The following is a 143,258-nucleotide window of genomic DNA, read 5'->3' as shown; positions in this document are numbered from 1 at the left end:
AGAATAGCTGGGTCACAGAGAACGCATTATTTTCTTTTTTCTTTTTCTTTTTTTTTTTTTTTTGAGACGTCGTCTCGCTCTGTCACTAGGCTAGAGTGCAGTGGCGCGATCTCGGCTCACTACAACCTCTGCCTACCAGGTTCAAGCAATTCTCCTGCCTCAGCCTCCTGAGTAGCTGAGACTACAGGTGCCTGCCACCACGCCCGGCTAATTTTTGTATTTTTAGTAGAGATAGGGTTTCACCATGTTGGTCAGGCTGGTCTCAAACCCCTGACCTCGTGATCCACCCACCTCGGCCTCCCAAAGTGCTGGGATTACAGGCGTGAGCCACCACACCCAGCCCGAACGCATTATTTTCAACTTCGGATGATAATGTCAACTGTTTTCCAAAGTGGGCATAACGATTTGCACTCCTAGCAGTGCTAGAGGTCCAGTTGCTTCACATCAGCACCAGTACTTAGAAATGTCATTCTTAGTTTTAGATATTTGGTATCTCATTGTGCTTTTAGTTTAGGTTTCCCTGATAACAAATAAAGTTGAGCACTCTTTCATATGCTTTTTGGCATTTCTGTATTTTCTGTGAATTTCCTGTTCAAGTCATTGCTCATTTTTTTGACTGAGTTGCCTGCCTTTCTTTACTGCTTATTTGGGATTTGAGCCTTTTGTTGCTTATATGCATTCCAACCATCATCTCTGTGGCTTGACTTTTCATTATGTTCATAGTGCCCTTTTATAGCCAGGATTTCTTAATTTTAATGTAGAAACATTTATCAATCTTTTATTTGGCTTGGTCCTTTTTGGATCTTACTTAAAAACTCTTCCTGTACCCCAAGGTCACAAAGATATTCATGTATATTGTTTTCTTTTTTCTTTTCTTTTCCTTTCTCTTTCCTTCCTTCCTTTCTTTCTTTTCTTTCTTTTTCTTTTTTTTTTTTTTTTTGAGACAAAGTCTCATTCTGTCGCCCAGGCTGGAGTGCAGTGGCGCATTCTTGGCTCACTGCAACCTCCGCCTCCTGGGTTCAAGTGATTCTCCTGCCTCAGCCTCCCCAAGTAGCTGGGACTACAGGTGTGCACTACCACGCCTGGCTAATTTCTGTATTTTTACTAGAGATGAGGTTTTGCCATGTTGGCCAGGGTGGTCTCAAACTCCTGACCTCAGGTGATCCTCCTGCCTCAGCCTCCCAAAGTGCTGGGATTACAGGCATGAGCTACCATGCCCTTCCTCCCTCCCTCCCTTCCTTCTTCCCTTCCCTCTTTCCTTCCTTCTCTCTCTTTCTTTTTTTTTTTCTTTTTTTTTTTTTTGAGACAGAGTCTCGCTCTGTCGCCCAAGCTGGAGTGCAGTGGCCAGATCTCAGCTCACTGCAAGCTCCGCCTCCCGGGTTCACTCCATTCTCCTGCCTCAGCCCCCCGAGTAGCTGGGACTACAGGCGCCCGCCACCTCACCTGGCTAGTTTTTTGTATTTTTTAGTAGAGATGGGGTTTCACTGTGTTAGCCAGGATGGTCTCGATCTCCTGACCTTGTGATCCGCCTGTCTCGGGCTCCCAAAGTGCTGTGATTACAGGCTTGAGCCACCGCGCCCGGCCCTCTTTCTTTCCTTCTTTCCTTTCTGTCTCTCTCTCTTTCTGTCTTTTTCTGAGACAGGGTCTTATTCTGTCACACAGGCTGGAGTGCAGTAGTGTAATCACTGCAGTCTCACTGCAGTCTCAACCTCCTGGGCTCAAGTAATCCTCTCACCTCAGCCTTCTGAGTAGCTGGGACTACAGGTGGGCGCCACCATGCCTGGCTAATTTTTGTATTTTTTGTAGAGATGGGTTTTTGCTATGTTGCTTAGGTTCGTCTCAAGTAATCCTCCCACCTTGGCCTCCCAAAATGCTGAGATTACAGGCATGAGTCTCTGCTTTGTTGTTTTGAATGGCTACTTAACTTTATACTTTATTTCATATTATAATTTATTTCATATCATTCTCTCTATTGTTGCACATTTAGGCTGTCTCTGATTTTTTTTTTAACGATTATATATGTTGTGATGCATAATTCACATCATTCTTTTCTGTCTCACTCAACGCCTCTGTGACTCAGGAAAAGGAAATGGAGGGTGAGATGGGATAGGTATTGCCAATCTAGCCCACTTACATTCTAGCTTTGCTCTTCCTTTTTTTTCCCCCCCGGGACAGGGTCTCACTCCGTCACCCAGGCTGGAGTGCAATGGTGTGATCTCGGCTCACTGCAAGCTCCGCCTCCGAGGTTCAAGCGATTCTCCTGGTTTAGCCTCCGGACTAGCTGGGATTACGGGCGCCTGCCACCATACCTAGCTAATTTTTGTATTTTTAGTAGGATGGGGTTTCACCATGTTGACCAGGCTGGTCTCAAGCTCCTAACCTCAAGTGATCTGCCCACTTTGGCCTCCCAAAGTGCTGGGATTACAGGCATGAGTCACTGCGCCCAGCCAAACTTTGCTTTCTTAAATCTCAGATTGGGACTGCCAGTGCCTGCCTGGCATTCCCTCTTGAAATCATCACCTATTTCAGAGGAGGCTGCTACAGTGGGAAGTCAGGACAACCAGGCTGGGGCCAAACTCTGGTCTCCCAGGCATTTCACCTTGATAGGAAAAGTACCTGAATCTGTCTGCCTCATTTGGTTCATGTGCAGAACAAGGCACAGAGCCCTGCGTCTCCAGGCTGCCTGTCTGGTGCCCTTTTCCCTGACTCACTATCAATCAGCAGTCAGACCAAGGTCCAGGCTCTTGCCTCGTGGAATGTTGCAAGGGCAGTTTCCCGGTGTGATTCACAAACAGCAAGAATGTTTCAGGCTGACTTGGAGACCACTTGGGGGTGGTATCCTCAGCCAGGAAGCTTCCTCAGGGCCTCTGAATCCCAAGATCTATTTCTTTCTCTTTTTTCTTTTTTCTTTTCTTTCTCTTTTCTTTTCTCTTCTCTTCTCTTCTCTTCTCTTCTCTTCTCTTCTCTTCTCTTCTCTTCTCTTCTCTTCTCTCTCTTCTCTTCTCTTCTCCTTCCTTCCTTCCTTCTTTCCTTCTTTCTTTTTCTTTCTTTCTTTTTCTTTCTTTCTCTTTCTTTCTTTTCTTTCTTCTTTCTCTCTCTCTTTTCTTTCTTTCTTTCTCTCTTTCTCTCTGTCTCTTTCTTTTCTTTCTTTGCCTTGCTTTTCTCTTTGTTTGCCTTGCTTTTCCTTTTCTTTGCCTTGCTTTTCTTTCGTCTCTCTTTCTTTCTTTCTATCTCACTTTCTTTCTTTCTCTCTCACTTTCTTTCTTTCTCTCTCACTTTCTTTCTTTCTTCTTTCTCTCTCTTTTCTTTCTTTCTCTGTCTCTTTCTTTCTTTTCTTTCTGTCTTTCTTTGCCTTGCTTTTCTCTTTGTTTGCCTTGCTTTTCTTTTTCTTCGCCTTGCTTTTCTTTCTTTTGTCTCTCTTTCTTTCTTTCTCTCTTTCTTTCTTTCTTCTTTCTCTCTGTCTCTTTTCTTTCTTTCTCTTTCTGTCTCTTTCTTTCTTTTCTTTCTTCCTCTCTTTCTTTTCTTTCTTCCTCTCTTTCTTTGCCATGCTTTTCTTTCTTTCTTTCTTCCTTCCTTCCTTTCTTCCTTTCCTCTTTCCCTCCCTCCCTTATTTTTTTCTTCCTTTTTTGTTCTCTCTCTTTTTTTTTTTTTAAAGACAAAGTTTTGCTCTGTCGCCCAGGCTGGAGTGCAGTGGCATGATCTCAGCTCACTGCAAGCTTTGCCTCCAGGATTCACACCATTCTCCTGCCTCAGTCTCCCAAGTAGCTGGGACTACAGACACATGCCACCGTGCCTGGCTAATTTTTGTATTTTTAGTAGAGACAGAGTTTTGCCATGTTGGCCAGGCTGGTCTCGAACTCCTGACCTCAGGAGATCTACCTGCCTCGGCCTCCGAAAGTGCTAGGATTACAGGCGTGAGCCACCGCGCCCAGCCTCTTTCTTTTTCTTTCTCTCTCTTTTTCTTTTTTTTTTTTTGAGACGGAGTCTTGCTCTGTCGCCCAGGCTGGAGTGCAGTGGCCGGATCTCAGCTCACTGCAAGCTCCGCCTCCCGGGTTCACGCCATTCTCCTGCCTCAGCCTCCCGAGTAGCTGGGACTACAGGCGTCCGCCACATCGCCCGGCTAGTTTTTTGTATTTTTTAGTAGAGACGGGGTTTCACCGTGTTAGCCAGGATGGTCTCGATCTCCTGACCTCGTGATCCACCCGTCTCGGCCTCCCAAAGTGCTGGGATTACAGGCTTGAGCCACCGCGCCCGGCCTCTCTCTCTTTTTCTCTCTCTTTCTCTCTTTTCTTTTTCTTTTTTTCTGTCTTTTCTTTCTCTCTTCCTTCCTTTCCTCTTTCCTCCCCTCTTTCTCTCTTCTCTCTCTCTCTCTCTCTCTCTCTCTATCTCCCTCCCTTCCTTCCTTCCTTCCTTCCTTCCTTCTGTCCTTTCTTTTTTTTCTGAGAGGAGTTTTCCTCTCATTGCCCAGGTTGGAGTACAATGGCGCGATCTTGGCTCACGGCAACCTCCACCTCCCGTGATTCTCCTGCCTCAGCCTCCCGAGTTAGGATTACAGGCATGTGCCACAACACCTGGCTGACTTTGTATTTTTAATAGAAATAGGGTTTCTCCATGTTGGTCAGGCTGGTCTCGAACTCCCGACTTCAGGTGGTCCTCCTGCTTTGGCCTCCCAAAGTGCTGGGATTACAGGCGTCAGCCACCATGCCTGGGCCTCTCTCTTTCTTTTTCTTTCTTTCTTTTTTGACTTTGGACGATCTTGTCACCCAGGCTAGAATGCGGTGATGCAATCATAGCTCACTGCAATCTCAAGCTCCCGGGCTCAAGTGATCCTCCTGCCTCCAGCTCCCAAAGTGCTGGGATTACAGGCATGAGCCCCATGCCCAACCCCAATCTCCTCATTTCTGAGAGCTCCTAGTATCTTTCATCCAGGGCCCTTGTACCACCTTCTTTGCTGTTATCTTCATGTGTGGTATTGTTTCTCCAACTGTGAGCAACTCCAGGTCAGGGAACACCCATGGATTTCCTTGCCTCGTCCTAACCCTGGATACCAGCAACGCTCAGTAGCTGTGAGATTGAGCGATCAATTTTGTGGAGTACTTAGGCATTCTGCAGCCTATATGGTTAGAATCACACTTGGAGGAAGGCTTCCAAGATGGTCCAAAATGAACACCTGTGACCTGGCTGTTTGCTGACCACTATCGCAAGGAGTGATAAAGGAGCCTGGCAAACTCACAGGAGCCTGGGTTGAGTCAATTTTTAAAACCCAAACCTGGACCAGACGTGGTGGCTCACGCCTGTAATCCCAGCACTTTGGGAGACCAAGGCAGGTGGATCACTTGAGGTCAAGAGTTCCAGACCAGCCTGGTCAACATAGCAAAACCCCATCTCTACTAAAAATACAAAAATTAGCTGGGCGTGGTGGTGCACATTTGTAATCCCAGCTACTCGGGTGACTGAGACATGAGAATAGCTTGAACCTGGGAGGTGGAGGTTATAGTGAACTAGGATTGTGCCACTGCACTCCAACCTGGACAACAGAATGAGACTCTGTTTCAAGAAACAAACCACCCAAGCCTGTCTCACTGGCAAAGGCTCAAGTGTCCTCTGAATTAGCTGCACCCAAAGACCTTGCTCACTGCTATGGAGAAGTGAATCCCCCTAAAGGAGATCCTGTCTGTGGGCTCTGAAGGTTTAGAATCTAAACAGAACAACAGCTGGTCAACGCTGGGAGCAGAGTAGCCCCAAGAGCTGTAAGCAGGTCTTGAGTTGGAGTCAGGAAACCCGAGCTCCGGCCTGGCTCAGCCACAATATGCCGCGTGATGCTGGACCTCTAACGCCGGGACTCATGATGACTTCACCCCTCTGAGCCTGTGCACTTAATATGCCCAGCAAGGGGCAGCCCTGCCCAGCCACCCACACAGCGATGGTGTCAGGAGCAAATGACACAATACGAATAGAAGTACTTTGAAAAGCTTAAGGTGCAATAATGACATGAAGGATTATTAGAAAGAGAAGCTCTGTGAGATGAAAGGGGCAGGTCTCTAACACTTGTCAAGGTAATTTACTCAGTAGTGGGAACAATGCCTTGTTTGTTCGGTATTTGATAATTTACAAAGGGTTTCTAGATTCTTTATCTCCCCTGAGCCTCACAATAACCCAGTAAGGTAGGCAGGGCTGGATTGTTCTCCTTGACCACTGAACAGGGGAGGAAAAGGAGGCTTAGAGAGGAGAGATGATTCTCCCGTGGTCACAGAGCTGGGACTAAATGCCCCTCCTTTTTTTTTTTTTTTTTTTTGAGTCTCACTCTTGTCACCCAGGCTGGAGTGTAGAGGTACAATCTCGGCTCACTGCAACCTCTCCCTCCCAGGTTCAAATGATCCTCACACCTCAGCCTTCCGAGTAACTGGGATTACAGGCACGCACCACCACGTCTGAGCAATTTTTGTATTTTTAGTAGAGACTGGATTTCACCATGTTGGCTAGGCTGGTCTCCGACTCATAAGCTCAAGTGATCTGCCCGCCTCAGCCTCCCCAGATGCTGGGATTACAGGCGTGAGCCACCATGCCCAGCCCCCAACCACTTTCTGTAGTTCCCCCATGCTCCTTATGATGGGCCATTATGGTGCTACCTCTGTTTCAGCTGTTGCAACACCATGAGGCAATTTCCCACAAGACCTGTGTGAACATATCCTAGTAGGCCCTGGAACCCCAGGAAGGCCGGACAGGTAGGGAGGGAGGGGAGAGGGGCTGATCTAAGGAACAAAAGGAAATTATCAAAAGGTTTTAAGCAGAAAAATAATATGATCAGGGCTATGTTTTAAAAAAAACTACTCTCCTCCACCTCCTTCTTCCTTTCCCACTCCTTCTCTTCTCCTTTTCCCCTATTCTTTCTCTTTTTCCTCTTATTGTTCACTTATGTTATGTAATTCTCTAGGAAAGAAAGAAAGCAAGACTCTGGGACCTTCTATTGCCAGAACCCGTGGGCGTTCAGCCAGCTGGAGCCCTGACTGGTTGGCTCCTTACACTGTAGGAGGCCAGTGTTTTGCCCAGAATCCGGGGCCCTGCTCAGAGACTCCCCTCTCCAGGGGTAGTCCTGGGAGTAGCGTGCTCTAGGATCAAAGCCAAGGAGTCAGAAAAGGAGGATGAGGTGACAGGCATGTTCCTGGGGCTGCTTGCCTCTGGAAAGGCTGGCACGAGGCCCCTGGAGGCCTCTCTCACCCTTTGGGAAGGGTCTTGCCTCAAGAACTGCCTGAAGTGGCCCAGAACCTGAGACCCTGGCAGGGTGCCCTTCTCCACTGGGTGCTTGCCATTCAGAGTTATGCGCTCCCTGGGCCACTAGCAAATAAGCACGTCCTGGGGTGCCCCTTCTGGGCTGTCTGCCCCCTTTCCTCCCCAGTTTCCTTTGGCTCCCAGCCCAACTTCCTTCCCATTTGTCTGTGTCCCACACAGATTGCATGCCTGGCAGCTGGGCCCCAAGTCAGAGACTTTGGGGAGGATGTTAACAGAAAAACTGAACATATATGCTTTCATGCATGTGCATGTGTGTGGCGCCTTGGGTGGGAGAAGTAGATGCTGCCTTTACAGAGAACCTTTAACTCATCAAACTTGTTCAATATTGTATCCCCAGTATTGGGGATACAACAAGTAGTCGGGACCTAACAAATATTTGCTGATGTAAATGAATGAATGAAACAAGATTAGAACTGAAGAGTATCTGTTGCCTGGCTATAGCAACAAGAAAATCTTTGGAGACACTGCTAACCCATTCCTGAGGCATATCAGCAGGGTGGGCCTGGTGTTGAGGGGTGTGTAGGAGGTGAGCTAGGGGGCACAGGCGGCTTTTAAGGAGTTTGGAATGAGGAAAAGGAGTCTGGAGGGGCCAGGGCAGCAGAGAGGATGGCACAGCCTGTTTCAGCCTGAAAGGAGGAACCCCAGAGAGAATGACATTGGCCAGAAAGGCCTTCTAGCATCCTCATCCGGCATTGCTCATTCTCTGAACCTGACCTTGTTGTTTCCCCTTCCCAAATGAAAATTAGTCTCTTCTTTTGCTATCCTTGAACACAGATCCTACGCCTTGCTGACCCCCGGGCCTGTGGTGACCAGGGTCCTCCTGCACCCAGTTCATGGCCTGGAGACTCTTTGGATGCCCTGTCGAGCTGACATGCCCTGCTCAGCAGCTTCCCTCCCCACAGGATTCTCAGGGCACTCCAGCTTCCACCAGGTCTGCCCTTCCTACGAGGAAGCAGAAGAAACAGATGCAGAGAACAGAGGGAAGACCATGTGCCCTGACGTTACAGAGAGAGGAGCTTCCAGTTTGGGCTTTCCAGTTCCCCGTCTTGAGCTAGCATGAGTAGACTTCTGCTGCTTCCAACCAGATGATGCCAGACCCACAGCTTGGACTTGATTTGATTTGAACAAATTCAAAATGTAACCAACACCCACCTTAATACCCCTAGCCCACCCTCTCACTCCCAATTACCCTGTCCCTGTCACCATCACCAGTATTTGGAGTTACATTTTCCTCACATCCTTGTTCCCGTTCTCTGTGAGGCGCCTCTTACCTTCCCATCGCCCTCCCCGACAGTTCCCACTGTCCCGCTCCATACCCTCCTCAGCCCAAGCTCTCATCTCAGCACCAGCTTCCTTTCCATGTCTGACTCCAGGGTCTCTCTTCTCCATCTCATTCAGCAGGTCACCACCACTACATTGTGTATTTTCTTTCTCATTTTTAAAAATTATGAACGACAACCAACCAACCCTGCCTATGTATAACAGTAAAAAAAATAATAATAATAATAGGCCGGGCGCGGTGGCTCACGCCTGTAATCCCAGTGCTTTGGAAGGCCGAGGTGGGCAGATTGCCTGAGGTCAGGGAGTTTGAGACCAGCCTGGCTAACACAGTGAAACCCCATGTCTACTAAAATTGCAGAAATTAGTCAGGCGTGGTGGTGTGTGCCTGTAATCCCAGCTACTTGGGAGGCTGAAGCAGGATAATCACTTGAACCTGGGAGGCAGAGGTTGCAGTGAGCTGAGATCGTGCCATTGCACTCCAGCCGGGGCAACAAGAGCCCACTCCATCTCAAAAAAATAATAAATGGCTGGGTGCGGTGGCTCGCGCCTGTAATCCCAGCACTTTGGGAGGCCGAGGTAGGTGGATCATGAGGTCAAGATATTGAGACCATCCTGGTCAACATGGTGAAACCCCATCTCTACTACAAATACAAAAATTAGCTGGGCATGGTGGTGGGCACCTGTAGTCCCAGCTACTCAGGAGGCTAAGGCAGGAGTATCACTTGAACCCGGGAGGTGGAGGTTGCAGTGAGCCGAGATTGTGCCACTGCACTCCAGCCTGGTGACAGAGTGAGACTCCATCTCAAAAAATTAATTACTTAATTAATTAAAATAAATAAATAATAATAATAATATGAATGGCTGGGTGCAGTGGCTCATGCCTGTAATCCCAGGACTTTGTGAGGCTGAGGCGGACCAGCCTGGGCAACACGGCAAAACCTTATCTCTACCAAAAAATATATACATATACAAAAGTTAACTGGGTGTGATTACACCTGTAGTCTCATCTACTCAGGAGACTGAGGTGGGAGGATTTCTTAAGTCAGGGATATGGAGGTTCCAGCGAGCCAGGATCACACCATTGCGCTCCAGCCTGCGTGACAGACTGAAACTCTGTCTCAAAAAAAAAAAAAAAAAATTATGAATTACATCATGTATGTATTCAGAGGTACATACAAAACACATCAGCATAATTTAGAATGAATGTATGTGGGGAGCTAAAACCATCCCTCATATTAAGAAACAGAACACAATGCTGGACACAGTGGCTCACTCCTATAATCCCAGCACTTTGGGAGGCCAAGGCAGGTGGATCACAAGGTCAGGAGTTCAGACCAGCCTGACCAACATGGTAAAGCTCCGTCTCTACTAAAAAATACGAAAAATTAGCTGGGCATGGTGGCACGTGCCTATAGTCCCAGCTCTTCAGGAGGCTGAGGCAGAAAAATCGCTTGAACCTGGGAGGCAGAGGTTACAGTGAGCCGAGATCGTGCCACTGTACTCCAGCCTGGCAACAGAGCAAAACTCAGTCTCAAAAAAAAAAAGGGCCAGGCATGGTGGCTTACGCCTGTAATCCCAGAACTTTGGGAGGCCAAAGCGGGTGGATCAGGAGGCCAGGAATTCGAGACCAGCCTGGCCAATATGGTGAAACCGTGTATCTACTAAAAATACAAAAATCAGCCCAGCGTAGTGGCGCGCGCCTGTAGTCCCAGCTACTCAGGAGGCTGAGGCAGAAGAATAGATTGAACTCGGGAGGTGGAGGTTGCAGTGAGCCGAGATCGTGCCACTGCACTCCAGGCTGGGTGACAGAGCAAGACTCCATCTCAAAGAAAAAAAAGAAAGAAAAGAAAAGAGAAACAGAACACTAGTACTCATTATCTTCTTTAAATGCCTCGTTTAAATTGTTCAAGCACGGCCAGGCGTGGTGGCTCACACCTGTAATCCTTTGGGAGGCCAAGGCAGGTGGGTCCCTTGAGCTTAGGAGTCTGAGACTTGCCTGGGCAACATGGTGAAACCCCATCTCTTAAAAAAAAAAAAAAAAAACCACAAACTGTTCAAGCACCTTTGGTGACTCCCTGTTTCCTATTCTAGCTTCCCCAGCCTATTTTTCAGTCCATCTCCCATCACACTGGCCTTGGCGTTCTCCTCACTGCCTCTTCCACTCCACCTTCACTCTGGCCATTACACTTCATCTAAGAACACAGGATCAGAAACATAAAATCTGTGTTCCAGGTCCCTCTTTGTCATTTATTAGCTGTCTGAATTCAAATAAATTGTTTAAGCTTTCTGAATTAGTCAGTACTCTTTTGGTAGCAAGTAACAGAAACCGAATTCAAACTGACTGACGTAAAGGAGGAGATGTAATGGCTTACCTCAGACAAATTTTAGGATAACTCAAGCTTCAGGCGCAGCTGGATCTAAGGACCTGAACCATGTCACCAGGAAATGGTCTCTTGGCTGTTTTCCTCTGGGTTGGTTTTATTATCATCCCCCATTGTTTCAGCAAAGGTTCTTTTTCTTTTCTTTTCTTTTCTTTTTTTATTTTTTATTTTTTGAGATGGAGTCTTGCTCTGTCGCTCTGTCGCCCATGCTGGAGTGCAGTGGCGCGATCTGGGCTCACTGCAAGCTCCGCCTCCCGGGTTCACGCCATTCTCCTGACTCAGCCTCCCAAGTAGCTGGGACTACAGGCGCCCGCCACCACGCCTGGCTAATTTTTTGTATTTTTAGTAGAGATGGGGTTTCGCTGTATTAGCCAGGATGGTCTCAATCTCCTGATCCCCTGATCTGCCTGCCTCAGCCTCCCAAAGTGCTGGAATTACAGCATGAGGCATCGCACCCGGCCAGGTTCTTTTTTTGTTTGTTTTTTTGTTTTTTTTTATTGAGATGGAGTTTCGTTCTTGTCTCCCAGGCTGGAGTGCAATGGCACGATATCAGCTCACTGCAACCTCTACCTCCCAGGTTTAAGTAATTCTCCTGCCTCAGCCTCCCAAGTAGCTGAGACTACAGGCGCACACCACCATGCACAGCTAATTTTTGTATTGTTAGTAAAGACGGGGTTTCACCATGTTAGCCAGGCTGGGCTTGAACTCCTGACCTCAGGTGATCTGCCCACCTCAGCCTCCCAAAGTGCTGGGATTACAGCTGTGAGCCACCGTGCCCAGCCTCAGCAAAGGTTCTGACTGTGAGTCTCATTGGCCTACTTGAGTCACATACCCATTTCTGGAGCCCTGGCCAGTGGCAGGCCAGGCCTGGTTATGCCTACCCTGGAGTTTGGAAGGAGTCAGACCCTGGTTGGTGTGAGAGTGAAGAGAGAGACTTTTCCAAGGAAAACCAGGGTTCTAATTGCAGAAGAAGGGAAAAGGGATGTTGAACAAACATCAACAGATACTCTCAGTTCTCACTTTCCTTGTGAGTGGGAATCTCTGTTCTGCCAAATGTTGAAGCCTGCTGAGAAGATAAAAAAAAGAATAGATATATGAAGTTTCATTGAAAAGATTAAAGTTCAACCAAAATGGAAGTTATTTTGAAGAAGATAATGTCTTTGACTTGCCCCCAACTGTTTACCTGTCAGATGCCCTTTGTCTATCCAAGCCTACCCTTCCTTCAGCCCCCAGCCCAGTAGGAATTGGACTTTTTCCAGCACCTAGAGCCTCTTGGGTACCTGGAGACCTTCTCAGCATTTACATGGGCAACATAGTTTAGCATTTAATTAGATATGGGCTGGGTGCTGTGGCTCACGCCTATAATTCCAGCACTTTGGGAAGGCGAGGCAGGTGGACCACTTGAGGTCAGGAGCTCGAGACCAGCCTGGCCAACATGGTAAAACCCCATCTCTACTAAAAATACAAAAATTAGCTGGGTGTGGTGGTGCATGCCTGTAATCCCAGCTATTCAAGAGGCTGAGGCAGGAGAGCAGCTTGAACCTGGGGGGTGAAGGTTGCAGTGAGCCAAGACTGCACCACTGCACACCAGCCTGGGTGGCAGCGTGAGACCCTATCTCAATAATAATAATAATAATAATAATAATAATGATAATAATAACAACAACAACTAGATATGGTCTAATGACATGTTTAGGTTTTTTTTTTTTTTTAGGAATATTACAGTTGGGCCGGGCATGGTGGCTCACACCTGTAATCCCAGTACTTTGGGAGGCCAAGGCAGGAAGAGCATGTGAGCTCAGGAGTTGAGGAGCAGCCTGGACAGCACAGTGAGACCTCATCTCTATTTTTTTTTTGTTTTGTTTTTGAGACAGAGTCTCGCTCTGTCACCCAGGCTGGAGTGCAGTGGTGCGATCTCAGCTTACTGCAACCTCCACTTCCCTGGTTCAAGCAATTCTCCTGCCTCAGCCTCCCAAGTAGCTGGGATTACAGGCGCACACTACCATGCCCAGCAAAGTTTTTTTTGTATTTTTAGTAGAAACGGGGTTTCACCATGTTGGCCAGACTGGTCTTGAACTCCTGACCTCAGGCAATTCGCCCGCATAGGCCTCCCAAAGTGCTGGGATTACAGGCGTAAGCCGCTGCCCCCAGCCCTCTATTTTTTTTTTTTTTTTTTAAGAATATTACAGTTTATTTGAAAATTCTCTCATGGATCATCGACACTTACAGATGAACTGGAAACAATGTTGAGTCTCAAGATAGCTCCTCCTCTCCTCCTGCCATGTTTAACACTCTCACTGTTCCCAGCTGGTGTCTGCTCAGGGAGTTCATGCTAATTTTAATTTTCTCTAGTTATTAGCTTCTTTGAGAGAAGAACTTGTGCCTATTGTTTTCTACTCCTTATAAGGGCCTAACCCACTGTTGAACACATTTTAAGTCTGCAATACATCTTTGTTGGTTGTTTTAAAAATGATCTTCTGAGCTGGGTGCAGTGTGCACACCTACAGTCCCAGCTACTCTGGAGGCCTAGGTGAGAGGATTGCTTGAGCCCAGGGGTTTTAGACCAGCAGGGCAACATAGCAAAACCCCATCTCTAAAACAAAGTAACCAAAAGTAATCTTCTGGCTGGGCATGGTGGCTCATGTTTATAATCCCAGCACTTTGAGAGGCTGAGGTGTGTGGATCACCTAAGGTCAGGAGTTCGAGACCAGCCTGGCCAACATGGCAAAACTTCATCTCCAATAAAAATACAAAACTTAGCTAGGAACGGTGGTGCATGCCTATAATTCCAGCTACTCAGGAGGCTGAGACAAGAGAATCACTTGAACCCGGGAGGCGGAGGTTTGCAGTGAGCCAAGATGGCGCCACTGCACTCCGGCCTGGGTGACAAAGCGAGACTTAATCTCAAAAGAAAAAACCAAAAAAAAAGAAAAAAAAAGACACCACACATAGGTATAAAATGTAACGAGGACTTGGAGACAAAAGAGTGTCAACCCAAAGATCTCTTTCAGAGGGGTTCCCTTAACTCTGGCCGGCCATGAAGATGATGCCTGGGAGCCCCGGTTCTCCTGTTACTTTCTTGTGCCCTCAGAAACCACCCCTGGTGACTCAGTAACACAAACCTAGGGGGTTGAGTGGGTGGGGCACCGCTTCCCATCCCAGTTTATCTGGTTTTCCCAGGCAGAAGAGTGCACTGAAGCTGTAGGCAAAGAGGAAGCCCAAGATAGGGGAAGGCCAGGGAGTTGGTTCCTTAATTTGTTGAAATCAGAGTCGTGAAGCAAGACAAGCCAGGGCCTGCTCAGCATTTCTCCTTCCTGGCACGGGTTCACCTCAGCCCCAATTCAGTGGCAGCTCTGTTGGTTCAGAGGGGTGAGGTATCCAAGAGGAGGAAGCTTGTACAATCCTGCTAGCAGGGGAGGGCTGACGGTGGGGTGGAGTTTCCAAGCAAGCCTCTGACATCTGACAAAGGCTGAGTCAGTTATATTGCCCCATCTCTGAATCTGGCTTCTCCTGCTTCTCTACCCTACCCACCCTGCCTTCCAGACACACCAAAGTTCTTTTTATCCCTGACCATGACAGGCATGGCTGCTGTGTGCAGCTTCATAGGTTGTGCACTGCACAATTCCAGGAGTTGCCACTCCCATAGACAAAGGAATGAATAACAACTCCAAGAATCATGCACAATTGTACCAGGCAGCCCCGAGCCAAGCCCTTTTATGACTTCCTTCCTTTCCACATATTGCTTCCTCTGCCACATAGGCACTTGTTTGCCTTTCCTCCCCCCATTTCTTTTTTTTTTTTTTTTTTTTTTTTGAGACGGAGTCTCGCTCTGTCGCCCAGGCTGGAGTGCAGTGGCCGGATCTCAGCTCACTGCAAGCTCCGCCTCCTGGGTTCACACCATTCTCCTGCCTCAGCCTCCTGAGTAGCTGGGACTACAGGTGCCCGCCACCTTGCCCGGCTAGTTTTTTTTGTATTTTTTAGTAGAGACGGGATTTCACCGTGTTAGCCAGGATGGTCTCTATCTCCTGACCTCATGATCCGCCCGTCTCGGCCTCCCAAAGTGCTGGGATTACAGGCTTGCGCCACCACGCCCGGCCTCCCCCATTTCTTTATATGGTACATCTAACACTTAGTTCTCAAATTCTGCTCAAATATAATTCTGGTGAACACAAACAAACAGAATGCATATGAAAATGTGTAAAGCTATTGGGAGGAAACACCTTACATACAGGTGTCTCAAACTGGCACAATGCCAGCTCATTAAGCTTGGTAGTTTTTTTTATGCCTGTGGGGTGTTCTAAAAGGTAATGTAAGTAAAGTCCATTAGAATGACTAAAATGAAAAAGACACAATACTAAGTGTTGGTGAGGAAGTAGAGCAACTGGAACTCTCATACATTGCTAGTGGCAATGTAAATTGGAATAGCTACTTTGGGAAACTAGTGGTATCTACTAAAGTAGAAGAGATACCTAGTCATGTATGAGCTAGTAGTTCCTAGAAATACATACACATGTACTCCTAGAAATATGCATACATACATAGGCTCCAAAAAAAATGCAAAAATGTTCATAACAGCACTATTTGTAATAGATCCAAACTAGAAACAACTCAAATACCCATCAACCTTGGAATAGATGAATAATATGGTATATTAATAAAATGGGGCTGGGTGCAGTGGCTCACGCTTGTAATCCCAGCACTTTGGAAGGCCAAGGTGGGCAGATCACCTGAGGTCAGGAGTTCAAGACCAGCCTGACCAACATGGTGAAACCCCATCTCTACTAAAAATACAAAATTAGCTGGGTGTGGTGGCACATGCCTGTAATCCCAGCTACTTGGGAGGCTGAGGCAGGAGAATTGCTTATACCCAGGAGGCGGAGGTTGCAGTGAGCCAAGATCTTGTTGCACTCCAGCCTGGGCAACAAGAGCAAAACTCCATCTCAAAAAATAAATAAAATAAAATAAAATGGGATGTTACATAGCAGTGAAAAAGAATTATTTCTTCACACAACAAACAGAAAAGATCAGACACAAAAGAATACACACTGCAAGTTCAAAAACAGGCACTATGGTGTTAAAAATTAGAAAAGTGGCTCCCCTGGGAGGATGGGTAGTGATTGGAAAGGAGCACGGCGTCTCTGACGTGCTGGTAATATTCTGTTTATTAATGTGAGAGGTGGTTGCACAGGTGTGTTCATTTTGTGAAAGTTTATTGAACTGTATACACTTAGGATTTGTGCGTTTTTGTGTATGTGTGTGATGCTTCAATAAAAACAATTACTTAACAGAAGAAGACAATGTCTACTTTTTGCCATGATGAAGGAATGGGGTCTAGATTTATCTTCTCCTTAATCGAGCAAAAAGTTGAATGAAATATTTGTTTTTTTTTTTTTTTTTTTTTTTTGAGACGGAGTCTTGCTCTGTCACCCAGGCTAGAGTGCAGTGGCCGGATCTCAGCTCACTGCAAGCTCCGCCTCCCGGGTTTACGCCATTCTCCTGCCTCAGCCTCCCGAGTAGCTGGGACTACAGGCGCCCGCCACCTCGCCCGGCTATTTTTTTTGTATTTTTTAGTAGAGACGGGGTTTCACCGTGTTAGCCGGGATCGTCTCTCGATCTCCTGACCTCGTGATCCACCCGTCTCGGCCTCCCAAAGTGCTGGGATTACAGGCTTGAGCCACCGCGCCCGGCCTGAATGAAATATTTGAAACAGTAGTTTTAGGACATTGGCTGGCCGGGCGCAGTGGCTCACGCCTGTAATCCTGGCACTTTGGGAGGCCGAGGCAGGCAGATCACCTGAGGTCGTGAGTTCGAGTCAGCCTGACCAACATGGAGAAATCCTGTCTCTACTAAAAATACAAAATTAGTCAGGCATGGTGGTGCATGCCTATAATCCCAGCTACTCGGAAAGCTGAGGCAGGAGAATTGCTTGAACCCAGGAAGCGGAGGTTGAGGTGAGCTGAGATTGCGCCATTGCACTCCACCCTGGGCAACAAGAGCGAAACTCCATTTCAAAAAAACCAAAACAAAACAGCAAAAAAAGACATTGGTCATTGGTCAACAGGGAACTCAGGACAGTGACTCTTAAGAGAAGGGAAACCAATGAGGTGCAGATGTCCCAGCTCACTGCCTGGAGAGAGTGTCCAGGCTACAGCACAGAGAATGTGGGCTCCTGGAGACCTGCAGAGGCATCCCCCAACTTTTTTTTTTTTTTTTGAGACAGGGTCTCACTTTGTCACCGAGGTGGGAGTGCAGTGGTGCGAACATGGCTCGCTGCAGCCTCAACCTCCTAAGTAGCTGGGACTATAGGTACAAGCCACTGCACCTCGCTAATTTTCATATTTTTTGTAGAGACAGGATTTCATCATGTTGCCCAGCCTGGTCTCAAACTCCTGAGCTCAGGTTATCTGCCTGCCTCAGCCACCCAGAGTGCTGGGATTACAGGCGTGAGTTATTGCGCCTGGCCTCCCCTGATTCTTTGGGTTCCAATCAGTCATGTGTGTGAAGAAACTACTGTCACACTGGGGAAAGGAACCATGGAGAGGAGGAGGAGAAGAATCTGTCAGCAGAGCTTACACAGGGCTGGGAAGAGCTGGTGTCCCCATTAGCTAGAGTAGAAGGACCTTCCAACCCACTGGGCATAGAGTGTGCACACACTGAGGCCCTGGGGCTAGACCTGCAGCGGTGAGAGAAGTAGTGGGTCTTAAGTCTAAACATGGCCTCTCAGGGGCCACGTCATACTAGAGGGAAATTTGATCTGCTAAATCCTCTGAGATTGAGCTAAAGCTTCTTAAGTCTTCCTGGTGTGCATGAGACAGAGAGGGTCTTAGAACCTCGGGTACGGCTGAGCCTGTGTGCAGGAATTCAGTAACCCCAGGTGTGGACTATCAGTTTGAAGTTATCTATTGATATGTTTGTTTTTCTGTTATGCGTCACCCCCTCATCATCGCGTGGACTCTGTAAGGATAGAGATCTTATCTGACTGTGTCACAAGGGCTCCGACCAATGCCTGGCACGTAAATAGCACTCAATCAATATTTGTTGAACTGATGTTGAATGAATAAACTCGCTCTAAACCAAACTCAAGAGGGAGAAACCAGATGCAGCATTATTCATTCATTCTGTGAAATATAATTGACAATAGGCCTGAAGAAACCCCTGTCAGCACATTCCTTGCTTTGTGGGAAGGCACACTTCAGAAGCTCAAAGTAGATCCAAGAGTCGCTTTGTAAATACAGAGTCAGGCTAAGGGGACTTGAAAGATCTTAAGAGCCTGTGTCACTGAGCTGTGGCACCCCGATGAGTCATGCTTTCCCACACAGGGACAGACATCCCTTGCCAAACAGGATCCTGCCTTGCCCAGCGCTGGCCTCTCTTCCCTGTCACCGTGGTAGAAACACTGACGGTCTGTCCTCTCCCACTAGTCTTCTCGGTACTCCTTATCAGTCATAATGCTTTGGTCCTTTCTACTTGACCTAACATAACAGTGTCTTAGATTACACAGTGTCCTTTATTCGTTACATTTTCCATGTGAATTCGGTCACAATTTCATACATCCTGCAAAAGACAAAATATCCTAGACATAGATCAAGACTTTTCACTACCTAAGTTGCAAAGTCCCTCAGTCACTGTCCCTCGATTTCCCTCTTCAGAAAATGAAACAATGGACCTTTTCCATCTAGCCTACAGGGCTGTTAAGCAAAAACAAACAAACAAACAAACAAACAAACAAACTGAAGAACATGAATCTGAGTGGCTCAGAAGTGATTTAGGCCGGGCGTGGTGGCTCACGCCTGTAATCCCAGCACTTTGGGAGGCTGAGGTGGGTGAATCACGAAGTCAGGAGTTTGAGACGAGCCTGGCCAACATGGTGCAACCCCATCTCTACTAAAAATACACAAAATTAGCTGGGCATGGTGGCAGGTGCCTGTAGTCCCAGCTACTCGGGAGGCTGAGGCAGGAGAATCGCTTGAACCCAGGAGGCGGAGGTTGCAGTGAGCTGAGATTGCACTACTGCACTCCAGCCCGGGCGACAGTGCGAGCGAGACTCTGTCTCAAAAAAAAAAAAAAAAAAAAGTAGTTGTGATTTAACCTTTCTAATTAAAGTTCTATAGTAGATCTGCCACTAATGAACTACATGACATGAAATCATTTTGTCAGATGCTTACCCAGCATCTTATTCTTAACAAGCCTCCAGAAAATATTTATTATTGACATGGGCTCTATTGCCGTGGAATGAACTGAGCTACCTCCCACTTTCCCAAGGAGCATCCTTGAGGAAAAATAGTCAATTGCTTTTTAGGTAACTACTGTGCTTTTGTTTTGCTGAGTGCAAATGATATGAGGGGATAAAGTTGGGACCATAGCTGAATGGTTTGGAAGAAAAGAGGGAATTCAGAAGTTGTATATGGAAAGAGATGAAGGAAGGAAAGTTGGCAATATGGTAGCAAGGGAGAAAACATTTGGAGGGAGAACAGGTTTAGCTAGTAGAGTGGAGGGATCTAATTGAGATTTGCTTTATGGTGTGTGATGTAATCCTCTTCTGTCTTCCCATGAAGCCTTCAAATGGGGCTGGGTGCAGTGGCTCACGCTTGTAATCCCAGCACTTTGGGAGGCCAAGGTGGGCAGATCATTTGAGGTCAAGAGTTCAAGACCAGCCTGGCCATCATGGTGAAACCCCGTCTCTACTAAAAATACAAAAATTAGCCGGGTATGGTGGCAGGTGCCTGTAATCCCAACTGCTCAGGAGCCTGAGGCAGGAGAATTACTTGAACCTGGGAGGTGGAGGTTGCAGTGAGCTGAGATTGCGCCATTGCACTCTAGCCTGGGCATTGCAGTGAGACTCTGTCTCAAAAAATATATATATATATGTGTGTGTGTGTGTGTGTGTATATATATATACATATATATAGAGAAAGAGAGACAAGGTTTCCACCCAGGCTGGAGTGCAGTGGCACAGTCTTGGCACACTGTAACCTTTGCCTTCTGGTCTCAGGTAATCCTCCCACCTCAGCCTCCCAAATAGCTGGGACCACAGGCATGTACCACCACACCCAGCTGATTTTTTTGTATTATTATTATTTTTTTGTAGAGATAAGCCTTCACCACATTGCCCAAGCTGGTCTCAAATTCCTGGCCTCACGTGATCTGAAAGGGCTGGGATTACAGGTGTGTGCCACTGCGCCTGGCCCACACATTGCAATTGATTGAAAGTCTCTTTTATCTACAAATCACCCCCTGACACTTTTTTTCCCTTGCAATTTATTTGTTAAAGAACCAAAATGATATATAATAGTGATAAATTGATGAATTATTAAAGTTAGGCTGGGTGTGGTGGTACATACCTGGAATCCCAGTACTTTGGGAGGCTGAAGTAGGAGGATCGTTTGAGCTCAGGAGTTCAAAAACAGGCTGGGCAATATGGCAAAACCCTGTCTCTACAAAAAATACACAAATTAGCAGGGCGTGGTGATGTGCTTCTTTAGTTCCAACTACTCGAAGGGCTGAGGTGGGAGGATCGCTTGAGCCCAGGAGGTTGAGGCCACAGTGAGCCGAGACTGCACCACTGCACTCCAGCCTGGGCAACACAGTGAGACCCTGCCTCAAAAAAAAAAAATGTTAAAGAAATTATTAAGGCCGGGCGCGGTGGCTCAAGCCTGTAATCCCAGCACTTTGGGAGGCCGAGACGGGCGGATCACGAGGTCAGGAGTTCGAGACCATCCTGGCTAACACGGTGAAACCCCGTCTCTACTAAAAAATACAAAAAACTAGCCGGGCGAGGTGGTGGGCGCCTGTAGTCCCAGCTACTCGGGAGGCTGAGGCAGGAGAATGGCGTAAAAACCCGGGAGGCGGAGCTTGCAGTGAGCTGAGATCCGGCCACTGCACTCCAGCCTGGGCGATATAGCGAGACTCTGTCTCAAAAAAAAAAAAAAAAAAAGAAATTATTAAAGTTAGATCTTATTAAGTCAGCTATATCAGTACAAAATGTGGAGACTTATCTGCAGTTTGTGAAAAAAGGCCTAGGATTTTTAGCTGGCCACAAACCTATTAGAGCAAACATCATGACCCAGTTGCCAAAGTCCTAATATACACTTAGGTTACATTAACCCAGTATATGTGTACAGTGAAATATGTGGTTGTCTTTTCTACTATACCACGTCAAACAATTACCGGCATATCATGCCTGATTGTGGCTCCCACACTTTAAGAGAGATTGAAAAACTGGAGTGATTAGACAAAGTCCTGATGCTGGTAAGAGAGCTATAACACCACTCCCCTGGCAGGGGAGCCTGGAGGAAAGAAGGGGAAGGGGTAGAGCTGGCTGTTTGCCTGCGGGAGACTCAAGACAGTGGGTCCTTAGCAATGAGAATACACAAAAGACAGTGATGGGAGAAGGGGCCCTGGAAAACCCACCTTCCGGAGTTTTAAGGCTAAAGAAAAAGAGGAAGAAGGGAATGAGTTAGTGAGAGAGTACACAGAAATAATCAGATCCAACTGTGTGGTAGTAGCCACTGGGACAAACACAAATTAAGAATGCATGGAATTATGAAGGGCTGGACATGGTGGCTCATGCCTGCAATCCCAGCATTTTAGGAGGCCAAAACGGGCAGATCACTTGAGGTCAGGAGCTTGAGACCAGCCTGGCCAACCCCCACCGCGTCTCTAATAATAATACAAAAGTCAGCTGGGTGTGGTGGTGGGTACCTGTAATCCCAGCTACTCGGGAGACTGAGGCAGGTGAATTGCTTGAACCCATGAAGCAGAGGTTGCTGTGAGCCGAAACTGTGCCATTACGCTACAGCCTGGGATACAGGATGAGACTCCATCTCAAAAAAAAAGAGTGCATGGAATTATGGAGTCAGGACTCTGGTGCGGTGTGGTCTGGGCTAGCAGACAATCAGAAAACAACTGGCCCATGTACGTATAAATACAATTTATTGGAGACCATTGGTTTGGACTGAGCTCCTGCGCTAGGTCCAACAGACCAAACCAAAATGAAGTCACTCATGCTGAAGTTTCATGTCACCAAGCTGAAACTAAGTTTATCTGACCTTCTAAGAAATTAGGAGTATGACAGATAATAGCCAAATTTCCAAAAAGGCCAGTTTCAGCCAGCGTGATAAGGAAGTCGCCTCTGCTTTAACCTTTATAAGAAAAGTAACTTTGAAACGACTAACCCACTTTTCGTTTTCTGTTTCTGCTTTCTGTCTCTAAAACCAACCTACTCTGCTCGGCTCGTCGGAACATTCATTCTGCCTTGTAGAATGAGATGTTGCCCAATTCTGGAATTTCAAATGAAAGCCAGTTAAAATGTTGAAACAAAATTTGTTGGAATTTTGTCTTTTGATGTGGGAATCAGTGGGAAGGTATTGGGACTCTGGCGTGAATGCCCAGAATCAAGAGTGGAGAGCTGGGCAGAACGTGGTCTCAGGCCTAAAAGCTTTGGTATCAGTGCACGTTGAATAAGAGTTGGTCCCAAGGAATAAGGCAAAGTGAAAGACACTGATTTTTTTTTTTTTTTTGAGATGGAGTCTTGCTCTGTCGCCAGGCTGGAGGGCAGTGGCGCAATCTCAGCTCACTGAAACCTCTGACTCCCGGGTTCAAGAGATTCTCCTGCCTCAGTCTCCTGAGTAGCTGGGACTACAGGCTCATGCCACCATGCCCAGTTAATTTTTTTTATTTTTAATAGAGATGGGGTTTCACCATGTTGGCCAGGATGGTCTCGATCTCTTGACCTTGTGATCTGCCCGCCTCGGCCTCCCAAAGTGCTGGGATTACAGGCGTGAGCCATTGCACCCAGCCTTTTTTTAAGACAAGGTCTTACTCTGTCGCCCGGGCTGGAATGCAGTGGTATGATCTCAGCTCACTGCAACCTCTGACTCCTAGGTTTAAGTAATCCTCCCACCTCAGCCTCCTGAGTAGCTGGGACTACATGCATGCACCACTGCATCTGCCAGTTTCTTTTTTTGATTTGTAGAGAGGGGTTTTGCCATGTTACCCAGGCTGATCTCAAACTCCTGGGCTCAAGCCATCCTCCGGCCTCAGCATCCCAAAGTACTGGGATTATAGGTGTGCACCACTGCACCCAGCAAGGACGCAGATTTTTATTGTGCACCCACAAAGTGCTTCACATGCACTACTTTGTCTGACCCTCATGACAACCCGCAAGGTAGGTGTTGTATTCCTACTGTACAGATGAGAAAAACCGAGACTCAGAAAGGTTAGTTACTAGCTCAAGGTCACGTGGGCCTCAGTAGCAGGGCCAGGATTCAGAGCAGGGTGGCCTGGAGGTCTGAGGTTGGAAGCAGGTGTCGCCTTAGTGACTTAGCAATGAGGTCAATGTCTGTATCCTCCAATTACGGTGCCAGGCTCGGTCCCCACCAACGCCTGTAGAATATGTCAGCACTTACTGTAGCTTCATGTTTAGATCAAGAAAAGGCTGAGATGAGACGATCCATGAGAGTCTTTCACAGAAACACAGACCAAACACAGAAGCAAAATCTTGGTCTCCATATTGCCGCAGCCTTGTTCTCTTCTGGGACTGAACCTAGTGTTAGAATCCTGCTCTGCAGAAATAGGGGGGTGTCTTTACCTTTCATTCTGGTTTTTTGCCTAAAGCAATTCCCAGAGATACCCAGAGAGGGAAGACTTTCCTCTGCAGATGGTGGAAGATGCTGGTGCCCAGGCCATCCTATGTCGTCTATATCTAGAGACAGATTTCAGATACTTGTTCATGCCTCTGAGGACATGGAGTGGGCCTTTTAGTTCTCTTCAGAGCTAGAGTTTCAGGCATATGGTTGCTGCCCTGGATGACAAGGGTAGCACATGGGTGGGAACTTCAGATGCATATAAGGGAGCAAGAAGCTGCCCACTGAGGAGGATGCCGGGATAGTGCAGGGCTGGGCTGGCCCAACCAGTTCAGCCCAGCCAGGAAAGGGCAGGTCAGATCTGGCTCAGCAGGGGAGGCTGTATAAGGGAGTGGTGCTGACTCAGGGCCTGGTGAGTCAGGTGACAACCAAGGACAGCTGTTGCCTGGGTGTTTTTAGAAAACTTTGGCTGCCAACCACTCTCTCATGTGTGCTTCTGCACCTACTCAGAAGCAGGCAGAAAAAAGGAGGGCATCTTCTGTATAAGAAGCTCTGGGTGAGAGGTATCAATATCTGGCTCCACTTGTGTTGATCCTTCCCATGAAGTACCTAGAAAACGGAGCAGAAATTAATTGAGAGGCTTCCAAACCCCTTCTGAATTCTCTGAAAATCACTTATCTTTTCTGCTTAGCTCTTTTTAGGCACCTTGCCAGGTATCCAGCATAGAGGTTAGAGAGCAAGCTCTGAAGTTAGGAGGGCCTGGGATCAAAACCTAATTTTATCATTTATAGTTGTATGACTTAGATCAGACTAAAAACAATTTTTAATTATGGAAAGCTTCAAATATATACGAATTATACACATTAGCATGATGAACTTCCATATACTCATTATCCAGCTTGAATAATCATTAACCCACTGTAACCTTATTTCATCTATACTCTACTTATTCCCCTTGATCCCAATTATTTTGATGGAAATACCAGGCATCGTCACATTCCATCTCTTTTTTTTTTTTTCTTTTTTATTTGAGGTAGAGGCTTGCTCTGTTGCCCAGGTTGGAGTACAGTGGTGTGATCTCAGCTCACTGCAGCCTCTGCCTCCTGGGTTCAATGATTCTTCTGCCTCAGCCTTCGGAGTAGCTGAGATTACAGGCACCCGCCACTATGCCTGGCTAACTTTTGTATTTTTAGTAGAGATGGGGTTTCACCATGTTGGCCAGGCTGGTCTCGAACTCCTGATGTCAGGTGATCCACCTGCCTCAGCCTCCCAAAGTGCTGGGAGCCACCGCACCCCACATTCCATGTCTTTTAACATCTTTTTTTTTTTTTTGAGATAGAGTCTTACTCTGTTGCCCAGGCTGGAGTGTGGTGGTGCAATCTCAGTTTACTGCAACTTCCGCCTCCCAGGCTCAAGCAATCCTACCATCTCAGCCTCCCTGCTAGCTGGGACTGTAGGCGCACACCACCATGCCCAGCTAATTTTTGTATTTTTTGTAGAGACGGGGTTTCACTATGTTGCCCAGTCTGGTCTTGAACCCTGGGCCTCAATCGATGTGCCAGACTTGGCCTCCCAAAGTGCTGGGATTACAGGCATGAGACCCCGTGCCCGGCCTCTTTTAACCTCTTTAAACACTTATTTATTCATCTGAAAACGGGGGCGATCATAGTTACTACATCAGTGTATTATTGTGAAGTCACACCACTAAAGGGCCAGAACAATGCAGGAACTTGGTGAATGAAAACTCATGTTGTTAGACAAAATATAAAAATACCCCAGTCGTGGGGGCTCATGCTTGTAATTCCAGAACTTTAGGAGGTTGAGGCAGGAGGGATGCTTGAGGCCAGGAGTTCAAGACCAGCCTGGAAACATAGTGAGACCCTATCTCCACTAAAAAAATAAAATTAGCTGGGTGTAGTGGCTGACACCTGTAATCTCAGCTACTTGGGAGGCTGAGGCAGGATGATTACTTGAGCCCAGGAGTTTGAGGCCACAGTTAGCTATGACTGAGCCATTATATTCCAGCCTGGGTGACAGAGTGAGACCCGCCTGAAAAAAAAAAAATTAGCTGGGTGTGATGGCACACACCTGTAATCCCAGCTACATGGGAGGCTGAGGCAGGAGAATCAACCTGAACCCGGGAGGTGGAGGTTGCAGTGAGCCGAGATGGTGCCACTGCACTCCAGCCTGGACAGAGCAAGACTGCGTCTCAAAACAAACAAACAAACAAACAAACAAACAAACAAACAAATAAGCAAACTGACAAAAAAGGGAGTCTCTGCAACTTTCCTATCTCTTTGCTGGTGTCCCTCTTTCCTCTTGGTGACCCTCCCTTCTAGCATCTGAGGACTCTGCCCTGCCAGCACGAGGCCCAGTGCTGACATCATGACAGGGTCAGGATGACTGCCCACCTGTCTAGGTCTCAGGACAGGCTGGGAGCACAGGGAACCTGAACCTGGAGTAGAGGGGGCTAGAAAGAGGCAGTGGAGAACCAGCAAAGAGGAACTGAGGCTGCAGCAGCCTTGGAGGGGATGCTGGCAGGCAGGAGCCAAGTTTCAGCAAAGGTGCAGCACATTCAAGTGGCAAGGTCAGCAGAAGGTGGGAAAGAGGAAGTGGACGTGCACAAATGTCAGGTAGAGCTGGAGTCATCTTGTGAATTTTACCAGAAACAAGTGTGTCAGTCACGGGTTTTGGTTGCAACAGAAACTGATATTTGGCATTCAGAAGCAGAACATAAATTTACTGAAAGGCTATTGGGAAGCTCTCAGAATTACTGGGAAGGCTAGAGAAACAGGCTCAGGGATCTGGGGAAAGGCCACAAATTCAGTCTGTTAGGCCAAGCAATGAGTCCATCACTGCCCCTGCCGGACCTCAAAGAGATTCTGCAGCCTGTAGCACCATGGTGGCCAGCACTGGACTGGGGATCCCATCCAGCTCTGGGGCCCAGAGGTGCCCCAGAAACCAAGTGCTGCTCCTCTCAGTCGCCCTCACTGTGCCTGCTTCTTTGCGTAGCTGTACACCTGTAATCCCAGCTACTCAGGAAGCTGAGGCAGGAGATTGACTTGAACCCAGAAGGCAGAGGTTGCAGTGAGCCGAGATTGTGCCACTGCACTCCAGCCTGGGCGACAGGGTGGAGACTCTGTCTCAAAAAAAGAAAAAACAAACAACAACAACAACAACAAAAAGAGAAAGAAATAGGCCCGGCGCGGTGGCTCAAGCCTGTAATCCCAGCACTTTGGGAGGCCGAGACGGGCGGATCACTAGGTCAGGAGATCGAGACCATCCTGGCGAACACGGTGAAACCCCGTCTCTACTAAAAAATACAAAAAACTAGCCGGGCGAGGCGGCGGGCGCCTGTAGTCCCAGCTACTCGGGAGGCTGAGGCAGGAGAATGGCGTAAACCCGGGGGGCGGAGCTTGCAGTGAGCTGAGATCCGGCCACTGCACTCCAGCCCGGGCGACAGAGCCAGACTCCGTCTCAAAAAAAAAAAAAAAAAAAAAAAGAGAAAGAAATAGCACCCCTATTTGGCCTTCAAGGACACAGGGCAGGTTTCCCCTGTGGACACCAGTGACCTGAGGTAGGGCAAAAGGTAGTGGAACCCTGAATGCGTAAGCTACATGGGCAAAAGTCTGGCTTCCTCTTGGGGGTATTTTTTCTTTTCTTTTTCTTTTTAATATTTGTGGGTAGATAGTAGGTGTATATATTTATTGGGTACATGAGCTGTTTTGATACAGACATGCAATGAGAAAGAAGCACATTGTGAATGGGGCATCCATCCCCCCAAGCATTTATCCTTTGAGTTACAAACAGTAAAATTACGGCCGGGCGCGGTGGCTCAAGCGTGTAATCCTAGCACTTTGGGAGGCCGAGACGGGCGGATCACAAGGTCAGCAGATCGAGACCATCCTGGTTAACACGGTGAAACCCTGTCTCTACTAAAAAATACAAAAAACTAGCCGGGCGAGGTGGCAGGCGCCTGTAGTCCCAGCTACTCGGGAGGCTGAGCCAGGAGAATGCCGTAAACCCGGGAGGTGGAGCTTGCAGTGAGCTGAGATCTGGCCACTGCACTCCAGCCTGGGCGACAGAGCTAGACTCCGTCTCAAAAAAAAAAAAAAAAAAGTAAAATTACACTCTTTTAAGTTATTATTATTATTTTTTGAGACAGGGTCTTGCTCTGTCACCTAGGCTGGAGTGCAGTGGCGCGATCTCGGCTCACTGCAACCTCCGCCTCCCACATTCAAGTGATTCTCCTGCCTCAGCCTCCCGAGTAGCTGGGACTACAGGCATGCACCACCATGCCCAGCTAATTTTTTGTATTTTTAGTAGAGACGGGGTTTCACCATGTTGGCTAGGATGGTCTCGATCTCCTGACCTCGTGATCCGCCCACCTTGGCCTCCCAAAGTGCTGGGATTACAGGCGTGAGCCACTGCGCCCGGCCCCTAAGTTATTTTTCTTGGAGGTATTTTGGACAACAGAGAACGGCTGCTTTTAAATATTGTCTTGGCAGTGACTGACTCAATTAACAGGTTGTGTAAGGGTTTTTGATAACCTATACTTCTACTCTTTCTCTGGCTCCAGGAAAAAGGTGAGATAGCCTGCAAGTAACTGGATTATTCCAAAGAGCTAGAACCAGACAGGGAGGGGAAAGAGCTGACAGTTGACAGTTGAGCCCCAAGCTTCTGGAAGTGACAATTCCATAAAGTCTGGGCATCCATGGCCAAGTTCATAAGTTGAAATAAGTCTGTCACATTTTAAAATTTGCATAACTATTGTTATGGTATATGGCAGTTAGGCATAAAAGCAAACAGCCATAATCTATATTCTTTGTATTAATCCAAACGAAATATTTAGGGTTTTTCTTCTCATTTTGATATTTTTCTGGAAATAATAACCATAAAGAGTATCAATATCAATGTTGTCTACCTCCATGTGCAATCTGATCTTCTCAATTTGTGTAAAAATTTAGATCTGGGATGCAGAGCACTAAGTTAATCATATTCCTCACTTTCTAGCACAGTGACCACTGACTATGTGGTCTGTGCAAGGTCCTACTCATTTTATATTTTTTCCCCTTCTTTTTTTTTTTTTTTTTTTTTGAGACGGAGTCTTGCTCTGCCACCCAGGCTGGAGTGCAGTGGCACGATCTCGGCTTGCGGCAAGCTCTGCCTCCTGGGTTCACACCATTCTCCTGCCTCAGCCTCTCTGAGTAGCTGGGACTACAGGTGCCTGCCACCATGTCCAGCTAATTTTTTGTATTTTTAGTAGAGACAGGATTTCACCATGGTCTCGATCTCCTGACCTCGTGATCTGCCCGCCTCAGCCTCCCAAAGTGCTGGGATTACAAGCGTGAGCCACCGCACCCAGTTCATGCCTGGCTAATTCTTGTATTTTTTTTAGTAGAGACGGGGTTTCACCGTGTTGGCCAGGCTGGTCTCGAACTGCTGACCTCGTGATCTGCCTGCCTCGGCCTCCCAAAGTGCTGGGATTACAGGCGTGAGCTACCGCACCCGGACTTGGTTTTTTTTTTTTTTTTTGAAACGGGGTCTTGCTCTGTTGCCCAATATGAAGTACAGTGGCAGGATCTTGGCTCACTGCAACCTTAACTCTCCAGGCTCAAGCAATCCTCCTGCCTCAGCCCCCTAAGTAGCTGGGACTACAGGCATGTGCCACCATGCTTGGTGGGACAATCATTTTCTAACAAGAGGAGGCCTAAGTCAAGATATGCAGGCAGAGCAGAATACTGATGGGCTGCCAGCCACTAGGCAATCAGTATGTAGCGTCGGTAAAGTCTAACCAAGATCTATCCTCATGAAGTCCCTGCAGGAAGACTGTGGGTGTGAACACAGGAAATAAGCAGTAGTAAATACACAAAGTCCTGGAGACTGGAGGGGAAGGTCTTACAGCAAAGTGATGACGTAGCAGTGGGCCAGCCCTTCAAGCAAAGACTCGATTCTTTCTTTCTTTTTTTTTTTTTTGAGACAGTTTCCCTCTTTTTGCCCAGGCTGGAGTGCAATGGTGCAATCTCTGCTCACCGCAACCTCTGCCTCCCGGGTTCAAGCAATTCTCCTGCCTCAGCCTCCCGAGTAGCTGGGATTACAGGCATGTGCCCCCATGCCTGGCTAATTTTGTATTTTTTAGTAGAGACAGGGTTTCTTCACGTTGGCTAGGCTAGCCTCGAACTCCCGACCTCAGGTGATCTGCCCGCCTCAGCCTGCCAAAGTGCTGGGATTACAGGCGTGAGCCACCGCACCCGGCCTAGAAGACTCGATTCTTATGAAGAACACAGAGAGCAAGTTGGGTAGAGATAAAAGAGTAAGAAATCTGGTATAGAGACTGAATATGCATGGGAACAGTGGTAAAGATGATCCTGCATCAACATCTTTTGAGGCAGGAATTTTTTATAAGGTAGATGCAGGTCCTAAAAGCCTAAGTTGAAGACTAGAACCATGAACTGGTCAGCTATACTTTTTCTAGAAAAATATAGAGATACCTTAATTGATAGTATAAACATATAAATATGCCTCTTTTTTCTTGGCTTTGCAAATATTTGGACTACTACTTTCTCTTTCCCTCCCTCCCTCCCTCTCTGCTTGCCTGCCTGCTTTCTTTCTCTTTCATCTCTTGAGCTCATGATTCACCTGCTTCGGCCTCCCAAAGTGCTGGGATTACAGGCGTGAGCCACTTTGCCCGGCCTATTTATTTTTTTGAGTGTCTCTGTTGCCCAGGCTGGAGTGCAGTGACAGGATCATGGCTCACTGCAACCTTGGCCTCCTGGGCTCAAGCAATCCTCCCACCTCAGCCTTCCGAGTAGCTGGGATCACAGGGACTCACCACCATGTCTGGCTAATTTTTTCTTACTTTTTTTTAGAGATGGGGCTTCACCATGTTGCCTAGACTGGTCTGGAACTCCTAGACTCAAGCTATCTGCCTACCTTGGCCTCCCAAAGTGCTGAGATTACAGGTACGAGCCTCTGCGCCTGGCCTGGACTACATTTTTTGTTGTTGAGATGGAGTCTTGCTTGATCACTCAGCCTGGAGTGCAGTGGCGTGATCTCAATTCACTGCAACCTCGGCCTCCCAGGCTCAAGCAAGTCTCCTGCCTGAGCCTCCCAAGTAGTTGGAATTATAGGTACCTGCCACCAAGCTTGGCTAATTTTTGTATTTTTAGTAGAGATGGGGTTTTACCAAGTTGGTCAGGTTGGTCTCAAACTCCTAAATTCAAGTGATCTACCCACCTGGGCCTCTCAAAGTGCTGGGATTACAGGCATGAGCCACCGCATCTGGCCTCTGGACTACATTCTTTATAGAACAATTTTTAAAAAAGCATAAACCCTAAACTAGCACTAGATTGGCATTTTCTTTCACTGTTTCCATTTTTATGAAATATTTCTTCATAACTCTAGGTTTATCCTTTAGGTCTGTGTAGATCCCCATTTTATTCTTTTTTTCTAGAGTCAGAGATCTTCCATACCTTGATCACTTCTGCTTCCTTCATTGGCAGGTATAGCTTGATGCTTAGGTCTCACTCCAGCAAAACCTTTAATTAACTTTAGAGAATCCAAATGCTAAGTACTGACTGAGCCTCTCAATCCTCCCAATTCTCACCTTGACGTAATATGATGTCCTGCGGAGACAAGGTGTCCTCTTTTCCCTTGCCTGTATAGTCCTCTTTTCCCTTGCCTGTATAGTCCAGGCTCTGCACTAACAGTGTGACCTCTGGGAAGGCCCTATCTTCTCTGAATCTTAGACTCCTCATCTGTGAGTTATGTGCAGGGGTCAAATTATGATTTAAAAGATATGGTGGGGCATGGTGGCTCACACCTATAATCTCAGCACTTTGGGAAGCCAAGGTTGTCAGATTGTTTGATTCCAGGAGTTCAAGACCAGCCTGGGCAATATGGCAAAACTCTGTCTCTACAAAAAATATAAAAATTAGCTGGGTGTAATGACACGCATCTGTAGTCTCAGGTACTGGGGAGGCTGAAGTGGGAGGATTGCTTGAGCCCAAAAGATTGAGGCTGCAGGGAGCAGTGATCATTCCAGTGCACTGCAGCCTGGGTGACAGAGTGAAACTCTGTCTCCAAAAAAAAAAAAAAAGAAAGTATGATCCTGGCCGGGCACAGTGGCTCACGCCTGTAATTCCAGCACTTTGGGAGGCCGAGAAGGGCGTATCACTTGAGGTCAGGAGTTCAAGACTATCCTGATTAGGCACGGTGACTCACGCCCTAGTTTATGGATTATGTTTTTCAAAATTGCTCTATAAAGCATGTAGTCCAGGGGCCAGGCACGGTGGCTCATGCCTGTAATCCCAGCACTTTGGGAGGCTGAGGAGGGTGGATCACTTGAGGTCAGGGGTCTAAGAGCAGCCTTGCCAACACGGTGAAACCCTGTCTCTACTAAAAATACAAAAATTGGCCGGGCGTGGTGGTAGTGCCTGTAATACCAGCTACTTGGGAGACTGAGGCAGGAGTTTCACTTGAACCAGGAGGCAGAAGTTGCAGTGAACCAAGATTGTGCCACTGCACTCTAGCCTGGGTGAAAGACTGAGATTCTACCTCAAAAAAAAAAAAAAAAAAAAAAAAGTCCAGGTGCGGTGGCTCACGCCTATAATCCCAGCACTTTGGGAGGCCGAGGTGGGCGGATCACAAGGTCAGGATATCGAGACCATCCTGGCCAACACAGTAAACCCAGTCTCTACTAAAAATAGAAAAATTAGCTGGGTGTGATGGCTGGCGCCTGTAGTCCCAGCTACGCGGGAGGCTGAGTCAGGAGAATGGTGTGAACCCGGGAGGCGGAGCTTGCAGTGAGCCAAGATCATGCCACTGCACTCCAGCCTGGGCCACAGAGGCAGACTCCGTCTCAAAAAAAAACCCAAAAAACTATGATCGATAATTTGTTAATAAATGTAATTAATTCCTAAAGTTTCAGAATATGAGTTCATGGGGAAAAGTTTCTAAGTGATAAAAATTGTTGGTTACAGGATAAAAAATAAAGTGAAGAAATATTTGTACATATGAATGGAAGTACATGTGATATTCTGATACATGCATACAGTGTATAATGATGAAATCAGGGTAATTGGGTTATCCATCACCTCAAACATTTATCATTTGTGTTGGGTTTTCCAAATTTTTCAACTGTCCATTATCTCCAAAATTTATGTAGTGGTATTACTCTCCAATTTAGGCTTCTTTTTTTTTTTTTTTTTTTTGAGATGGAGTCTTGCTCTGTCACCAGGCTGGAATGCAGTGGTGCAATCTTGGCTCACTGCAACCTCCCACTCCCTGGTTCAAGCGATTCTCCTGCCTCAGCCTCCCAAGTAGCTGGGACTACAGGCGTATGCCACCATGCCCAGCTAATTTTTGTAGTTTTAGTAGAGATGGGGTTTCGCCGTGTTGGCCATGATGGTCTTGATCTCTTGGCCTCAAATGATCCTCCCACCTTGGTCTCCCAAAGTGCTGGGATTACAGGCGAGAACCACTAGGCCCAGCCCAAATTAGGCCTTATACAGGAAAAAATCTTGGTTGGGCCTGCTGGCTCGTGCCTGTAATCCCAGCACCTTAAAAATCCAAGGTGGTAGGATTGCTTGGGGCCAGGAGGTTGAGGCTGTAGTGAGGTCTCCGCACTCCAGCCTGGGCAACAAGCAAGACCCTGTCTCAGAAACAAACAAAACCTTTAACCCTTCATTTTTTCACAGATGGAGTCCACTCTGTTGTCCAGCCTGGTCTCCATCTCCTGGGGTCAAGCAATCCTCCTTCCTCAGCCTCCTGAATAGCTGGGACTACAGGTTCAGTCACTGTGCGCAGCTTAAAAACTTTCAAGACTTCTAAAATACTTTGTAACATTGGGACTTGAGTTAATCTAACTTATTTTGAAAGGAATAATCAGGGTAACAAGATTTTCCTTCTGACTCTGAATTGATGACACACCTGTGCTGCACTGACCATCACTCACTTTGTGATTCGCATAGCTAGTCTATTTTAGAATTGTTATTATCATAAGGCATTCCCGACTGGAGTCAGAATGATTCAGAGAAGATGAGAAGGTTTAAGTGAGGCTGGGCGCAGTGGCTCATGCCTGTAATCCCAGCACTTTGGGAGGCCGAGGCAGGTGAATACCTGAGGTCAGGAGTTCAAGACCAGATTGGCCAACATGGTGAAACCCCGTCTCTATTAAAAATACCAAAATTAGCCAGGCATGGTAGCATGCGCCTATAATCCCAGCTACTCAGGAGGCTGAGGCAGGAGAATCACTTGAACCCTGAAAGCGAACGTTGAAGTGAGCTGAGATTGTGCCATTGCACTCCAGCCTGGGTGACAGGTAAGACTCTGTCTCAAAAAAAAAAAAAAATGTTTAAGTGACAAGACTAGGAGCAACTGGAGAAAACAACTGAAGAGAAAGATGTATTAGTGAAGACAAGTATCTTTGCTAAGGACGCTTTAGGGGTGGCTGGGAAGAAAGGAAAAATGTAAGACTGAAACATAAAATGGAAATGTAAAACGGAATTGCCAGAAAGTCTAACTTTAATTACATATCAAATCCACATTTTGGTGATTTGGCGATCGTGGGGTGGTGTGCGTGAAAATGTAGTTTTTACTTCTCTATCCGTTTCCTGATTTCCACGTTTCAGCGTTTTCCACTTTATCAGGTTGAACCAGCTCACCAGGTTCAACTCCTGTGCCATCACACCTAGGTGTGCTTGAGGGATGGATGCCCCTGAGAATGGAAGGTCAGCAGCATGAATATTGCAACTACAGAAGGGTAGGAAAGAAAAAGGGCTGTGTAAATAGGACTGATGGGGAGGGAGAACAGAAGGTAAAGCAAATGCAAAGAAAATGCGAGGGGCCGGGCACGGTGGCTCACGCCTGTAATCCCAGCACTTTGGGAGACCGAGGCGGGCAAATCACCTGAGGTCAGGAGTTCGACACCAGCCTGACCAACAGGTGAAACCCCGTCTCTACTAAATAGAAAAAATTAGCCAGGCGTGGTAGCATACGCCTGTAATCCCAGCTATTTGGGAGGCTGAGGCAGGAGAATCACTTGAACCCAGGAGGTGGAGGGTGCAGTGAGCCGAGATTGTGCCATTGCACTCTACCCCGGGCAACAAGAGCGAAACTCCATCTCAAAAAAAAAAAAAAAAAAAAGAAAGAAAATGCGAGGAAGCAGGCTGGGTCGGACTGGGGATAGGCTTGACCACCTTTCAATTTTCAACCCAGTGGTACGACTCTGGCGGCAGGCAGAGGCCCCACCTCCTCTGCAGAGAGCTCTCGGGTTCTCCCGGATTCCTAAAGGACGGCAAAGGCCTGAAGCAGGTTCTCTGAGCACCGCACAGACCCTTCTACTTCGCGGGGAGGTTCTTCCTGCGCCCAGGTGTTCCTCAGCCTTCCTCTCCTCGCCCAGGAAGAGGTTGTGAGGATTACATCATCCCAACCCGAGCAGCGTGGCCAGTTTTTCCATCTCAAACTCTTGCTCTTGAAGTCAACCGGGATGGAGCACTCATGTTTCCCCGTCAGGCCTGGCCCTGGAAAGGGGGCACGCCGGGAGGCGTCTCGTTCTAGCAAAGAGGCTATTAAATGACCCAGGGCGCAGTTTTTTCTCGCGTTTACGAGCTCCACCTACATGGGAACACATGGCCACCCAAGCCCGTCGCTGCGCCAAGACCTCCAACTCAATACACCCGACAAACGCTGGGCAGAGAAACCGCAGCGCAGTCCAGCGGGAGACCCCAGGACTGGAAGGAGGTGCAGGGTTCGGGAAGGGTGTCTCGGGGGGGAAGCGGGGGGGGGGGGGCTGCGCCTGCGCAGTCGCTAAGCAGCGGCTCCCGCGGGGCGTGCTCGTAACGCCGCGCACCCTATCAGGCGGCTACAGGGAGCGCGCCCGCGGCCTCGCCCTCTATCGCCCCTCCCTTCTCCCCTCTGGGTCCAGCCTCAGACTGAGGCTTGGATACCCGAGCATTCCACTCTCCACTTCGGCGCGCCCCTTGCCCTCTTGTGCGCGTGCGCAGAGGCGAACCGCAGGGCTAGGGCGTGAGGGAAGGGCGGGCGTACGTCCTTGCGTGCGTCTCAGGCAGCGCGCACGGCGGCGTGAGAGGGCACGGGGAAAAGGTGGCTCTGGCCGGGGCGGCTCGGTTTCCTGGGGCTATGTAACTGAGCTCGTCGACTTGGGGGTCTTTCTTCGCTGCCCTCGCCGCGTGCTAGCGCGGAGTTTCTGCTCGCGAGAGAGACTGTCCTCACGCCCGCCGCGCCTCGTCGACGGCAGAGCAGGCTTGCTCGCCCGTGGGAGCGTCCCGGCCGAGAAGCCCTGAGGGGGGAGGGGAGGCCATTTTGTCCCGACCGACTCCCCGGAACCGGGCGGAGCGGCTGGGAGAGGCTGCGGAGCTGTGGTCGCCGCCCTCGGAGGCACTGGACGCCGCCACTGTCGGGGCTTCCCCGAAGCTGTTCGTAGGTCGCCCGCGCCCTCTCGAGCCTTCCTTTTTCCCACGCTTCCCCGGTCCTCCGGCCTGAGAACGCCCGAGTGAGGAGTTGGCCCTAGTGAGAGGGACCGATCCCTTGGGGCCGCCGGCGGCGAGAGCCCGAGCCGCTCCTCCCAATGGCGAAGAAGACGTACGACCTGCTTTTCAAGCTGCTCCTGATCGGGGATTCGGGAGTGGGGAAGACCTGCGTCCTTTTTCGTTTTTCGGATGATGCCTTCAATACTACCTTTATTTCCACCATAGGTAAGACCTGTGGGAGGACGGTGTACAGTCTCGGTAGCTGCAAACCGTTTATTTTACTCCAGACATCTTGCTTCCCGTAATATACGCCTTTGTTTCAGTGATTCCGATTCCAAACGACAGATCCAAGTTACTGTTTGAATCGGCATCGAGCTTACTGGGGCGGGGTCTTCCCATGATTTCCATCCGGTCTTTTGCTTTCGAGTCTCCCACTATGCTCAGTGCCTTCTGTTACAAAATATGCACCATTTAACCGTGTTCCAGAACCTTATTTCTTCAGGCGACTGGACTGGCTTTTTCCACATTTGCATGGAATTACTAGATGTGTGATATTTTTAAAGTATTTATTTCAGTGGTTGCGATTGAAGCAGTACTAGCTATTTGGGAAAGGCCTGAATTTATACTTTGGGGCAAAGAGAAGATTCCATATGCTCATAACTTAGAGTAAACTTGAGGGTTTCTGAGAAGGATAATTAAGGTAAATTAGAAGGGAAAAGTGAGTTGCCCTCATTGACTAATCCATTGATGTGTCAAACAATCGGAGGCTCTTCGCGCTTGGGGCGGGACTCTGGCATATTTGCCTCAGCGCTTTTCGAGACATCAACAGAAGCAGTAATCTGAGGAAGATGATCAGTTTCTGTCCTCAAACCCAACAGAGTGAAGTCAAGTTCTCTCTTCTATTTTATTTGACTCTAGTATTTACAGGAAAGTATTTTGCCAGTCATAGCCCTATGGACTTACAATGCACTTTCACCGTGTTTCAGAATTACTTAGTGTGGCAGTAAGAGCTGAAGAGTGACCTTTTTAATCGAATTTCCCGTTTAGGAAAGGAAAAGGGAAAGCTCTAGGAAAGTCCCTTTTGAATCTGGGTAGAAAATTTAAGTGGCGCTGACGCTAATTGTGCTTTATTAATTGTGAAACCCATCCGCTCCCCAATACATTTCTTAAAAGACACATGGCTCTCAGCATTGTGGCCGTGCAGTTGAACCCATGTTTAAATGTAATTTTATATTGAGACGATTTTAAAAAGCAACTGCAGTCGTCTTTGAACTCTGGGAATTGTCAAAATTAAGCTGATTTGAAGCAATTTATATAGCGTTACTGAAATATTTGGTTTGGGTTTTCTTTTGTGACAAATATCAGCTGCTTCGTTCTCACAAAATACATTTTACAGAAATTAAATTGGACAAGTCATTTTTTAAATAGATTTTTATTTTGCTCACCTTTTTTGGGAGGCAAATTATCATAATCCTTATTTCCAGAGTATCATACTGTTTTCTTGGTTTGTCATAAATTTCATGAAACTTAGGGCTTGTTCTCTAACTTGTGGGTTAGAGAATACTAGCACTTAGCGCTAGCACTTCCCTAGCACTAAGTTTGCTTTTAACACTCCACTTTTAGCTGTAGCTGGCTGGGGTTAGGTGATCAGATGGGTCAGCAAATATTTATTGAGCATCTAATGCTGGGCACTGTTCTTAGGCACTGAGAATAAATGAACACAACAGACCCCTTGAGGAGCATTCCAGTAAGATGCTACAGTAGTAAGCATAGGGAGGAAGAGTGCCTAGTCTAAATCGTGAGGAGTTTGAGTAGACTTACATAGAGATGATACCTAAAATGAAGTCTGGGCCGGCGCTGTGGCTCACACCTGTAATCCCAGCACTTTAGGAGGCCTTGGCGGGCGGATCATAAGGTCGGAAGTTCAACATCAGCTTGGCCAATATCGTGAAACCCCATTTTTACTAAAAATACAAAAATTAGCCGGGCGTAGTGGCAGGTGCCTGTAGTCCCAGCTACTCAGGAGGCTGAGGCAGGAGAATGGCTTGAACCTGGGAGGCGGAGGTTACAGTGAGCTGAGATTGTGCCCCTGCACTCCAGCCTGGGCAACAAAACGAGACTTAGTCTCAAAAAAATAATAATAAATAAATGAAGTCTGGAGGACTAATAGGAATTGAGTCAGAGGGGTGGGATAGGGCCTTTCTGGAAAAGGGAGCATAGAACAAATGTATAGTAAGGTTGAGGATTTAATTCATGTGGTCAACTTTCTTTCTTTCTTTATTTATTTTGAGACTGAACCTCACTCTGTCACCCAGGCTGGAGTGCAGTGGTGTGATCTCGGCTCATTGCAACCTCCGCCTCAGGGGTTCAAGCAGTTCTGCCTCAGCTGCCTGGGTAGCTCTGATACAGGTGCTTGCCACCATGCCTGGCTAATTTCTGTATTTTTAGTAGAGACTGGGTTTCACCATGTTGGTCAGGCTGCTCTTGAACTTCGGACCTCAAGCACTCCACCGCCTCAGCCTCCCAAAGTGCTGAGATTACAGGCTGAGCCACCACGCCCGGCTATGTGGTCAACTTTAACCTATCCTTAGGAACAGTGTGGTTGGAGAGTAGGAAGCAAAACATTAACTGTCTCTACTCCAATCTTTTTTTTTTTTTTTTTTTTTTTTTTGAGACGGAGTCTTGCTCTGTTGCCCAAGCTGGAGTGCAGTGGCGCGATCCTGGCTCACTGCAAGCTCCGCCTCCTGGGTTCACGCCATTCTCCTGCCCCAGCCTCCCGAGTAGCTGGGACTACAGGCGCCCGCCACTGCGCCCGGCTCATTTTTTTGTATTTTTAGTAGAGACGGGGTTTCACCGTGGTCTCGATCTCCTGACCTTGTGATCCGCCCGCCTCGGCCTCCCAAAGTGCTGGGATTACAGGCGTGAGCCACCGCGCCCGGCCTACTCCAATCTTTTTGTAAAGAGTACATGCCCCCCAACTAAAACTCAATCCTGTAAGATAATGGTATAATATTTTTGTATTCCTTTTACTTGGGAAGATGTGTGATGATTTTGGATCAAGTCTGCTGGGTTGGAATCTTGTTTCCACAGGTTACTACTAGCTGTGCAACTTTGGCAGATTACTTAACCTCTCTGGCTTCAGGCTCTTTAAAAGTGTTAATAAGGCTGGGCACGGTGGCTCACGCCTGTAATCCCAGCACTTTGGGAGGCCGAGGCAGGCAGATTGCCTGAGGTCCGAAGTTCGAGACCAGCCTGATCAACATGGAGAAACCCCGTCTCTACTAAAAATACAAAAATTAGCTGGTAGTGGTGGCGCATGCTTGTAATCCCAGCTACTCGGGAGGCTGAGGCAGGAGAATCGCTTGAACCCGGGAGGCGGAGGTTGTGGTGAGCCGAGATCGCGCCATTGCAGTCCAGCCTGGGCAACAAGAGTGAAACTCCATCTGAAAAAAAAAAAAATGTCAGTCGTAGTATCTACCACATAGGGTAGTTGTGAGAATTTTATGGGTTAGTGAGAGTAAAGCACTTCACATGGTGCCAGGGTCAGGCACTTTGTAGGAGCACAGTGCATATTATATTAGCTCTATATAGAATATGTGACTCTTCTGCTGTGGAGGTGTGGCAGAAGATGTTATTTTATGGATTGAACATCCTGCACACTGTGGTACCCAAGTATTTGTTGGTGCTCCACTAAACAATTTCTTTCTTTTTTTTTTTTTTTTGAGATGGAGTTTCATTTTTTTTTGCCCAGGCTGGAGTGCAATGGTGTGATCTTGGCTCAGTGCAACCTCCACCTCCCTGGCTTAAGTGATTCTTCTGCCTCAGCCTCCCAGGTAGCTGGGATTATAGGCATATGCCACCACATCTGGCTAATTTTGTATTTTTAGTAGAGACGAGGTTTCACCATGTTGGCCAGGCTGGTCTCAAACTTCTGACCTCAGGTGGTCTGCCCTCCTCAGCCTCCCAAAGTGCTGGGATTACACGTGGGAACCACCATGCCCGCCCTCTTTTTTTTTTTTTTTTTTTGAGATGGAGTTTCACTGTTGTTGCTCAGGCTGGCGTGCAGTGGCGCAATCTCTGCCCACTGCAACCTCTGCTTCCCAGGTTCAAGCGATTCTCCTGCCTCAGCCTCCTGAGTAGCTGGGATTACAGGATCACGCCACCACGCCTGGCCAATTACGTAGTTTTAGTAGGCAAAATTAAGTAGTTTTGGTCAGGCGGTTCTTGAACTCCTGACCTCAGGTGATCCACCCGCCTTAACCTCACAAAGTGCTGGGATTATAGACGTGAGCCACCGCGCCCGGCCTAGACTCTGACATTTTCATACTTTCAGATAAAAATGTTTTCATATATAAGATGTTGAATAGTGTAAGTTGAGAAAATAAATGATTCTGAGTACAGCTTGAACACATTCATATGTTAGCTCTGTCCACAGGTTTAAAATACCATTGGGCCGGGTGTTGTGGCTCACACCTGTAATCCTAGCACTTTGGGAGTCCGAGGTGGGTGGATCACGAGGTCACGAGATCGCGACCATCCTGGCTAACACGGTGAAACTCCGTCTCTACTAAAAATACAAAAAATTAGCTTGGCGTGGTGGTGGGCGCCTGTAGTCCCAGCTGCTCGGGAGGCTGAGGCAGGAGAATTTTGTGAACCCTGGAGGCGGAGCTTGCAGTGAGCCGAGATAGTGCCACTGCATTTCAGCCTGGGCAACAGAGGGAGACTCTGTCTCAAAAAAAAAAAGAAGTCTACCATTGCATTTAACCAGTGCCGTTCAAAAGAAATAATGTGAGCCACATATATTACTTTTAATAGCCACTTCTTTTTTTTTGAGATGGAGTCTTGGCCTCCCAAAATCCTGGAATTACAGGTGTGAGCCACTGTACCTGGCCAAATGGTCACATTTTAAAAAGTAAAAAAAAATTTTTTTTTGAGACAGAGTATCGTTCTGTTGCCCGGGCTGGAGTGTAGTGGCATGATCTCGGCTCACTGCAACCTCTGCCTCCCAGATTCAAGCAATTCTCCCTGCCTCAGCCTCTCAAGTAGCTGGAATTACAGGTGCCCACTACCACACCCAGCTAATTTTTTTGTATTTTTAGTAGAGACGCGGTTTCACCATGTTGGCCAGGCTGGCCAAGAACTGTTGACCTCAGATGATCTACCCATCTCGGTCGGCCTCACAAAATTCTGGGATTACAGACTCGAGCCACTGCGCCCGGCCTACAAAGTAAATTTTAATAATATATTTTAACTCATATCTAGAATGTCATTTTATTGTGTAATCAGGATTTAAAAATTGTTGAGGGTAGGCTCAGTGGCTCACACCTGTAATCCCAGCACTTTGGCAGGCTGAGGTGGGAGGATTGCTTGGGCCCAAGAGTTCAAGACCAGCCTGGGCAACATAGTGAGACCCTGTCTGTAGGAAAAAAAAAATTAAAATTGTTGAGATATTTCACATTCTTTTTCTCTGGTTTGTAAGCTATGCTTAAAACTCATCTCATTTTAGATTAGGTGTATTTCTACATGGATGTATATTATGTAATGAAAACATAAATTTTAAAGAGGCGTATTTCAAGTGATTAATAGCTACATGTGGCTAGTAGCTACCATACTGGATGGTACATGTCTAAGCAATGTTAAGTAACCACTTGGTCAATGTGCAGATGACTAGAAATACTTTGAAAGTAGACTACTTTTAGGAATGTGTTAAATTTTACCATGTGACTAGGGTTTGTTGTTGTTGTTATTTAAAAGATTAAATCTCACTCTGTCACCCAGCTTGGAGTGCAGTGGTGCAATCATAGCTCACTGTAGCCTCGAACTCCTGGGCTTAAGCAATCTTCCTTCCTCAGCCTCTCAAGTAGCTGGGACTACAGGGGAGCACCATCATGTCTGGCTGGGTTTTTAAAATCTAGAGCATTCTCTAAGTATAAATTATAATGAAATTTTTTAGTGGTCACTTGAACATCCTGAGGGCTGGGCATGGTGGCTCAAACCTGTAATCCCAGCACTTAGAGAGGCTGAGTTGGGAAGTTCACTTGAGGTAAGGAGTTTGAGACCAGTCTGGGCAACATAGACCCCCATCTCTGCAAAAACAAAAAATTAGCAGGACATGGTGGCTTGTTCCTGTAGTTCTAGCTACAGGGGAGGCTGAGGTGGGAGGATCACTTAAGTCCAGGAATTCAAGGGTGCGGTGAGCTTGGATCACGCCACTGCACTCCGGCCTGGGTGACAGAGCAAGACTCTGTGTGAAAAAACAAAAACAACATCCTGAGGTTTGTATGGAAGTAGTTATCTTGCAGGTGTTCAGAAGGACCTGACTGCCAAAATAAGGCAGGCCCTCATTATTTTAGGTGCGGTCATTTAAATTTCTTATTGGCTGTTGGTTTTTTGAAGAAATAATTTTTATAGATTTATAGGATGGTGTTCACAAAGACTACTGTATTTGAATTTTTCTGTATATTTTCAATGCTCATACATCCATATTAGAAATTATGTGTTATATAAATGGTCAGATTTATTGGAGACTGCTGCAAAGAACAAATTACTGGTATGTTATACTCAACCAATTTCAAAACGCATCCAAGGGCACCAGAATATAAGTTGCACAAGGGCAGAAGTCTCTGTCTTTTTTTTTTTTTCCCCCTCGTATGCTAAACACCTGGAAGAGTACCTGCACTTAATGGATGCACGATAAATAATGAAGGCAGGCAGGTAGGCAGACAGGTGGTACAATCAAGATCCTCTTAATACGAATTGGCGGTAGCTTATTTAAAATTTTTCCCTTTTACCTACTTTCTGATCATTATATGAAGTAGATTGGGATCGGACTTATGAATGTTAGCTGTGACCAGGCGCAGTGGCTCACGCCTGTAATCCAGCACTTTGGGAGGCTGAGGGAGGTGGATCAGCAGAGGTCAGGAGTTCAAGACCAGCCTGGCCAACACGGTGAAACCCCATCTCTACTAAAAATACAGAAATTAGCCGGGCATGGTAGTGCGTGCCTGTTGCCCCAGCTACTTGGGAGGCTGTGAGGCAGAAGAATTGCTTGAACACAGGAGGTGGAGATTGCAGTGAGCCGAGCACATGCCACTGCACTTGAACCTGGGCGACAAGAGTGAGACTCTGACTCAAAAAAAAAAAAAAAAAAAAGGAATATTAACTGTTTGGCTTAATAGGGCAAGACTGCTCTTAGAAATTGGAAGGTTGGGGCCGGGTGCAATGGCTCACGCCTGTAATCCCAGCACTTTGGGAGGCCAAGGCAAACAGATCACCTAAGGTCAGAGTTCGAGACCAGTCTGGCCAGCGTGGTGAAACCCTGTCTCTACCAAAAATACAAAATTAGCCGGGCGTGGTGGCGCATGCCTGTAATCCCAGCTACTCGGGAGGCTGAGGCAGGAGAATCGGTGGAGAATCGCTTGAACCTGGGGGGTGGAGGTTGCGGTGAGCCAAGATCGTGCCATTGTACTCCAACCTGGGCAACAAGAGCAAAACTCCGTCTCAAAAAAAATAAAAAGAAAAAGAAAAAAATTGAAAGGTTTGAAAAGTAGTCTTAAGAGAGTTACAACTTTTGGATGAGAAGATTTCAGTTGTTGATTTGACCATAACCATCTTGGTAGTATGAGCTCAGGAATGCATTACTTAGTGATGGGGGAATTACAAGTTCAAAGCACAGGTTTTTAGTGGGCTGTTTATATACTGGATGTGCCACTTTTCAGTGTCATTAATCCTTTCTCCACCACTAGGCTTATTCCTTTTTTCACAGGGAATATTTTTCATTGGGAATTGGAGTCTCTGGGTTCCATGTAAGAAATGAAGTTGGTAAAGCCTCTTGTCCCTAAGAGAGGTATAATATATACATTTTGTCGTCAGGATGATTCTGCTAAGTTTTGAAAGAGTAGGTTGGTTCCACTAATCTGCATTTTAGAAATGATTGATTAGGCTGGGTGCTGTGGCTCACATCTATATTTCCAGCACTTTGGGAGGCTGAGGCAGGAGGATAGCTTGAGCTCAGGGGTTCGAGACCAGCCTGGGCAACTTAGCGAGACCCCGTCTCTACAAAAAAAAAAAAAAAAAAAGCTTTTAAATAAAAAATTAGCTGGGTGTGGTGGTGCATACTTGTAGTCTAAGCTATTCAGGAGGCTGAGATGGGAGGATCACTTGAGTCCAGGAGTTTGAAGCTACAGTGAGCTATGATTGTACCATCTCACTCCAACCTGGATGACAGAGTGAGATTCTATCTTTAAAAACCCCAAAAAACTATCCAGAGTGCTTGCCTCGGCAGCATATATAGTAAAGGTGGAACGATACAGAGAAGATTAGTATGGTCCTTGCGCAAGGATGATGTGCAAATTTGTGAAGTGTTTCATAATTACTATTTTAAAAAAAAGCTGACCAGGCTCAGTGGCTCACGGCTGTAATCCCAGCACTTTGGGAGGCCGAGGCGGGCGGATCACGAGGTCAGAAGATCGAGACCATCCTGGCTAACATGGTGAAACCCCGTCTCTACTAAAAATACAAAAAAATTAGCTGGGCGTGGTGGCGGGCACCTGTAGTCCCAGCTACTCGGGAGGCTGAGGCAGGAGAATGGCGTGAACCCGGGAGGTGGAGCTTGCAGTGAACCGAGATTGCGCCACTGCACTCCAACCTGGGCGACAGTGAGACTATTGTCTCAAAAAAAAAAAAAAAAAAAAAGCCTATGTAGGTATTTCTCCAAAGAAGATGAGCAGATGCTCAATAAGCACATGGAAAGATGTTCAGCATCACTAATAATTAGGGAAATGCAAATCAAAACCACAATGAGATGTTATTTTGTGACCATTTAGGATAGTTATAACAATAATAACAAAAGACAAAAGCAAGTGATAAGGTTGTAGAGAAATTGGAACCTTGGTGCACTGCTGGTGGGAATGTGAAATGGTGCAGCCACAGTGAGAAACAATAGGGTGGTTTCTCAAAAAATTAAAAAGGAAATTACCATATGATCTAGTGATCTCACTTCAAGTTATATCCAGGATAATTTAAATCAAAGATTCAAACAGGGCCAGGCAAGGTGGCTCATGCTTGTAAATCCCGGCACTTTAGGAGGCCAGATCACTTGGGCTCAGGAGTTCAAGACCAGCCTGGGCAACATGGTGAGATCCTGTCTCTACCAAGAAACCCCCCAAAATTAGCTGTACATGGTGGTGCATGCCTGTAGTACCAGCTACTTGGGAGGCTGAGGCAAGAGGATCACTTGAACCCGGGAAGCGGAGGTTGCAGTGAGCTGATAATTGTGCCACTGTGCTCCAGCCTGGGTGACAGAGCAAGACCCTGTCTCAAAACAACAACAAAAAAGACTCGAACAGCTATTTTCACACCAGCGTGCATAGCAGCATTATTCACAATAGTTGAAAGGTGGAAACAACTCACATGTTCATCAGTGGATGAATGGATAAACAAAATGTGTGGTATACACATAAAATGGAATATTATTCAGCCTTAAAAGGGAGGGAAATTCTAACATACTGCCACATGGGTGCACCTTGAAAATAGTTTACTAAGTAAAATGAGTTGGACACAAAAGGACAAATAATGTGCGAGGTACCTGTAGTAGACAAATTAGTGAAATAGTGGTTACTAGGGCCTGGGGGACAGGATAATGGGGAGTTATTGCTTAATGAGCACAGTTTTAGTTTGGGAGGATGAAAAAGTTCCAGAGAGGAATAGTGGTGATGGTTGTATAACAGTGTTAATTTAATGCCACTGAATTGTACACTTAAAAATGTTTGAAATGCATGAAAAGACAAATACTATGTGGTTTCATTTATATGGATATGAGGCTATCTAAAGTCAAATTCATAGAAACAGAAAGAATGGTGATTACCAGGGATTGGGGAAGAAGGAAATAGGTGTTTAATGAGTATAAAACAGTGCATTACAGTTTTGCAAAATGAAAAGGCTCTGGAGATCTGTTGCACAATGGTGTGATATACTTAACACCTACTGAACTGTACACATTAAAAATGGTTAAGGTGGCAAATTTAATGTTATGTTTTATGCTGTGTTTTAAAAAACGGTTTAAATGCTAAATGTTTTAGATATATTTTCCCCACCGCCCAACAAAACCCAAAAAACTAACACTTGACCCAGCTCTCCTAAAAGAGCATTTGAATGCAGACAGCCCCTCCTGTTCCAGGTGTTAGCTACTGTTAACTAGTAGTTGTGAATCAAGAGGATCCTTTATGGTACTTTCCCATGCTTTAGTATCACTGGTCTGTACTTTCAGATGTTGAAGGCAGATGTGTCTTGTTGTTGTCTGTATCTACATAGACCTTCTTGGAATGTTAGAATCACAGAATGTTAGTGCAGGAATGAACCCTTAAATGAATTTTCAAAGTGGGAAAACTGAGACTGGTGAGGTGAAGTAACTTCCAGAAGGCCAAAAGGCCACATGGCTAATTAGTTTTTTTTTTTTTTTTTTTTTTTGAGACAGAGTTTCACTTTTGTTCGCAGAGGCTGGAGTGCAATCAATCTCCGATCTCCGCTCACTGCTCACTGCAAGTTCCACCTCCCGGGTTCAAATGATTCTCCTTCCTCAGCCTGCCAAGTAGCTGGGATTACAGGCATGCGCCACCATGCCCGGCTAATTTTTGTATTTTTAGTAGAGACAGGGTTTGGCCCTGTTGACCAGGCTGGTCTCAAACTCCTGACTTCAGGTGATCTGCCTGCCTCAACCTCCCAAAGTGCTGGGATTACAGGCATGAGCTATCGTGCCTGGCCAGGAGTTTTTATAAGAATCCACAGCCAATCTTATTCATAACCACATTGCTCATTCTGAGAATTTCATTGTTGTGTGTAAAAAAATCAATGATAGTCTTCCTGCTCATCAATTTCAATTTGAAAAGTAGAGTTGCTGTGGTTTTGTTTTTTTTTTGTTTTTTTGGAGGGGCAAGAATAGGGAAGTAACAAGTCTTAGAATAAAATATCAAGAATTTTGTTCAGGTTACTTGTCCTTTGCCAACTTAGAGCATAATAGAGAAGAGCCGATGATGTTAGGGATAATTATTTTCTTTTCAAGGATTGTGGTGGATAGTGATACACAAGCACGGCAAAGGAAATACCGCCATTCTTGTTTTGTTTGCAGAAGGGAGAGACCGATAGGAGAAATATTGGCAATCTCTTTCAACTTTTAGTAGTAGAAGGTTGCCCAGGCAGAGCTGTCGCAGTAGTTGTAAACAGAGGAGTAGGAGCTTATTGAGTGTTGATTTACAAATAAGAGACCATTATTTAGCACAAAGTATGAATTGTATGATTAGCTGAAGAGATTTGCATGGGGAAACTATTGAGATGTTTAAGTCATAAAGGAGAAGTTTAATTTTTTTTTTTTTTTTTTGAGATGGAGTCTCGCTGTGTCTCCCAGGCTGGAGTGCAGTGGCGTGATCTCGGCTCACTGCAAGCTCCGCCTCCCGGGTTCACGCCATTCTCCCGCCTCAGCCTCCCAAGTAGCTGAGACTACAGGCGCCCGCCACCACGCCCGGCTAGTTTTTTTATTTTTAGTAGAGACGGGGTTTCACCATGTTAGCCAGGATAGTCTCGATCTCCTGACCTCGTGATCCACCCGCCTCGGCCTCCCAAAGTGCTGGGATTACAGGCTTGCGCCACCACGCCCGGCTGAAGTTTAATTTTTATTTTATTTGATTTTTGTAGAGACAGGGTCTTGCTATGTTTCCTAGACTGGATCGAATTCCTGGGCTCAAGCAGTCTTCCTGCCTCTACCTCTCAAGCCACCAAGGCCAGCTTTTTAAAACTTTATTTTATATATAAAAAGAAAGTTTAAAGGAGTTACAAAGGATGTTGAGGCTAACAGGACATTATCTGAACCCAGAAGACTAAAAGTCTTGTAAAAGTCATAGAGGTGGTTCCTTCAAATGGATGAATAATTGAGGGTTTATGAAATTAGTTCATTAACTCTGGAGTGTAAGAAAAGGAATTTGAGGCCCGGTGCGGTGGCTCATGCCTGTAATCCCAGCACTTTGGGAGGTCGAGGCCGGCAGATCACCTGAGGTCGGGAGTTTGAGACCAGCCTGACCAACATGGAGAAACCCCGTTTCTACCAAAAATACAAAAATTAGCCAGGCGTGGTGGCGCATGCCTGTAATCCCAGCTATTCAGGAAGGCTGAGGCAGGAGAATTGCTTGAACCCAGGAGGCAGAGGTTGTGGTGAGCCAAGATCACATCATTGTACTCCACCCTGAGCAACAAGAGCGAAACTCCGTCTCAAAGAAAAAAAAAAGGGAGTTTGAAAAGTTGATTAGAATAAAATTTTAGTGCAGAAAACTCAGTCTTAAGGGAAATCTGAAATGAGAAAAACGTTTTTATTTGAAGGCAGTGCAATGTATTTTGGGTTGCAAGCATAAATGATTGCTTGATGTTTATTCTTCTTTCCAGAGCTGAAAAATAATATTTTTGAGGAAAACAGCATCTATTGATGGAATGCTATATTTCTTTCTTTCTTTATTTATTATTTACTATTGATTAAAAAAAACTAACAGAGACGGGGTCTCGCCATGTTACCCAGGCTGGTTTCGAACTCCTGGGCTCAATCAGTACTCCTGCCTCAGCCTCCCAGAGTGCTGGGATTTATAGGTGGGAGCCACCACGCCTGGCCTAGAATGCTGTGTTTCAAATATGACCCAGAAACAGAGCTTCCAAGGTTGTAAAACATTAGAAAATGGAAAAACCATTATTCTGGAGACCCAAAAAGTACATAATATGAAAATTAGAACAAAGAACAGTGTTGATTTGTTTCTTTCATATAATTAGCAATGCTTTTGTACAGACTTTTTTGAATTGAAATTTTAATTAAGATAATTGTAATTTCTTCTGTAGTTGTAAAAGATAATACAAAGGGATCTCTTGTACACTTTGCCTAGTATCTCCCAATGGTAAGTTTTGGGAAACTTATAACATCACAACCAGAATGTTGACAACTGGTGTAATACACCAGCTTTATTAAAATTTCCCCAGTTTTATTTTTATTCATTTGTGTGTATATTAAATTTGGCACAATTTTGTCACTCATATAGGTTCATGTATCCACCACCATAGTCAATTTACAACAGTTCCAAGAAACAAGGACCCTTCATGTTCTTTTATAATCATAGCCTCCCGATATTTCTACACTCCAAATCTTGGTAACTATGAAACTGTCCTCCATTTCTAAAATTTTGTCATTTTCCAAATGTTATATAAATGGAATCATATAGAATGTAACCTTATGGGATTGGCTCCCTCCCACCCCCCAACTCAGTATAATTCCCTGGAGATTAATCCAAGTTGTGTGTATCATTAGTTTTTTTTTTTTTTTTTTGAGACAGAATCTTGCTCTGTTGCCTAGGCTGGAGTGCAATGGCACGATCTCGGCTCACTGCAAGCTCTGCCTCCTGGGTTCAAGTGATTCTCCTTGCTTCAGCCTCCCAAGTAGCTGGGATTACAGGCGCCCGCCACCTTGCCCAGCTAATTTTTGTATTTTTAGTAGAGATGGGGTTTCACCACATTGGCTGGGCTGGTCTTGAACTCCCGACCTCAGGTGATCTGCCTCACCTGCCTCAGCCTCACAAGGTGTTGGGATTACAGGCGTGAGCCACCGTGCTGGGCCCAGTAGTTTTTTTTTTTTTTTCTTTCTTTCTTTTTTTAATTGTTGAGTAGTATACTTCATGGTATGTACCACAGTTTAATCTTCACCCATTGAGGAACATCTGGGCTGATTCCAATTTTTAGCTAATATGAATAAAGCTGCTAGGAATATTTTGTGTAGAGGTTGTGTGATCATAAATGTTCATTTCTTTGGAATAAACACCCAAAACTGCAGTTGTTGGGTCACATAGTAATTGCATGTTTAGTTTTATAAGAAACTACCAGACTGTTTCCAGAATGGCTATACCATTTTACACCCCCATCTTCAGCAGTGTATGAGTGCACTTTCTCTGCATCCTCACCAGCATTTGAGAACATTATCATACTATTTTGTACTTTAGTCATTCTGATAAGTATGTAGTGATAATCTCATTGTGGTTTTTAATTTGCATTTTCCTGATTGCCAAAGGTGTTGAAAAGTCCTTTTATGTGCTTATTTGCTATCTTTGGGAAAATGTCTGTTCCTATGGTTGTCCATTTTCTAACTGGGTTGTTTTTTAACTGTTGAGTTTTGAGAGTTCTTTGTACCCTTAAAATTCTAGTCTTGACCAGGTGCAGTGGCTCATGCCTGTAATCCCAGCACTTTGGGAAGCTTAGGTGGGTGGGTCACTTGAGACTAGCTTGGGCAACATGGTGAAACCCTATCCCTACAAGAAAAGAAAAAAATTAGCTGGATGTGGTGGTGTGCACCTGTAGTCCCAGCTGCCTGAGAGACTGAGATGGGAGGATCAGCTGAGGCCAGGGAGGTTGAGGCTGCAGTGAGTTGTGATCACTCCTGCCTGGGCAACAGTGAGACTATCTCAAAAAAATAAAATAAAATTCTAGTCCTTTGTTGGATATGTGGTTTACAAATATTTTCTTCCAGTCTGTAGCTTGTCTTTTCATCCTCTTCACATGGACTTTCACAGGGCAAACTTTTGGAAGTTCGATGAGGTCTGATTTATAAATCATGCTTTTGAACTTTTCTCTCTTTTTGTGGGTCATGCTTTTGGTGTTTAGGAACTCTGTCCGTCATAGATCCCAAATATTTTCTTCTGTGTTTTCCTAAAAGTTTTATAGTTTTATATTTTACATGTGACCCTATTTTGAGTTACTTTTGTATGTGGTGTAGGGTTTAGGTTGAGGTTGACTTTTTTTTTTTTTTTTTTTTGCTTGTGGAAGGGATGTCTGGTTGCTCCCGTACCATTTATTGAATATGAAGGCCTTTCCCCCTCACCTAATTTCGTATAGTTAATCAGATGATGTAGGTGTTCTCAAGGTTTCAGAGATCCTGTATGACCCGACAGGAATGAAAATTGACTTAGTGGTTGACTCTTGCCATAATTTACACTGTGCTTTCTGAAAGTTTTTTTTTTCCTCTTTTTTCTTTTTTTTTTTTTTTTTGAGATGGAGTTTAACTCTTGTTGCCCAGGCTGGAGTGCAGTGGCACGATCTCTGCTCATTGCAACTTCCACCTTCTGGGTTCAAGCAGTTTTCCTGCCTCAGCTCCCAAGTAGCTGGGGTTACAGGCATGTGCCACCAAGCCTGGCTAATTTTTGTATTTTTAGTAGAGATGGGGTTTCACCATGTTGGCCAGGCTGGTCTCGAAATTCTCACCTCAGGTGATCCTTCTGCCTCAGCCTGGGATTACAGGCATAAGCCACCGTGCCTGGCCTAGATGAGAATTTTAACCTTTTATAATCTCATCCCACTCTATTTTAATTCTTTGTTAAATTGGTATGCAGTGGTTACATTACTATGCCTGTATAAATATTCCATTTAGTCAAGTAGCCTACTCTATTTCCTTTCCTCTGAAGTTAAAAAGTCCTCTTTATTTGATTAATCTCCATCTTCCTATGTACTCCAGCAACCTCTCAAAATGAATTTCCGCATAGCCAAACCACCAGATAAATAATCTTTTGGTTTATATCGTTTTCCTGGATACCTCTCTGTTAGATATTTTCTCTGTCCTGCTTCAATAATGGACTGGTTATTAATTATGCCTGGTTGCACAATTAATGCCTTGGGAATTTCCTAAGTGTCTCTCCTGTATGTGATACCCTGTTTTTTTGCAATACCTTTCTTTGTTGGTTTACTCCCTTTGAGCATATCATCCTGTTGTAGCTTTTTGCTAAAAGGGTACACGGTAAAGGAAATGTTTTGAGGCTTTCCATGTTTGACGGTGTCTTAATTCTTCCCTTTTCACTCAGTTGAGTGTTTGACAAGGCATAGAGTTCTAGGTTGAAAACAGTTTTCCCGTAGGACTTTGAAAACATTACTCCATTGTCTTCTAGTTGCTGACAGTTCTGATACCATTCTGATTCTTTATCCTTTATTAGTAGGGTAATTATTTATTTATAGTAGCCTAGCTTATCTCTGGAAGATTTCTGATTTTTTAAATTCTTAATAAAAAATTTCATAATTATGTACCTTGGTAGGTGGGTCTTTTTTTATAAATTGATTGTTCTGGGTACTTGGTGGGCCTTTTCAGGTCCTTCCAACTTTGTTTTTTTTTTTTTTTTTTTGAGACGGAGTCTCGCTCTGTCGCCCAGGCTGGAGTGCAGTGGCCAGATCTCAGCTCACTGCAAGCTCTGCCTCCCGGGTTTAGGCCATTCTCCTGCCTCAGCCTCCCGAGTAGCTGGGACTACAGGCGCCCACCACCTCGCCTGGCTAGTTTTTTTTGTATTTTTTAGTAGAGACGGGGTTTCACCAGGTTAGCCGGCATGGCCTCGATCTCCTGACCTCGTGATCTGCCCGTCTCGGCCTCCCAAAGTGCTGGGATTACAGGCTTGAGCCACCGCGCCCGGCCTCCAACTTTGTTAATTTGTTCTACTGCCTGGGAGATTTCTTTGATTTTATCTTTTTACCTTTATATTGAAGGTTTTATTTCAGCTGTCATATTTTTAATTTCTAGTAGTTTTTTCTTGTCTATTCCTTAACCTTTTTTTTTTTTTGGAGACAGGGTTTCACTCTGTCACCCAGCTTTGTGAGAGTCTTACTGCAGCCTCAACCTCCTGGGCCCAAGCAGTCCTCCCACTTCAGCCTCCTGAGTGGTTGGGACCACAGGTGCATACCACCACCACACCTGGCTAATGTATTCTCTCTTTTTTTTTTGTATACTTGGGTCTCATTTTGTCTACTGGGCTCAAGTGATTGTCCCACCTCAGCCTCCCAAAGTGCTGAGATTGATTACAAGTGTGAGTCCTTGTGCCTGGTCCTTAAATTTTTTTGTTTGATTTTTGTTTTTAGAGACAGAGTCTTGCTCTGTCGCCCAGGCTAGAGTGCAGTGGCGTGATCAGGGCTCTGCAGCCTCAACCTCCCGGGCTTAAGTGATCTTCCTGGGTTGAAGTGATCTTCCCACCTCGGCCTCCCAAGTAGCTAGGACTACAGGGATGTGCCACTGCATCTGGTTAATTTTTAAATTTATTGTAGAGACTGGGCCTCACTATGTTGTCCAGGCTGGTTTTAACTCCTGGGCTCAATTGATCCTCCTACCTTGGCCTCCCAAAGTGCTGGGATTTTAAGTGTGAGCCACCATGCCTGGCATAAATTTGTTTTTTAAAATTCTTGTTTTTTGAATGCACTATTTTCTGTTCTTGGAGGATAGCTTATTTGATGCTTCTATTTCTTGTTTTCTCTTCCTTTCAAGTCCTCCCTTTTTGCCCCCTCCCCCTTGTTTTATTGTATATTTTATTTTGAAAGCCTTCCTCAAATGATTGTTGATTTCAGGCTGCACATTCATAATCAAGAATGAGTCATTAAAGGCCAGGTGTGGTGGCTCACACCTGTAATTCCAGCACTTTGGGAGGCCAAGGTGGGTAGATCACGAGATCAAGAGATCGAGACCATCCTGGCCAACATGCTGAAACACCGTTTTTACTAAAAATACAACAACAACAAGAAATTAGCCTGATGTGGTGGTGAGCTCCTATGGTCCCAGCTACTCGGGAGGCTGAGGCAGGAGAATCGCTTGAACCCAGGAGGCAGAGGTTGCAGTGAACTGAGATCGCGCCACTGCACTCCAGCCTGGGCAACAAAGTGAGACTCTGTCTCAAAAAAAAAAAAAGTCATTAAAAGCCCGGTGAGGTGACTCACGCTTGTAATCCCAGCACTTTGGAAGGCTGAGGAAGGCGGATCAGGAGGTCAGGACCAGCCTAATCAACATGGTGAAACCCTGTCTCTACTAAAAATACAAAAATTAGCCAGGCATGGTGACGTGCACCTGTAATCCCAGCTACTCAGGAGGCTGAGTCAGGAGAATCGCTTGAACCCAGTAGGCAGAGGTTGCAGTGAGCTGAGATCCCACCACTGCACTCCAGCCTGGGCGACAGAGTGAGACTCAGTCTCAAAAAAAAAAAGTCATTAAAAAGATGTTTGCAGCAGGATGTGGTGGCTTATGCCTGTAATCCTAGCACTTTGGGAGGCTGAGACAAGAGGATTGCTTTAGCCCAGGAGTTTGAGACCAGCCTGGGCAACATAGGGAGACCCCCGTCTCTTCAAAAAATTAAAAAAAAAAAAAATTAGCTGATCATGGTGGTTCACGCCTGTAATCCCAGCTACTTGAGAGGCAGACGTAAGCAGATTGCTTGAGCCTGGGAGGTTGAGGCTGTAGAGACCCATGATCACGCCACTGTTCTCTAGCCTGGGTGACAGAGAGACCCAGTCTCAAAGAAAAGATGTTTTCGAGGTCTGTAAACATGGGCAGGGCTTTTCACTGGTGGGCTCTGCTACAAGATGATGGAACAATGAGCCTATTTTTTTTTTTTTTTCACTAAGAGAGATTCCAAACATTAATGTCTGTTGGTCTTGTTTCTGGAGCCATTCTGTTCCTTCAGAGAAAGACTCAGATCACCTGCCTCGAGTGTGGGGAGGAGAATGTAAGCTTGACTGCCTGCTTGCTTGAATCTGAGCAGCTAAAGGAACTTGGGTGGGCAGGTGTGGGGTTAACTTTAGTTTCATTATACACATTTGTATTTAATCTCCTTATTTTTTCAAATCTCCCTATCTGTAATCTCATTACCATACTCCATTTAACTTGGTGTTCCTGAGTGTATCTGTTGCAGATTTTCTAGAGAATGAGCCTTTAAATGCCTACTTGGTCTCGAGGGTTGACAATATTGCTATGTGAGATGGAAGCTATGTATTGGGGTGTCCTTATAGAGAGCCCTCACTTTCTGCCTTGGTGTCTGATATCTCTTATTGCTAAACCCTCCCAAATGAATTGACTTGTTCCTCTCTGGTGTCTTCAGTGGGCCTTGAAGTCATAAGCTTCTTTGTTTTCATCTACTGTGGTTGCAGTTGCAATGTCTATTCATTGAAATGGCCGAAAAGTTTATATTTCTTGTTTTCTCTATGTTGGTGTGACTTCGGAGAGAAGGGGTTAGAAAGATCTTTCTCTGCTATCTCAACTGGAAGGTGAGGTGATTTTTGACTTCAAATGATTTTTGACTCCACTTTTTTAAAACTCATAACATGTAGTAGAATTGGGTTGAATGATATTTTGCTGTTGTTTTTGTAAATATCCAGTCCTCCTTCAAAATAATGAGATTTTTGTTATTTAGGATAGTGGCATGTAGTATTGAATCTAAGTAGTTCCACCGCTATCCAGATCAGTGACATTTAAAGGAGACAGCTTTAATTTAGATGTGTAATTCTTGGCTGATTTACTTGGGAGGAAATGGAGTATTTTTGCTTTTTGAACAAAGTAGAAATGTAGTCTTAAATTTCAGTCTTATACTCTTGATGGATACTATTTCATAGGATACTAAACAGCAAGTGATTCAGCAAATTCATGATCTATTAGAGGATTTCAGTGGGTCCTATATATTATAGCACTTGGCATTGAATAATAAGTTACCATTCTTGATTTTTTGCTGGTGTGAAACCTCCTGGTAAATATTTGTGCTTACAAAGTGGGAGTATTGTTCATCTACCTCGTTATATATTTTAGTCTTACATAAATGCTTTTGCTTTCCTTAAATTAAATACTAATGGACAACTGTATATTTCTTTTCTTTTTTTCTTTTATTTTTTGAGACAGAGTCTCACTCTGTTACCCAGGCTGGAGTACAGTGGCACAGTCTCGGCTCACTGCAACCTCTGCCTCCCGGGTTCAAGCGATTCTCCTCCCTCAGCCTCCTGAGTAGCTGGGATTACAGGCGTGTGCCACCACGCCCGGCTAATTTTTGTGTTTTTAGCAGAGACTGCGTTTCATCATGTTGGCCAGGCTGGTCTAGAACTCCTGACCTCGTGATCTGCCTGCCTCAGCCTCCCAAAGTGCTGGGATTACAGGCATGAGCCACCATACCCGGCTTCTTTTTCTTTTTTTTTTTCCTTTTTTTTTTTTGAGATAGAGTCTCTCTGTCGCCCAGGGTGGAGTGCAATGGCGTGATCCTGGCTCACTGCAACCTCTGCCTCCTGGGTTCAAGTGATTCTCCTTCCTTAGCCTCCTGAGTAACTGGAATTACAGGCACCCACCGCCACGCCAGGCTAATTTTTTTGTATTTTTAGTAGAGATGGGGTTTCACCATGTTGACCAGGCTGGTCTCAAACTCCTGACCTCACTCAGGTGATCCACCTGTCTTGGCTTCCCAAAGTACTAGGATTACAGGTGTGAGCCACCACGCCCGGCCTAATGTTTGTATTTTTAGTAGAGACGGGGTTTCACCATGTTGACCAGGCTTGTCTCGAACTCCTGACCTCAGGTGATCTGCCTGCTTCAGCCTCCCAACGTGCTGGTATTAAGACGTGAGACACCGCACCTGGCCGGATAGATGTGTAGTTCTAAAAAATTTAGTAGTTTCTTTTTGCATATTTTAGTGTGGGGATGGATATACAGCATAGTAAATAGGCAAGAGTGCTATGGAAGGTAAATACAGTATCAGAATAGTTGTTCAAACATTAACTCTTTAAGAGATTAAGCATTTTTAAAACTTTTTCATTATTTTGAAAAATTTCTAACACAGGAAAGTTAGAACACTCATTATGGTGAATCCCCTTAGATCTTCCAGATTCACCATTGTCAGCATTTTTCTACATTTGTTTTTGTATCTCTCAAGATAGTTTATTTTGCTTGTGATGTAATGTCTCATTCAAAATAGATTAAATTAACCAAGTCTGATGGCACATACCTGTAGTCCCAGCTACTTGGGAGGCTGAAGTGGGAGGATTGCTTGAGACCAGGAGGTGGAGGTTGCAGTGAGCTGAGATCACACCACCGCACTGCAGCCTGGGTGACAGAGTGAGATCCTGCCTTAAAAAAAAAAAAAAAAAAATTAAAGATCTGCATTTTGAGATGAGCATAGTCTTTCTTTATGAACTAGAAAATTAAGTTATAATCCCCCTGCATTTGCCATTTATTTAAAAAAAAAAATTGAGGCTTTTAATATGTTAGGCACCCTCTACTAAGCACTAGGGATCCAATGGTGAGTAGTATACAGTTGGCGGCTGCTCTTGTCTAGTTTCAAGTCTGGTGGAGGATTCTTAGAAGTGCACTAAAATACCACTACTTTCTCATCATCTGAAGTTAGAATATGATTCTCAGTATCTTTGTTTCTTTTCTAAAACATTTTACACTGTGGGAAATACGGGCTTTATGCCTTTTAAGTCACTATTTTTGTTTTTTGAGATAGTAGCTGGGATTACAGGCATGCACCACCATACTTGGCTAATTTTTAAAAATTAATTAATTAATTTATTTATTGAGATAGATTTTCACTCTTTCTCCCAGGCTGGAGAGCAGTGGTGTGATCTTGGCTCACTGCAACCTCCACCTCCCGGGTTCATGCAATTCTCTTGCTTCAGCCTCCTGAGTAGCTGCGACTACAGGTGCGCACCACCGCGCCCAGCTAATTTTTTGTGTTTTTAGTAGAGACGGGGTTTCAACATGTTGTCCAGGCTCGTCTCAACTCCTGACCTCAGGCAGTCTGCCTGCCTCAGCCTTCCAAAGTCCTGGGATTACAGGTGTGAGCCACTCTGCCCAGCCTAATTTTTGTATTTGTAGTAGAGATGGGGTTTTGCCATATTGGCCAGGCTGGTCTCAAATTTCTCACCTCAAGTGATCTACCTGCCTTGGCCTCCCAAAGTGCTGGGATTACAGGTGTGAGCCACCATGCACCTGGCCTGTGGTTTTCTGTTTTGTTTTCTTATCTTACATAGTTACTGTTGATGTACCTCTAGAAAGATGTACAAGTTTTTTTTTTTTTTTTTGAGACAGGGTCTCACTCTGTCACCCAGGATAAGCACAGTGGCACAATCACAGCTCACTGCAGCCGCAAACTTCAGGCTCAAGCGATCCTTCCACCTCAGCCTCCCAAGTAGCTGGAATGACAGATGTACACCACTGTACTGTGCCCCGGCTAAATCTGATACCTCTTTGCTTTGAGCTTCAACTCGTATCTTAGATGATTTGTTTTGTTTACCCTGCAACAATTCATCATCTTTGCTCTCTTTTGAACTTGCCAAGCACAAGGACCTGCCTCAGGACCTGTGCCCTTGTTCCCTGGCTGTAGCCACTCTGCCTAGGTACTTACTTGCATGGTATATTCTCTAATTTCTTCCAGGTTTCTGCTCAGATACCATTTTATCAGTGAAGTCTTCCCTTTCTGTCCTATAATAAAATAGCAACAGCTCCCCTCTTCCCGTTCACATCTACCATTCGGCTTACCCGACTTCTACACAGTAGTTAATATGACTTCTGATTAACGTTTTACTTGTTTTGTTAATTGACCATCTCACTCCTTTAGAATCTGAACTGCTGAGGTTAGGGATGTCTGCTCATCTCCCTAGGACAATGCCTGTACGTTCTCAAATATTTGGAAGACAAAAATTATTTAATATCTGTTTCTAGTGATCTCTAAATCATAGACCACATTTAACAGTTGTGTATCTTAAATACAGTTCCTTGTATTTAAGGAATACAGGTGCTTTAAATATAGGTGCTTATAAAAGTTGATGTTGCGATGTGAAGTGTTATACTAATTGCTTGTTTGCTTTACCAGTTTGGAAATCTGTACTTGATCATTAACAATGGACTCTTTATTTAGGAGCCCCAACAAACTTAAAGTTGGAGATGCAGTATATTTTTGTTTTGCTAATGCATTCATTCATTCGAATGTTTGAATAGTCCAGTATGTGCTAGATATTGGGGATATGGCAGCAAAGTTCTTCTCTTACGAAATTTTATTCTAGTGGGAGAGACAGATGTATCAAATAAACACAATGTACTAGAATATAACTTCTAACGTTTAGTAACATAAACAAGCATACATTAGAATAACCCTTAGTTTAGGGATTTTGTTTTTTTAACCAAAATGCAAAATTTGAGAAGCACATAGTAAGTAAATGTTTCAGAAATTTGTTGGAGTAAAAATTGTGAGTACTTTGGTATAAAAATTATAATTACTCAACAAGTTAAAAATAGAATTACCATATGATCCAGCAATCCTACTTCCAGGTATATATCCCAGAGAACTGAAAGCAAGGTTTTGAGATCTTTGCATACCCATGTTTATAACAGCACCATTCACAATAGCCAAGAGGTGGAAACAACTTAACTGTCCATTGATGGTTATCAGGAGCAGGGGGAGGGAAGGGATGAAGGAGAGTTGTTTAATGGGTGTGGAGTTTCATTTCTGCAAGATGAAAAAGTTCTGGAGATGCATTTCACAACATTGAAAATTACTACTGAATTTTACACTTAAAAATTGTTAAGGTGGTAAATTTTAACAATTTTGATGTGTTTTAAATTATGTGGTTTTTTTTTTTTTTAACCACAATAAAAATAAACTAGGTTAGGATTGCATAGCATAGTTTGGGCCATACCATCATGGTCATGTTCTAAGAACACATAATAATAGCTAGAATTGGAGGTAGAGGCAGATTACTTATAATGCCAGTCTTTTTATAAATCCTCCATAATTGGCAAGAGTTTGAAGAAGCTTGTATGGATTTAGAATTTGTGAATTTATGTGAATGCTATGAATTCTCTAATATGGAGGGGAAAAGAGAAGGAAATTATTGAACAACTGCTATGTGCCTGGCACTGTGTGAAGTGCTTTTATATATATTACTCTGTTTCATTTTGTTCTTACAGTAGTTCGTGTGTGTGTGTGTGTGTGTGTGTGTGTGTGTGTGTGTGTTTGAGACGGAGTCTCGCTCTGTTGCCCAGGCTGGAGTGCAGTGGCATGATCTTGGCTTACTGCAAGCTCTGCCTCCCGGGTTCACGCCGTTCTCCTGCCTCAGCCTCCCGAGTAGCTGGGACTACAGGCGCCCACCACCACGCCCAGCTAATTTTTTGCATTTTTAGTAGAGACAGGGTTTCACCATGTTAGCCAGGATAGTCTCCATCTCCTGACCTCATGATCTGCCTGCCTCGGCCTCCCAAAGTGCTGGGATTATAGGTGTGAGCCAACACGCCCGACCTGTTCTCACAGTAGTTCTCTGAGGAAAATTGTATATCCTTATTTCGCCAGTGAGAAAATTTTGGATTAGAAACATTAGGTAATTTATCAAAGAAGGTTATGTAGCTAAAAGTAAGTGGTAGAACCAGAACTGTTAACTTAGGTCTGTCAGACTCCAGAAACCATATTCTTTCTATCACAGTATGCCAGAGAAGCTGGAAATGGAGATTTTTTTTTTTTTTTTTTAAAAAGGAATACTGGCCGGGCGCGGTGGCTCAAGCCTGTAATCCCAGCACTTTGGGAGGCCGAGACGGGCGGATCCCAAGGTCAGGAGATCGAGACCATCCTGGCTAACACGGTGAAACCCCGTCTCTACTAAAAAATACAAAAAACTAGCCGGGCGCGGTGGCGGGCGCCTGTAGTCCCAGCTACTCGGGAGGCTGAGGCCGGAGAATGGCGTGAACCCGGGAGGCGGAGCTTGCAGTGAGCTGAGATCCGGCCATTGCACTCCAGCCTGGGCGGCAGAGCGAGACTCCGTCTCAAAAAAAAAAAAAAAAAAAAAAAAAGGAATACTGAGTACTTATTAGTTACAAAACCACAACAAAAAATTTGCTGGCCAGAGTTGAATGTCTGGCAAGAGGGTTACATAGCTTCCATTTTGCTTGAAAAAACTTCATTGAAAAATAGCTTCTAGATGAGTGATTTCTTCAGTTACATACAATTTCGGGAGTGGTTATAGACAGACTAGATGTAATTTCTTTATATACAAGAACCTGATTTGCTTTTTTAAAAATATAGGTTGAAAGAGCTGATACTCAGTTGAAATTTTTTTTTCCCATTTATCTCTCTCTTTTTTTTTTTTGAGACGGGGTCTGGCTCTGTCACCTGGGCTGGATTGTAGTGGTGCCATCTCAGCTCACTGCAACCTCTGCCTCCCAGGCTCAACCTATCCTCCCATCTCAGTGCCCTCAAGTAGCTTGGACCACAGGTGCACACCGCCAGGCCCGGCTAATTTTTTTGTGATTTTTTTTAGAGACGGGATTTCGCCATGTTGCCCAGGCTGATGTTGAACTCCTGAGCTCAAGTGATCTGCCCACCTGTGCCTCCCAAAGTGCTGGGATTACAGGTGTGAGCCACCGTGTCCAGCCCTGTTTTCTTTTGAGAGACAGGGTCTTGCCCTGTCACCCAGACTAGAGTACAGTGGCACAGCAATAGGCCACCACAGCTGTGATCTTGTTGGCTGCCGAAGTAGCTAATATTACAGGTGCATGCCACCATACCTGGCTAATTAAAAACATTTTTTTTGGTGGAGACAGGGTCTTGTTAGGTTTCCCAGGGTGGTCTTGAACTCCTACCCTTCATTAATCTTCCTGCCTTGGGCTTCCAAAGTACTGCGATTATAGGTGTGAGCCATTGTCCCCAGTCTTATTTATCTTGCTTAATGGTAATTTTAAGCAGTCATCTCTCTTCACTTAATATCTCCCCCCACTCCCCACCTTGTTTTTGAGACAGAGTGTCACACTGTCACTCAGGCTGGAGTGCAGTGCTACGATTTCGGGTCACTGCAGCCTTGACCTCCTGGGCTCAAGTGCTCCTCCTGCCTCAGCCTCTCATGTAGCTGGCTAATTTTTTGTTTTATACAGACAGGGTCTCACTTTGTTGCCCAGGCTAAACACCAGATGCCTCTAAAGGAATCTGCTGAAACAACAAAATCTTTTAACATGAACAGTTGATGGTTCTAGGAGCTTGCAGAAAAGGGGTGGAGTTGGGGTTTCTGTATGTGATATCTTTTTTGGTTCAGAATAATTTTTTTTTTGTGGTAAGTTACTATAGTAAGGGTAATTTCCAATAATACGCAATAATGTATACATCTGTTTTTGTTGGAATTATATTTATTTAAACTTAAATTTTAAAAAGTAGTGCGTTTAGTTTAAAAACACAGTAATAGATTGTGTAGCGTAGAAAGTATGAATACTATAATCCTTTATTGCAGCCCATCCTCTGCTCCATAGCCGTAGTGTAATTTTGGTGGCAGTGCTTTTTCCAATGGATCTATGTATTATGATGCTTTTATTTGGAAGTGACAGCCCATCCCCTCCCCCCCAAACAAACTATAAAAGTATGCCAGGCGTGGTGGCACATGCCTGTAATCCCAGCACTTTGGGAGACTGAAGTAGGCAGATCGTTTGAGGCCAGGAGTTTGAGACCAGCATGGTCAACCTGGCAAGACCCCAACTCTACTAAAAATACAAAAATAAGCTGGACATGGTGATGCATACCTGTAATCTCAGCTGCTCAGGAGGCTGAGGCATGAGAATTGCTTGAACCACGGAGGCAGAGGTTGCAGTGAGCCGAGATCACACCACTCCACTCCATCCTGGGCAACAGAGTGAGACTCTGTCTCAAAAAACATAAAAATAAATAAATAAAAAGGAAAAAGAAAAAAAAAAACTTCAGACTGGCTTGAACAACAACAAAAAGTTTAAAGCACTTTAACCTTCTAAAGAAGTGCCACTTCTAGGGTTGGTTTGTTGAGCAACCTCATCAAGAATCTAAGTTATCTTGGCCAGGCGTGGTGGCTCATGCCTGTAATCCCAGCACTTTGGGAGGCTGCGGCAGGAGGATCAGCTGAGGTCAGGAGTTCGAGACCAGCGTGGCTGATGTGGTGCTACCCTGTCTCTATTCAAGATACGAAAATTAGCCAGGCATGGTGGCAGGTGCCTGTAATCCCAGCTACTCGGGAGACTGAGGCAGGAGAATGGCTTGAATGCGGGAGGCAGGGGTTGCAGTGAGCTGACATTGCATCATTGCTCTCCAGCCTGGGCGACAAGAGTGAAACTCCATATCAAAAAAATAAAAGGCAAGAATCTAGTTCTCTTTAAAGTCTAATGGTCAATCTATTAGACTGTCTTCCTCAGGCTAGCTTTCTTGTATAGATAGCTTTGGCAGTTTTAGACTCCAGTCATATTGGACAGATTGTCTGAGAGAAGAGGTACCCATCTCTTCCTTATGTCTCTTTTCCCTTTCAGCTTTTTATTTTGAAAAGTTTCATACCTACTGATACTCTGGAAGAATTGTGCAATTGAGCATATAACTTTCATGTAGATTTTCTCGTTATTACCATTTTATTACATTTGCTCACTCATATTCTTTGTGGATTTTTTTTTTTGCTAGACCATTTGAAAATTTGAAAAGTAAGCTACAGATGTTTTGACACTTCATCTCTAAATACTTTAGCATGTACCTCTTCAAAACAAGAACATTGTCTTATGTAAGCACAGTATCATTACATGCAAGAAGGTTAATATTAGTCAATAATAGGTACCTTATAATCTTTATTCAAGCTTTCTCACTTTTTTGCATTTTGGGAAGTGGTGGTACTGGCAAGATGTCTAGAGTTCAATTCAGAATCATGCATTGAATTTAATTACCTTGTCTCTTTATATTCCTTAATCTAGAACAAATCCAGTCATTACATTGACGTTTTTGGGTGAGTCTTAATAGAATGTTTCACAATTTGTTTTCTCACCATTAGATTCAAATCAAACATTTTAATACTGTATAGGTTTTTTTTTTTTTTTTTTTTGAGAGACAAGAGTCTTACTCTGCTGCCCAGGCTGGAGTGCAGTGGTGCGACACCTCAGCTCGCTGCAACCTCTGCTTCCCAGGTTCAAACGAGTCTCCTGCTTCAGCTTCCCAAGTAGCTGGGACTACAGGCATGAGCCACTATGCCTAGCTAATTTTTGTATTTTTTAGTAGATAATGGGGTTTCGCTATGTGTTGGCCAGGTTGGTCTCGAACTCCTAACCTCAGCTGATCTGCCCGCCTTGGCGGTAATGTCTTTCTCAGTTCATCACAGTAGGAGCTGCTTACTGTCATTTTGTTCTAATTTTGGAGATACTAAATTTGAGCCTTTTGGTAGGATATAGCCTGCCATATTTCTTCATTGAAAGTACTCTTCCCCTTTTTATTAATAAATAATAAGGAGGACCAAATCCTGTGATAAAGCCAAGGATGTATAAGCACTCAAGCTTTTGCTTTGGTGATTACAGACATTTATTTTTGCTTTAATGAATACAACTGTTTTTGAAAATAGTTTTTGTAGAGGTTTTGTTTTTGTATTTTGAAATGGGGTTTCACTCTGCCACCCAGGCTAGGATGCATCTCGGCTCACTGCAGCGTCCACTTCTGGGCTCAAGTAATCCTCCCACCTCAGCCTTGTGAGTAGCTGGGACTACAGGGATGTGCCACCACGCCCGGCTAATTTTTTGGGGAAATTGGGTTTTTTCGTTTTTTGTAGAGATGGGGTGCACACCATGTTGCCCAGGGTGGTCTCAAACTCCTGAGCTCAAGTGAACCACCTGCTTTGGCCTCCCAAAGTGCTGGGGTTACAGTGCTGGGAGCCACTGTGACCAGCCTGAAAATAGTTTTTAAATAGGTAAAATGAACAAATTATTCAGCAAATGAACAAATATTTCAACAAATTATGTAATCATTTTAACACCCTCTTTCTCTTTCAAGAATGTTTCAGTTTGGGCTGGGTGTGGTGGTTCATGCCTGTAATCCCAGCACTTTGGGAGGCTGAAGTGGGAGGATCTCTTGAAGCCAGGAGTCGGAGACCAGTGTAGTCAACCTAGCAAGACCCCCGTCTCCACACACGTGTGCACACACTCACTGTCTTAGCTGGGTATGGTGGTGTGTACCTGTAGTCCCAGCCACTCAGGAGGCTGAGGCAGGAGGATCACTTCAGCCCAGGAGTTCGAGGTTGCAGTGAGCTATGATCATGCCACTGCAGGCTCTGTAACCTGGGCGACAGAGTGAGACGCTGGCTCTTTAAAAGAGTGTTTCAGTTTGGATAGTAAGTTACATGGTCATTGCAGCCATTAGGCATACGCAGTTTTTCATTGTGCCCATAGTGAATATTCAGTGTGTTAGTTGACTGACCGAACAGCAATGCTTGTTAAAAACATGACCCTAAGAAGAAGGGGGAAAAAAAAAAACCATGATCCAGGTAGAATTGTTCTTTGTGCATATTTGTGTGCCTTTATTAGCTGTATCTTTAATGCCGTGTTCCTTGTGTTTTTCTGGATTGTTTTCTCCAGTATGGCTATGTATATATATATATATTTTTTGAGATGGAGTCTAGCTCTATCGCCCAGGCTGGAGTGCCGTGGCCGGATCTCAGCTCACTGCAAGCTCCGCCTCCCGGGTTCACGCCATTCTCCTGCCTCAGCCTCCCGAGTAGCTGGGACTACAGGCGCCCGCCACCTCGCCTGGCTAGTTTTTTGTATTTTTTAGTAGAGACGGGGTTTCACCATGTTAGCCAGGATGGTCTCGATCTCCTGACCTTGGGATCCACCCGTCTCGGCCTCCCAAAGTGCTGGGATTACAGGCTTGAGCCACCGTGCCCGGCCATGGCTATGTATATTTAATATAATTTTTTACAGCCCTCTAACTTGTATTTTATGGTTGATAAATTAGAAATTGTCAACACTTTCATTTGGCACTTCCCTGTTTGCAAGCTTTTGTTTTCAACAATTGCAATTTGCCAAAGACTTCAAAACCTGAAGGTTTTTTTTTTTTTTTTTTTTTTTTGTGGCACTTCAGTTTATTGAATACTTTGAGTATTTCCACCTGACTAGAAAACATTTAATGATTTTAGAAAACATTCAACCAAAATCAGAAGACTCGTTTATAAAAAACTTGATACCATTGTAGGACGCTTAAGTTGATGTATGAAGTAGTTCTTCAAAGGCTCAAGCATTTCCAGAAATATCATTGATGACATGTAACAGAAATCACATGCTGTCATTTATATGTATTTAATATGTAAATTGTCATGTTGATCACAGATTGTGTAGTTCAGTTACTATGTATATTTATACATTTCCACATCTACAGCATATCTTTGAGTTGGTGAAATATTATAGTCTTTTTGCATATAGTTTAATGAGTAGTGTGTACTCCATAGTCGTTTCAAGTATACTTTTTGTCTTATCCTTTTTTTTGTTTTAGCTTAGTGGGAATATTGTTTTTACCATTACAGTCTACTTAACCAATATTTGTATTCTCATCACTAAAAAATTTTATCTTCAGTGTTACATGTTTTTAAACAGAATTCACAACATATACAGTAATATGAGATGTTTACTTTGAACAGAGCTGACTTTCAAAAGCTTTATTTTGATTCTATGAATTGGATGAAGGAAATCAAGCAGTTAATGTGATGATGGTTTTTCTATGGAAGAGATCTCATGATAGTGATAAACTTGCATCAGCTGTCTCTGGGAATTTCTGCTAGTGAAGCCAACATGAACAATTATGGGTTTTTTTTCCCCCAGTGGACAAGAAAACTTGGAATTGAAAAAAAAAAGATTAATTTAGAAGAACAGTCATTGGATCTAATTACAAGTTTTGTTTCACAGAATGTTTTGTAAAGGCATCTTTTACAGCTGCATGTATTGTCATTTTCTGACAAAATTTTACAATAACTGCTTATTGCCTTTGAATTAAATGTTGATTGTATTAGTCTGTTCTCATGCTGCTATGAAGAAATACCAGAGACTGGTTAATTTATAAAGAAAGAGATTTAATTGACTCACAGTTCCACATGGCTGGGGAGGCCTCAGGACATGTACAGTAATCGTGGAAGGCAGGGTGGCAAGAGAGGGAATGAGAGACCATCGAAGCCCGTTATAAAACCATCAGATCTCGTGAGAACTCGCTCTCATGAGAACAGCATGGAGGCAACCACCTCTGTGCTTCAATTACCTCCTACCAGGTCCTCCCCATGACTCTTGGGGATTATGGGATCTATAATTCAAGATAACATTTGGGTGGGGACACAGCAAAACCGTATCATATCATCAATTTTTTTTTTTTTTTTTTTTTTTTGAGACCGAGTCTCACTCTGTCACTCGGGCTGAAGTGCAGTGGCACGATCTTGGCTCACTGCAACCTCCACCTCCTGGGTTCAAGTGATTCTTCTGCCTCAGCCTCTTGAGTAGCGGGGACTACAGGTGCACGCCACCATGACAGGCTAATTTTTGTATTTTTAGTAGAGATGGGGTTTCTCCATGCTGGCCAAGCTTGTCTTGAACTCCTGACCTCAAGTAATCCACCTGCCTCAACCTCCCAAAGTGCTGGGATTATAGGTGTGAGCCACTGTGCCAGTCTAATTTTTGTATTTTTTGGGCAACCTGCTGTGTTGCTCAAGCAGGTCTCAAACTCCTGGGCTCAAGTGATCCTCCTGCCGCAGCCTTCCAAAGTGCTGGGTTTACAAGTGTGGACCACCTTATCTAGCCAAATGTTGATGCTTCTTCGGATTTGCTGCTTGAAATCATTGTTATTGCTTTAAATATATACTTGAGTGCATTGCTATCTAAAGGGCTTATTTCAAAATACATAGATTAGTTGTAGATATACACTGTATAACAATGAAAAGGTCATTGTAGCAAAAGGGTTTGATACTGTATCTGTATACTCTATGAAAGGACCACTCATACACATTTCCTATGTGTATATTTTTGCCATGTTTCCTACTGATCTCACTGACAGTATTTCTATGGCTTCTTTTTGGCTGAGGAACTGGCCATGGCACAGATGATGGGTGGGGGCAGCAACCTCAAATATTCTCCTTCCAGCAACTGTCAAAACCTGAGGGAGGGAGTTAGCTGCCTGTTACCATACTTGGTAGTGACCTGGTGTCCTAAAAAGGAAAATGTCAATTGTTTCGAATTTGTAGAGTTGAGAAAAGAGGCAGACTACCACTAGTCATCTTGTTAGATTTAATCATGTGTTAAAATATGATAGCTGTTTACAATGCACATCTCACATGACTACTGTGTAAGACCTTGTCAGAAGTTAGAAACACCAATTCGGTGTCTGTGAAACCATCAGTACTTACGTTAATGCAACTTTGTTAAAAATGTAGAGTCTAAGACATTAGATTTGTACACGATGTTTGGAAACACCAATCATAAATGAAGACTTATAGTCAGACTTATGATCACCATACTTGAAGCAGAGTTTGCTGGGGGTTGATATATGTTCATCAAGTAAGCAGAAACATCAAACCAGAGTAGTTTTCTAGTTAGTGAAATTAGATAAACAGGTTATTAATCTATTTCAGGGGATGGTCAGGTGGCTTAGAGACTGCTGTCCTGGGGAAATGACATTTGTACTGCTATATGAGATATGCTTAGAAGTTAGGTAGAAGAACATCATTCCAGGCAGAGGAAATGGGCATGAAAAAGTACTTAGTAAAGGAGCTTTTTGAGTTCAAAGAACTGAAAGATGATCTGTGTTGCAAATGTGACTTGTGAGGCTAGCAGAAGCAATAGATGTTGAAGAGGTGGGTGTGAGATGGTGCAGAGCCTGGTAGTCCATGCTAAGGATTCGAATACCATGGAAGGTTTGAGCAGGTATGTGACATGGTTAGATTCAATTTTTAAAAGATGGTTGGCCTAGAAAATGTGGAAAATGGATTGGAGTTGGAATTTTCTAATTAAATACAACAAAGATGTATTTAAAATCTTACTGTATATTATTTAATCTTTAAGGATTATGAGTGATTATATGTGAAAATACCCATCAGTGACTGTGATAATGAGCCTTTAATTTTTATTTTTTTTTGAGGTGATCTTTTTAGTGCCAAATACATCAGACAGAATCCTGAGCCAGGAGACGGAGTTCTAATCATAGTTAATTTGGTTTGTGAGTTTGAGCAAGTCATTTAAACTCTGAGCCTCTTTCTTTATCTGTAAATTGGGCATATTTGAGAAACGTGTGCTTAACTTTAATTGTGTTAATTGCTTAACTCTTCTTAACATATGGGCTGAGTCTTGCTGAGTCATTTTCTCAGACGTTGTGGGCGAGGCTTGCTTAAAACCAGCTAAGCAAACTTAGTGACGACACATTTTGCCTCTTCTGTAGAAGTCAGACGAAAGAGATATTTCAGAAATGTTTCATTTATTGTTTTCATGCAGATTATCTCTTCATGGCGGAGAAAATACAGTACACCATAGCTCAGGAACTACTGATGTGCTGCCTTCCATTTTAGTGGCAGTTTGAATTTAAGAATTTCTAATTTGCCTTAAGCCTTTCTGTAATCTCTCATGTATATTTTTAATTTCAACCGATAATTTCTTAATGTCTAATATAGCCTCTTCGCCTTCTGAACAGCATTGAGATACTATGAAATTTTAATGCCCAAAAAGTTGGCTTTAGTAAGGTGATTTTCATTTCTGCAGTAGAACCATGGTTGAGGCTAATGGTCCCATCAGCGCTAATGCCTTTGGCTAGTTGCATAGTAAAACTGCATGTTTCCCACTAGTAAAAGAGATAACCCCAACTGTTTTAGGATTAGTGCTGAGTCGCAGTGTTCTTTGGGATTTGCAGATTTTTGTTTTTCTATAATTTAAACTTTTTGAGCCATATCTTAAGGATAATAGAAGGCCGTTTAAAAAAAACTTCAACTGGCTGGGCGTGGTGGCTCACACTTGTAATCCCAGCAGTTTGGGAGGCCGAGGCGGGAGGATCACAAGGTCAGGAGTTTGAGACCAGCCTGGCCAATATGGTGAAACCCTGTCTCTACTAAAAATACAAAAATTACCCGGGCATGGTGTTGGGCGCCTGTAGTCCCAGCAACTTAGGAGGCTGAGGCAGGACAATCACTTGAACCCAGGAGGCGGAGGTTGCAGTGAGTCCAGATCACGCCAGTGTACTCCAGTGTGGGTGACAGAGCGAGACTCTGCCCCCCTCCACCAAAAAAAAAAATAAAAAATAAAAAAAAACTTCAACTACTCAGATACTTTTTTTTTTTATAGATGGGGTCTCACTCTGTTGCCCCGGCTAGAGTGCAGCAGCATGATCTCATCTCACTGCAACCTCCATCTCCCAGGTTTAAGTGGTTTTTCTGCCTCAGCCTCCCAAGTAGCTGGGACTACAGGCACGTGCCACCATGTCCAGCTAATTTTTGTATTTTTAGTAGAGATGAGGTTTCGCCATGGTTAGCCGTGCTGCTCTCTAGCTCCTGACCTCAAGTGATCTGCCGTCCTCGGCTTCCCAACGTGCTGGGATTACAGGCGTGAGCCACTGCGCCTGGCCTCAGATATTTTTGACAATAATCTTGGCTTGGGGGAGCTATGTGTGTGTCAGTCTTAGATGTATATTCACTCTGCATTGTATGTTTTATTGAGCTATAATGGATGTGCAGCTACACGAATTCTTCTAGACATCCTTGGACTTGGAAGTTATGCTCTCTTGGCTTTATCGCAGGATTTGGCCTTCTTGGCCTCAGTTTTTCAGAGTAGAGAATTTTCTTTTGGCTCTTCTAGGACATGTGCAAATGAGAACTTGCTACAGGCAGATAGACCTGAGAGCTCAAAAGGAAATGGGAAAAGACTAGATTCAATCAAGTAGTTGTGTGATTTGAGTGAAGTAGTATTAAATCTGGTTTTATCTGTTTTTCACCTGTTTTAAAACAGATAGGTACATTTTCACAGTCACTTAAAGTGACTGTCTTTTTGAACCTCAAGGATTTTTTTATTCTTGGAATTGAGTTTTATTTCCTAATACTTAAAATAGTTTAAGAAAAATTTTAGAGTACTTCTGTTTTCCTTCTTGTGAACCTTGTATAATACTATGAAGAGGGCAAGCTACGTAGGTAACTATTGTCATTTTACAGGTAAGGAAGCAGAGTTTAATGACCTGCCTTTGATAATATGACAAATATACCAGAGCCAAGTCTTAAACATGGCGATGGAAAGCTTTGTAATTAGAAACATTTGGATTTGTCTTTTGGCTCCACCTAAATTTTCTCATCTGTTTAAAAAATGTCTTTTAAGATTATTGCAAGGAGCAAATGAATACATAATAGAAGCATTCCATTGTATGACATGTAAATTCTTACCAAATGTAATTTGTTCCTCCGTGGTTTTCAACATGTGGATCCCCACCGACCACCACCTAGGGAGTTTTTTTGACCAGAAGGTCAAAACTTTTCATAAGACCTTGTTTGCCTTTTTCACCTTGTAGATGCTTGTACTGATGATGCAGAAGCAATGGTATGTAAAATTGCTAACCTTAGCATGAATCAAGACAGTGGAACCAAGCTGGACTAGTAGTCATTGTATTTACCACTGTGTACTCACAAGAGAAAACTAAAATAATTTTCCTCAAGAATATCCTTGATGAAATAGAATTAAGTTTTATTAAATCTTGACCCTGGAGCATATGTCTTTTTGGTGTATGCTGAAATGGGAAGTAAACATAAAACACTTCTGCCTCATTTTGAGACAGTGATGGTGGTCTCAAGAAAAGGCACTTGTGAAATTGTTTGGATTAGCCACCATTTTTATAGAACATCATTTATCCTTGAAAGAACAACTGGCAGACTATGGTTATCCAGACTTGAGTCCTTGGCAGTTACTGTCTTGAATGAATGAAGTGACAGTATTTGTTGCCAGTGAGAAAATTTATGCTTTTAAGATTTGAATTTTGGCCAGGCGCAGTGGCCCACTCCTGTAATCCCAACACTTTGGGAGGCCAAGGTGGGCGGATCGCCTGAGGTCAGGAGTTCGAGACCAGCATGGCCAACGTGGTGAAACCCTATCTCTACTAAAAATACAAAAATTAGCCAGGCATGGTGGTGGGCACCTATAATCCCAGCTACTTGGGAGACTGAGGCAGGAGAATTGCTTGAACTCAGGAGGTAGAGGTTGCAGTGAGCCGAGATGGCACCACTGCACTCCAGCCTGGGTGACAGAGTGAGACTTCAGCTCAAAAAAAAAAAAAAAAAAAAGATTGGAATTTAGAGCCAGTCACGGTCACTCTTGCCTGTAATTCCAGCTACTCAAGAGGCTGAAGTGGGAGAATTGTTAGAGCCCAAAGTTTGAGCCTGAAGTGAGCTGTGATTACACTACTGCATTCTAGCCTGGGTGACAGAGCAAGACTCAGTCTCTTAAAAAAAATAAATAAAATAAATTTGGAAAACTTGTGTCTGCCTCTGTGAGTGTGACAGCTTTTCTGTACATACTCTCTTGATGAGGTCCATGGTGATAATACGATTTTTTTCATATTGTATATTGAAATACGGCAACATTTGGAAAAATTGTGTTAATGAACTGTTAATTTCCAAATGACCAATGCATGCTGTTATAAAATTGTGCACGAGTAAAAAGACCCATTCAAAGTGCAAAGTAACTGATGGATTTTAATGTAATAGTACAAGGCTTGGTGCGATGGCTCATGCCTATAATCCCAGCACTTTGAGAGGCCGAGGCAGGTGGATCACGAGGTCAAGAGATCGAGACCATCCTGGCCAACATGGTGAAGCCTGTCTCTACTAAAAATATAAAAATTAGCTGGGCATGGTGGCACCCACCTGTATTCTCAGCTACTCGGGAGGCTGAGGCAGGAGAATCACTTGAACCCGGGAGGCGGAGGTTGCAGTGAGCTGAGATCAAACCATTGCACTCCAGCCTGGCGACACAGACTCCATCTAAAAAAAAATACATATATATGTGTGTGTGTGTGTGTGTGTATATATATATAAAATAAAAATAATAATAGAACATGAAAACATCATTGACAGGGTTTCAGATTCTACCTTGCAACTAATGTTTAAGAAATTTACTACTTTTTCCCTGTGACTCATGCGAAAAAAGAAGACAAAAAGAAATTACTTGCTGAGCTTTGTAGTGTTGAAGAATAATAGTTAGGATTATCTGAATAGGCTCTTAAAATACTTCTCCCTTTTCTAGCAACATATCTGTATGTAGATAGATTTTCTTCATATACTTCATATTCTTTGTATGCTTTATCAGCCAAAACAGCATATTACAACAAATTGAATGCAGAAGCAGGGATAATCCAAGTGTTATCTGTTAAGCTAAACATTAAAGTTGCAGTTTAGTTTTGGAAAATATAGTAATTTTTAACAAAATGTCATTTATGTTAACATGGATTGAGCTTATTATTTTAAATTGCATTAAATAATTTTTTTCTTAGTTTTAATTTCTAATATGGTAAATATGAGTTTGTAGAACCTACACAAAAGTTTGTTGAGATCCTCAGGAATTTGAGGAGTGTAAAGGAGTTCGCAGAACAAAAAATTTGAGAAGCAGTGGTGTACCTCTTGCATTGCTTCTATGTAATAGATTTGGTCGAAGTTTCAGTTATGAGATTTATCTCAAGCTTATCTCTAAGCTTGAGAGAGTAAGAGATTTGGTGTGTATTGGTAGTTAGTGTCCCATCAGAAAAATGGGAACCACTTCAGGTTTGATTTGGAAATAGAGTTATTGATTTTAAAAGTAGAGAAGAATTTAATGCAGGAATTGTTTCAAAAGTGATGGAAGGGCTCGAGGAACAAATGGGAGAAGGGGTAATTATCCAGAGATAGCAAACTGCTGCTTTCTCTGGAGTGGATCTCCCTGAACCTGTACTTGTTGCTGAGCTGCTAGAGGTATCCCTTTGCTGATTAAGCAAGAACTGTTCTCGTTGCTGCTACTGGTAAACTATTGGGCTATCGCCATTGTACTGGGCTCCCCACCATTGTGTTGCCTATGAGCTCAAGCCACAGCCATTGACTGTGTTGTAGCTGTCACCAGGATCAGATGGATTTTCCTTTTGTCCTACTTTTTAATTTTCTGCCAGTTCCTTTCATTGGCAGAACCTACCCAGAACTCAGCTTGCAAGGGAGTCTGGGAAATGTAGTTTGTAGGCTTTCAGCGCTTGGCAGTATAGATAAAAAACAGAAGAGTAATTACAGTGCTAAGAGCATCAGATAGTTACAGTCGGCTATGAACACTGCATAAATAAGAAAGGACTCCACAGTTACCTTCCAATTCCTAGTCTGGTTGCCATATTACACTGTAGAAAGGGAGGAAAAAGTACAGAAGGGAATGATTAGAGCTAAAATTTATGAAGAAGACTGAAAATAGATGTAGATAAGTTCTGATTGAATAGAAAGAATTGGAGGGTTTCTAGGCAGTTAGTTGATCAATATGAATAAAGGGAGATTAGTGGGTAAATTGATTACAGTTTAGAGGATGTTATGTATTTTAGAACAATGAGAAATCAGGTTGAATATATAGACCGGGGCAGTTTATGTGGAGTGCTGTGAAAAACTGGCAACGGAATTTGGACTTTGTCTAGTAGAAACGTTAGCAAGATTGACATGATGAAAGGCATCTTATATTAAGAAGATCAGAATGATGAGAAAATGCAGGATGATACAGAAGAGGAGACAGTATCAGGAAGATTGCTTTGGAGGCCATTGGTAATCTGAGCATGAGATGATGGTATGGTAGTGGAGAAAAGACCCTTACAAGGAGTATTTTGAATGAAACAAATTTGAGAACTGTCTAGATTATAAATGGTGAATGAAGGCAAATTAGAGATGACTTAAAATATTTTAAACTGCTTATCTCTAATCAAACTGTATAGTTGGGATTGGAAGCGAGTGATTGTGGAATTGAGGGCCTAGAAACGATGAGAAGTATACTTTTAAAGAATTTTTTTTTATTTTAATTTTTTATTTTTTTTGAGATGGAGTTTCACGCTTGTTGCTCAGGCTGGAGTGCAATGGCATGATCTTGGCTCACTGCAACCTCTGCCTCCTGGGTTCAAGCGATTATCCTGCCTCAGCCTCCCGAGTAGCTGGGATTATGGGCATCCGCCACCACGCCCAGCTAATTTTTGTATTTTTAGTAGAGATGGGGTTTCACCATGTTAGCCAGGCTGGTCTCAAACTCCTGACCTCAGGTGATCCACCTGCCTCGGTCTCCCAAAGTGCTGGGATTATAGGCGTGAGCCACTGTGTCCAGCTTTTAAATGTTAAAAAAAGTGAGAAGGAGCATTCATAGTTAAGAGCATGGGATCTGGAGTCGAATTCATGTCACTACGAGCTGTTATGAGGATCAAATGAGTAGATGCTTGTAAAATGCTTGGAACATGTCTGGCATGTAGTAAGCACAATAAATGTTAATAAAACAAAAACAGTAATAAAAGCCAAGGACTTTTGGGAGGGACAGAAACTTGGGAAAAGGTCGAAGTTCTTCTCTCATATTTCTTGGGAATAGAGAATGAGATTAATTGGTAGCTCTTGGAGAGACTGGACTGGTTCTAAATTTTGAAGCAGCTAGATGGACTATTATGAGAGTACAAGCTTCCTGGAGAGCAAAATACAAAAGATGCCAAGGTGAGATAAATTGAAGGTAAAATATTGGTAAGGAGTTAGAGAACATTGTGTTCAATTTTTCCTAGCACCTTTCTGTCTATTTTTTTCCCAGTCATACTTTCTTAGCAAATCATTGTACCCTAAGTTCTTTAGTACCACAAGTAGAGCTGTTCTTTATTTCTCCAATAGGGAGAACAGTCCTTATCTCCTCCATTAAGTCATTTATTGCCTGATACTATTTGAAGATACTTCCCACCCACCTCCTCTCTCTTCTTTGTCGGAATGAACTGATTTTGTGCTTTGACTGGCGTGGGTCTTCGATGGATAAGCACAGGTTTAACTTGTTTAAGCAGGTGTTTTGTCTCTCTGATAAAAAAAGCTCAAGAACAGTTTGCCTGAAAGGCTTTACAAAATTTTTTAAAAGGAAAACATAAACTAACATAAACCCTGAACTGAAAGCTAGAAGGGGAGAAGGAGGGAGGTAAACAAATCAGCAGGAATTTGAAGTGGTTATGTTTATTCTAGTACAGAATAATCATGAACAAGAGACAAGTTGTCATGACATTATGTGGGGAGTAAGCATTATGCACTAATACATTTGAAACAGTTATTCAACACGTCTTGGATTCTGAGGATTTGGTGGCCTTTAAGGATAATATCTGAATTTATTTTTCAGTGATGTAGAAAAATATGAAAACTTACAAATGCCCTTAAAAAGTGGAGGGTTAGAGGGTGGAAGGCAAGCAGGGGGTTAGGAGATAAATAAGCAAGTTCTGAGAAAATTGAGAATAGAGTTACCGACCTGAGAGTCATGCTGTTTGGTATACAGTTTGGGCTGCATCAGGAAGGTATATCAATAAGGGCAGGCCAAAAAGAAGACAGACATTTGGCTCACTAGTGGCAAAGGGTTGGATTGGGAGAGGGCTGAAATTGAATAGCTAGCATAGTATCCAGAAGCAAGATAATTTAATAGCTTAATCGAGGGCTGTTTGTGTACCCAGGCCCTGTCCTAGGCTTCCTACACTTGATCTCATTTAATCCCCATAACCTATTGGAGATGGAAATTATAATACCCGCTGTAGGTGAGGAAAACAGAGGCCTGGAGAAGCTGAAATTTCACCTGATGCCACACAACTGGAATGTGGCAGAGCCAGAGACCATGTTTTTCTGAATTCTCCTAATTACTACATTCTGTATTGCTTTTCTTAATTCTGAAAGTGAATCTACTGTTGACATTATACTTGCATTTGCTTATTGATGTGTAGTTTATAACTTGACACCATCAAAATTTTTGGGGAGTAGCTTTGTAGGAATCCAGGTAGTTGTTTGAGGCAGGATTACTCTTGATGCTCTCCTACTGATAAGGACATAAGATACTTCCATGTTCTGGAGAACACCTTCTTTTGGAGGGTGCCCCCAAGGTATTAGATAGTGGAGGTGACAGCAGAAGCAGCAAAACGGGGTTTCACCACGGAATCTACTTACTCAGTTCTTTTACACAAAAAAGTTTCGCCTCTTTTTAGAAAAGTGGCAAAAGAGGCCGGGCACGGTGGCTCATACCTGTAGTCCCAGCACTTTGGAAGGCCGAGGTGGGTGGATCACCTGAGGTCAGGAGTTCAAGACCAGCCTGGCCAACATGGTGAAACCCCGTCTTTACTAAAAATACAAAAATTAGCTGGGCATGGTGGCAGGCACCTGTAATCCCAGCTACTCGGGAGACTGAGGCAGAAGAATCGCTTTAACCTGGGAGGCAGAGGTTGCAATGAGCCGAGATCATGTCATTGTACTCCAGCCTGGGGGACAAGAGGGAGAGAAAAAAAAAAAGTGTCAAAAGAGCACTATAAAGAGAGCTCAGAAATAAAAGAAATGAAGGAATTCATTAGGAACTCAAGGAATTAATTACACATGCCAAATTTAAAACTACCTCTGGATATGAATCTTAGGACTTTTGTGAAATAAATCTGCATTAACTTCTACTACACTAATTTCGAATTCAAAATAATTCAGATGTGTGATTGTGTTGTACTTTTTCAGAGCATTTGATTTTTAAAAAATCTTGTGAAATGTAAATTATTTTTTTGTTGAAAGTACATGTGTATTACAAATATAGATATCAAGGGAAATTTTAAATTGTCAAATGAGAAAATTTCTTATTCTGGTGGAGTGTGAAAGTCATCGCATCTTTTGTGCATAGAGAAACATACTAATTTCCCACTTTTGTGGTGTTGCTTCTCTTGCTTTTATATTATTGTCCATTAGCTGGTACTGTGGAATTCATCAGATTTCTGAGAAACTTAATGACCTTATGAATCTTTCTAAAATAATGCGCAACAAATAAGACTTTCTTTATTCTGACTTACATCTATGGATTCAGCAGTTCTTGGGCATTAAGAATTTATGATACATTACTGTGTAATGTCAGCTTCTTTTGTTCACTTGGATGACATTTTTTGTTAGAATGACTTTTGTTTTAATTTGTAATATAATTTTAAGGCATTATAATGTGCAGGAACTTAAGAATAGAAGTGCTACCTTGCTTTTTAAAAGTCAGTAGGTGGGAGCCTGGGCACAGTGGCTCAGGCCTCTAATCCTAGCACTTTGGGATGCTGAGGTGGGTGGATCATGAGGTCAAGAGATGGAGACTATCCTGGCTAACACAGTGAAACCCTGTCTCTACTAAAAATACACACAATTAGCTGGATGTTGTGGCACTCACCTGTAATCCCAGGTACTTGGGAGACTGAGGCAGGAGAGTCACTTGATCCCGGGAGGCGGAGTTTGCAGTGAGCCAAGATCGTGCCACTACACTCCAGCCTGGGGGACAGAGTGAGACTCAGTCTAAAAAAAAAATAAAAATAAAAAAGATAAAAGTCTGTAGATGGGATATAGAAAAATCAGTTGTGTTTCTGTACACTAGCAGTGAATCATCCAAAAATTGAAGTAAGACAATTCCATTTACAGTAGCATCAAAAAGAATACCTAGGAATAGATTTAACACAAGAAGTGTAAGACTTAATGAAAACCAGAAAGCATTGTTGAAGGAAATTTTAAAAGAGCTAAGAAAATGGAAGGGCACCCAATGTCTGTAGACCAGGAGACTTGATATTGTTAAGATGGCCATGCTACCCAAATTGCTCTATAGAGTCAATGCAATTCCTATCAAAATTTTTGATTACAGAAATTGACATATGGCTCCTAAAATTCATATGGAAATACAGAGGACCCTGAATAATGAAAACAGTCTTGAAGTAAAAAGTTGGAAGCCTCAAATTTCCTGATTTCAGTACTTAAAGCTGTGGTAATAAGACAGTGTGGTGCTAGCCTAAGAACAGATGTACAGCTCAGTGGAATAGAATTGAGAATCCAGAAATAAAACTTTAAATTTCTGGTCAGTTGATTTTTGACAGGTATTTACTGGTCAGTAGGTAGGACTAGGATGATTTTTGAGGTGGTACATGTAATTGGAGTCTAGGAAAAGAGGGGAGGAGTTGCAGAAAAAGTTTTTTGAAGAAATAATGGCTAGCTAGAGTTTCCACCTATGGTGAAGGCTATAAACCTGATGAACCTAGGTAGGGTAGATACAAAGAAAATCACACTGAGGCACATCCTAATCAAGTTACTAAAAGCCAGAGTAAAAAAAGAACATTATATAGAGGAGGAAGGATAGGAACTATTGACTTTTTTCTCAGAAACATTGCAAGCCAACAAATGAATGTAACTGTATCAAAAATGAACAGCATAATCACACCGAGGAAGAATAAAAGAAACTTTGGAAAATATTTTGACTTGGCCAGGTGTGATGGCTTACACCTGTAATCTCAGCAGTTTGGGAGGCCGAGGTGGGCAAATCCTGAGGTTCGGAATTTGAGACCAGTCTGGTGACATGATGAAACACTGTCTCTACTACAAATACAAAAATTAGCTGGGTATGGTGGTGCCTGCCTGTAGTCCCAGCTACTCTGGAGGTGAGGCATGAGAATTGCTTGAACCTAGGAGGTGTAGGTTGTGGCGAGCTGAGATTGTGCCATTACACTCCAGCCTGGGCAACAGAGCAAGACTCCATCTCAAAAAAATTTTTTGTGAACTACATACTATAAGGCTAAAGATAAAAAAAACCCATATACACGTATTTTATTCCAGTTAGTAAATCTGGTTCCTCATGGGGTAGGGGGTAGGAGCTAGCAAGTTTGAAACACACACACACACACAAACACACACAAGGATTAAACATTTAAGTAAAAATTTGTAGATAATGACAGCTCGGTTTCTCATTGTTGAAGAAAGAAGTTACAAGTAAGGAAAGGAAGAAGGCTAGAATGAACTGTGGTATGGGATTGGAATTGGAGGTATCAGTATGAACTCATGGTTCCATATAGATATGTAAATGTAAATATGTATATATGCATGGGTTAGTTTGTAAAAGTGTATTTCCTCACTGTTTGCTGGGAAGTCATAAAAGAAATGATGCTGAGGTAGCAGTAAAGGCACTCAATGCTCAGATCTTGGACTATAAATACAGTTCTTTCCTCCATCCCTCTTTTCTCCCTCCTTTTTTTTTCTCGCTCCCTTTTCTCTCCTTTCTTTTCCTTTCTTGACAGAGCCTCACTCTGTCACTCAGGCTGGAGTGCAGTGGTGGGATCACAGTTCACTGAAGCCTCAACTTCCTGGGCTCAAGTGATCCTCCTGCCTTAGCCTCCCTAGTAGCTGGGACTACAGGCACATGCCACCACGCCTGGCTAAATTTTGCATTTTTTGTAGAGACGAGGTCTCATTAAACATTGTTGCCAGGCTCGTCTTGAACCCCTGGGCTCAAGCGATCCACCTGCCTCAGCCTCCCAAAATGCTGGGATTACAGATGTGAACCACTGCTCCCAGCTTAAATACAATTTCTTAATAAAAGGAACTAGGGCTCCCTGAAGAACTTGTTGATTTCAGAGCTGGAGTAGGAGAAATACAAAATGATCCTGGAACATCTTGTGATCCTAGAAAACAAAGAAGTGCTCAGAAAAGGATGGGACATGTTAGAAGTACACAGGAGCTGGCCTGAAGGATCTGTTAGCAGCCAGAGCTGGAATGAAATAATGGTAGTATGGAATTATAACCAATAGAATAAAATGTCTATGAGTCCATAGTAGCAAAAATAAATAAATGAATAAACAAATGAATGGGGTGGAAGAAACAACTTGCAAAAGCTGAATTTCAATTAAGAACTGTAAAAAGAGGCCGGGCGCGGTGGCTCAAGCCTGTAATCCCAGCACTTTGGGAGGCCGAGACGGGCGGATCACGAGGTCAGGAGATTGAGACCATCCTGGCTAACCCGGTGAAACCCCGTCTCTACTAAAAAGTACAAAAAACCAGCCGGGCGAGGTGGCGGGCGCCTGTAGTCCCAGCTACTCGGGAGGCTGAGGCAGGAGAATGGCGTAAACCCGGGAGGCGGAGCTTGTAGTGAGCTGAGATCCGGCCACTGCACTCCAGCCTGGGCAACAGAGCGAGACTCCGTCTCAAAAAAAAAAAAAAAAAAAGAACTGTAAAAAGAATGAGAGAAACACTGAATCACTGTTAGGCAAATACTACATTAAAAATTGTTGCAGGCAAGAGCCAGTAATGGAATGTAAAATCAGTGGGCAAAAATATGATGACAAACATAATTATTTAGTCTGAAAGGATCTTCTCCAATAAATTTTTTTGTCACGATACATTCCTGACTTCTCCACCCCCAAATGCACCCCCAAATGCAAACAAACCTAAATTGAGGGAAATTCTATGGAATACCTGACCATTGTTCATCAGATGTACACAGGAGTACAGTGACACAATCATGGCTTACTGTAAACTTGAACTCTTGAGCTCAAGTGATCCTCCTGCTCATCCTGAATAGTTGGGACTACAGGTACACACCACCACACCTGGCTAGTGTTTTGTTTTGTTTCATGTTTTGTTTGTAGAGATGGGATCTTGCTATATGTTGCCCAGGCTGGTCTCTTAACTCCTGGCCTCCCAAAGCAATGGCATTACAGGCCATTACAAGAAATTTATTAATTACCAAGTGGAAGACAGTTAAATTTACGATAGAGAGAAACTCTGTAGATACCACCTTAACCAAGTATTGGAAGTGTATTCAGGGTTAATAGCACTTGTAATAAGACCTGTTGATATGGTTTGGCTGTGTCCCTACCCAAATCTCATCTTGAATTGTAACTCCCTCGATTCCCACATGTTGTGGGAAGAACCTGGTGGGAGGTAATTGAATCGTGGGGGTGGGTCTTTCCTGTGATAGTGAATAAGTCTCATGAGATCTGACAGTTTTAAAAATGGAGGTTTCCCTGCACAAGCTCTCTCTTTGCCTGCTGCCATCCATGTAAGATGTGACTTGCTCTTCCTTGCCTCCTGCCTTGATTGTGAGGCCTTCCCAGCGATGTGAACTGTAAGTCCAAAACCTCTTTCAATAGTAAATTGCCCAGCCTCGTGTATGTCTTTCTCAGCAGCGTGAAAATGGACTAATAGACCTGTTTATAGTTTGTACTCCCTGATATCAACTGAGAAAGGTAAAGCTTGATATCTTGGTATTCTGTGACATTCCTGACTCTTCTGCCCCAAAATGCAAACACTAAATTGAGGGAAATTCTATGGAATACCTCACCATTATTTGTTAAATGTGTGAAGGTCGTGAAAGAAAGGGAAAGACTGAGGACTGTCTTAAGTTGGAGGAGACTAAGGAGACATACAGCTAAATGCAATGTGGGAACCTGAATTGGATCCTGAAACATAAAAAAAGTTAAAAAAAAAATCTGGTGAATTAGGTCTGTAGTTTAGGGTAATTGTAGTTTAGGGTAATTGTACCAATGTTATTTTCCTGTTTCTGATTGATGTACTTTGGTTATATAAGTTGTTAACATCAGGAGAAATTGGGTGAAAGGTATTTGTGAACTGTGTACTATTTTTGCAACTTATCTGGAAAGTTATTTGAAAATAAAGTTTCTTAAGTTTACTTTCAAAAAGGAATTTAAAAAAGGAAACAATGTAAGCCACAAGACAGTGGAGTAATATTCAGTTCAGAAAGGAGTAGTATTCAGTTCAGAAAGGAAAAACTATCAATTTAGAATTCAGTCCTGACAAAAATATCATTAATAAAGGTAAAATAAATAAAGGTAAAAGTAATAAAGGTAAAATATCATTAATGAAGGTAAAATAAAGACATTTTTCAGACAGACAAAAGCTGAGAGAATTTTTTACCTGTGCTTTTAAGAAATGTTAAAGGAAGTTTTTTAGCTTGAAAAAAATTATTTTGGATGGAAATCAAAACTTAACACAAAAGGAATGAAGAGGGCAGGAAATGGTAAAAATGTATGGAAATAGAAAATATTTCTTCTCAATTTTTAATTTATTTAAAAGATGATTGTTTACAGTAAAATATTTTAATGTTTTATAGGATTTATAGCACTTAGCAGTAAAATGTAGAAGTGTAACATAAAGAAATTTTAAAGAAATTTAAAAACACAATAATAGCCCAATGATGGGAGGGGGAAAAAATGGAAGAATAGTTCTGTAAGGTTCTTATATTGTGTTAAAAGTGGTATAATACCATTTGGAGGTTGACGGTACTACTTATGATGTAAGAAGGTTAAAGAACCTTAGAGAAACTGCTAAAAAATATATTGGGCACATCTAATCAGCTACTAAATCTTAAAGTTGGGGTGCTATATTAATATTAGACAAGGTAGATTTTAGAGCAAGGAGTATATTCCAGAAATAAAGAGGATCTTTTTATAATGATGAAGGGGTCAGTTTGTCATATATACCTAATAACAGAATATCAAAATACTTGTGGCAAAAACTAACAGAATTGGAAGGAGAAATAATCTACAGTTGTGTAGTTGGATATTTCAACAGTCCTCTCTTAATAATTGATAGAATAAGTGACATATATTAAAGAAATGGAATCTTAATTTAAAACCTTTCTGAAAGAAACCTCAAGGCCCAAATGGCTTCACTGGTGAATTATATCAAATGTTTAAAGAAGAAATAATATGAATCTTAAACTCTTTCAATAAATGCAAGAGGGTACGCTTTCCAAGTTGTTTTATGGGATCAGCCTTGTCTTGGATGCTAAAACCAAAGATATGACCTATCTCTAATGAACATAGAGATTTTTTTCAAGAACATAATTATTATCGAAATAATTGCAAATCAGATCCAGGAATTTATGAAAAGAATAATACATCATGACTCAAATGAACTTTATTCCGGGAATGCAAGGTCGGTTTCACATTTAAAATCAAAGTAAATAGCTGCCTTAATGGAGTAAAGAAGAAAAATCATATCATCATAGTAGGCACAGAAAAAACATTTGATGAAATACACCTCATGATAACTCAGGAATCTAGGAACAGAGGAACATTTATTTAATGTGCTAAATTTTGTACAGTTAACACACTTTAATGGCATAGCTTTTAGTCTAAAGCTTCCTAAGGTCAAGTAAAGAACAACAGTATATTAGAGGTTGTAGATAATAAAATAAAGCAAGAGAAATAAGCAGAAGATGCAAAAGTGCCTTTATTTAGACTATGTTGTTATATACATGGAAAATCCTAAATAATCTACCTTCTCCACAAAAAGCAACTAGAATTAATAAGCAAATGTAACAGGTTGCAGGATACTAGGTCAAGTGTACAAAAACCAATTAGTTTTATTTTTTCTCTCTTCACTCCCCTCCCCTCCCCTCCCCCTCAGCCTTCCCCTCTTCCCTCCCTTCTTCCCTCCCCTTGTCCCTCTCCTCCCCCAAAACCCTCCCCTCCCTTCTCCTTTCCTTCCCTCTACTTTCCTTTTGTCTCAGTCTGTCACCCAGGCTGGAGTGCAGTGGCACTGTATCAGCTCACTGCAACCTCCGCCTCCCAGGTTCCAGCAATTCTTGTGCCACAGCCTCTGCAGTAGCTGGGATTATATGTGTGCACCACCACACCAGCTAATTTTTTGTATGCTAGTGGCCAGGATTACAGGTGTGCACCACCACACCTAGCTAATTTTTTGTATCTTAGTAGCCAGGATTACAGGTGTGTGCCACCACACTGGGCTAATTTTTTGTGTCTTTAGTAGAGACTGGGTTTTGCTGTGTTGGCCAGGCTGGTTTCGAACTCCTGGCCTCAAGCGATCTTCCCGCGCTGGCCACACAAAGTGCTGGGATTACAGGTGTGAGCAACTGCACCTGGCTTACTCAGTTGTAGTTCTGTATTTAGCAGCAAACAATCAGAAAACGAAATGTAAAAATATATTATTTACAGTAGCATCCAACAAATGAAAATGAAATGGGGATAAATTTTAAAAATATACACAAGGCTTAGACATGGAAAACTACAAAATATCGCTGAGAGAACTAAAGGCAGCCCAAATAAAGAGAGCTATACCATATTTATGGATTAGAAGGCTCGTATCACTCTGCTCAGAATGCTCCCTGTGTTTCTTGAACATGCCAAACATATTTCCATGTCAAATCCATTGTACTTGCTGTTTTGTCTGCCTGGAACGCTCTCCCCAAATAGTCATATGGCCTATTCCCTTACCTTATGTCTTTGCTCAAGTATCTCTCAGTGAGTCATTCCTTGACCACCTCGTTTAAGATAGCTCTTCCTCCTGTTCTTGTTTATAAGATCTATTATTACTAACATCAGAGATTTGAAATTGGGGGGAATGGGTAATCCCCTTTCGTAAGTTCCCCCAACAGAAGGGGGAAGGACTTTGCCTTATTCATTGCCAAGTGTGTAGTAAGTGTGGTTTACCCTACTGAAACTCATGTTACTATAATGTGAATTAGCTTATAGCCAATTGTTATAAAGTAAATGATAACACAATAATGAGGAAATCATGTTGGGTCTTTATGTGCTTTTCCCTAGTATATTATGTTTTTGGTACATGGTACACCATGTTTTGGTACACGGTACACCAAGTACATTATTACAGTTGATTGCAGCAGTATGTCCCAGAGGAATACAAAAGTGCGCATATAGAATTCATCCCTCAGCCTTGCCATTGATAGTTTGGCCAAGGGAAGTTTATAAGGTTCTATGTAATTTTTGTGCATTTTACCCCTTCTTTCATAGTTCTGCAGTTTCAGTCTTTATATCCCTTTTCATCAAGTTACGTTCATCTTTTTTAATGGTAAAATTTGATGCTCATTATGGTTGCTTCTTTGTTAAGAATTCATGTATTTTTAATAGTGCTAGTATTTTTAGTTTTCTGAACAAAGTTGCTTATGAGTAACTACCTCAAACCTAACTTTTCTTATAAGCCTGATTATTTTTAATTTGTGATTTTGCAGAACTAAAGGGTTATTTAGGAATGTGTATATTGCATTGTACTAGAAATGCTTGTATTATCCCCAGTTACAACTAGTCTCTTAGTTGTAGCTGGCAAAAGTTCAATTTAGCTTTGATTCTGTCACCCGGGATTTTTCAGTATCAAGGAACTTCTTCCATCTCAACCGTTTCAGAAATCAAAATGAGTGGAGCTACAACTAGTGACAAAAATAATAATGGATAAAATAATTGGACTTCATCAAAATGAACTCTTGTGCATCAAAGGACATATTAAGAAAGTTAAACAACAGGCCGGGCGCGATGACTCACGCCTGTAATCCCAACACTTTGGGAGGCAGAGGCGGTTGGATCACTTGAGGGCAGGAGTTTGTGACCAGCCTGACCAACATAGTAAAACCCCATCTCTACTAAAAATAAAAAAAAAATCAGCTGAGTGTGGTAATGTGCGCCTGTAATTCTGGCTACTCGGGAGGTTGAGGCAGGAGAATCGCTTGAACCTGGGAGGCAGAGATTGCCATGGTGAGCTGAGATTGTGCCACTGCACTGTAGCCTGGGCGGCAGAGCAAGACTATGTCTCCAAAAAAAAAAAAAAAGTTATATGAAAAGACAGCACTTTCAAGTCACCAGCTTGACCCTCTTCCCAGTGTATTTTCCTTCCCTTTGTTCCTGCTCTGAAGCTTTTTAATAAACTTTCACTCCAGCTCTAAAAAAAGAAAAGAAGTGAAAAGACAGGGTACAGAATGGAAGAAAACATTTGCAAGTCATGTATCTGATCAAGATTAAGATTCCAAAATATATAAAGAGACTGGGCACAGTGGCTCACACCTGTAATCCCAGCACTTTGGGAGACTGAGGTGAGTGGATCACCTGAGGTCGGGCGTTCGAGACCAGCCTGACCAACATGGAGAAACCCCGTCTCTACTAAAAATAAAAAAAAAAAAATCAGCCGGGCATGGTGGTGCATACCTGTAATCCCAGCTACTCGGGAGGCTGAGGCAGGAGAATTGCTTGAACCCAGGAGGCGGAGGTTTCAGTGAGCTGAGATCACAGCATTGCACTCCAGTCTGGCCAACAAGAATGAAAGTCTGTCTTGAAAAAAAGAAAAGGGCCGGGCGCGGTGGCTCAAGCCTGTAATCCCAGCACTTTGGGAGGCTGAGACGGGCGGATCACGAGGTCAGGAGATCGAGACCATCCTGGCTAACCCAGTGAAACCCCGTCTCTACTAAAAAAAAAAAAAAAATACAAAAAACGAGCCAGGCGAGGTAGCGGGCGCCTATAGTCCCAGCTACTCGGGAGGCTGAGGCAGGAGAATGGTGTAAACCTGGGAGGCGGAGCTTGCAGTGAGCTGAGATCCGGCCACTGCACTCCAGCCTGGGCGACAGAGCGAGACTCCATCTCAAAAAAAAAAAAAAAAAAAGAAAAAAAAAGAAAAGGGGGGCAAATGGGCCCGATGCGGTAGCTCACGCCTGTAATCCCAGCACTTTGGTAGACTGAGGGGGATGGATCACCTGAGGCCAGAAGTTTGAGACCAGCCTGTCCAACATGATGAAACCCTATCTTTACTAAAAATACAAAAAAAATTACCTGAGTCTGGTGGCGGTCACCTGTAATCCCAGCTACTTGGGAGGCTGAGGCTGTAGTGAGCCGAGATTACACCATTGTACTCCAGCCTGGGCAACAAGAGCAAAACTCCATCTCAAAAAAAATGGGCAAAGGACTTTTAGAGTTCAGAGACACACAAGTGATCAACAAACACATGGAAAGTTCTCAGCATCATTAGTCATTAAAGAAATGCACATTAAAAAACCACAGTGAGGTATCATTTCATACCCACTAGGATGGCTGTTTAAAAACACAAAAGGAAAGTAACAAGTATGAGTGAGGACGTGGAGAAATTGGAGCCCTTATACGTTGCTTGTGTGAATGTAAAATGGTACAACCACCATGGCAATTCCTTAAAAAGTTAAACCTAGATTTCACATATGACTTAGCAGTTCCACCTGTTGTATATGCCCCAAAGAATTGAAAACAAATACTCAAATACATGTATATGCGTATTCATAACAGCTCTATTCATAAAAGCCAAAAGGTGGAAACAATTTAGATTTCCATCAGGAGATGGTTGGATAGACAAATTATGGTGGATGCGTACAATGGAATATTATTCAGTCATAAAAACAGTATATAATACATGCTGCATAATATGGACGGACCTTAAACATGCTAAGTGAAAGAAGCCAGACACAAAAGCTCACATGTTGTTTGCTTCTATTTCATGAAGTATCCAAAATAGGTAAATCCATAGAGACAGAATACAGATTGGTGGTTTCCAGGGACTGGAGGGGAGGGGAGAATGGGAAGCAACTGCTGAATGTATGTGAGATCGTTTTGAGGTGATGAAAACATTTTGCAATTAGAGGTGGTGGTTACACAACGTTATGAATTGTTCACTTTTTTCTTTTCTTTTTTTTTTTTTGTTCACTTTAAAATGGTCAATTTACTTTAAATTTTACCTCAAAAAAAAAAAAACAGAACTTAGTGTAGGTTAAAAGCATGCATGGTATGAATCAGACATGATACTGAATCCTGGTTCTGCCACCTGTTAATCCTGCAACTTTAAATTACCTTGAACTCCCTGTTTTATAAAATAGGCATATTGGTAATATCTCAGGATTTTTATGAAGAGTGAGGCACATGTGAAATGCTTAGCACTCTTAGTAATTACCTAGTAAATACGGGTGTTACTGCTGTTATTGCTGCTGCTGCTATTATTATTATGACGGATTTTCACTCTTGTTGCCCAGGCTGGAGTGCAATGGTGCAATCTCACTGCAACCTCTGCCTTCCAAGTTCAAGCGATTCTCCTGCCTCAGCCTCCCTAGTGGCTAGGATTACAGGCGCCTGCCACCATGCCTGGCCAATTTTTGTATATTTAGTAGATACGGGGTTTTTTTACCAGTTGGCCAGGTTGGGCTGGAACTCCTGACCTCAGGTGATCTGCCCGCCTCGGTCTCCCAAAGTGCTGAGATTACAGGTGTGGGCCACCGCACCCAGCCTTGCTGCTGTTACTTTTTATTTTATTCCTCATTTGCAGAAAGGAAATAATATGAACTAGGATTATCCTGAGGTTTTAATGAGTTAATCCATGCAAAGATCTAACAGTGCACGCACATTGTAAAATGTTAACTACGCTTACTATTATTACACAAAAGCATCTTTAGAGGAAACTTTCACATTCAACATTTTCACATCTGCATACAGATAAAGAAATAAATACCCATATTGGAAAATGACCTTTTCAAAATGTATACTGTTAGTGACAAAGCTGAGACTAGAACCTGGTCTCGAAATCCAGTGCTTAAGCGGCATTAAAACGATATAGGTATATGATTATTTCCTCTCCTGGTAGGTGGAAAACACTTGATTTTCACTTGTTAAAAACCCCAGAAACTGATCATTTAGCTATAAATGATGGTTTGGTTATTTGGTTGGTTATTTCTGCCTGCATTAATTACTGTGTAGTGGTAAGTCATCAGAAGCCAAGCTCTGGAAAACTGATTGTGGCTAGAGGTTGCAGTTACTTCTCTTGCCACTGGATGGTGCTTCTGCAACATCATTAAGGCAAATAATGTAGCTGATACTGTTTTTCTCTTGAGCAGCTAAAAATTGAAATACTCATGAGCTGGGCCCTGAGAATCTGTAAAAAGTGAGAATTTCCTTTAGTGTGTTTTTACATAAGCAAAACCAAAAAAGGAATCACTGTTTGGATCAAACCCTGTGATTTCTGTGCTAATTTAGCAAATGATAATGTTGCAGGAGAGTCTTGATTATTCTGACAGAATTTCAGAGGGTGGTAGGTTTTTCTAGCATCTCTTATTAGCTGAGCTACTGACTTTCTTCTCATCTCTCAATTTTATAAGCTTTTCCACTCTGTTCATCTTTACTTTAACCTGCACACACACCCCTCCCCCAAGACAGAGTCTTGTGAGTCTTGCTCTGTTGCCCAGGCTGGAGTACAGTGCTATGATCTTGGCTCACTGCAACCTCTGCCTTCCGGGTTCAAGTGATTCTCAAGTGATTCTCCTTTCTTAGCCTCCTGAGCGGCTGGAATTACAGGCGCCTGCCACTGCACCCAGCTAATTTTTGTATTTGTAGTAGAGACCGGGTTTCACCGTGTTGGCAAGACTGGTCTCAAACTCCTGACCTCGTGATCCGCGCACTTGGGCCCCCCAAAGTGCTGGGATTACAGTCATGAGCCACCACGTCTGGTGTACGTTCAGTTTTTCTTAGGTGTTTGCATGTAGATATATATGGTGGGGGAGGGTGGAAAGTACACACTAATGAAATCATGGTATTTACTTGAAAAAAGTTTAGCGCTATGAAAGTTGTGTTTGAATGTGATTACAGGAGAAAGACTGGAGGGAATAAGACTGGAGAGGTGGCTTGGGGCCATGCTCAGAAATATATTTATTCCTAGACAGTGATGATTGAGGCCGGGCCTGATGGCTCATGCCTGTAATCCCAGCACTTTGGGAGGCCAGGGTGGGTGGATCACTTGAGGTCAGGAGTTTGAGACCAGCCTGGCCAAAATGGTGAAACCCTGTCTTTACTAGAAACAAAAATTAGCCGGGCATGGTGGTAGGTTCCTGTAATCCCAGCTACTTGGGAGTCTGAGGCAGGAGAATCGCTTGAACCCAGGAGGCAGAGGTTGGAGTGAGCGGAGATTGCGCCACTGCACTCCAGCCTGGGCGACAGAGTGAGACTCCGTCTCAACAAAAAAAAGAGTGATGGATTGAAATGAAGTGGTTAAGCAGTGGAGAGAATGCATTTGTAAACATACCTCCTCCTCTGTTAGCCTAATTTTTATTTCTGTTAATAGGTACAGATTTTTAGAAGTCATATTACTTCAGAGCTGTGACAATGAAGCAGCAACTGCAACAACAGATTCTTGCCCCATATGCACCTGCGCCTTACCTTTCCCAAACATTTTTAGACTTTTTCTTCTGTTATTCAACTCCATATTCTCTAGTCATATGTTTCTAAACTTTACAAAAATCTAGTCTTAGAAACACTCTTCTTGTTATGGAAGATGGGAATTTAATACTCTTACACCACCAGATATTCCTGGCACCTTTTCCTTCATCATTTCAATTAGTAATAACAAGTATTTTGGTTAACTGCTAAGCCAAATAGTGTACTATAATTGCATTTTCTTTTTCGTATTAACTTTTTGTTTTTATTGTAGTTTACAGTTTGTTGTTACATTTGCATAGATTTCAAGGCACTGTCTCTTCTTTATCTCATGTAGAATTGTCAGATCCTTTTGTTTTTCATATAAATTCTAATACTGTTTCCTCCTTCCCACTCCCAGGAAACATCCCCCCTGGAACTTTTCTATTCTGAACTGGTTGCTCTCTAGGCCAATTTTGTCTACCTTTACTTCACACTGTTGAATGGATTTCATTTCTTCTTCTTTGTTGGTTTGGTAAAGCAATTTCTTAGTGCTATCTTAGAAAGGATGCATGGGAGGTAAATATTTTGAGATCTTTATGTCTGGGAATGCCTTTCATTTGGTTTCGACTGGATATAGGTTGAAAGTATTATTAAAAGATACTGTCCTTTTATCTTCTGGATTTTAGTGTTATTGAGAAGTTGAGAGTTGATCTTTTAATGTGGCTTAGTTTGTTTCTCTGCATGCTTTTATAAACTATTTCTGGTATTCTGAAATTTCATTGTGATGTACTTTGGTGTAAGTTTTATGCTCATTGTTCATTATGCTAGGTTCTTGATGGGTTTTTCAGTGTAGAAGTAGATTCTTTTAGTTCTGTTTTGTTGTCTAATTTTTTTTGATTATTTTCTATATGTCACTTTCTCTGTGCCTTTTCAAACTTCTGTTAGATGTCAGACGTCCTGGTTTGCTTTTCTAATTTATTATGTCTCACATTGCCTCTATTAACTTTTTTTTTCCTTGTTTTGATATCTGGCCGGATGCAGTGGCTCACGTTTATAATCCCAGCAGTTTGGGGGGCCAGGGAGGGCAGATCACATAAGGCCAGGAGTTCCAGACCAGCCTCTCCAACATGGTGAAACCCCCCTCTACTAAAAATACAAAAGTTAACTGGGTGTGGTGGCACATGCCTGTAGTCCCAGCTGCTCCGGGGGCTGTAGCAGAAGAATGGCTTGAACCTGAGAGGTGGAGGTTGCAGTGAGTCGAGATCATGCCACTGCACTCAAGCCTGGGCAACAGGGAGACCCTGCTCCCAAAAAAAAAAAAAAAAAGTTTTAATATCTCATTGGAGCCTTTGGCCTGAGGCTGTAAAAAGCTGATAGGTAGCAGAGTAGAAAAGGGCGAGGCTTGTCAAGTGATGTTTCAACTTAAGGGTGAAACATTTTTCTCGGGGACTCCTTAATTTCTCCAGAAAACACCATTTATCTGTTTATTCGACAGATATTTGTTGAATTGCCTGCTAAATGTCAGGTATTGTTTTGGGTGTGGGGAATTTAACTCAACAGATAAAAATCTCTACCCTTTTGAGTCTCACATTTTGGCAATGAGAGATGGATAATAACAGAAATAAGGACATGTTAAAGTTTAAAAGTCAGGAAGAAGGTTAGAAGTGTTACCAGACAATGGGTGGGGAACATGGAGAAATATTGCAACTTAGGGTAGCTAGGGGAAAGAGCCATGATGGATGAGAAAGGTGGTTAGAGGTTAGGGGAATAGTACCTTTATGGAAAGGTAGTGAGAGGCGAACCTGGCTGTCTTGTGCATAGAGCAACAAAAGGGAAGTCAATACAGTTAGCTAGATCAGAGTGAGATGATGTAGAAAATGCTGAGGGCAGAGTAGAAAGGGGGAGGTGGGAGAATATGTAGGGCCTTATTTATGGATTTAAAGAGTTTTCTTTTAGTGTTTGTGAGAGATGGGATAGAGATAACTAATAAGCAGTTGGGTATCTTGGGTTTGGAGTTCAGGGGAGAGTTGAGATGAGAGATCATCAGTGTGTATGTGGAATTTAACACCACGAAACTAGGAAATGTGTCAAGATAGAAAATAGAAGTCCACTTCAATTTTTAGGGGTCAGAGAGATGAGGAGAAACCAGCAATGAAGATTGATGAGTGGCTAGAAAGGTAGGAAAGTCAGGAGTTTTCATGCAGAAAAGAGTGAAGAACTCCTTCATCTATAGCTAGTAAGATCAGATGAGGACCGGGCGCGGTGGCTCATTCCTGTAATCCCAGAACTTTGGGAGGCCGAGGTGAGTGGATCGCCTGAGGTCAGGAGTTCGAGACCAGCCTGGCCAACATGGTGAAACCCTGACTTTACTAAAAATACAGAAGTTAGCCGTGTATGGTGGTGTGTGCCTGTAGTCCCAGCTTCTCAGGAGACTGAGGCAGGAGAATTGCTTGAACTTGGAAGGCAGAGGTTGCAGTGAGCTGAGATGGTGCCACTCCATTCCAGCCTGGGTGAAAGAGTGAGACTCCGTCTCAGAAAAAAAGAAAAGAAAAGGAAAAAAAAAAGATCAGACGAGGACTTAGAAATGATCATTGGATTTGGGAACACGGCAATCATTGACCATAGTGAGAGCTGTGTGTGTGTGTGTGTGTGTGTGTGTGTGTGTGTGTGTGTGTGTGTGTGTGTGTGTGTGTGTGTGTGTGTGTGTGTGTGTGTGTTGGGTGGTTAATAATAACAACAAAGCCTGTTTGGAAAGGATTCAAGAGGTGGGAGGAGAGAAAACTAGAAACAGCACATATAGGTAACTTTCAAGAAGTTTGATAAAAACAAAAAGTGAAATGGAGAGGAAACTCAGTGAGGAAGGATCCTTAACCTCCAAATTTAAGAGGTTTAGTAGTAGAGTCTAGTAGTTGTGATTATTGACTAGATGAAATGTGAGGGAAACTCAGGAAGTCCAAAATGAGGCTTCTATCTTGACCAGTTAGATTAAGTAGGTACCTGAAAACAGCCCAAATTCTTAGACATTTTCCAGCGATGCCTAGTTTCCATCCCAGGGGGTTTAGAGCTTTCAGATTGTATCCTTATTTCATCTTTCTTCAGGCAAGTTTCCTGAAATAGTATCAGTTGTCACACTTGTTGTTAAGATTAATTAATAAATTGTATGCCCAGCTGAAGTTGTTGGTCATGTTCAGAGTTAGTCTAGACAGCCGGGTCATTTTAGGATGATTTTCTGAGAAATTCTTAAAGAAAAACATAATATGGGCTGTAGAAATAGGGTTAGGTTAAATGGTGGGTAAATGGCCCTTTTTTCTTTTGATTGTGTATGAGAAACATAATAGGGGCAAGCTGAAATATTTTGGCTGATTGAAAAGCAGACTGGCTCAAATTAAGAGAGGAGCAATAAGGTAAACCCAAGAGTTTGAAGGAATGGGGTATTATTGTAGATTCTGGGGATAACAGGTTTTGTTGAAGGTTGGTGTTAAACCATTTCTTGTTGAGAGGTTAGTTATGAAAAATGAGATGCAGAGTAGAGCGAAGTTATGAATGATTTTGTTTCTTCCTTTTATATGGTGAACATTTCTCTACCCCAGGACCTCTTTGCAGAAGTTTATGGGCAAGGACTTTGTTTTGTTTTTTCTTCCCTGGATCCCCAGAATATTTGGATAAAAAATAATTATTTCCCTGGAGAAATCTGTGAAGTCTGTATTTGAAATTTTAATTATTGGTATATACTGTCACCCATCTGCCATGGAAAGATATCAGCAATAAGGATCAAACCAATATTCTTTAGAAACACACAACAGGTTTTAATTATCTCATATATATACATACACACACATATATATATAGATTTAAGACTGCAGCACATATTTTCTTCCGAAGTTTGAGTTACCTTTAGGTCTGTTTATGTGTTTTAGACAGATTGCTTCATTAAATGTTCAATTATCAGTTGAGGCTTGCATAGATACCTCTCTTGTGTATGTTCCACAGGAGCAAAACTGAATCTTGAAAGACAAATGAAGTTTACCAGGAAAAGAAAACTGGGATGAGGAGAGGATTTAGGAAGTAGCATATGCTAAGCAAGAGACATGAGAAAACATGATGATCAGGGATGTCATGTAGACTGAAGACTTCCATACTAAGAGGCATTGTCACAATTTTATCCTGAAAGCATAGAGAAAACAAATCAACTTGTCATTTTCAAAAACTTACTCTGACTGTAATCTCAATAAAAGGACAGCTTTTAAAGTCAAGCTTTATGAAAAATTTACTACCTTGTTTTTGTTTTTCTCATGTTTTTCTGAATATTTATTTTGAGACAGGATGTTACTCTCTTGCTCAGGCTGGAGTGCAGTGGCATGATCACAGCTCACTGCAGCCTCAACATCCTGGACTCAGGTGATCCTCCCACCACAGCCTCCCAAGTAGCTGGGACTACAGGTGTGCACCACCATGCCTGGCTAATTTTTTTGTAGAGATGAGGTTTTGCCATGTTGCTCAGGCTGGTCTTGAACTCCTGGACTCAAGCGATCCTCTTACGTTGGCCTGCTAAAGTGCTAGGATTATAGGCATGAGCCACCACACCCAGCCTTTTTCCTTACTTTAAAAAAAAAAAAAGCCCCCTTATTTTATCTATTTCATGTCATGTCATTTCATGTCATGTCATGTCATGTCATTTCATGTCATGTCATGTCATTTCTTTCATTCTATATTTTTGAGACAGTTTCATTCTTGTCACCCAGGCTGGAGTACAGTGGCAGGGTCTTGACTCACTACAACCTCCGCCTCCCAGGTTCAAGCAATTTCCCTGTCTCAGCCTCCCGAGTAGCTGGGATTACAGGTGCCCACCACCACGCCTGGCTAATTTTTGTATTTTTAGTGGAGATGGGGTTTCACCATGTTGGCTAGGCAGGTCTCAAACTCCTGACCTCAGGTGATCCTCCTGCCTCGGCCTCTGAATGTGCTGGGATTATAGGTGTGAGCCACTGCGCCTGGCCATATTTATTTATTATGTGTTTTTTTGAGATATAGGCTTGCGCTGTTGCCCAGGCTGGAGTGCAGTGGTGCAATCTTGGCTCACTGCAGCCTCCACCTCCTGGGTTCAAGCGATTCTCATGCCTCAGCCTCCCGAGTAGCTGGGATTACAGGCATGTGCCACCATGCCTGGCTAATTTTTGTATTTTTAGTAGAGATGGAGTTTCACCACATTGGCCAGGCTAGTCTTGAACTCCTGACTTGAAGTGATACCCCCGCCTCAGCCACCCAAGGTGCTGGGATAACAGGCGTGAACCACTGTGCCCGGCCCCCCTTAGTAATTTTAATCCTGTTAAGTAATTACTGTATCTGAAAATTTGGGGGTTCAGTTTTCTTTGTTGACTTACTCAAAGTGGGTAAATTTTATGTGGCATTTAATATTTCTTAATTTTGTATTGTTAGCTAGTATTAAGTAGAGTTTTATTTGTGGGAATCCTATAGGATCTGAAGAATTTGTACCTTCAGAAAGTTTTTACATTTACTGTTAATAGCCAAGGATCATTTTTTATGTATTCGGATCGTCAAATCTGAACCGTGAGGCCTGGTATCCGAAGCTTACTTATGATCACCCTTTGCCAGTGAATAGTTGTGTTTTGTTTTTTTCCGTTGGCAGCTCTCACTAAGATTGTAGTCTTTTCTAGGTTTCAGGCAAAGAAGGTCTTGGTTCCAGTTGCTTAAAGTCTCCAGACCTAGACCTTTCATCGTGTTCTCAGTATGGCTGTGAAAAATGTAAGCTCAGGCCGGGCGCGGTGGCTCACGCCTGTAATCCCAGCACTTTAGGAGTCCGAGGCAGGTGGATCACGAGGTCAGGAGATCGGGACCATCCTGGCTAACACGGTGAAACCCGGGCGTGGTGTCAGATGCCTGTAGTCCCAGCTAGTCAGGAGGCTGAGGCAGGAGAATGGCGTGAACCCATGAGGAGGAGGTTGCAGTAAGCCGAGATAGCACCACTGCACTCCTGGGTGACAGAGCGAGACTCCATCTCAAAGAAAAAAAGCAAGCTCAGGTTGGATGCAGTGGCTCACGCCTGTAATCCCGGCATCTTGGGAGCCTGTGGCAGGAGGATCACTTGAGCCCAGGAGTTGGAGCACCAGCCTGGGCAACATAGTGGGATGTCGTCTCTACAAAAAATACAAGAATTAGCTGGGCAGGGTGGCACATACCTGTAGTCCCAGCTACTCAGGAGGCTGAGATGGGAGGATCACCTGAGCCCAGGAGGTCGAGGCTGCAGTGAGCCATGACCGTGACACTGCACTCTATCCTGGGCAACAGAACGACAGCCTGTCTCCATAAAACAAAACAAAACAAAAAGCAAGCTCTTTGGTTATGTTCTCTACAGCCCTGCCACTGCCAAAGTGCAAGTAAAGCCTTTTTATCTGCTCTGGTTTTCGGTTCCGTCTTTATTTCTGGCGTACAGCAGTTTCTCTTGAAGAAATGTATTGACAGTGTGCTTGATATATGAAAAATTTCTGAATGTTTTGTAGTGAAATAAGTTTCAGTTTATTGGGAGTGCTCTATTGCTGGGATTGGATAACTCAAATTTGTCTGCAAATTTACTTAATATTCCTTTTATAAACAGATGTTAGCCCTTTCTTTCACTTTGCTTTTTGCTATCTTTTTACTCCACTTATTGCCTTCAAGTCAAATGGACTATCGCTGTCATTCATAAGATGATACAGTCACAGAGCAGCTTCAGAATTCTCGTGTAGAAAGTGTAAGGATGCATGCCAGAACTTGTGGCGTCCTTGCCATGGTGGGTGGGTGGGTGGACGGATGGATGAATGAATGGATGGATGAATGGATGGATGAATGAACCTTCTAGTAATGCTTAGTTTGCAGCTTATACCTTTTTCTGGATTGACCCTGTTTTGAAGGTACCTTTTTCTTTCTCTAATAACTTCTTTTCAACTCTGTCAAGTAAGCCCTATAGGACACTGCTGTTGGAAACTTGGCTTTTTGATCTTTGGAACATACTTTAAGAATTACTGACTGAACCTACTCTTTTGGTATTTGACCCCTTCTGAAACAATGCTTGCATTTTGTTACAGTTTTATTTCCTAATGTGAACTTTTAATATAATACTATGAATTTCTTTCTAAAACACTGCTTTAGCTATATTCTACAAAATTTGATATTATGTTCTCTTTTTAATTCATTTCAGAAATTTTCTAATTTTCACTATAATTTCTTTTTTGATCCATGAATTTCCAGATATTTGGGAGTTTTCCCAGATGTGTTTCTGTTACTGATTTCTAGTTCATTTTGTTGCAGACAGAAAGCATACTTTGGGCTGGGTGCAGTGACTCACGTCCGTAATCCTAGCACCTTGGGAGGCCAAGGCCAGTGGGTCACTTTGAGCGTTTGAGACCAGCCTGGCCAACATGGCGAGACCCCGTCCTACAAAAAGATGCAAAACTTAGCTAGGCATGGTGGCTCGTGCCTGTGGTCTTAGCTACTTGGAAGGCTGAGGTAAGAGGATCACTTAAGCCGGGAAGTGGAGGTTACAGTGAGCTGAGATCATGCCACTGCACTCTAGCCTGGGTGAAAGAACGAGACCTTGTCTCAAAAAAAAAAACAAAAACAGAAAGTGAAAACATACTCTGTATGACCTCAATACTCTGTTTGTTTGTTTGTTTTGTTTGTTTGTTTTTTGAGACGGAGTCTCGCTCTGTTGCCCAGGGTGGAGTGCAATGGTGCGATCTCAGCTTACTGCATCCTCTGCCTCACAGGTTCAAGTGATTCTCCTGCCTCAGCCTCCCGAGTAGCTGGGATTGCAAGCGTGCACTACTACACCCAGCTAATCTTTGTATTTTTAGTAGAGACGGGATTTCACCACGTTAGCCAGACTGGTCTCGAACTCCTGACCTCAGGTGATCCACCTGCCTTGGCCTCCCAAAGTGCTGGGATTACAGGCATGAGCCACTGTGCCCGGTGACTTCAATACTGTTAAATGTGTTGAAACTTCTTTTACGACCCTTATGTTTTCTCTTGGTACATGTTCAGTTTGCACTTGAAAATGGTATGTATTCTGTTGCTGATGGATGGAGATTATGTCAAATTGGTTAATGTAGTGTGGTTTAAGTCTTCTGTATCATTATTGATTTTTCTGTCTACTTAAAAAAAATCTGTTTTTCAGGGAAGGGATGTTGAAGTCTCCAACTATAATTGTAGGTTTATGTATTTCTCTTTGCAGTTCTATTAATTTTTGCTTCATGCTAAATATTTGTATTTTTATCCCTTCCTAAAGAATAGACTGCTTTATCATTACGAAATGACCCTCTATCCTTGGTAGTTTTCCTTTGTTCTGCAAGTTAGCGAACTCAATATTTTTCCCCCACTAGGAACCTTTTTATTCTTATGCATTAGAATATTAGGCATTTTAAATTTTACTTTCTTATATCCTAATTTGTAAAAACTCACTCTTTTTTCTGTTTCTGTTTCTCTGTCTTTTTTTTTTTTTTTTTGGGATATGATCTTGTTCTGTTGCCCAGGCTCAAGTGCAGTGGCGCAATTAAAGGCTCACTGCAACCTCTGCCTCCTGGGTTCAAGGGATTCTTCTGCCTCAGCCTCCTGAGCAGCTGGGACTACAGTCCAGTCGTGTGCCACTATGCCCGGCTAGTTTTTTGTGTTTTTAATATTTTTGTATTTTTAGTAGAAACGGGGTTTCACCATGTGCCCAGGCTGGTCTCGAACTCCTGGGCTTACGCCGTTCGCCCGCCTCAGCCTCTCAAAAGTGTGGGGATTAAAGGTGTGAGCCACCATGCCCAGCCCAAAACTTGGCCTTTCTGTATCTATTTTTCCTCCTATCCTGGATCTTGTATTACTCGGGTTTAAAATTGAATACATTTGCTCAGTGTCACATACTTTGTGAATATCTGGAATCAAACACAGACAAGTTTAAAAGGTGTGAGCCTTTTTACTGTGATTAATTTTAGTATAACCAGATGTAAAGCCACAGTTACAGTTTACCTTTTTTTCTGCATTGCAGGAATAGACTTCAAGATCAAAACAGTTGAATTACAAGGAAAAAAGATCAAGCTACAGATATGGTAAGTGATGCTAATTTACTTTATGTAGCAGAATGCCAGGTTCCTTAAGGTTTCACAGTGAAATTCTTTTTTGTCACAGGTTTAGATTCTGTGAGACTTTCCTTTTTTTTTTTTTTTTTTTTTTTTTTTTTTTTTGAGACGGAGTCTCGCTCTGTAGCCCAGGCTGGAGTGCAGTGGCCGGATCTCAGCTCACTGCAAGCTCCGCCTCCCGGGTTCACGCCATTCTCCGGCCTCAGCCTCCCGAGTAGCTGGGACTACAGGCGCCCACCACCTCGCCCGGCTATTTTTTGTATTTCTTAGTAGAGACGGGGTTTCACCGTGTTAGCCAGGATGGTCTCGATCTCCTGACCTCGTGATCCGCCCATCTCGGCCTCCCAAAGTGCTGGGATTACAGGCTTGAGCCACCGCGCCCGGCCGAGACTTTCCTTTTTAAAACAGGCAGTCAGGTGACCTTTTTGTGCAGTAAAAACCATTGCATGGACTTAAGTCCATGAGATCTAATAACCTTTTCTACTTACTGTATGAACTCAGGCAAGTTATATACTCACTCATTAGGCTTTTTATCTTCATATGTAAAGGAGGATAGTAACACCCATCTCAATGGATTGTTATAAGGATTACATGAAATAATCTATGCCAAGTTTTTGGTGAAATGCATTGTGAAAATACTTGTTTTCTTTAATATGTTTTTAACTTTTTATGGGCATTATTTTTATTAGTTTGTATTAGGTTTGCCTGAAGAAATACAAAAAAATTCTTTGAATTTGTATTTGTCTGAATCATAGAATTTAGAATTATAATGGCAGTATTTTCCAGCAAATGTTATGTGTTTTATGTGTATTATGTATATTATGTATATTAACCCATTAATTACTAACAAGGTCCCTGTCAAATCTGTGTTACTCCTTTTGAGAAAACAGCTTTGTTGAGGTATAACTGAGATAGAATAAGTGCACATAAAGTGTACAACTTAGTAAGTTTTGACATACCTATAAACCTGTAAAACCATCACAACAGTCAAGATAATGAACATATTTGTCACCTCAAAAGTTTTCTCAAGCCTCCTTGTGATCTTTTGTAATCCCTTCTTCCCCACTACCCCTGGTCCCCAGGCAGCCACTGTGCTTGCTTTCTTTCACTGTATTTCTTTTTTTTTTTTTTTTTTTGAGATGGAGTCACGCTCTGTCACCCAGGCTGGAGTGCAGTGGTGCGATCTTGGCTCACTGCAAGCTCTGCCTCCCGGGTTCATGCCATTCTCCTACCTCAGCCTCCTGAATAGCTGGGACTATAGGCGCCCACCACCACGCCCAGCTAATTTTTTTTTTTATTTATTTTTAGTAGAAACAGGATTTCGCCATGTTAGCCAGGATGGTCTCAATCTCCTGTTCTTGTGATCCGCCTGCCTTGGCCTCTCAAAGTGCTGGGATTACAGGCATGAGCCCCTGCGCCCCACCTGTATTTCTAATACTGTATATAAATGGATGGTATGTTTTCTCTTTGTCTTTTTGGGGGGGCTGGGGTCAGCCTTCTTTCACTCACCATAATTATTTTGGAAATTATCAGTTAGTTAATTACTTTTTATTGCTAAGTACTATTTCATTAAGATACACAACAACTTGTTTATTCAGCATAAAGCTGCTATGAGTCTTTGTGTAGGCATATACTTTCTTTTCTCTTGGATTATTCCTGTTTTACAGATAATGAAACAGGTGTACTTTGAAATAATTTAACCAAGGTCTTAGAGCATGTTAGTGGCAGAGCTGGAATGCATACTTGCTGGGATTACAGACATGAGCCACTGCACCTGGCCCATTTTTTGTTCTTCATCGCTTGTCAGCAACTGCATTGGGCCAAATGTGGTGGCTCAATTGTGGAGGCAGGAGGATTGCTTGAGACCAGCCTGGGCAACATAGTGAGACCCCTGTCTACCCCAAAAAATTGTGAATTCATGTTTTCTCTGTTTTTTGTTTTTGTTTTTCTTTTTTTTTTGCCGTGATAGGACCTATCGTATGATAGTTACGAGGATGAGTAATACATATAGAGCACTTTAGAACAGTGTCACATAATTACCATTCAGTAAATCATAGCTACTATTATTTTGGGATCTCCCATTATGAGATTAGAACCTAAGAATATTATTTTAGGGCATGAGCAGAGGAGGCAGTTAGCAAAAGACATTGCAAAGCCATTCTTTGGAGACTTAGAATGAGAGTCAGGAGAGATCAGTATCCCAGAATCCAATAGAAGATAGTTTTGAGAATTAGGTATTCCCTTTTAAAGGAAGCTAATAGTTAGAAATTGTATATGTTTAACCAAAATGTCTCTGTTACCTGATGTTGTAATTAGGAATATCTTTATGTGTAACATTCTTAAAATTTAATATAAATTTACTAGAATTTAGATATTTTTCAGTGTTTGCTAAAACTAGTAGTTCTCTTTGAGGCAAAACCCACTTGCTGACCATTGATTTTTGTTTACTTTAGCTGGGAAATAAGTCAGCAAATGAACTGTGGCTCATATTCTGTTTCATTGTAATTAAAGTTGATCTCTAAGGAAGGATGTCAACTGTTTATTCTGAATTTCAAATAGGCGCCCTCCTCATCCATGCCTGACCTTGGTCCTAAGTTCCAAGCCGTGACTAACTCTGCCATGCTGATTGGGTCTCTTAACTGTGTCCCTTTGTGTGTATGCTTCAAGCCACCAATTTTCAAACTTTTTGACAGAGATACATTGTGGCTGGGTGTACATATACATGTATATGTATATGTGAGTGTATGTGTAACAAACAATATTTTCCTAAAATATATTTTACATAAGACCTTTGCCCTCCTAAATTTATCCTGTTCCTCCATCTGTTCTCCGTCTTCCACATACTTTCTCTTATTCTATTCCTTGACCTTGTGGATTTATATATTTTCCCTCTTATCATTTTAGTCTTTTTTTTTGAGATAGAATCTCCCTCTGTCATCCAGGCTGGAGTGCAGTGGCATGGTCTCAGCTCACTACAACGTCTGCCTCCCGGGTTCAAGTGATTCTTTTGCCTCAGCCTTCCAAATAGCTGAGGTTACAAGCATGCGCCACCACACCTGGCTAATTTTTGTATTTTTAGCAGAGACAGGGTTTCACCATGTTGGCCAGGCTGGTCTCAAACTCCTGGCCTCTAGTGATCCGCCAGCCTCAGCCTCCTAAGATGCTGGGATTACAGGCATGAGCTACCACACCCGGCCCTATTTTAATTTTTAGGTAGCTTTTAGAAATAAAGAGTAACAGATTTGGTTACTCCCAACACTATGGGAGGCCGAGGCAAGTGACTCATTTGAGCCCAGGAGTTTGCGACCAGCCTGAGCATCATAGTGAAATCTCATCTCTACAAAAAATATAAAATTAGCTGGGCACGGTGGCACGTGCACCTGAAGTCCTAGGTATTTGGGGGACTGAGGCAGGAGGATCGCTTGAGCCCAGGAGGTCAAGGCTGCAGTGAGCCCTGTTCACACCACTGTACTCCAGCCTGGAGACAGCAAGATCCTGTCTCAAAAAAGAAGAGAGAAAAAGAAACAGTAATAATTCACACTTGTTTTTATTTATTTTTTTTATTTATTTATTTATTTTTTTTTTTTTGAGACGGAGTCTCGCTCTGTCGCCCAGGCTGGAGTGCAGTGGCGCGATCTCGGCTCACTGCAAGCTCCGCCTCCCGGGTTCACGCCATTCTCCTGCCTCAGCCTCCCGAGTAGCTGGGACTACAGGCGCCCACAACCGCGCCCGGCTAATTTTTTGTATTTTTAGTAGAAACGGGGTTTCACCGTGGTCTCGATCTCCTGACCTTGTGATCCGCCCGCCTCGGCCTCCCAAAGTGCTGGGATTACAGGCGTGAGCCACCGCGCCCGGCCCACACTTGTTTTTAAAAAGAGCCTTCCTGGCCTGCGTGGTGGCTCACACCTGTAATCCCAGCACTTTGGGAGGCCGAGGCAGACAGATCACGAGGTCAGGAGATTGAGATCATCCTGGCTAACACGGTGAAACCTCGTCTCTACTAAAAATACAAAAAATTAGCCAGGCGTGATGGCAGGCGCCTGTAGTCCCAGCTACTTGGGAGGCTGAGGCAGGAGAATGGCGTGAACCCGGAAGGTGGAGCTTGCAGTGAGCTGAGATTGCGCCACTGCACTCCAGCCTGGGTGACAGAGCGAGACTCCATCTCAAAAAAAAAAAAGCCTTCCCTGAAAGATGCTCTTTGGAACAGTAAGTCCTCTAGTGTGGCCTTCAAGATTAATCTATAAAAGACTTCTGTTGTACCTGTGAAACTCAAGAATAGTGCAGAAATGGTAATGTTTCTAATTTAAAGTTGTTTGATTTTTAGACCTTTTAAATAGAACCTCTCTGAGATAAAACTCTTCTACATGCTAACATGCCAGGACGAAAGAAGCCATGTAGCTCAAGGTTAAGAAATTTGAGATATCCAGAGTAATTTAAGAAGGCGTTAGCATGAAAAAGCCCATTACTCATAACTTATGATACACTGAAATTCAAAACATTGTCCTCAGCTTTAATGCTTTGCCTCCAGTTGTTACTAAAAAGTACAGTGATTTTTTTTAAATCTCTCTAGTTCAGATAAATATATTCAGATTCTTATTGCAGCATGAAAATTCCTATTCTGTAATTGAATATTAGTTTTGGAAATTTTCTTCAATCTGCTTAAGCTTCTACTTTTTGTTTTGTTTTGTTTTGTTTTGTTTTTTGAGACGGAGTCTCGCTCTGTCACCCAGGCTGGAGTACAGTGGCGCAATCTTGGCTCACTGCAAGCTCCGCCTCCCGGGTTTACGCCATTCTCCTGCCTCAGCCTCCCGAGTAGCTGGGACTACAGGCGCCTGCCACCTCGCCCGGCTAGTTTTTTGTACTTTTTAGTAGAGACGGGGTTTCACCGTGTTCGCCAGGATGGTCTCGATCTCCTGACCTTGTGATCCGCCCGTCTCAGCCTCCCAAAGTGCTAGGATTACAGGCTTGAGCCACTGCACCCGGCCTTGTTTTGTTTTAAGACGATGTTTTGCTCTTGTTGCCCAGGCTGGAGTGCAATGGCATGATCGTGGGTCACCACGACCTCCGCCTCCTGGGTTCAAGTGATTCTCCTGCCTCAGCCTCCTAAGTAGCTGGGATTACAGGCATGCACCACCACGCCTGGCTAATTTTGTATTTTTAGTAGAGACACAGTTTCTCCATGTTGGTCAGGCTGGTCTCGAACTCCCGACCTCAGGTGATCCGCCTACCTCGGCCTTCCAGAGTGCTGGGATTACAGCCGTGAACCACCACACCCGGCCTGCTATTTTTCTTTATTTGAATGATCTTCATGTTTTGCTTTCATTCCAGGAAATCCATGGTGTACAACACCCTCTGTTCTTTAATGTTTTAATTCCTTCATCTTCCAGAATCTCTTATACCCAATTATCCTCCCTCTTTCTGTATGATCTCCCCATTTAAATTTTTTTTAACATTCTTTTGTTTGTTTGTTTGTTTTTAAGACGGAGTCTTCCTCTGTCGCCCAGGCTGGAGTGCAGTGGTGCGATCTCACTGCAAGCTCTGCCTCCCGAGTTCACATGGGTTCTCCTGTCTCAGCCTCCTGAGTAGCTGGAACTACAGGCGCCCACCACCACGCCTGGCTGGTTTTTCTGTATTTTTAGTAGAGACGGGGTTTCGTCGTGTTAGCCAGGATGGTCTCGATCTCCTGACCTCATGATCTGCCTGCCTCAGCCTCCCAAAGTGCTGGGATTAACAGGCATGAGCCACTACGCCTGGTCAATTTTTTTTTAACGTTCTAGATTCCATTTTCATTTATGTATTTCAAACTTCTATACTTTTCGGCATGACTGTATCTACCCCACAGAATGACCTGGCTCCTTGATTTTAAATTATCCTTTTCCTGAGTCCTGTCCTGGGTCCTGCCCGGACTCTGATTGTACCAGCCCCCACCAGTTGTTAAAGCAATCAATAGTTTATTTCCAAATGAGGAACAGGGTCCTTGCCTCACTATTTCTGGGCTTACTAATGATCTGTTGCCCAGGGCTAAAAGTAGCCACAGCTGCTTGTTTATTGGTGACATTATTTTTAGGTTTGCATGCACACATATGCCTAAATCTAATCCAGCCCAGAAGCTCAAATCCAGTAATCAAAAGGAGGTGTTAAATATCTGAAGGGACAATTAAACATTGTACATGTTCACAGTATCTTTTTATGTCACCACAATACTGGTTTCTAAGCCTGTTTTCAAAACTACTCTCTTATCCTGTGCTATTAAAAAATTCTTTCCTGACAGTCTACTTAGTAAGATCAAGTCTCTGAAATTACAAGACAATGGCAATAGAATTTTCCTTACTTAAAGTAGTACATAGCCAATGATTGCTGTGAAATCCTACTTTTCCTACTGACATTATAAAAAAGAAGTTATATGTTTCTAGGAATTAAAAAGGTATATTTCCTTAATGGTTAGTACCACACTAGGGGTTGGGGAAGCTGTGTACTCTGGCTGTTACTGTGACAGTTATTTTTGGTCTGGGCACTGACAAAACCAAAACAGGCCAGAGGCATATCAATCTACTCTGCAAAGCAGAGACCCCAAATTTCATAACTGTGTTTTTTGGTAACGTAATGAAGTTATTCCTTACCTTATAAATTAGGATGTCAAATTTCTCATGTTGCGTTTTATTTTAAGAATACCTGGATTTCTTCAGAGATACATAATTTGTCTATACCCAGAACACCATGAACTTAAATTATGATTCTCTTCATTCAAGAATTTTTTTCCCCCCCGAAAGTAGGCAGGCTGACACCTGCCCGGTCAGAGCTCACACCCATAGGGATAGGAACAAACAAGTACATAAATATATAATCACAAATTGAGATAAATGCTAGCAAGGTGAATAGGGTAAAGTGATAGAGAATGGGGTAAGGACGAGGGAGGAAGTGATCTAGATTGAATGATCAGGGAAGTCCTCTCTGAAGAGGTAATGTTTAAGATGAGAAGTGAAATACAAACAGTAAGCAACCAAAGTCACTTAGTCGATAAATGTTTATTGAGTATCTATTTGCCAGGTGTTGGTGGTAGGAATATAAGCATAAATCGGACAGATAGGAGCCCTGCCTGCAAAAGCTTACATTTTAGTGGGGTAAGTCTAGATCTTACTATACTTTGTACCATGTTGCCCAGGCTGGACACCCCCTCCCATTTCAAAGAGTCCTAATTAATTCACTATATTTTTCTTGTATAAAAGCACTACATAGCAGTCACAACTGGAGCCTGGGTCTTCTTCATGGACTCTGGTATGGGTCTTACAAGATGGTCAGTGAATTCCTGATAGGGAGACTCATTGAATATATTGTCTTTCTTGAGGTGTTGGGGATGAGACAGCTGTAGGTCTTGAAGTTAGTATTAAAGGTGACCTTGGCAAAGGTGCCTAGGGTAGCAATGCAGCTCCTGGCGGAGGTATAGCAGTCATTGATATGGGCCATTAACAGCAGTTTCTTGGGCACAGGGGCGGACAGTGCCTCTAGGGACTGGGATGAGGCCACCAGCACAGAGCTGCAGTGGTTACCTTGCAAGGGACTGTGGGTCTTACTGATCTTGTTCCCCAAGTAGCTTCACAGCACATGGGAAATGGAGAGGTTGGCCAGTGTATGGTGGCCCTGCAGATGGCAGGGGCTACTTCCTTGGAACACCTAACACACAGACTGACGTGACTCTTGTCCCTGGCTGTAACAAATCCCTTGAACCTGATCCACTGGCCAGCACAGGTCTCTTTTTGCATGGGCATAATCTTCAAAACCTCATCTTTGAGGACATCCTTAGGAGAAAGTGAACAATCTCAGACTCCTTGATGGGTGGGGAGAAGAGAGAGATTTCCTCCAGGAACTTGATTGTCATGTCTTTGATCAGGTGGCCCATCTTGGTGACAGGGAACTATTCCTTGTCCTTGTCCTTGCCTCCTTGAGCTCCTAGGCCTCAGCAGCAACCCTGGCCCAGTCACCACTCCTGAAGCCTCCCAGTCCAGGACCGCTAGCGCCTTCAGGCCCTCCCATAGTAGTGGCAGGATCTGCCATTTGGTATTTTCTCTGAGAAGGCTTAATCTCTTTTCTTGCTCTGCTTTTTGTTTCCTTGACACTTATAATCCTCTGACATTCCATAATGTTTTATTTATGTGTTGTCTATCTTCAATAGAATATAAACTTTGTTAAGGCGGGAATTTTTATTTCATTTACAGCTTTATCTCTTGTGCCTGGAATAATGTCTAGTGTGTAGTACTTGCTTAATAATACTGTTAGGATGAAAGAATGGAATATTACTTTCAAGGGCAGATCCATATACTTTGAGATGAAATGAGCAAGTGACAGGGCTGTGATCTTCTCTTCTCTTTTTCTTTTTCTTTTTCTTTTTCTTTTTCTTTTTCTTTTCATTTTTGAGATGGAGTCTCGCTCTGTCGCCCAGGCTGGAGTGCAGTGGCGCTATCTCGGCTCACTTGCAAGCTCTGCCTCCCGAGTTCACGCCATTCTCCTACCTCAGCCTCCCGAGTAGCTGGGACTACAGGTGCCTGTCACCACACCCGGCTAATTTTTTGTAATTTTAGTAGAGAGGGTGTTTCACCGTGTTAACCAGCATGGTCTCAATCTCCTGACCTTGTGATCCCCCCACCTCGGCCTCCCAAAGTGCTGGGATTACAGGCGTGAGCCACTGTGCCCGGCCAGGCTGTGATTTTCTTAAGATTAAAAAGTCCAAGTCTTTGACTTAGCTAAAAACCATTTTATTTTACTTACATAGAAATAAGGCTACAGGCAAAGCCAGGGTTTTCCTTGAGAAGCAGCTTTGAGTGCTGTTTAAGCACAGATAAATATTAACTTGAGAGCTCTTAATACCATAGAGCATCTATCTGCAAAGGTAGTCTTGACTTAGAGCATTATTAGGACATCTTTAAAACAGAATGAAATTTTGAGTCTCATGGTGACATTATTGCAGCTTTGCATATTTTTATGGAAAATATTTCTTATTGTTAGTTATCCCTCCTTATTGTTTATAAGTGAAAACAATGACAACAACTACTAAGGTCCAAGGAAGTTAAGTACATTCAAGGTCACTAAGCTGGGAGGGGTAGAACCCAAGGATAAACTTAAGCCTGACCCCAAACCCATGTTCTGTGTATATTCTTGCATAAAGCCCAACCTATGGTTGGCAGTTAATATTTGGGTTGATAGATAAAGGAATAGATGGCAGATATGTGAACATGCTAAGTGCATTTAAGATATGAAAAGATTGAGAATCCAGTCATATGCAGGGAGTGGGAACAGATCTTGCAGAAGCTCTTAGTAAGAACAAACTTATGAATGTAAAAATGGTTTTTAGTGGTTAGGGAAAAGAGTACCTCAAAATGATAGGGGCTGGAGAAAGGTTTAAACTACTGTAAGGCTTTGTAATCTCCAGTATAAAGAGTTTGGAATTGATTCTGGTTATAATGGGTTTTTATTGGAAGTTTTCTGTTTTTACTTTTATTTTTTTGGAAAGCCTAGTCATGTTTTCAGTTTGTTTTGTAATGACTTTTTTGATAATTCACATACCGTACAATATACCCATTTAAAACAATTTAATAGTTTTTAGTATATTCACAAATTTGTACACCCATCGTTAACATTTTAGAACATTTTTATCTCCCCTACAAAGAAACCTCATGCCTGTCACTCTTTATCCTCCTAACCCCCTGGCCAGGAAAACCACTAATCAACTTTGTATAAAATTTATTTGTCTGGACTTTTCAAATAGATGGGAATCATATAATATATGGTCTTTTGTGACTAGTTTCTTTCACTTAGCATGAGGTTATCAGGGTCTGTCTGTGTTGTACATGAATCAGTACTTCATTCTTTTTTACGGCTGAAGAGTACTCCATTGTATGGATATACCACATTTTATTTATCCGTTCATTAGTAATGGGCCTTTCAGTTGTTTCTACTTTTTGGCTATTATGAATAATGTTGCTGTTAATTTGCGTCTACGTTTTTGTGTGGACATACAAGTTTTCATTTCTTTTGGTTATATACCTACAATTGTTGGATCATATGGTAACTCCATGTTGAACATTTTGAGGAACTACCTATTTTCTAACATGGCTGCATCATTTTACATTGTCACCAACAGGGTATGAGGGTCCCAATTTCTCTACATCCTCACTAATGTGTATTATTGTCTTTTGGGGCATAGCCATCCTGTGGTGGTGGGGATCTAGGTTGGTATCTCATTGTGGTTTTTATTTGTATTTTGCTAATGACTAAGGATGTTGAGCATCTTAAGTGTTTATTGTCCATTTGTGTATCTTCTTTGGATAAATGCCTGTTTAGATCTTTTGCTCGTTTTTAAGTTTGGTCATTTGTCCTTTTATTGTTAAGTTGTAAGTTCTTTGTATATTCTGCATACACAAGTACCATATCAGATACACAGTTTGCAAATAGTTTCTTCCATCCTGTGGGTTGTCTTTTCACCTTGTAATGTTCACTGAAATACAAGTTTTTAATTTTCATGTCCCATTTACCTGTTTTTTCTTGTTTCTGCTTTGGTGACATGTTTAAGAAACAGTTGTCAAATCCAAGATTTGAAGATGACTCCTATGTTTTCTTCTAAGAGTTTTTATCGTTCAGCTCTTACATTTAGGTCTTGATCTGATTTTAGGTAATTTTTTTTTCTTTTTTTTTGAGATGCAGTCTCGCTCTGTCGCCCAGGCTGGAGTGCAGTGGTGCCATCTCGGCTCACTGCAAGCTCCGCCTCCCGGGTTCATGCCATTCTGCTGCCTCAGCCTCCCGAGTAGCTGGGACTACAGGTGCCCGCCACCACGCCTGGCTAATTTTTTGTATTTTTAGTAGAGACTGGGTTTCACTGTGTTAGCCACGATGGTCTCAATCTCCTGATCTCGTGATCTACCTGCCTCAGCCTCCGAAAGTGCTGGGATTATAGGCATGAGCCATCGCGCCCAGCCGTTTGGGGGTAATTTTTATATATGGTTTGGGGTAGAGGTCCAACTTCCTTCTTTTGCATGGATATATTCAGTTGTTCCAGCACCATTTGTTGGAAAGCCTGTTGTTTTCCCAATGAAGATATTAGAAGTTTTAAGCAGAATAATATGATCAAACATACGTTTAAAGAAGATCACTCTGGCTGGTGTGTGGAGAACGGCAGTTCATCCTTTCTGAATCTTAGAATGCCAACAAAAGGTACTGTGAACAAGCAGCCAGTGACTTAGAATGAAGACCAGAAACTTATCCAAAGAGTCATGAGAATAAAGCGTTACAAGAAGAGAATGCAGTTGGCTGGAGACGCAGTGGCTCACACCTGTAATCCCAGTGCTTTGGGAGGCCGAGGCAGGAGGATCACCTGAGGTCAGGAGTTTGAAACCAACCTGGCCAACATGGTGAAACCCCATCTCTACTAAAAATATTAAAATTAGCTGGGCATGGTGTAATCCCAGCTACTTGGGAGGCTGAGGCAGGAGAATCACTTGAACCCAGGAGGCGGAGGATGCAGTATGCTGAGATCGTGCCACTGCCCTCTGTGAGACTGTCTCAGGAAAAAAAAAAAAAGAAAAAAGAGAATGCAGTCAACTGTGTAGAATCCTGCTTAGTGATTAAGATGCAGTCATACAGTGCATAATGGTATTTTAGTCGATGACTGCATACACAGTGGTTGTCCTAACAATATTATAATATCGCATTTTTACTGTACCTCTTCTATGTTTAGCCATATTTAGATACACAAATACTTACTGTGTTACAGTTGTCGACTCTATTCAGTATAGTCACATACTCTACAGGTTTGTAGCCTGGGAGCAATACCATATAGTGCAGGTATGTTGTAGGCTATATTCATTTAGGTTTGTATAAGTACACTCTATGATGTGTGCACAATGATGACATAGTCTAATGATGGAATTCTCAGAACGTATCCCTGTCATTAAGAGGTCGATGATATATAAAAAGGAAATAGCTATTGGATTTGGCATCCAGGTTATTGGAGACCTTCTGAAAAGGAGTTTTGGTACAGTAATCAGTAATAGCTATCCTATTAGAATCAGTTAAGGACTGAAAGTGGGAAAACAGCAACTAGAGAAAACTCTTTAAAGAAATTTGCTGGGAAAATTTTTATGTAAATATGGACAAGCTTATCCTAGTATTTATATGGGAAGGCTAGGATAGCTAAAACAATTTTGACAAAGTAAAATAAGTGGGAAGAATCAATCTACCTGGTTTTAAAACTATTTAGCCACAGTAATCCAAGATAGTATGGTAATGGAGGAGGCCTAGACACATAGGAGATAGCAACAGAATAAAGAACCCAGACACAGATTGAACTATGGTGTGGCCTGCAGATTTTTGACAAAGGTACAAAAGCAGTTTAATGGAGGAAGGTTATTACTTCGACATTTCCAGCAGGTGGTGCTACAGCAATAGGACATTCATGAAAATATCCTATTTGAAATTAACTCAAAATGTACTATTGGTTTAATAAAACAATAAGGTGGCCAGGCACAGTGGCTCACGCCTGTAACCCCAGCACTTTGGGAGGCTGAGGTGGGTGGATCACCTGAGGTCAGGAGTTTGAGATCAACCTGGCCAACATGGTGAAACCCCATCTCTACTAAAAATACCAAAATTGTCCAGTGTGGTGGTGCACACCTATAGTCCCAGCTCTTTGGGAGGCTGAGGCAGGAGAATCTCTTGAACCCGAAAGGCAGAGGTTGCAATGAGCTGAGATCGCACCACTGCACTCCAGCCTGGTTGACAGAGCAAGACTCTGTCTCAAAAAAAGAAAAAAACCCATAAGGCTTTTAGAAGAAAATATGGGAGAAAATCTTTGGAACGTAAGACTAGGTGAAGAGGCTGGGTGCGTTGGCTCATGCCTGTAACCCCAGCACTTTGGGAGGCTGAGGTGGGCAGATCATCTGAGGCCAGGAGTTCAAGACCAGCCTGGCCAACATGGCGAAACCCCGTCTCTACTAAAAATATAAAAATTAGCTGGACGTGGTGGCACATGCCTGTAATCTCAGCTATTTCAGAGGCTGAGGTAGGAGAATCTCTTGAACCTCGGAGGCAGAGGTTGCAGTGAGCTGAGATCATGCCACTACACTCCAGCCTGGGCAACAGAGTGACACCCTGTTTCAAAAAAAAAAAACAAGACTAGGTGAAGAATTCTTAGAGATAACACTAAACACATGATCTGTAAAAGAAAAAAAATCAGTAATTTTTTTTTTTTTTTTTTTTTTGAGACGGAGTCTCGCTCTGTCGCCCAGGCTGGAGTGCAGTGGCGCGATCTCGGCTCACTGCAAGCTCCGCCTCCCGGGTTCACGCCATTCTCCTGCCTCAGCCTCCCGAGTAGCTGGGACTACAGGCGCCCACAACCGTGCCCGGCTAATTTTTTGTATTTTTAGTAGAGACGGGGTTTCACCGTGGTCTCGATCTCCTGACCTTGTGATCCGCCCGCCTCGGCCTCCCAAAGTGCTGGGATTACAGGCGTGAGCCACCGCGCCCGGCCAAAAAAATCAGTAAATTAATTAGACTTTCACAAAATTAAAAGCTTCCTCTCTACAAAATACCCTGTCAAGGGACTGAAAAGACTAGCTACAGACTTGGAGAAAATATTTACAAGCCAGTGTATCTGATAAAGGACTTCTATCTAAAAAGAACTTTAAAAAGTCAACAGTAAAAAGACAAAAAACTGACAATCCAGGCCAGGCGCAGTGGCTCACTCCTGTAATCCCAGCACTTTGGGAGGCCAAGGAGGGCTGATCACCTGAGGTCAGGAGTTCGACACAAGCCTGGCCAACATGGTGAAACCCCATCTCTGCTAAAAATACAACAATTGGCTGGACGTGGTGGTGGGCGCCTGTAATCCCAGCTGAAGCAGGAGAATCACTTGAACCCAGGAGGCAGAGGTTGCAGTGAGCCAAGACTGCGCCATTGCATTCCAGCCTGGGCAGCAAGATCAAAACTCCATCTCAAAAAAAAAAAAAAACCCCAAAACAAAAAACAAACAATCCAATTAGACAATGGACCCAAAAAAAAAAAAAAAAACAAACCATAAACAGACATTTCACCGAAGAGCATGTGTTAATGGCAAATAAACACATGAAAAAATGTTCACCATCTTAGCCACAGGGAAACACAAATTAATGTGATGATGAAATAATGCTATATGCCCTCTTAGAACTACAGAAATAAAAAATAGTGACAGCATCAAATGCTGGTGAGGATACAGAGAAACTGGATCTTTTATATGTTGCTAGTGCAAATGTCAAGTGATAGAGCCACTCTGGAAAAAGTTGGCCAGTTTCTTACACACTTACCATATTACCCATAAATAACATTCCTGGGCATTTATTTCAAAGAAATGAAAAGTTATGTCCACATAGAAACCTATAAATGAATATTTTTAGAACTTTGTTATAGCCAAAAACTGGAAACAACCCTGAATGTCCTTCCATGGGTGAATGATTAAACAAATTGTGGTACATACATTCCGTAGAATGCTACTCAGCAATGGAATGGGACAGACCAGGATTACGTGCAAAAACTTGGAGAGGACCTCAAGAGCATTATGGTGAAAGAAGTGTCAAATGCAAGTTTCAAAAGGTAGCATACTACATGATTCCACTTACATAACATTCTGGAAATGAAAAAAATATAAACATAGAAAACAGATTATTGATCAGAGTTTAGGGACTATGGAGAGTAAAGAGGTGATGTAATAGTTCTTTATCTTGTTTGTTGTGGTAGTTACACAAATCTGTACATGTAATAAATTGTAGAGAACTACTGTATATACACACATACACAAATAAGTGCATGTGAAAAAAAAACCTGAAATATTAATAAGGTCTGTAGATTGTATCCAGTGTCTATTTTCTGGTTTTGCTATTATGCTGCAGTTATATAAGATGTTATCATTAGGAAAAGCTGGGTGAAAGGCACCCAGGACCTCTCTGCACAGTTTTGTAACTTCCTGTAAGGCTATAATTATTTCAAAATAAAAGTTTTAAAAATATTAACTCAAAAGAGGAACAGGGATAGTTGGAGAGATGTAAGGTTGAGATTGGGGTTTTTGCTTTATTTATTTTTTTGAGACAGTCTCGCTGTGTCACCCAAGCTGGAGTGCAGTGGCACTATCTCGCCTCACTGCAACCTGCACCCCCTGGGTTCATGCAGGTCTCTTACCTCAGCCTCCCGAGTAGGCGGGATTACAGCCACCATGCCTGGCTAATTTTTGTATTTTTAGTACAGATGGAGTTTTACCTTGTTGGCCAGGCTGGTCTTGAACTCCTGACCTTAAGTGATCTATCCGCCTCAGCCTCCCAGAGTGCTGGGGTTACAGGTGTGAGCCACTGCGCCTGACCTTATTTTTGCTTTTGAAAAAAAAGATACTAAAACATGTTCGTACGCTGATGAGATGATCATAAAAGAGCAAAATGATGATACAAATGAGAGGGCATAGTTACAGGGGCAAAATATATCTTACACCTTTGGCTTTAAGCATTAAATAATGGAAAATACTACTATTTACATTTCTATCTTATTTATAAGTGAGGTTATCTTTACAACTTTTGGTTAATGATTCTAAATGTAAATGTGACTACACTATGGTATAGTTCTCTAATGTTCTAAAAATCCTAACTGCTTTTGTGTTACATTATGGAACTAAATTATTAAACAAAATGGAAAGAGTTTTTCTGGTGTTTGCTAGTGCTTATTCAATAACCTTGAGTTTTATGTGTCACTTCCTACTGTTTTGCCTTTTAGATTTTCATCCAGTATGAGTAGGTTATTAATTCCCTTCAACTAAAAAGTTTTTATATATACTTAGGAAAAACTATTTTATTCTTGTTTTGTCCTTTATGTGAAATGTAGTAATACCAAAATGCTTAATAGAAATTGTTGGCTGTTTATTTCAGGGATACAGCAGGCCAGGAGCGATTTCACACCATCACAACCTCCTACTACAGAGGCGCAATGGGTATCATGCTAGTATATGACATCACCAATGGTAAAAGTTTTGAAAACATCAGCAAATGGCTTAGAAACATAGATGAGGTAAGACCTAGAAATTGTATAAACCCTTCATGAACACACATTTGTGTGCTTGGTTAAGAAGAATAAATATTCCAATTGATCTTCAAGATACAATGTACTGTTGAAGTAATTATTACTGAAGTATTTCTATTTTCTAAAAGTTAATGTTGGCCGGGCATGGCGGCTTCATGCCTGTAATCCCAGAACTTTGGGAGGCTGAGACGGGAGGATCACCTGAAGTCAGGAGCTCAAGACCAGCCTGGCCAACATGGTAAAACCCTGTCACTACTAAAAATTACAAAAATTAGCTGAGCATGGTGGCGCGTGCCTGTCGTCCCAGCTACTCGAGAAGCCAAGGCAGAAGAACCTCTTGAACCTGGGAGGTAGACGTTACAATGAACCAAGATCGCGCCACTGCACTCCAGCCTGGGCAACAGGCTTTTTTTTGAGACTCTGTCTCAAAAAAAAAAAAAAAAAAAGTTAATGTTGTTATTCGCCTACGTTTTTCTTAAGTTTTTGGGCAGTCTATCTAGAGCCTCATTCAAGACAATTAGTAAATGACTCCAAAACTCTATATAGCCATCTTATAAGATGACCCCAAATAGAAGCTACCAGTGGTTTTACAATGACTTTCTGGAAATGAATTTTTTCTTAATAAATTTTTATTGAATGAATGAATGAAATATCTAGTAGTAATTTTTAAAAACTTTATTTTTCATGTTACAGAAATATAATATTGCTTCTAGGCATTTTGAAATATATGGAATGCTAATACAGTAAAAACCTAAGAAAATAGTTCCATTGCATGTGAAAATGTTGTTTTTTTTCTGTATTTTTGTTTTTTGTTTTTTGTTTTTTGTTTTTTGTTTTTTTTTTGAGACAGAGTCTCGCTGTGTCGCCCAGGCTGGAGTGCAATGGCCAGATCTCAGCTCACTGCAAGCTCCACCTCCCGCGTTTACGCCATTCTCCTGCCTCAGCCTCCCAAGTAGCTGGAACTACAGGCTCCTGCCACCACGCCCGGCTAGTTTTTTGTGTATTTTTAGTAGAGACGGGGTTTCACCGTGTTAGCCAGGATGGTCTCGATCTCCTGACCTTGTGATCTGCCCGTCTCGGCTTCCCAAAGTGCTGGGATTATAGGCTTGAGCCACTGCGCCCAGCCTATTTTGGGTTTTTTTGAGATAGAGTCTCACTTCATCACCCAGACTGGAATGCAGTGGCACGATCTTGGCTCTCTGCAATCTCTGCTTTCTGGGTTCAAGTGATTCTTGTGTCTCAGTGTCTTAAGTAGCTAGAATTACAGATATGCACCACCACACCCGGCTGATTTTTGTATTTGTAGTAGAGATGGGGGTCTCGCCATGTTGGCCAGGCTGGTCTTGAACTCCTGGCCTCAAGTGATCTGCCCACCTTGGCCTCCTGAAGTGCTAGGATTGCAGGCGTGAACCACCGCGCCCAGCCTGATGTCACTTTTTATAAGTTAAAGTTACGTATCAAAGCATGTCTATTTCTTTGCTACAGCATAGGTGGCTTCTTGTTAAGAGTTGTTTTTCATGCCTTATTGCTACCTTCTAGGCTTTGAGTTTCATTGAGAGTAACTCTTTGGAGCAAGTTTTGGCCAGATACACAAAGAGCAAGTCTTAAACCAATATTAGACCCAAGATAATACCCCTAAGGGTAGCAATCCTAATGGCTCATAACCACTTTTTTGTTGCTACAATAAACCTTTAGGAGAAGCTTATTATTTTTTAATAATTAAAGATACACAGATCTTGGCCAGGTGTGGTGGCTTACGCCTGTAATCCCAGCACTCTGGGAGACCGAGGCAGGCGGATCACCTGAGGTCAGGAGTTTGAAACCAGTCTGGTCGACATGGTGAAACCCTGTCTCTATGAAAAACCCAAAAAAATTAGCTGGGCATGATGGTGGTCACCTGGAGTCTCAGCAACTTAGCAGGCCAAAGCAGGAGATTCACTTGAACCCAGGAGGCGGAGGAGGCTGCAGTGAGCCAAGATTCCACCACTGCACTCCATCCTGGGCAGCAGAATGCAACTCCGTCTCAAAAAAAAAGAAAAAGAAAATCTTGTTTCTCTGACATATTTAAAGGATTATATAACATGATAAAGAGGAACTTTACCCAGGAATGCCAGGGTCAGAACCTGTCAATGTAATATACCATATTAATAAAGGACAAAACTATACAGTTAGTTCACACAGAAAAAACATTTGACACAATCCAGCATTCTTTTATGATTAAAACATTCGGCTGGGCGCAGTGGCTCATGCCTGTAAATCCCAGCACTTTGGGAGGCCGAGGTGAGTGGATCACCTGAGGTAAGGAGTTCGAGACCAGCCTGGCCAACATGGTGAAACCTCATCTCTACTAAAAATACGAAAATCAGCCAGGTGTGATGGCAAACGCCTGTAATCCCAGCTACTCAGAAGGCTGAGGCAGGAGAATCACTTGAACCCGGGAGGTGGAGATTGCAGTAAGCCGAGATCGTGCCATTGCGCTTCAGCCTGGGCAACAGAGCAAGACTCTGTCTCAAAAAAAAGTCAACAAACTAGGAATAGCAAAGAACTTCCTTAATCCTGTAAGTGACATCTATAAAAATACCACAGCTATTATACCTGTCCCTTAAGATCAAGAACATGGCAAGAATATCTGCTCTGGCCACTTCTGTTCAACATTATGCTGAGATTCCAGCCAGAGCTTAAAAAAGAAAAAAGAAAAGAGCCATCCAGAGTGAAACAACTATTTATAAATGGTAAAATATTTTATATAGAAAATCCTTAAAAACCCACAAACATATACCCAGAAAACTCTTAGAACTAATAAGTGAGTTCAGCAAGGTTACAAAGAAATGAGATCAAGATACAAAAATCAGCTTTATTTCTGTACACTAGCAATAACCTAAAAATTACATTGAGAATAAAATTCCATTTGTAATAATATCAAAAGGGAAAAATTACTTAGGAGTAAATTTAACCAAAAGAGTATAAGACTTGTACACAGAAAACCACAAAATATTGTTGAAAGAAATTAAAGATCTAAACAATTAGGTAGCCTGTATTTGTGAATTGGAAGACAATATTAAGATGGCATTACTACCCAAAGTGATCTACAGATTCAGTGCAATCCCTATCAAAATCCCAATTGCTTTTTTTTAAATTCCCCCTGTGGAAATTGACAAATTGACCCTAAAACTAATATAGACAGGCAAGGGACCCAGAGTAGCCAAAACAATCTTGAAAAGGAAGTACAAAGTTGTAAGACTTACACTTTCTGGTTTTAAAACTTAACCACTAAGCCACAGTAATCAAGACATTGTGATACTGACATAAGGATAGTCATAAAGATTAATTGAATAGTATTGAGAGTCTAAAAATAAACTCTTGTATATATGGTCAGTTGACTTTTAACAAGATGCCTGGACAATTCAATGGGCAAAAGAATAGTCTTTCCAACAAATGGTGCTGGGAAAACTGGCTATCCTTGTGTGGCAGAATGAAAGTTAGACACCTACTTCATACCATACAGAAAAGTTAACTCAAAATGGATCATGAAGGTTGGGCACGGTGGCCCCACCTGTAATCCCAACACTTTTGGGAGGCCAAGGTGGGTGGGTTGCTGGAGCCTAGGAGTTTGAGACCAGCCTGGGCAACATGGTGAAACCCCATCTCTACAAAAATATACAAAAAAAAAAAAAATTAGCCGGGTATGGTGGCATGCACCTGTAGTTCCAGCTACCTGGGAGACTGAGGTGGGATCACTTGAGCCCAAGGAGGTTGAGGCTGCAGTGAACCATGATTGCACTACTACACTCCAGCCTGGGTGACAGAGTGAGACTCTGTCCCAAAAAAAAAAAAAAGAATCATGAACCAACATGTAAGATCCAAAGCCATGAAGTGGCAAAAGAAAAATGGATAAATTGGGCTACATAAAATTTAAAACCTTTGTGCTTTGAAGGTTCTACCATTTAGAAAGTAAAAAGCCAACCCACAGAATGGAAGAAAGGAGGGCAGACTCTAACAAGTGTTGACAAAGATGTAGAGAAATTGTAACCCTCATATATTGCTGGTAGAACTGTAGAATGATGCAGCTGGTTCGGAAGATATTTTGGCAGTTCTCAAAATGTTAAACATACAGTTACCTTATGACCAACAATTCTGCTCCTAGGTATTTACCCAAGAGAGTTAACAATATATATCCACAAAAGGTGTACACCAAGTATTTATAGCAGCATTATTCACAATAGCCAAAAAAAATAGAAACAACCCAAACATCCATCAACTGATGAATGGATAAATGTGTACATTCATATAATGGAGTATCACTCAGCCATTAAAAGGCATGAAGTACTGATACATGGTACAATGTGGGTGCACCTTGAAAACGTTATGAAAGAAGCCAGACATAAAAGGCCTTATATGATTCCCTTTAAATGAAATGCCCCAAATTGACAAAAACATAGAGACAGAAAGTAGATTCATGATTGCCAGGGGCTGGGCGTGATGTTTGGAGAGAAAAGAGTGATTGCTATGAGTACAGGTTTATAGGGGAATGATAAAAATATTCTAAAGTTCGTAGTGGTGATAGTAGAACTGCCTCGTAAATAACTAAAAAACACTGAATTGTATATTTTTACAGGGTGAATTTTATATGTGAATTATAAACTCAATAGAACTATTTTTTTAAAAACTGAATTGAGCTTTAACACCTTGCCTTACAATTACAGTTGACCCTTGAACAATGTGGGTTTGAACTACACAGGTAGAGTTGTTGTTGTTATTATTTTGAGATGGAGTTTCGCTCTGTCACCCAGGCTGGAGTGCAGTGGCACGAACTTGGCTCACTGCAACCTCCGCCTCCCTGGTTTAAGTGATTATTCTGCCTCAGCCTCCTGAGTAGCTGGGACTACAGGTGCGTGCCGCCACTCCCAGCTAGTTTTTTTTTGTATTTTTTTAGTAGAGACAGGGTTTCACCATGTTGGTCAGGGTGGTTGGTCTAAAACTCCTGACTTTGTGATCCACCTGTCTCGGCCTCCCAGAGTGCTGGGATTACAGGCGTGAGCCACTGCGCCCCGCCAGTTGTTATTATTTTTTAATTAAAAAATATTTTTGAGATATGTGTCTCACCGTGTTGCCCAGGCTGGTCTTGAAACCCTGAGCTCCAGTAATTCTCCCATCTCAGCCTTCCTAGTATGCTAGGACTACATGTGCCAGCCACCATGCCTGACTCACAGGTCTACTTAATATACATTTTTTTCAACCAAAGGCAGATTGAAAATGCGAATTTTGACACTCACATATAATATAGGGTGGTGTGGGTCCTTTCTTCGTATATATGTCTGTTTCACAGGGCTGGCTGCAGTACTTGAGTATGCGTGGATTTTTGATAAAGGAAGTAGGGTCCTGGAACCAATCAGCCATTCCCCATGGATACTGAGGAGACTGTATTTCTTTTCTTTTTCTTTTCTTTTCTTTTCTTTTTTTCTTTCTGTCTTGTCTTTTTTTTTTTTCTTTTTCTTTTTTTAAGAGAAAGGGTCTTGCTGTGTTGCCCAGGAGGCTGGTCTCAAATTCCTGGCCTCAAGCAATCTTTCCGTCTAAGCCTCTTGAGTTAGCTGGGACTTCAGGTGTGTGCCACTGTGCCACTCTTTGTATTTCTTTAGCAGAAGGAGACAAATACAAGTTTTCTGTTCCTTGGAATAGAGATAAGAAGTCACAATAGTTAGAATCCTGCTCCTGACGTTTTCTAGTAACATGACCTTGCTTATATACTCTTAAATCTGTGTTTTCTGAAGCGTGTTCTACTTTTTAGTAGTATTACTTGGCATATGATGTACTATGGACAAATAAGTTAAATAGGTATTTTTATTATGCAATTTTTGTATGCTTTAGTGTGTTGCGAATGTCCAAGAGGGGAGTTACAATATGAAGGTTTTGAAACTTGTTGAGGTGAACTTTACATCAAGGGACAACTCTTGGGATCAGTGTTTTAGAACGAGACTAAAGATGCAGCATGAACAACATAAATGATCCCCTATTTAGTGTTAAGAGTTGGAAAGGGCCAGCTGCGGTGGCTCATGCTTGTAATCCCAGCACTTTGGGAGGCCGAGGCGGGCGGATCACGAGATCAGAAGATTGAGACCATCCTGGCTAACACGGTGAAACCCCGTCTCTACTAAAAATACAAAAAAATTAGCCAGTCGTGGTGGCGGGCGCCTGTAGTCCCAGCTACTCAGGAGGCTGAGGCAGGAGAATGGCATAAACCCAGGAAGCAGAGCTTGCAGTGAGCCAAGATGGTGCCACTGCACTCCAGCCTGGGCAACAGAGCAAGACTCCAGTCTCAAAAAAAAAGAGGAGAAAGTACAAAGTTGTTAACATGTAAATAAAATAAGTACCTAACATAGCCTGGGAGGTGAGAGGAGCGACTTTAAACTGAGACCTGAGGAGATGAGAAGTTACCCAGAGAAGGATGGGACTGATACAAAAAGTGCAGTGGATTCTAATTGAAGACAGATAATATATCTTAATTTACTTTGGGTAGCTGGGGAACATAACTACCTTGGCTATAGGGATATTTAGAGAAAGGTACTTTGGACCAGATAGCTTAGGAAGGACAAATCCTTAGGAAACCCAAGTCTCAGATTATTTCTGTAATAGATATAAAAAGATGTTCTTTTTTTTTTTTTTTTTTTTTTTTGAGACGGAGTCTCGCTCTGTCGCCCAGGCTGGAGTGCAGTGGCCGGATCTCAGCTCACTGCAAGCTCCGCCTCCCGGGTTTACGCCATTCTCCTGCCTCAGCCTCCCGAGTAGCTGGGACTACAGGCGCCCGCCACCTCGCCCGGCTAGTTTTTTTGTATTTTTAGTAGAGACGGGGTTTCACCATGTTAGCCAGGATGGTCTCGATCTCCTGACCTTGTGATCCGCCCGTCTCGGCCTCCCAAAGTGCTGGGATTACAGGCTTGAGCCACCGCGCCCGGCCAAGATGTTCTTTTTTTTTGAAACAGAGTCTTGTTCTGCCACCCAGGCTGGAATGCAGTGGCACAATCTCAGCTCACTGCACAAACTCCATCTCCCAGATTCAAGTGGTTCTCCTGCCTCAGCCTCCTGAGTAGCTGGGATTACAGGCACGCCTGGCTAATTTTTGTATTTTTAGTAGAGACGGGGTTTCACCGTGTTGGTCAGGCCAGTCTTGAACTCCTGACCTCATGATCCGTCCTCAGGCTCCCAAAGTGCTGGGATTACAGGCGTGAGCCACCACACCCGGCCAAGAAGATGTTCTTTTAGCTCCAATTTTTACAAAGTAATGTCCCCTCCTCCCCCTTTTTTTTGAGACCGGGTTTCACTGTTTCCCAGGCTGGAGTGCAGTGGTGTGAACACAGCCCACTGTAGCCCAGACCTCCTGGGCAAATTAGCGCTTTAAAAAAAAAAAAGGAAAAAAAAATTAACAGGTTCTCATGTTACTAGTCAAATATCAGAACAACTTTGAGGCTTTTATTTGTGAAACATATATTGGTTTCTGAATGGTTTCATTATTATTAAACTTCAACATTCTTTTAAAGTATTTGTTGTTTCTATTTAATGATAGACAGTGATCTCTAAATCTGGGATTCTCAGTCAAGGACAGTTTTAATTTTGTCAATGTGTGGAGATATTTTTGGTTATCACAACTTGGGTACAAGAAGAATGCTGACCCAAAATGTCTGTATGGCCGAAGTTGAGAAACCTTGGTCTAAATGCACCTCTCTGTGTTAGTACCTTGGGAAAATTAACCATATTTTAAGCTAGTTACAGTCTGCATGTGTAATTCATAGAGATATATGTCCTCCTGCATAAATACGTCTCTTTATGGATATGTCTGTGTGGTGCAACTACCAATCTTTCTTTGGGTGTTTTTGCCTTAAGTGGTTGTAAACACAATGTGTATCTGACTGAAAAAAGATTAATGTACATGTTGGTATAAGAAAATGTATGAGAGAAGTTCTGTGTATTCTGAGTGCTGTTTTAGTGGTCCCCTGGCTCAGCAGTGAAGTCTTTAACCTCGTAATGCTTGCTTCTTATTGTTAGTAAGATCATCCAAGTAAGGATGATCTTAGGTGTGAAGATATGTATAGGGCCGTGCACGGTGGCTCACACCTGTAATCCCAGCACTTCGGGAATCTTAGGTGGGAGGATTGCTTGAGCTTAGGAGTTTGAGACCAGCCTGAGCAACATAGCAAGACCTCATCTCTACTAAAAGTTTTTTTAAAGCCGGGTATGGCAGTGAATACCTGTGGTTCCAGCTATTTTTTAGGCTGAGGTGGGAGGATCACCTGAGCCCAGGAGATCAAGGCTGTAGTGAGCTATGATTGTAGCAGTGCATTCCAGCCTGGGTGACACAGTGAGACCTTGTCTCAGAAAAATAAAATAAATGAATTTTTAAAAGACTTCTATAATACCATTTTGACCTTTTTCTTAGTTTTTGTGTTTTGTTACTCAGAGAAGCATATCCCAGGTCTTTTCAGGTCTTAGCTTTACTTTTTTTTTTTAAAGACAGGGTCTCACTCTATCAGGCTAGAGCGCAGTGGTACAATCACAGCTTACTGCAGCCTCTACCTCCTGTGCTCATGCTGTCTTCCCACCCTAGCCTCCCAGGTACCTTGAACCACAAACGTGCTCTATCATGTCTGGCTAATTTTTATTTTTGTAGCGATGGGGTCTCTCTATGTTGCCCTGGCTGGCCTCAAATTCTTGGGCTCAAGCAATCTTCCTGCCTTGGCTTCCCAGAATGTTGGGATTACACACGAGCCACTGTGCGCAGCAGGCTTACTTTCAAATATATTTTTGAGCTAGAATCATATTTATGCTCTGAAATGCCACACATGTATAAAGAATTATACCTATTTCCTCACTAGCCCCAGAATGCTGATGTGTGTTGGCGTGGAGGTGTAGTAGGTTGTAAATTGGTGGTCACATTGCTAAAGCTTTTTTTAAAAACAGGCTGAAAATACCTTAACACTTACAAATTTATATATAAGGTAATTTTCCTTTTTTTGTACTTCATTGATCATTTATTTATTGGCTTCGGCTTCCTTCCATCGGCCTGCTTACACGTAACTTACAGGTGTTCTTAGTAGAAGAGTGGCTTCTAAAGCTACGGATAATTTTTCTTCTCTTTGAGTGGAGGTTCATGTTAGTGTCTCTGGTAACTTGCAGTGTCTGGTAGTGATTAGGATATGGGTAGATTATTACAGGTCACTGTGATAATTTGTCCATTTAGTAGCTGGGAGCCTTTTAAAACCATGCTTCTGTACTTTTTTTGGGATCATGAACCCCTTTGAGAAATTAGAATCTTACCAGAATGATGTACTTACACAACTTTCAAAGTTTTATGTGTGCTCCTTGAAATTAATGATGTCCCTGAAGTCCATCCTTAGATTCTGAGATCAAAATGCCTCTTACTGACTCTTAGCACATGGCAGGATTTTAGGAGCACCTGGTATATTGCTGCTTATTACTGGATATTTGCCAGGTTGCCTTTGTTTTAGCAGTAACATAAATTAAGAGGCACTAAATTCAGGTAAGACCATGGAATCCCTAAATACAGAGTTTTGTTTTTTTTTTTCTTGAGACAGAGTCTCGCTCTGTTGCCCAGGCTGGAGTGCAGTGACGTGATCTTGGCTCACTGCAAGCTCCGCCTTCCGGGTTCACACCATTCTCCTGCCTCAGCCTCCTGAGTAGCTGGGACTACAGGCACCCGCCACCACGCCCGGCTAATTTTTCGTATTTTTAGTAGAGACGGGGTTTCACCGGGTTAGCCAGGATAGTTTCGATATGCTGACCTCGTGATCCGCCTGCCTCGGCCTCCCAAAGTGCTGGGATTACAGGCGTGAGCCACTGCACCTGGCCAGCAAGTTTCTTTATAGTATATTATAATTTTTTTTTTTTTCAAGGTGGAGTCTCACTGTGTTACCCAGGCTGGAGTGCAGTGGTGTGATCTCAGCTCACTGCAACCTCCACTTCCTGGGTTCAAGTGATTGTCCTGCCTCACCTTCCAAGTAGCTGAGATTACAGACGTGCACCACCACTCCTGGCTAATTTTAGTAATTTTAGTAGAGACAGAGATTTGCCATATTGGCCAGGCTGGTCTCGAACTCTTGACCTCATGTGATCCACCCGCCTCAGCCTCCCAAAGTGCTGGGATTACAGGTGTGAGCCACCACACTCGGCGTAATTTTTATTTGTTAAGCTTGTGATTCTACTAAGGGTATCTTCCCTGCAACAAAAGAGTTGTTTTCTCCCTAATCCCACCTTTGTCTACCCCCTTTTAAACTGTCATTGATCCTTGAACTGCAGTTCTACTTACACATGGATATTTTTGTTTAAAGAGATGGGGACTCACAGTGTTGCCCAGGCTGGTTTCAAACTCCAGGGGTCAAGTGATTCTTCCTCCTCAGCCTCCCAAGAAGCTGGGATTACAGGTGTGTGCCACCACACCCAGCTCTATAAACAGATTTTTAAAAACAAATATTTTAGAAAAAATTTTAGATTCTTGCAACAATTTGAAAAACTCACAGACAAGCCATATAACCTAGAAATATTGGCGGCGGGGGCGGGGGGAGATTAAGAAAAAGTTAAGTATTTTGTGAATGTATAAAGTATATGTAGATACTAGTCTATTTTATTACTACCATAAACTATACACAGATCTATTATTAAAAGTTTAAATTTATCAACACTCACACACACAAAACAGAGCCCATACATGGCACCTTTTGCAGTCAAGAGAAATGTAAACAGAGATGCAGTATTAAATCATAACTGCATAAAAATAACTGTAATACATACTGTACTACTGTGATAATTCTGTAGCCACCTCCTGTTGCTATTTTGGTGAGCTCATATGTTTCCAAGTGTCTGCTTAAAACACCATGTGATGCGGATCATCTCCCAGTGAACAGTTTGTGTCTCCAGTAAATCCCATATTGCAATCAAAAGTGATCTTTTGTGGTTCTTGCGTGTTTTCATCGTGTCTAGTGCAATACCGTAAACCTTGAATAACACCATCAGACCTATACAGGGTGCCACTAGTGATGCCAGAAGCACTCCTGAGAAGCAGAAAAGTCATTACATTACAAGAAAAAGTTGAATTGCTTAATACGTACTGTAAAATGAGGTCTGCAGCTGTGGTTGCCTGTTATTTCAAAATAAATTAATCCAGCATAAGGACCATTTTAAATAAAAGAAAATTTGTGAAGCCATCACTGCAGCCACAGCAGTAGGTGTGCAACCTTGCACTTTTTACAGAACACCTTTTTATCTTGTGTTGAAAATGCAGCTTTTATGTAGGTACAGGATTGCTGTAAGAAAGGCATACTTGTAGGCCCGGCGCGGTGGCTCACGCCTGTAATCCCAGCACTTTGGGAGGCTGAGGCAGGCTGATCATGAGGTCAGGAGATCAAGACCATCCTGGCTAATCCAGTGAAACCCCATCTCTACTAAAAATACAAAAAACTAGCCGGGCGTGGTGGTGGGCGCCTGTAGTCCCAGCTACTTGGGAGGCTGAGACAGGAGAAGGGCGTGAACCTGGGAGGCAGAGCTTGCAGTGAGCTGAGATCACGCCACTGCACTCCAGCCTGGGCGACAGAGCGAGACTCCGCCTCAAAAAAAAAAAAAAAAAAAAAAAAGGCATACTTGTAGACTATGATATTCAAGAAAAAGTGAAGTTATTTTATGACAACTTAAAAATGAAAGAGAAGCTAGAGGAGTTCATGCCAGCAAAGGATGGTTTGATAATTTTAGAAAGAGGTTTGGCCTAAAAATGGCAGGATAACATGAGAAGCAGCTTCTGCTAAGACACAGCAGACAAGTTCCTGGGCACCATTAAGAAAATCATTGAGGAAAAAGGATATCTGCCTGAACAAGTCTTTAATGCAATTAAAAGTGTCCTATTACCGGGATGGCGGGGAGGGGGGCAGGCCGCAAAGGACATGAGTGTTAGGAAAAGAAGAAAGCACAGGGAATTAAGGCAGGAAGGGATAGGCTAACTACTGTTTTGTGCAAATGCAGTTGGGTTTATGATCAGGACTGATTGCCCGTATGTATAAAGTTGCTAACCCCCAAGACTTGAAGGGAAAAGTCTTTTGAAGCTGCCAGTTTTTTGATCATTCAACAAGAAGACCTGAACACTGAGAATCCTTTTTCTGGATTGGTTCCATCAATACTTTGTCCCTGAAATCAGGAAATACCTTGCCATGATGGGACTGCCCTTTAAAGTTCTTTTGATATTGGACAGTGCCCCTGGCCACCCAGAACCCCATGAGTTTAACACCGAAAGCATCGAAGTGGTCTCCTTGCCCCTAAACACAGTGTCTCTAATTCAGCATCTAGATCAGAGGTCGTGAGGACCTTTAAGGTTAATAACGCACGGTACTCTAACCTCAATAGAACAGCATGAAAATCTGGAGGGATTACACCGCTGAAAATACCATCATTATAGAAAAAGCCGTGAAAGCCATCAAGCACAAAACAGTAACTTCCTGCTGGAGAAAACTGTGTGCCGATGTTGAGCATGATTTCCCAGGATTTTAGCAGAGCCAGTCAAGGAATTTGTGAAAGAGACTGTGGATAAGACAAGAGCTAATAGACACCAACCAGAGGAGTCAACAGAAGATGATTTAATGAAGATGCTGGTGCTTCCAAACCAGCACTAGACGACAAGGAAGAAGACAAAGAAGTAGTGCTAGAAAACAAATTGACTGTAGGCAGTCTGGCAGAACGGTTCTGATTATTCAAGACTGCTTTAGACTTACTGTACAACATGGACCATTATATGATACAGGCACTGAAACTGAAGCAAATGATGAAAGAAGGATTGGTTTTATATAGAAATATTTTTTAAAGAAATGAAAAAGCAAAAAAGAAATTACAGTGTTTTTCCGTAAAGTTACACTGAGTGTGCCTGCCTCCCCTTCCACCTTCTCTACCTCTTCTGCCTCTGCCTCCCCTGAGAAAGCAAGACCAACCCCCTCCTCTTTCTCCTCCTCAGCCTACTCAATTTGAAGACATTGAGGATGAAGACCTTTATGATGATCTACTTCCACTTAATGAATAGTAAATATATTTTTCTTCCTTATGATTTTCTTAATAACATTTTTCTCTAACTTTATGGTAAGAATACAGTATAGAATACATATATAAATATATGTTAATCGACTGTTACTGATAATGCTTCTGGTTAGCAGCAGGCTGTTACTAGTTAAGTGTTTGGGGAGTCAAAAGTTATACATGGCACCCCCTTACCCCCATTGTTCAAGGGTCAACTGTATGTTGTTTCAAATCAGCATATTTTATAACTTTTCTAGATTTTGTTTTCCTATAGCTACAGAAAATGAAGTAACCACAGCCATTTGGCAGTTTTGCTGCTGTTGTTTTTCTTTTTGTTGTTGTTGCTTTTTTTTTTTTTTTTTTTTTTTTTGATACAGGGTCTTGCCTTGTTGCCCTGGCTGGAGTGCAGTGGCGATGATAATAGTTCACTCCAGTCTTGAGCCCTTGGGCTCAAGTGTGCCTCCTGCCTCGGCCTCTTAAAGTGGTGGGATTACAGGCATGAGCCCCCGTGCTCAGCCTGTTGTTGTTTTTGAATAGTTTTTAAAATTGTGGTAAAACACATACAACATGAAATTTTCATTTTAACCATTATTTTGGTGTATAGTTCAGTGGTGTTAGGTACATTCTACTGTTGTGCAACCATCACCACCATCCATCTCCAGAACTTTTTCATCTTTCTGAACTGAAGCTTTTCATCCATTAAACAATTTCTGTCTCCCCCTTTCCCCAGCTCCTGGCAACTGTCACCATTCTATTTTCTATGAATTTGACTGTTATAGGTACCTCATATAAGTGGAATCATATAGTATTTGTTCAATTTGTAAGTAATTTACTTCATTTAACAAAGTTTTCAAGGTTCATCTACATTATAGCATGTGTCAGAACTTGTTTGTTTTTTAAGGCTGAATAATATTCCATTGTTTTTATATGCCATGTTCTGTTTATTTATTCACCCATTGTTGGATATGTGGGTTGTTTTTGCTCTTTTACTATTGTGAATAATGTTGCTCTGAACACTGGTGTACAAATATCTGAGTCCCTGCTTTAAATTCTTTTGCGTGTGTACCCATAAGTATAATTGCTGGATCATATGATAATTCTATGTTTAACCTTTTGAGGAATCACCAGACTTTTCCACCGTGATTGCACCATTTTACATACCTACCAACAGTACACAAAGGTTTCGGTTTCTCCACATCCTCACCAATATGTGTTTTCTGTTTTTTTAATGGCAGCCATACTAATGGGTATGTAGTGGTATCTCATTGTGGTTTTGATTTGCATTTTCTAATGTTAGTGATATTGAGCATCTTTTCATGTACATATTGTTTGTTTGTATATCTTCTTTGGAGAAATGTCTATTCAGATCCTTTGCTTGCATTTTTCTTTTTCTTTTCTTTTTTTCTTTTTCTTTTTTTTTCTTTTTTCCAGACAAGGTCTTGCTCTGTTCCCCAGGCTGGAGTTCAGTGGCATGATGATCATGGCTCACTGCAGCCTCAACTTCCCAGGCTCAAGTGATTCTCCTACCACAGCCTCCTAAGTAGCTGGGACTGCAGGCACACACCACCATGCCTGGCTAATTTTAAAATTTTTTGTAGAGATGAGGTCTCACAGGCTAGTCTCGAACTCCTGGGCTCAGGCGATTTTCTGCCTCGGCCTCCCAAAGTGCTGTCATTGTTTTTTGTTGTTGTTAGGAGTTTTAGGTGTTTTTTATATATTTTAGGTATTATTCCCTTTTCAAATATTTTCTCCTGTTCGTGGTTTGTCTTTTCATTCTCTTGATAGTGTCCTTTGTTGTACAATAGTTTTTAACTTTGATGAAGTACAGTTTATCTACTTTTTCTTTCATTGCCTGTGCTTTTGATATCATATCAAAGAAACCATTGCCAAATCCACTGTCCTGAAGCTTTTCCCTGTGTTTTCTTCTAAGAGTTTTATAGTTTGAGGTCTTTGATCTATTTCAAGTTAATTTTTTTTTATGGTTTAAAATAAGGATCCAGTTTCATTCTTTTGCATGTGGATATCTGATTTTCCTAGTGCTATTTATTGAGAAGACTGTCCTTTCCTTATTGACTGATTTTGGCATCCTTGTTGAGGATCATTTGACTAAGTATGTGAGGATTTATTTCTGGGCTCTCTGTTCCATTCCATTAGTCTGTGTATCTGTCCTTATGCTAGTTCTACACTTTTTGATTTGTAGTGAAGTTCTGAAATTTGACTCCCACAGCTAATATTACTTTGGCTGGGCTCAGTGGCTCATGCCTGTAATCCTAGCTCTTTGGGAGGCCAAGCGGGGTAGGTCACTTGAGGCCAGGAGTTTGGGATCAGCCTGGCCAACATGGCAGAAACCCCTGTCTCTACTGAAAAACTACAAAAATTAGCTGGCATGGTAGCACACACACCTGTAGTCCCAGCTACTCGCAGCTACTCAGGAGGCTAAGGCAGGAGAATCACTTGAACTTGGGAGGCAGAAGTTGCAGTAATCTGAGATCACACCACTGCACTCCAGCCTGGGCAACAGAACGAGGCTCTGTCTCAAAAAGAGAGATTATTTTGATGTTAGATTCCATGTGAATTTTTGGATAGATCTTTCTATTTCTGCAAAAATTGTCATTGGGATCTTAAGGGGACAACCACTTGTTTTTAACTGATTTTTCTGCATGGACCTCCTTGTGCCATAGCAATACAGCTATTTGAGACTTTAAAGTCTCTATACAATTTTTAATTAAGGCTTCTATGGGGTAGTATGCATTATAAAATCTGAAATGATCCAGCCTGGATTTAGATTATGCAAGTTTCTTTGCCTCTGTCTTCTCTTTTGGTAAGAAAGAGCATACCTAGAAAGCAGACAGCCTCCTTTAGGGAGGAAATAATATTTGACATGGATATGTCTTGAGAATTGTGTTTCTTTTGCCAGGTAATCTAAGCATTTGTGTAGGCTTTTAGCATGGGGTAGTTTTAGGGTGACTGCTTTAAAACTTTAAAGCTATAGAAATGACATTCTAAATTGAGAATAAAGTCACTTTTAAAGACTGTTAAGCCATAATTCATGGTAGTATGTAAAAGTAAAATTTTATTTCATTTTAGCATGCCAATGAAGATGTGGAAAGAATGTTACTAGGAAACAAGTGTGATATGGACGACAAAAGAGTTGTACCTAAAGGAAAAGGAGAACAGGTAAAAATCTGAATTAAACTGATATTCTGCTCTTTGTAAATGTAATGCTGCTTTTGATTATTATTATTATTTTTTTTTTTTCTTTTGAGACGGAGTCTGGCTCTGCTGCCCAGGCTGGAGTGCAGTGGCCGGATCCGAGCTCACTGCAAGCTCCACCTCCCGGGTTTACGCCATTCTCCTGCCTCAGCCTCCCGAGTAGCTGGGACTGCAGGCGCCCACCACCTCGCCCGGCTAGTTGTTTTTTGTATTTTTTTAGTAGAGACGGGGTTTCACCGTGTTAGCCAGGATGGTCTCGATTTCCTGACCTCGTGATCCACCCATCTCAGCCTCCCAAAGTGCTAGGATTACAGGCTTGAGCCACCGCGCCCGGCCGCTTTTGATTATTTTTATAGTAATAGTGATGGAATGCACTAAGCTAATTACATAGTTTTTAAAATACTTGTTGGAAATATTTTATTATTTGAATGAATTTGTTTTTTAGTGCATATTTAACATATATGGGGGCATCGAATGTTCCCATAGTATTTTTATCCTTATTTAAACTACAAAGAGAGAAAAATGTAAGTCAGTAATCCTCAATTTTTAAACTTAGGACTTTTTTTTTTTTTTTTTTTTTTTGAGACGGAGTCTCGCTCTGTCGCCCAGCCCAGGCTGGAGTGCAGTGGCGCGATCTCGGCTCACTGCAAGCTCCGCCTCCCGGGTTCACGCCATTCTCCTGCCTCAGCCTCCCGAGTAGCTGGGACTACAGGCGCCCACAACCGCGCCCGGCTAATTTTTTGTATTTTTAGTAGAGACGGGGTTTCACCGTGGTCTCGATCTCCTGACCTTGTGATCCGCCCGCCTCGGCCTCCCAAAGTGCTGGGATTACAGGCGTGAGCCACCGCGCCCGGCCTAAACTTAGGACTTTAAGGAGATGTATCAATTTGTATGGTTCTAAAATGTGACAGTCAGCCTGCGGTGAGCAGAAATTAGACCCTGAGAAGTCAGGTTGAGCTTCTCATAGGTTTGCCCCCAGGGTGAAGTATCTGTTTTAGTACTGTATCTGAAATAAACTTTTGGGGTAAGGAGATTACTTTTGTTTGTTTTATGAAAGAGCTTGACTTGCTGAAATATTCTGTGTTATATATTCTAGTTGGGACCACTGCCTTCAGAATAAGATTAATATTTAAGATGTTAAAGTCAGCAATTGGCAACCCATGCTTGATAATTTTATGATGATATTTTGTTTCTGTTTTAGATTGCAAGGGAGCATGGTATTAGGTTTTTTGAGACTAGTGCAAAAGCAAATATAAACATCGAAAAGGCGTTCCTCACGTTAGCTGAAGATATCCTTCGAAAGGTAGGTTCCTATTTTTACTTCCTGCCAGGTACCTGAGTGTATCTCTGTTGAATATTTTGTCTATTCTGAAGTACTGTATTTACATACAGAATTTGAGTTTGGGTGGTATTGTTTCTGTAGGGCAGCAGTCCCCAGCTTTTTTGGCACCAAGCACTGGTTTTGTGGAAGATAATTTTTCCATGGACCGTATTGGGTGAAACTGCCCCACCTCAGATCATGAGGCGTTAGATCTTCCTAAGGAGCGTGCAATGTAGATCCCTTGCACGTGCAGTTCACAGTGGGGTTTGCACTCCTGTGAGAATCTAATGCTACCACTGATCTGACGGGAGGCGAAGCTCAGGTAGCAAGCTCCACAGTCACTGTCTAGTCCCTAGTTCCATTATTTTTTCCAGTTTTTCATCTTTTCTAGCCTTTTTATTATTGGATTCATTTCTCTTAATGAGTACTTTGCAGTCTCAGATAATTTAGGAAATTTTAAGATAAGAAATGAATCTATTAAGTAGTTATTGCCACAGAATTGCTATTCTGCCATATTAGTCACTTCTCAGGCAAATAAAGGGCATGTACATATTCTGTACATACTGAATAAAACCTATTATGTAAGAAAATAAATAATGCTGAAAATGTGATCTTGAGGAATGCATGTTTTACCTCAGGTTTGTTTCTGGGCTTAAGATTTGTGACTCTCAATATTTGCTAGTATAAGTAACATGTAGCCAAATTAGGAAATCCGATTTTCATATTTTCCCTCAAGTGACTAGGTATAATGCATGGATTTGGTTATGAATTCTGAATTATCTGTTCAATCTGTTGTAATTTTAAATGCAAATAAATACAGATAAAATCTGACATACATTGGCCAGGCGCGGTGGCTCACATCTCTAATCCCAGCATTTTGGGAGGCTGAGGCAGGCGGATCACGAGGTCAGGAGATGAGACCATCCTGGCCAACACAGTGAAACCCCATCTCTACTAAAAATACAAAAATTAGCTGGGTGTGGTGGCACATGCCTGTAATCCCAGCTTCTTTGGAGGCTGAGGCAGAAGAATCCCTTGAACCAGGGAGTCAGAGGTTGCAGTGAGCCGAGATAACGCCACTGCACGCCAGCCTGGCAACAGACCAAGACTCCATCTCAAAAAAAAAAAAAAAAATCTGACACACATCCTAAAAGAGAAGCAGATGTTGTATAGTAGAAAATGTAATTACATTTGGTAACCTTTCTATTTTTATATTTGAAATATTAATATTTTTTCTAAAACCGACCTATATAAAAGGTAGATGTTTGTTTTTACATTTTCTTAACCAACCAGTTTTTTTTCTTTCTCCACTTTGGAAGGACAGAGACATTAGCTGTAATAAAGGTGGTATGTCACATATAAATCTAGTGAAATTTCTGAGCAATTACAAGAGATTGAGTTGAAATACTTACATTGAAGTAAATTCTTTATATAGAGTGACTAAAACCAAGGGACCTAATTTTTAGAGTGAAATGTAGGTATCTGTTTACTACAATTGAATATTCAAACTGGAAAAAACAGTCATCAGTTATTGCTCTTTAATGGGGCTAAAAAATGGGTGCCCTTTTGAATCTGCCAGCTTCCTTTGCATATCATGTTTTGGGACTTCCTGCTTTAGGAGATGTTTTTCTATGAGAATCCAGTCAGATCAAAAATTGAATTTTATTTCAGAGAATGAGAGAGGCTGACAACAATTAAACTAAGTATAAAAGATCTCCATAGTGTGTGTATTGAGTGATAAAAAGCAAATTAGGGGCTGGGCACTGTGGCTCATGCCTGTAATCCCAGCACTTTGGGAGGCTGAGGCGGGCGGATCACGAGGTCAAGAGATTGAGACCATCCTGGCTAACCCGGTGAAGCCCCGTCTCTACTAAGAATACAAAAAATTAGCCGGGCGTGGTGGCGGGCGCCTGTAGTCCCAGCTACTGGGAAGGCTGAGGCAGGAGAATGGTGTGAACCCAGGAGGCGGAGCTTGCAGTGAGCCGAGATCACGCCACTGCACTCCAGCGTGGGCGACAGAGCGAGACTCCGTCTCAAAAAAAAAAAAAAGGATATAAAATGTGAAGTGATCTCATTTTTCAAGATTATATGATATACCAAACAGACATATGTACATGCAGATACATTTTATTTTTAGCAAATGGAGAACTGGAAGGGTAGATACCAAACTCCAAATAGCACTCCAAGAGAGTGATGGTGGTAAGGGGGAGAGATCATAGGGCAGATTCATGTACTGACTATAGGCAGTTTAGTTTTGAAATTTCAACAGGTTTCTTTTTTGAATTATAAGCAATTTTAAGATTTTTTTAAAAGAACAGTCTTTCACAATTAAGGTGAACCCATTAGAATTTCTTGAGAAAATCTATATTATTTATTGTTCTTTTGAAGAGCAAAAGAATAGAAGAATACAACTAGGAAAAAATGTGTTTCTTTCTGACTTTTTTTTTTGTTTTCTTTTTGAGACAGGGTCTCACTATGTTGCCCAGGGCTGAAGTGTAGTGGCTGTTCGTAAGTGTGATCATGCTGGCTGTAGCCTCAAACTCCTGGCCTCCAGTGATACACTAGTAGCTGGGTCCACAGGGGTCTGCCATCAAGCCTAGCTCGGTCTCTCTCTTTTTTTTTTTTTTTAATTGATGGGATCTTTGTTTCCCAAGCTAGATTTGAACTCCTGGGCTCAAGTCATCCTCCTGCTTCAGCTTTCTGAGTAGCTTAGGACCACGAGGACACATCACTATCCCTCACTAATTTTCAGATTTTTTGGTAGAGATAGGGGTCTCACTGTGTTGTCCAGGCAGGTCTTGAACTCGTGGCCTTAAGGGAACCTCTCGCCCTGGCTTCCCAAAGTGTTGGAATTACAGGTGTGAGCCACGTACCAAAAATTGTATTTTTAATTAAATGAAGGGAATAAAAGAAATAGAAAAATACTTCTTTTAAAATTGGTTGAAGGTACTTTGTATTTCAGACATTGGTGGGTCAGGATGAAACATTATCCAGTATTCACAGTCGAGTTAAAGACCAGGATAAGACTGGCAGGAGTTACCACAAGACCTAGTGAAACACTCTTGGCTCTATGTCCTTTCTCTTTCTGGGCTTTTTGGTCTTCGTGGTTTCTGCTTAGTTTCTATCTATACTATGTCCTTTGATCTTCTCATCAGTCTTGGCTTTTTTTTTTTTTTTTTTTTTTTAAATAGTGCTATATAGCCATTATATATATAATTTTGTGCCCCAGTGAGGTAGAGCTTTCCTTATTATCATTATTAAAGGTTAAAGTATTAGTATACTAATAAATAAAGATCTCAGTCTAGACTTGTAGGGGTGTCCAATCTTTTGGCTTCCCTTGGCCACAGTGGAAGAAGAATTGTCTTGGACCACATATAAAATACACTAATACTAACCATAGCTCGAACGCTAAAGAAAAAAATCACACACAAAAAAATCTCATCATGTTTTAACAAAGTTTACGAATTTGTTGTGTTGGGCTGCATGCAGGCTGCAGGTTGGACAAGCTTGGTCTAGAGTTTTCCCAAGTAAGCAGGCCCAAATACTAGGTAGCAATTTTTTTCATACACATCCATACACTGATGTGGTGAAGTTATGAGTTCAAATAGCAAATGTAAAATTCCTTCACGTTAGAATTAACTTAAAATGAAAGCAATTTAAAACATCTTTTAACTTAATTATTTGGCTACATGATTCATTCTCTTGCTTCAAACATTTAAAAGGAGAAAAAAAAAGGATACAGAAATTTCCCACCTTGTTCCCTTTGATTCCCTCAATATCAGTTGCCAATTCCTCATTTTATCCTTACTCCCCAGGTAACTGATGTGATTAATTTATCAGTTATTACTCTGAGTAAATATGAATATATATTTTTGTCCCACCCCTCCCCCACAACCTTTTCTTTTTAACAGATGAGGTAACATACTCTACTGATTGTCATTTTGCTTATTTCACTTACCATAAGCAAAATAGTTTTACTTTTTAAATAATTATATACTATTCCTTTGAATGTTTATATCATAATTGAACAAGTCCCCCAGTGGACATTTAGATTATTTTCAAACTTATGTGCACATAAACTGTGTGTGTAGTGCATAATCTTATATTTAAATAATTTTCCATACGTACATACATTTGAAGGACAGATTCTGAGAACTGGTCAAAGAGCATACATGTATGTACATTTGCAATTTTGATAAATACTGCCAAAGTCTGTCCTGAGGGTTACACCCATTTACACACCCACTTGCAGTATATGAGAATATGTGTTATTCATACCCTGGCCAGCACAGTGGATTTACAAGACTCAGATCTTTCCCAGTCTAACGGGTTAAAAAATGCAGATTTAATTTGCTGGTAATTTCTGAGTAAGGCTGAGCATTTAAAAACATTTGTTTGTTTGTTTGTTTTGAGACAGAATTTTGCCCTTCTTGCCCAGGTTGGAGTGCAATGGCATGATCTCTGCTCACTGCAGCCTCTGCCTTCCAGGTTCAAGAGAGTCTCCTGTCTCAACTTCCCAAGTAGCTGGGATTACAGGCGCCTGCCACCACACAAACGAATGTTTGTGTTTTTAGTAGAGACAGGGTTTCACCATGTTGGCCAGGCTGGTCTCGAACTCATGACCTCGGGTGATCTTCCCAACTTGGCCTCCCACAGTGCTGGGATTACAGGCGTGAGCCACCTCACCTGACCTAAAAACATATGTTTAAGAATCACTTTTACATTTCCTTTTCTGTAATTTTTTTTTATTTATTCCTTTGCCCAATTTTTCTATTTGGTTATTGCCCTTTTCTTATTCTTAGCTAGGAGCGAGCTTAAAACTTTTAATAAACTTAATTAAAACTCAACTTCAACTTAAATATTTTGGCTGTACAAGATTTCGCTCTGCAGGAGATACCCTTTTGTTTTTTTGTTTTGTTTTTTTGAATCTGTTTCAAGGATCTAAGTTAAATTCTAAAAAGATAGTGAGTGAGATGCTAAGAAAATCAGTGTAGGAGCCTCCCTGGTTTCCTTCACCTGACCCATACCTGGAAGTTTCCAGACAGAATTTCCAGTGCAGCTGTACTCTTTTTTCTTGCTGGGTGCTGGTCTGCCCCCTTTTTCTTCTTTACATCTTTCTCAAAGATCTCTTTTAGGAGCAAAGTCACTTGTACTGGAAACCCCACAGAGGTCTTTTTAATGCATAATTTGCTGCTTTGACACACATGGAGGAGAAGAATCCCATTAGGCAGTGGGAGTAAGTAGGTGAGCTCTAAGGGCAAGTAGCAGTGTCACCTCAGGATGAGTTCACTAGGCTTCTCTTAGGCTACTTGAGGTTTTAAAATATTTTTGAAATACTTTAATATTTTCCCCCTTGGGCTATACAAGCCCTTAACTTTATATTGTTTCCATGAGAGAATAAGTTCTCAGGTACATCGTGGCTTTCAAAATGTTGTGATGAACTACTGTTTTATACAACAGCACCGATAAATCTCAAAGACTGATACTGAGTGAAAGAAGTCACACAGAGAAGAATATATTCAACTATGGTTCCATGTATATGAAGGATAGGAATAGAAAAAAAACTAATCTTAGATGATAGAAATCAGAATATTGGGTAACTTGAAGAGAGCAGTACTGGCAGGAGAGGGGCACAAGAGAGCCTTCTTGGGAATATTATGTTCTATATCCTGATCTGGTAGTTTGACAGTATATACTAAAAATACATCAGGCTTACACTTAAGCTTTATGTACTTTTCTGTATGTAAGGTATCACTTTAAAAATATTTTTTATATATAAAGAATGGGCCTACCTTTTTAAAATACTGTATTCTTCTGATTTTTTTTTTTTTTTTTTGAGATAGAGTCTCACTCTGTCGCCCAGGCTGGAGCGCAGTGGCGGAATCTTGACTCACTGCAACCTCTGCTCCCGAGTTCAAGCGATTCTCCTGCCTCAGCCTCCTGAGTAGCTGGGATTACAGACGTCCAACACCACACCCAGCTAATTTTAGTAATTTTATAGAGACAGGGTTTTGGCATGTTGGCCAGACTGGTCTCGAACTCCTGACCTCAGGTGATCCAACTGCCTCGGCCTCTCAAAGTGCTGGGATTACAGGCCTCAGCCACAGTGCCTGGCCCTTCTGATTTTCAAAGTAATATTTAATGTTGGGAAAAAACAGAATTATACTAAGAATAAAATTAAATCAACCATAATTTTACTACCTAAGGGTTGCTACTGTTAGTATTTTGTTGTATCTCCTTTGGAGTTTTTCTATGTTTTTAGGGGAATTGGGAGGAGTCTTACTGTCTTGCTGTGTTGCGCAGGCTGGAGTGCAGTGGAGTGATCATAGCTCACTGCAGCCTTGAACTCCTGGGCTCAAGTGATCCTCTTGCCTCAGCCTCCTGAGTAGCTGGGACTACAGGCTTGAGCCACTGTGTCCAGCTAATATTTTAAATGTTTTATACAGATGGGGGTCTCACTATCTTGCCCAAGGTGGTTTTAGCTCCTGGCCTCAAGGGATCCTCCCACCTTGGCCTCCGAAAAGTGCGGGGCTTACAGGCGTGAGGCAGTGTGCCCAGCCATCTATATCCATTTTTAACATGAATTAGATCACTACATTTTCCTTCACTCCTTTTCACTTAATCAGTTGAGACTGCCTTTTTAAAACTATCCTACAGTAATAAAATTAGTCTAAAAACGCAGATAACTAAACAGAAAAGGGCAGTTTTATTTCTGTGACATTACATATACCTAACATTGGTTTTATACAACCTGCTTCCCAATGCCTTTTAAGTACTAAACATATTCAGAGGTCAGGGCTAGAAGATAACAATCTATTTAAGAGAGCAGAGAAGATTTCAGAAGCTTTATAAAGGGATGCCAGGAAATGTCTACAGTATTTCACAGCCTGGAGGAAGCAGGCAAAATGATCAAAACAAGGCTTCCAGATCTTTACTTTGCATGGAGGGGAACCTATCTCATGTGATTGTAATTGTATTTTGTTGTATAAATTGACATTTATGAGAATATTCCTGATGAAACTTGATTTTATCCATAGCAGTGTTTTTTCATGAGTTATTTTCCTTGTGTGTTTGTTGCAGACCCCTGTAAAAGAGCCCAACAGTGAAAATGTAGATATCAGCAGTGGAGGAGGCGTGACAGGCTGGAAGAGCAAATGCTGCTGAGCATTCTCCTGTTCCATCAGTTGCCATCCACCACCCCGTTTTCTCTTCTTGCTGCAAAATAAACCACTCTGTCCATTTTTAACTCTAAACAGATATTTTTGTTTCTCATCTTAACTATCCAAGCCACCTATTTTATTTGTTCTTTCATCTGTGACTGCTTGCTGACTTTATCATAATTTTCTTCAAACAAAAAAATGTATAGAAAAATCATGTCTGTGACTTCATTTTTAAATGTACTTGCTCAGCTCAGCTGCATTTCAGTTGTATTATAGTCCAGTTCTTATCAACATTAAAACCTATAGCAATCATTTCAAATCTATTCTGCAAATTGTATAAGAATAAAGTTAGAATTAACAATTTTATTTTGTACAACAGTGGAATTTTCTGTCATGGATAATGTGCTTGAGTCCCTATAATCTATAGACATGTGATAGCAAAAGAAACAAAAGCCAGGAAAACACTCATTTTCGCCTTGAATATGTAAATGGGGTTAATTTTGTCCTGTGCCTTATGTGGAAAGGAACTTCTTTGGTTTTCCTTTTTTGTTCTGGTGGAAGCATGTGCAGGAGACATATCATCCAAACATAAACCATTAAAATGTTTGTGGTTTGCTTGGCTGTCATTTTCAAAGTAGTTAATTGAGGACAAAGGGTAATGCAGAAGTGATAGCTTTGGTTTGCTGAGTCTTGTTTTAAGTGGCCTTGATATTTAAAACTATTCCTGCCACCATTTCTTTTCCTTGGCCACTTTTTCCTTGCGTCTCCCTGCATGCTGCTTTATTTGCTTCTCCCTCCCCCACCACCTCATGGTATATTTAAGAGTGAAAGGGACAAACTAGTAGGTTTGTCAAGTTTAATATAAAGCACTGATGTAACTTGCTAGGTAAACGGAAGGATAAGTTCTAACTGCCTACTATCCAATGTCAGTTAATTGGTGTCTTCCCCCTCATTTGCTCTCTGCCCTAAAACGTGTCCCAGATGCCTTCACTGGCTGTTTTACTTCTATGTTCTGCTTTTCTTCCTCTCTTTGTTCCCTTCCTGTCTATCCATTGAGCTTATGAAATGGAAGAGTTAACTGCATGCACTAGTGTTTGGAGGGTGTTGTGGTTTGTCTTTCTAATTAGGTGTATAGCCTATTCACTTTCCTAGAATAAATCTCTTAACCTACATTTGAGTAGTCTCCATTTTGGCAACTCCTCTAGCAGCTTGGTAGCCTAGTACAGGTTGTTTTTTTAAAAAAGAAAAAGCAGGAAGGAGGAGTGAATTTTATTAACATGTTTGCCAAATGTATTGAGATTTGGCCTCTGAAGAACACTTTTTCAGTGTTAAGTTGTCTTTACCTTAAGATTGAGAAATACTTTAGAATATTATTAATTTTAAGTCCTGTCTTCACGTCCTTTTGGAAAACTTGTGTTACCATGGGTTTGGAAAAAGGACAACAAAAGGCTTTTCGTGTAAAGATAAGATCTCTAGCTGTCTCTAACCCTGTCCTTTTTTCACAGCATTTTTTCTAGTTTTGCTTCATTGCTTATCATTAGGATAGGGTAAGTTAAGTTTGCTATGCTGCTAGCATCCTAAGATGATACCTTTGTTGAAAGAATTGTGAATAGCATGATTCATTTCTAGCAGAGGCTGAGTTTAGGACAGCAGCTTCCATTGAGAAGTCTTTCTGTGTCGTGAATAGCATTTTAATGACCTCTTGGCTCACATAAGCAAACAACATAGGGACGTATCTGCTATGAAAATCCACAAATTTTTCAGATAGTGCCCTAAAAACAATTTTATATGCCTCACTGGTTGTTATTCTTAGGTTGTTTCCACACTTGACTTTATCATTGTTTACTACTAGTAAAAAGCAGCATTGCCAAATAATCCCTAATTTTCCACTAAAAATATAATGAAATGATGTTAAGCTTTTTGAAAAGTTTAGGTTAAACCTACTGTTGTTAGATTAATGTATTTGTTGCTTCCCTTTATCTGGAATGTGGCATTAGCTTTTTTATTTTAACCCTCTTTAATTCTTATTCAATTCCATGACTTAAGGTTTGAGAGCTAAACACTGGGATTTTTGGATAACAGACTGACAGTTTTGCATAATTATAATCGGCATTGTACATAGAAAGGATATGGCTACCTTTTGTTAAATCTGCACTTTCTAAATATCAAAAAAGGGAAATGAAGTATAAATCAATTTTTGTATAATCTGTTTGAAACATGAGTTTTATTTGCTTAATATTAGGGCTTTGCCCCTTTTCTGTAAGTCTCTTGGGATCCTGTGTAGAAGCTGTTCTCATTAAACACCAAACAGTTAAGTCCATCCTCTGGTACTAGCTACAAATTCGGTTTCATATTCTACTTAACAATTTAAATAAACTGAAATATTTCTAGATGGTCTGCTTCTGTTCATATAAAAACAAAACTTGATTTCCAGCTGTGTGGTTTGGTTTTCATTTGTTTATGGCATTAGAAGATTACTTCTGAAAAAAATGTGGACTAGCAAACTAAATATTAATGAGTTGACAGAAATGGGAAATCACTGTCAACCTGTGGAAAACTGGAAAGGCAATTTCAAAAACTGTCTTTGCTGAGAAACTACTTTAAAAAATAGAATTATCTCTGGGATCCTAAAGCGGAGTCATCCTTGTGCCAAAATAGGAGATGCCACGATCCTAATCACACCTGGCTTACACTAGTTGGATGTGCCAGAGGCCCTACAGCTGAGGTCACCTGATTTCTCAGGGGGACCAAGCTGGGCTCCTCATGCTGGAGGGTAAATCCTTGTTTT

The 143,258-nt window shown here is 42.6% G+C and overlaps 1 protein-coding gene, 9 long non-coding RNA genes and 1 other non-coding gene across 12 annotated transcripts; 7 read left to right on the top strand and 4 right to left on the bottom strand.

The window, feature by feature from the left end:
- Positions 1-35,596: 35,596 nt before the first annotated feature.
- RAB10 (RAB10, member RAS oncogene family) lies at positions 35,597-142,860 on the top strand. Of its 2 annotated transcripts, XM_077959991.1 has the most exons (7): positions 49,670-49,712; positions 51,050-51,109; positions 99,526-99,610; positions 115,570-115,708; positions 131,864-131,953; positions 133,191-133,292; positions 140,391-142,860. In XM_077959991.1, exons 2-7 carry the CDS (start codon positions 51,091-51,093, stop codon positions 140,472-140,474), a joined length of 519 nt encoding a protein of 172 aa, XP_077816117.1. In that variant the 5' UTR covers positions 49,670-49,712; positions 51,050-51,090; the 3' UTR covers positions 140,475-142,860. The 2 variants fall into 2 exon arrangements, with proteins under 2 accessions (XP_014967350.1, XP_077816117.1); XM_015111864.3 differs by lacking the exons at positions 49,670-49,712; positions 51,050-51,109 and adding an exon at positions 35,597-36,252 and having other exon boundaries at positions 99,550-99,610.
- Positions 35,620-77,088, bottom strand: LOC144333867 (uncharacterized). Its single transcript, XR_013402963.1, has 2 exons — positions 76,922-77,088; positions 35,620-37,991 (listed from the first exon to the last, which is right to left on the bottom strand). It is a non-coding gene; the product is annotated as an uncharacterized LOC144333867 (long non-coding RNA).
- LOC144333863 (uncharacterized) lies at positions 40,035-43,179 on the top strand. Its single transcript, XR_013402959.1, has 3 exons — positions 40,035-40,131; positions 40,668-40,897; positions 42,226-43,179. It is a non-coding gene; the product is annotated as an uncharacterized LOC144333863 (long non-coding RNA).
- On the top strand, positions 44,296-44,402 carry LOC114672092 (U6 spliceosomal RNA). The gene has a single exon (XR_003722282.1). It is a non-coding gene; the product is annotated as a U6 spliceosomal RNA (small nuclear RNA).
- On the top strand, positions 55,684-65,083 carry LOC144333862 (uncharacterized). Its single transcript, XR_013402958.1, has 3 exons — positions 55,684-56,797; positions 58,000-59,842; positions 64,807-65,083. It is a non-coding gene; the product is annotated as an uncharacterized LOC144333862 (long non-coding RNA).
- LOC144333868 (uncharacterized) lies at positions 56,925-59,881 on the bottom strand. The gene is made up of 2 exons (XR_013402964.1): positions 57,986-59,881; positions 56,925-57,633 (listed from the first exon to the last, which is right to left on the bottom strand). It is a non-coding gene; the product is annotated as an uncharacterized LOC144333868 (long non-coding RNA).
- On the top strand, positions 100,748-113,699 carry LOC144333866 (uncharacterized). Its single transcript, XR_013402962.1, has 3 exons — positions 100,748-102,037; positions 105,672-108,249; positions 113,385-113,699. It is a non-coding gene; the product is annotated as an uncharacterized LOC144333866 (long non-coding RNA).
- On the bottom strand, positions 120,800-123,147 carry LOC144333865 (uncharacterized). Its single transcript, XR_013402961.1, has 2 exons — positions 122,662-123,147; positions 120,800-121,758 (listed from the first exon to the last, which is right to left on the bottom strand). It is a non-coding gene; the product is annotated as an uncharacterized LOC144333865 (long non-coding RNA).
- LOC144333864 (uncharacterized) lies at positions 122,850-125,616 on the top strand. Its single transcript, XR_013402960.1, has 2 exons — positions 122,850-123,798; positions 125,557-125,616. It is a non-coding gene; the product is annotated as an uncharacterized LOC144333864 (long non-coding RNA).
- Positions 125,273-127,356, bottom strand: LOC144333869 (uncharacterized). The gene is made up of 2 exons (XR_013402965.1): positions 127,169-127,356; positions 125,273-125,389 (listed from the first exon to the last, which is right to left on the bottom strand). It is a non-coding gene; the product is annotated as an uncharacterized LOC144333869 (long non-coding RNA).
- Positions 126,749-128,594, top strand: LOC144333870 (uncharacterized). The gene is made up of 2 exons (XR_013402966.1): positions 126,749-126,951; positions 127,305-128,594. It is a non-coding gene; the product is annotated as an uncharacterized LOC144333870 (long non-coding RNA).
- Positions 142,861-143,258: the final 398 nt, after the last annotated feature.

Source organism: Macaca mulatta, chromosome 13, assembly GCF_049350105.2.
Source record: "Macaca mulatta isolate MMU2019108-1 chromosome 13, T2T-MMU8v2.0, whole genome shotgun sequence".
NCBI lineage: Eukaryota > Metazoa > Chordata > Mammalia > Primates > Cercopithecidae > Macaca > Macaca mulatta.
This window is presented reverse-complemented; position numbering and strand designations above follow the sequence as displayed.

Excerpts from the sequence above, each read along its gene's own strand:
- RAB10 (XM_015111864.3), top strand. The coding sequence starts at position 36,126 with ATGGCGAAGAAGACGTACGACCTGCTTTTCAAGCTGCTCCTGATCGGG. Across the intron at positions 99,611-115,569 it reads AAGATCAAGCTACAGATATG|GGATACAGCAGGCCAGGAGC; the intron begins GTAAGTGATGCT and ends TGTTTATTTCAG. Across the intron at positions 133,293-140,390 it reads CTGAAGATATCCTTCGAAAG|ACCCCTGTAAAAGAGCCCAA; the intron begins GTAGGTTCCTAT and ends TGTTTGTTGCAG.